Source organism: Lithobates pipiens, unplaced genomic scaffold (genome assembly GCF_037356315.1).
Source record: "Lithobates pipiens isolate NorthernLeopardFrog02 unplaced genomic scaffold, aLitPip1_a1.2 Scaffold_16, whole genome shotgun sequence".
In the NCBI taxonomy this organism is placed as follows: domain Eukaryota; kingdom Metazoa; phylum Chordata; class Amphibia; order Anura; family Ranidae; genus Lithobates; species Lithobates pipiens.
In genome coordinates, this window is record NW_027507748.1 from 116,029,565 (window position 1) to 116,173,743 (window position 144,179).

At 43.3% G+C, this 144,179-nt stretch overlaps 1 protein-coding gene and 1 non-coding gene across 3 annotated transcripts; one reads left to right on the top strand and one right to left on the bottom strand.

The window, feature by feature from the left end:
• The first annotated feature begins 43,619 nt into the window (after positions 1 to 43,619).
• TRARG1 (trafficking regulator of GLUT4 (SLC2A4) 1) lies at positions 43,620 to 97,776 on the top strand. Of its 2 annotated transcripts, none has more exons than XM_077480327.1 (3): positions 43,620 to 44,351; positions 73,745 to 73,896; positions 94,214 to 97,776. In XM_077480327.1, the coding sequence occupies exons 1-2, from the start codon at positions 43,950 to 43,952 to the stop codon at positions 73,892 to 73,894; spliced, it is 552 nt and encodes a 183-aa protein (XP_077336453.1). In that variant the 5' UTR covers positions 43,620 to 43,949; the 3' UTR covers positions 73,895 to 73,896; positions 94,214 to 97,776. The 2 variants fall into 2 exon arrangements, with proteins under 2 accessions (XP_077336453.1, XP_077336454.1); XM_077480328.1 differs by having other exon boundaries at positions 43,624 to 44,351; positions 73,745 to 73,874.
• Positions 54,443 to 54,545, bottom strand: LOC143986240 (U6 spliceosomal RNA). Its single transcript, XR_013276454.1, has one exon. It is a non-coding gene; the product is annotated as a U6 spliceosomal RNA (small nuclear RNA).
• Positions 97,777 to 144,179: the final 46,403 nt, after the last annotated feature.

Below are 144,179 nucleotides of genomic sequence, written 5' to 3' on the forward strand. Positions count from 1 at the left end.
TCCCTTTACAGTGCACTCTGTTAGATGCTTTGCAATGGTGGGTCAGCATGCGCAGGCCTCGATCTTCCAGTCACCTGTCCACAATCTACTGGTAGATCACGATCTACGGGTTGCTGGCCCCCGCATTAGAGGCATAGCAGCCGTGCACAGGATCATTATATATTACATGCAATAGATGGGAAATACACTAAGTCTAAAAAGTCCATTACAAAGGAAAGGAGGGATAAAAGTCCATGGACAAGTGGATGACAAGTCTTAATGGTGAATCTTGACTGAAAAGCACGCACTAAGGGCAGAGCTTTTCTCTGGAGTGAAGCCAACTCTGAGGAACAACGTGAAGAGATCACTTGAGATCACTTGAGAAAGGAGTGCACATGCTCCGTACAAGCTTTGTGCATGCTCTGAAACGCACTATAGTTCTCTCTCCTTACCCCAGTGACCTACTGGTGCAGCACCTCAAGCTGGTTCCATCAAGCTTACCTGGAACAACTCAGGGCTTGCAGGCATCTTCCTGTTTTGCCGTATTTATCATGGCGATTACACCCTCGGACCATAGGTGTTGAAGACTGTTCCCGGTGGGTCCCTCTTCCCAAGATAAGCTAACCTTATGTGAGTGTTCTTTTGACTGTTTGCCATTGTACACAATAAATATTGCACTTAGAGGTGCTTTTCTGTTTTCTCTTCAGCCAGCCACCCATGATGACGTGACTCACTCACAGCAGAGCCAGGGTGCTAGCCAGCCACCCACAGAGCCAGGCACCTACAGCAGGGCTGGGGTACCAGCCAGCCACCCAATGTTACCCACCCACAGCAAGGCCAGGGTGCCAGCCAGCTAGCCACCCATGGTGATCTACCCACAGCAGAGCCAAGGTGCCAGCCACCCACAGCAGGGCCATGGTGCCAGCCAGTCAGCCACCCACGGTGACCCATTCACAGCAGGGAGCACCATCCATGCCAGACACCCACCCATGGCAGGGAGCTAGGCCAGCCACCCACAGCATAGTGCACCGTCCGTGACAGCTAGCCACCCACCCACCCACAGCAGGGAGCCAGCCAGCCACACATGGGAGTCAGCCAGCCACCCACAGGAGCTAGCCACAGTGGACATGGGAGCCAGCCACAGAGGACATGGGAGCCAGCCACAGCTACAGTACCCATAGTTAATGTAAGAAGAGCACTACACAGTGTCAATTTTATTTCTACTTTGTGATACTTTGGGGCAGGGGTGAGAGTGGTGGCATAATGAGGGGCTCCCGTGAAGATCAGAGTGAATGAAGGTGTTCACTATACACTCTGTTAGAAAGAGGCCTCCTCCAGGTCCCGTTATACTCCTTTGTAGTCTCTAATGGGTCCTAAAGGGGGTTCTCTCTCTAACAGAGACTCTCCAATGGACACTGAGAGAGAGACCCTCCTCCAAGTCCCATTAGACTCCTTTGTAGTCTCTAATGGGACCCGGAGGGGACTCTTTCTAACAGATTCTATAATGGACACCGAAAGGGTTTCTGTTAGAGAGACCCCCTCCAGGTCCCATTATACTCCTTTGTAGTCTCTAATGGGTCCTAAAGGGGGTTCTCTCTCTAACAGAGACTCTCCAATGGACACTGAGAGAGAGACCCTCCTCCAAGTCCCATTAGACTCTGTTGTAGATGGGGCCTGGAGGGGACGCATTCTAACAGACTGTCTAATGGACCCTGTTAGAGAGAGCCCCCTCCAGGTTCCATAAAAAAGGCAGAAGTTTTATGTCATACAAAATGTAGGGGTAGGGCCAGAGGCAGGGCAAGGGTGGAGCCATGGGTGGGTCATGGACAGGGCCTGACAGGGGGCCCTTGCTTTATTTGGTCCGGGAGCCATGAGTGTTGTCAGTCGGCCCCTGCTTGGACATGTGCTGAACATTCTTTGGCCAGCTTTGCTCTTTTCCTGGAACAGGAGGAGGGAGGGGGCCTCTTTAAAGGATAATTGTAAAAAAAAAAGGGAGTTGAAACTCATTCATTCAGGATTCAGGACCACTCACTTGTGACTCGCCCCTGGACTCAGACTGGGACAAGTGGCCGTGTCTGTAAAGCAGTTGCATTCTCGTAGATAGAGTATCATAGGCTGTCTGCACACAGCTTCAGGTCATAGCCTGATGGTCATAGCAGGTGCGAAGTTCCAGGAATTCAATCAAAGATAACTTACCAATAGATATCCCAGAATATCTATAAAATTATAGGTTTAGGCTGGGTTCACACTATTGCAAATTGGATGTAGGTTTCCCCCGCATCTAATTCAGATAGCAGGAGATTGTGACCAGCTCTCTATGGAGTCGGTTCACACATCTCCCTAGCAGCTCCAGTGTGAATTGCACAGGGCTCCTGTGTGTCTTTTAGTTAATTTCTAGTCCGAATTCAGCCAAAAATTCTGGCTGAAATCAAACCTGAAACAGTGAATGGAAACACACCGGACTCCTGCTGTGAGCCGCTGCGTTCTCTAGTGTGAACCCAGCCTAACTTTTCTGCATATATCAAAATCTAAAATATCAGTTTTGCATGGAATTTGCAGGGATCATTCACACAAATGGCCATGGGTGTGGAAAAAGCAGGCAGTTGAGCTGCAGATTTACTGCTGCAACCCTCAAAATGCCAACCCATGTTAAAGCAGGAGGTGAGTAAGCGACATGTCATCTCCGCTGCATGTGTGAATGAGCCCTAAAAGAGACTTCTTTCTCTATTTATCAGGCTGGGTTCAAAGGCTGGGATCCGGGTATCCAATTCGCATGTCAGGAGATTGTGACCAGCTCTCAATAGAGTCGGTTCACACATTTCCGGAGTGGCTCCGGTGCAAATTGCACAGGAGTCCTGTGCATCTTCTGGTCTGTTTTAGGTCCAAATTAAGCCAAAAATTTGGACTGAAATTCGACCTAAAATGGTGAACAGAGATGCACCGGACCCATGCTGTGAGCCGCTTCGTAAAGCAGTGTGAGCCCAGCCGAAAACCTGCCCAACTGATACTCCTTACTTTTTTTTACTCTTTTTTTTTTTTTTTTTTTATTAAAACGTTGTTTTTATTTCTCCAAAAAAAAATTGTACAATTTTCCAGTGCACAAACATTATATCTTTTGTTCAGCACAATTATTACACATATTACTCACGTAGGTGATAGCCAGAAGTCTCTGGTCAATTATAAAGACTGTTACAATGTAGCAATACATTAGATCTTTTGGGGTATTAATATATAATTTTCTATTATACAGATTTGAAGAGAATGAGCCGTATGGTATAGGTCCAGTAAGGTAGTACGATAAAGAAGGAGATGCGCTCTGCGGCGTTACACACATGTGTCAGTTGTGTTCAGCCAACGGTCCCAGACCTTGTTATATTTTGTAAAGCAGCCTCTATTAATGTAGACAAAATAGGGTCTCCTGCATAAAAGTTTTGGTGTATTTGTCAGTGTTAGCGTCTGGGAAAATACCCAGTAGGTATGGTTTGGGGTCTAGGGTCAGCGGAGATCCCATATTGTCATCAAGAAAATATACCACTTGTTTCCAGAAGCCCTGTGTGACAGTGGGGTCACTTTGGACACAGGGTGAATAAAAGAAACCCCCGATATGGTCTGTGATAGCCATATTCAAGGCTGTATAATACATTGTATACTGTATGTGGGGGTTAAGTGTCATTGTTGTGAGGAATTAAGTTGTTTTGCATTTCTATTGTTCATTTAAGTCTATCCTTGTGTGTAGTGTAAAGTGCCAGACAGACTGGCTGCTAACCCTTTGTGAAAAGATGTGTATTGGGTGGGATCGTTTGAAGCATAGCAGACGTCTTGGGATGTGTGGGTGGAGCTGGGCTCTTGTTCATGTTAAAGCATGTGCCTGGAATTGTGTATAAAAATACAATGTTGGTTTTTAATAAAAGTCATTCCTACTACAGCAGAGACAGAGTGCGTCTCGTCTTTTTGCCAGAGGGATCGGCTCCTATAGGAAAGGGTCGTTTAACTGTGGATATTGGTACCGAGTGGATGTGTGTCTCGGAGAGGGAACATCGCAAACGGCGTTAACCCCCTTTATATTAGGGGAGCCGTTACACCCTGTATGTAGGAGCAGGACCACAGGATGTGGTAGAATGTGCCTGTTTCTCGACTACATAATAGACATGTGGAGGGTTGTCCCTGGGTGAATTTCGCTATTCTTATAGGCGTGAGGTATGCACGGTGTAGGATGTATGTTTGGGTCAGTCCGTCAGATAGCTTGGGTGAGACAGCTTTGCATGTGTCCAATGCTTCACCCCATTCCTTGTCTTCCAGGATTCCTAGGTCTCCCCCTCCCATCTTGATTTCTTACTTCTCTTTTTAACAAGAAAAATATAAATAAAACGAAATATAAAGCTTATATATTTGGCTTTATACCTGTTATCTGGTACTTGCAAATGTATTCCAGGCTTCCTATATTTCTTTACAGATGTACAGATTATCCCTCGCAGGGCTATGTGTAATCAGCAGACGAGTTGTTTTCACTGCACAGAGAAAGTACATCAAACCACAATCATTTGCAGGAATAATACTCAGGAAGCACAGACTGCATAGGTTATGAGCAAATATGGCTGCATCTCTCTTTGTATAATATATATATTTATATATATATATATACAGTAATGGTGCCGATAGACATGAGATGATTGGTACTTGCAGACACCAACTTTACCATTATCTTATACATGCAAACTTATATCTGAGTTTCACGCTGGCCTAAAAATTAAACCTGTGCCCCCCCCCCAGGCTTCACAAATTTGCTTTTAAATTTGCTTTGAATCTAGGAGTTAGGTCTGCTCATTGTACTCAGGTGCAGCTCAGCTTGTTCTGACTGTCCCCCATTGGTCCAATAGGGAGGCATATTGGACAGTGGGAGGGAACCAGACAAGTGGGTGCACAGGCTTTGTTACAGCCCTGGCAATTGGCAGGAGGAAAGTGCTGCATTGCATTGTGGTAAACTGTATATAAATCCAGGGTACATGTGCTCAGAGTTAGTTGAGCCGCAGAACAGAGCCCAGGAGGGAGAGGGGAGGCTGCCCTCTGCAACAGCAGAGCAGTGCAGGGAAGCGTCAGTGAGACGCTAATGCATTCCAATCTCACAATTCCCCATGCTGCACCTGCACTGAGGGGGAGGCACTGTGCCTCCATACATTGTAAACAATGGGAAACATTGATTATGTAACTTTGTTGTAGCTGCGATCGCCAGCTCTTGTTAAGGCGGAAAAGATTGGGTGCAGTTCTTCTAGGGGGCAGTCCCTGTTTCCAGGAGTGGGAGAATTGTTATTGGCCACTTCTTAAGCCAATTACAGTTCTGCTAGCCCCATCCACCATCTGGAGAAAGATGACTTGCTTGGTTGCCACTACCAATCTCGGAAAGAAGGGATTTCACTGTGATTGAGAAAACCACAATCAGGTGACAGTTTGTGGAATTACTGTTGAGCTTCTGAGAACTTTGTTGAAAAAATATATATATATATTTGTGTGTATGTATCACTTACTATTGACCCCTCATCTCTGCATCATCTACTACTACCAACCTCTATATCACCTACTCCCAACCTCTAAACTACGCTCCAACCTATGTGTGTGATTATATGTCAGTATTACATTGAATATCCCTGTATGTTGTGGTCATTCAGGTGCTTATCTAAAAGTTTTTTGAAACTATTGACGCCCCCCCCCCCCCGAGACCACTGCCTGTGGAAGAGAACTCCACATCCTTGCCGCTCTTACAGTCAAGAACCCTCTACGTCAGTCATGTCCAAAGTCCGGCCCGCGGGCCATTTGCGGCCCGCGGTCCGGTTTTGTATGGCCCCCACCTTGCCCCCAGCCTCTCCTGCATTATGGCCCGCCTGGCTCCGCACACCCCAAGCGCCTCTCTAACAAGCTGAGGCGTGTGCGGCAGGTCCGGAGCCTGTGATTCCGGCGGGGATTGGTGGCGGTGATTGGCTGCTAGTGCCTCTCACCCCGCCTCTCATCCCCGCCTCCCACTGACGGTCAGATGCTGGGGGCGGTCCAAGGCCTCCGGGAAGCTGACAGCACACGCCGCCAATAGCAGACACTGAGCTGTCCCTGCAGCAGCTGCAGATCTCTCAGTGCCTGTGATTGGCGGCACGGATTGGCGGCGCGGATTGTTTGCGGCGCCGCGCGCTGTCAGCTGCCTGAAAGCCAGAACAGAGGAGAAAAAAGGTAAAGATAATTACCGATAAAGAGAATTAAAGAGAATTAAAGAGGGAGAATATTAAAGAGAGAGAATATTAAAGAGGGAAAATATTAAAGAGAGAGAATATTAAAGAGAGAGAGGAATAAAGAGAATTAAAGAGAGAGAGAAAGAGAGAGAGAAATAAAGAGAGAGAGAAATAAAGAGAGAGAGAATTAAAGAGAGAGAGAATTAAAGAGAGAGAGAATTAAAGCGAGAGAGAATTAAAGAGAAAGAGAGAGAATAAGGCTGTGTTCACACTGCTGCGGGGGGAGATCCGGATGTGATTCGCACCGCACTGCAGTGCAAATCACATCCGATCTCCGTAGCGATGCGAGTTCAGCCATACAGATAGTATGGCTGAATTCGCATCGCTCCCGCAGCAAACTCGCACGGGACCCTTTTTTTTGGTCCGCAGCAGAATCGGATCGCATGGGTGTTCACACCATGCGATCCGATTCCTGTGTGAGTGTGCAGATCGCACTGCGATATGCGGACGGATCTGGGGGTGTCATATATGAAATGCAGAGTGATTTAACACCTGTGTAGATTTGTCATCCATGTGACGAAATGAAAAGTATGCCGTTTGCAATAAACTTTGGTTAAAAATTTAATTTGCATTTCATTTTAACGGTTCAAAAAAAGTCAGGCAAAATGGTCGGCCCTCATGCATGTTCACTTCATGAAATCCGGCCCTCTTTGAAAAAAGTTTGGACACTCTACGTAGTTTAAGGTTAATCTTCTTTTCTTCTCATTTTAATGAGTGGCCATGTGTCTTGTTAAACTCCCTTCTGCAAAACAGTTTTATCCCTATTGTGGGGTCACCATTACGGTATTTATAAATTGAAATCATATCTCCCCTCAAGCGTCTCTTCTCCAGAGAGAATAAGTTCAGTGCTCACAACCTTTCCTCGTAACTAATATCCTCCAGACCCTTTATTAGCTTAGTTTCCCTTCTTTGTACCCGCTCCATTTCCAGTATATGCTTCCTGAGGACTGGTGCCCAGAACTAGACCGCATACTCCAGGTGCAGCCGGACCAGAGTCTCGTAGAGTAGGAGAATTATCATTTTATCTCTGGAGTTGATCCCCTTTTTAATGCATGCCAATATTCTGTTTGCTTTGTTAGCAGCAGCTTGGCATTGCATGCCATTGCTGAGCCTATCTGTCAGGGACATGGCTGTCGCAGAACTGGAAATGTCACCCAAATCCAACATGAATGCGATTGACACGCATGAGCGCACACTCATGAGCAGCGGCGAGCAAGTGGCGTGACAGATGCTGGCGCCAACTGCCCTATTTAAACCATCCTTTAGAGACAGAACATTGCTGGAGTACCTCAGCTTCCCTGTGTACCTTGTACACTCCTGACCTGTGCACTACACGTTATTGACCTGGCTTGCCTTGACCTCTCATCTTGATATCCCGGTTTGACCTTTGGCTTGCATTTGGACTTTGCTTCTGTTCCTGTCTCCTGTGTATGACCCTTGGCTTGCCCCTGTTTATGCTCCAGACTAATTTATCCTGTATGACCTCTGGCCTGGCTCTTGGTTTTCTCCTTTTACCAAGCACCACTATTGCTTTTAGCCTGCTACAGTCATCCCATGGTGACCAGCTCATCTGACTACAAGCAAGCACCTGGCAAACCAATGCATCTTTGAGCACCACGCTCTCTGTCTCCAACTCCAGGGGCACGCTGTGCTTAGCTGCAAGGGGAGCCCCTCTTAGCATCTCAATTTCCATACCCACACCTGACATGTCCTTTCCCCCCCAGAATATAGATTGCATTCGTATTTTTGCAACCCAAATGCATTATTTTACATTTTTCGACATTAAACCTAATTTTACATTTCTCTATATGTCCATTATTGGGACATTGGCACATTAGTACCCGTATAGTCACAGTGTCACCCTGTGAAAGCACACAAGAAACTCAAAACCTTTTTCAAATAATTTGCCTTGTAGTTGCCCACCCCATTATTTTTTTCAGATCTTTTGCAAGGTTTCCATGTCCTGGGAAGAAGTTATTGCCCTGCTTAGCTTAGTATTGTCCACAAATACAGAGATTTAAATATTTACCTCATCCTCCAGGTCGTTTATGAACAAAATAAATAGGATTTGTCCCAGCACAGAACCCTGGGGTACCCACTACCCACCTCTGACCATTCCGAGTACTCCCCATTATCACCACCCTCTGAACTCCCCTTGTAGCCACTTTTCAATCCATGTACTCACACATTTATGGGGAACTGTATTTTGCAAAAGGAACTGCTTTTGCAAAATCCAGGTACACCACGTCTATGGGCCTTCCTTTATCTAGATGGCAACTCACCTCCTCATAGAAGGTTAATAGATTGGTTTGGCAAGAACGATTCTTCATGAATCCATGCTGATTACTGCTAATGATACCGTTCTCGTTACTAAAATCTTGTATATATTCCCTTATCATCCCCTCCAAGAGCTTGCATAATATTGATGTTAGGCTAAGGCCGCGTACACACGGGCGGACTGTTCGCCCAACCTTGTCCGCTGAACAGTGTTTGGGCGGACAGTCCGCTCGTGTGTGGGCTTTCAGCGGACAGTTTCAGCGGACAGTTGGACGGACAAAGTCTTTCGGAAATTCCGAAAAACTGTCCGCTGAAACTGTGTTTGAGCGAACAGTTCGCCCGTGTGTGGGCTTGTCCGCTGTACTTTCGAAATGAGCGGACTGTTCCCGCTCGGAAAGTCCGCCCATTTCGAGCGCGTGTACAGGTAGGCGGGGCCCGCGAAGGAGACGTCGCGGGCTCCGCCGCCTGGAATGGGCTTAAAGGGGAACCCCAACGCCGAAAAAAATCGGCGTGGGGGTTCCCCCCAAGTCCACACCAGACCCTTGTCCGAGCACGCTACCCGGCCGGCCAGGAAAGGGGGGGCGAGCGAGCGCGTCCCTCCTGAGCCGTACCAGGCCGCGTGCCCTCAACATGGGGGGGTGCCTTGGGGAAGGGGGGGCCGCGCGCCCCCCCCACCCCAAAGCACCTTGTCCCCATGTTGATGAGGACAAGGGCCTCTTCCCGACAACCCTGGCCGTTGGTTGTCGGGGTCTGCGGGCGGGGGGCTTATCGGAATCCGGGAGCCCCCTTTAAGAAGGGGGCCCCCGGATACCGGCCCCCCACCCTATGTGAATGAGTATGGGGTACAATGTACCCCTACCCATTCACCTGTGAAATAAAGTACAAATAAAAACACAACACAGGGGAAAAAAATATTTTATTGCACAGCTCCGGGGGTCTTCCGTCTTCGGGGGTCTTCTCACCGGACTCCTCCGCTATGTGTGTGTAGCTCTTTTACTAGCGGAGGAGTCCGGCTTTCTTCCTCCCCGCCGCCGGCCTCTTCTCCCGACTTCGGGGGTCTTGTCCCCCTCTTCGGTTCTTCTGCCGGGCCACCGCGCCTTCTTGTAGCTCTTTTGCAGGCGGTGGCCCGGTCTTCTGTCGCCGTCTTCCGTTCTTCTGTCGCCGCCTTCGGTTCTTCTGCCGGGCCACCGCGCCTTCTTGTAGCTCTTTTGCAGGCGGTGGCCCGGTCTTCTGTCGCCGATGTCGTCGCCGCCGCCGCCGCCGCCGCCGCCTTCCGTTCTTGTTCTTCTTGTTCTTCTCCAGGAGATGTTGACACGTCGCTCCCTCCGGCCGGAATGCCAGAGCCGCGCTGTGCGGTCACTTATATAGTGACAATGGGGCGGGGTCACATGGTATATGTCACATGGGTTGGTCACATGGTGACCCCGCCCCCTTACGATGTCATAGTCCCCATGTGACATCAACCCATGTGACCAACCCATGTGACATATACCATGTGACCCCGCCCCATTGTCACTATATAAGTGGCAGCAGAGCGCGTCCCTGGCATTCCGGCCGGAGAGCTCGTCGAGTCAACATCTCCAGGAGAAGAACAAGAAGAAGAACAAGAAGAAGAACAAGAAGAAGAACAAGAAGAAGAACAAGAAGAAGAACAAGAACGGAAGTCGGCGGCGGCGGCGACGACAGCGGCGACAGAAGACCGGGCCACCGCCTGTAAAAGAGCTACAAGAAGGCGCGGTGGCCCGGCAGAAGAACCGAAGGCGGCGACAGAAGAACGGAAGACGGCGACAGAAGACCGGGCCACCGGACCAGGCGCGGTGGCCCGGCAGAAGAACCGAAGAGGGGGACAAGACCCCCGAAGTCGGGAGAAGAGGCCGGCGGCGGGGAGGAAGAAAGCCGGACTCCTCCGCTAGCAAAAGAGCTACACACACATAGCGGAGGAGTCCGGCGAGAAGACCCCCGAAGACGGAAGACCCCCGGAGCTGTGCAATAAAATATTTTTTCCCTGTGTTGTGTTTTTTTTTGTACTTTATTTCACAGGTGAATGGGTAGGGGTACATTGTACCCCATACTCATTCACATAGGGTGGGGGGCCGGTATCCGGGGGCCCCCTTCTTAAAGGGGGCTCCCGGATTCCGATAAGCCCCCCGCCCGCAGACCCCGACAACCAACGGCCAGGGTTGTCGGGAAGAGGCCCTTGTCCTCATCAACATGGGGACAAGGTGCTTTGGGGTGGGGGGGCCGCGCGGCCCCCCCTTCCCCAAGGCACCCCCCCATGTTGAGGGCACGCGGCCTGGTACGGCTCAGGAGGGGGGGCTCGCTCGCCCCCCCTTTCCTGGCCGGCCGGGTAGCGTGCTCGGACAAGGGTCTGGTGTGGACTTGGGGGGAACCCCCACGCCGATTTTTTTCGGCGTTGGGGTTCCCCTTTAAGCCCATTCCAGGCGGCGGAGCCCGCGACGTCTCCTTCGCGGGCCCCGCCTACCTGTACACGCGCTCGAAATGGGCGGACTTGCCTCCGCCTTACGTGGGCGAGTCCGTTCATTTCAAAAGTTGAGCGAACTGTTTGCCCAACCTTGTTCGTCAAACAGTCCGCTCGTGTGTGGGCAAGTCCGCTCATGCAAATTTTGAGCGGACTGTTTGCCCAAACTGTTTGACGAACAAGGTTGGGCAAACAGTCCGCCCGTGTGTACGCGGCCTAACTGGTCTCCAATTCCCAGGGATGTATTTTGGGCCCTTTTTAAATATTGGTGCTACATTGGCTTTTCTCCAATCATCTGGTTCAGTTCCAGTCAGTAGACTGTCAGTAAAAATTAGGAACAATGGTCTGGCAATTACTTGACTGAGTTCCCTAAGTACCCTCGGATGCAAGCCATCTCGTCCCATTGATTTATTAATGTTAAGTTTCCCAAGTCTAATTTTCATTCTGTCCTCAGTTAACCATGGAGGTGCTTCCTGTGATGTGTCATAAGGATAAACACTGCAGTTTTGCTTACTGAAGCCCCCGATTCCCTCATGAAGACTGAGGAGAATAATAAATTCAATACCTTCGCCATCTCCCCATCCTTTGCAACCAATGTCCTTCCTCATTCTTTATGGGGCCAATATGGTCTGTCCTCCCTTTTTTACTGTTTACATACTTAAATAATTTCTTGGGATTTTTTTTGCTCTCCTCCGCTATGTGTCTTTCGTGTTCTACCTTAGCCCCCCTAATTGCACCCTTACATTTCTTGTTGCATTCTTTATAAAGTCTGAATGCTGATGATGATCCCTCAACCCTGTATTTTTCTAAGGCCTTCTCCTTTGCTTTAATATGCATTTTTACATTGGAGTTAAGCCATGCAGGACTTTTGTTCGCTCTTTTAAATTTATTACCCAATGGTATGCATTGGCTAATATGCTCTTAAAGCAAACCCATCTCTTCTCCGTGTTCTTTGTTCATAAGATTTTATCCCAATTCATGCCTTCTAACAAGGTTTGTAGTTTAGGGAAGTTGGCTCTTTTGAAATTCAGTGTCTTTGTATTCCCCTTATGTTTCCTATTTGTGTGATTTATACTGAAGCCAATTGACCTGTGATCTCTGTTTATTAAATGGCCTCATATTTCCACATCTGTGATCAGGTCTGTATTGTTGGTAATCTGTAGATCCAGTAAAGCTTTATCTCTATTTGTTGCATCTACCATCTGAACTAGAGATGCCTGCAGTCTCCAACTGTCTCCTGTACCATGCCTGTAGTCTCTGTCTCCTATACCATGCCTGCAGTCTCTGACTGTCTCCTGTACCATGCTTGCAGTCTCTGACTGTCTCCTGTACCATGCCTTTAGTCCCTGACTGTCTCCTGTAAAATGCCTGCAGTCTCTGACTGTCTCCTGTAGACATGTGCACGCTGAAATATTTTGTTTCGGAATTTAGTTTTCGTCCTAAAAATACATTTATTTAGTTACTCCCGAAATGAGTTTTTATTGATTTTGTTTTTAGTTAAAAATTGCATTAGTCCGAAAATCCAAATTAATTAAGGTCAAATCGGTCATTGAAGGCTTATGGCTATCTTCTTTGAACATTCGTCAGAGCAGCTAAACTATATGACTCCGTATAGTTTAAGTTAACTTTCGACAGACACCATAAGCCAAAGATTTGTATGTTTATCACCGGTTTGTCTAATCTTTTTCGTTCATGTTGAATGTATATAGTTCAAACCAAAAATGGACTGTTGATTGTGATCACTAATCAGGCAGGTAACAAGATAGGGTATATAGAATCTATATAGAATCTCAATCTATAATATAGAATCCATAATAATAAATACCCCCCCCCCCCCCCCCACAACACAGGCAGCCTCTGAGGCTATCACAACACTAGCAACACTAGTATCACTATCAAGTTCACAACACTAAAGTTTTTCGGACTCTGCACTTTCATTATTGTTTGTAAAAATGATAACGAAAATACCTGAAATTCGGACGAAAATGCATTCGGACGAAAACAAATGCACATGTCTAGTCTCCTGTACCATGCCATTTAGTCCCTAACTGTCTCCTGTACCATGCCTGCAGTCTCTGTCTGTCTCCTGTACCATGCCTGCAGTCACTTCTGCCTGTTGTCTCCTCTTTCCCCCTACCAGCTGTCACCTCTGCCCCCATGTCTCCCAATAACCCTCCTATCCCCATCCTCCCTCCCCCCCAGCGATCACAGCCTTTTCCATCTAAACTCTCCCACCCCACAATCCCTATTTCACCCCAGCCTCAACTACCTTGCCCTCACTTACCCCTCCCCTTCCACCCTGCCATCACCCAGCTCCTACACAACAACCCCCCCCCCCCCCACCACCTCCCAAACCACCCCTCTTTGTATGCGATATGTATCGGTAATTGGTATCGGCGAGTACATGATATCAAGTATCGATACTTGTACTTGATGACAAAAAAGTGACATCGATGCATCCCTAATCTGAACTATGAAATTGTCCTGCAAGACATTTAGGAACTGGTGAGCCTTAGACGAATGCGTGGTTCCCTCTGCCCAGTCTATGTCTGGATAATTAAAATCCCCCATTATGATAACACTTCCCATCCTTGCTGCTAATCCAACTTGTGATAGGAGATCCATCTCCCCCTCCTCCCTCAGGTTCGGGTACCTATAGCATACTCCCAGTAATATTTTCCCCTTAGTTTCATCTCTTTGGAGCTCTACCCATAAGGATTCCATTTCCTCCCTAACCCCCTTAGTGATGTCATCTCTCACATTAACTTGTACATTATTCTTGATATATAGGAATACCTAGCCCCCTTTTTTACCCTCACTATCTCTGCGATAAAGTGTATACCCTTGAATGGTTGCCAGCCAATAATGAGAACTGTTGAACCAGGTCTCTGAAATTCCCACAAAATCCAAATCCTCCTTGTACAACAGTATCTCTAGTTCACCCATCTTGTCCGCCAGGCTCCTGGCATTGGTGCACATGGCCACGTAGTTTAGACCGGTCGCATACTATCCTCCATTTGGGTGATGCAGGGGCCCGATCTTGTAAACAGGCCCACTGCTTTCAAAAAATGCCCCTGACCTGAGCTCGTAGGGAATACAAGCTGTCCTTAATTGTCGATGACATCCTACTGACAATAACATATCCCCACATCTCCCGCCTGTCACTCCATGACACTCTTCATTCGGCAGTCTTTCAGGATTTAAAGTTAATTAGACTAAAACTGAAACCGTTCCTATAAACACCCAGGCGGACCTTCTCATCTCCTTACAGGGAAATTTTAAATATCGTTGGTGTTCGCACTCACTTAAATACCTAGATGTTTACCTGACTCAATCTTACTCCACACTCTTTCAGGCCAATTTTCCCTCCTTATTTATGGAAATAAATAGATTATTGAAAACATGGTCTAATCTTCCCTTTTCCCTTCTTGGGAGGATCAATGTCCTCAAAATGTCAATCCTACCTAAACTTCTGTATCTCTTTGAGGCACTACTAGTATTGATCCCTATGCCCCAACAGAATTTTTTTTTACATTTTATATGGAATAATGCTTCTCATAGAATAGCAAGCTTGGGGGTCCAGGCTTTACGAACCAGGGGACATTTGGGAGCTTCTGACCTATTGAAATATTATTATGCTACACACCTGAGAGCCATTGCCTCTTTGACGTCCAGATACGCCCCCAACACATCAATTCCAGATGCTTGTATATGACATCACATAAAAAATGTGTGAAAAAGTTGCACTACTGGTGAATCTAAAGAAAAAATACAAATCAGCAGCTAGCATCAACAACGTGATTAATTGTGTATGAAAATAAAAAAAAATATAAGATGCAGCGCTTATGAGAACACAAACTCCCCAGGATGACCCTCATGCCGCGTACACACGATCGGAATTTCGGACAGAAAAGGACCGATGAGAGCTTTTCATTGGAAAATGCGACTGTGTGTATGCTCCTTTGGAATTTAGCTGGCCGAATTCCCACCAGCAAAAATTTGAGAGCCTGTTCTCAAAACGGAAAAACTTTCTATCAGAAATTCTGATCGTGTGTATGCAATTCTGACACGCAAAAACTCACGCATGCTCAGATTCAACTACGAGATGGAAGCTATTGGCTACTGAATATTGAACTTCCTTTTTCTAGTCCCGTCGTACATGTTGTATGTCGTCGCGTTCTTGACGGTCAGAATTTGATGTGATCATGTGTATGCAATCAGCTTGAGCGAAATCCCGTCGGAATTCCATCTGGAAAACTATCAGAGCTTTTTCTGACCAAAATTCAGATCGTGTTTACGTGGCATAAAGGGTAAGTATTCAGCTGGTGAATAGGGATGAGCTCGGGCGTGTTCGCACACTACACATGCAGAGCCTGCTAAGAAGTCGGCACGGCCCTGCTCTAATCACAGGCAGCGAGACATTTCCCGATCTCTGCAGCCGCACATCGGGAAATGTCTCACTGCCTGTGATTAGCGCAGCGCCATGCTGACTTCCTGGTGGGCTCTGCACGTGGAGTGTTGGAGCACGCCCAAGCTCATCCTTACTGGTGAATCATAAATGGTGAAGAAAAAATAGTATGCTGATACACACTAAAGATAATGGCGTGTGAATGATAACACAACAAAAATTCATATATAACATAAACAAATACTGAAAAATGCTTAAGTAAATAAAACATAGGCTAAAAATAGTGAGAAGTCTGTGATGAGCAAAGAGCATATCTAAAAACTCATCTAAGTGGTGCTGTATAGTCTATTGAAAGAAGCATTGGAGGATGTTTCTTCTGATGGTGGTAAAAGTGAGAGAGCAAAACTTCTCCATCAGAGCCTGCTGGAAACAACTGATTGATGCCTGTTTGACCCACTGCCTTACGGCAAGTGTGTCCACGTGTTGGGGTAAGAGTATTCATTCTCTCTGTTTTTCTATATGCACACCTGTGATTGCTACATGGATAAGTTTTGCTCTCTCACTTTTACCACCGCTCTCTCGCTTTTACCACCGCTGCATCTTATATATTTTTTATTTACATACATCACATGCAAGCACGTGGGTTGAATGCAAAAGGTGGATCAGTGGGGATGAGTGTGCCAGTACAGATAGATGTGTCTAATTTCTGCTTCCGTGCACCACTCTGCATATCACACATATCATAGATGAGAAGAGGGTACAGCAGTGGAGCAGATGGGTAGGAGGGTACAGTGGTGGAGCAGATGAACTGGGGGGGGGGGGGGTTTAGCAGTGGGACAGATGCTCAGGAGGGTATGATGGTGGGACAGATGTGCAGGGAGGTACAGTGGAAGAGATGAGAAGGTGGTTCAGCCCCTCTATGCTAAATGCACCTATAACTGTTAAGGAAATTAGTGAGGTTATTAGACATTTGCCATCACACAAGTCTTCAGACCCTGACAGACTACCCTACTCCTATTATAAGACATTCCTTCAGACTCTATCTCACCACATGGTAAATTTGTTTGCATCTCTGATGAAAGAGAATACTCCTCACACCTCGTTTTTGCATGCTATTATTACGATCACCCCGAAACCAGACAAACACTTGACGATTCCTGATAATTACCGCCCCATCGCTAAATTTAGACTATAAAATCTCAGCAAATGGACTGTCCTTACTGCTCCCTTCACTGATACATAAAGACCAGGTTGGTTTTGTTCCTACTAGACATGCGGGGGACAACACCAGACATACTATTGACCTTATCGACCTCTTATCCAAAACTAAGTGACCAGCTATAGTGCTAAGCTTGGACACTCAGAAAGCATTTGACCGATTAAATTGGTCATTCATGTTCGCAAAACTTTCCAGATATGGATTCTCGGGTCCATTTTTGCAGGCCCTTAAGGCATTATACTCTAAACCTACTTCCCAAATACAGCTTGCCTCCCATTTGTCTACATCATTTCCCATGAGTAATGGCACTAGACAGGGATGCCCCTTATCACCCTTGCTTTTTATACTCAGTCTAGAACCCCTGGCTGCAGCCATTCGATTCCATCCTGATATAAGAGGGGTTATGCTGAGACGTAGGGAATACAAGCTGTCCTTAATTGCCGACGACATCCTACTGACGATAACACATCCCCACATCTCTCGCCTGTCACTCCATGACACCCTTCATTCGGCAGTCTTTCAGGATTTAAAGTTAATTAGACTAAAACTGAAACCCTTCCTATAAACACCCAGGCGGACCTTCTCATCTCCTTACAGGGAAATTTTAAATATTGTTGGTGTTCCCACTCACTTAAATACATAGATGTTCACCTGACTCTATCTTACTCCACACTCTTTCAGGCCAATTTTCCCTCCTTATTTATGGAAATAAATAGATTATTGAAAACATGGTCTAATCTTCCCTTTTCCCTTCTTGGGAGGATCAATGTCCTCAAAATGTCAATCCTACCTAAACTTCTGTATCTCTTTGAGGCACTACTAGTATTGATCCCTATGCCCCAACAGAGTTTTTTTTTACATTTTATATGGAATAATGCTTCTCATAGAATAGCAAGCTTGGGGGTCCAGGCTTTACGAACCAGGGGACATTTGGGAGCTTCTGACCTATTGAAATATTATTATGCTACACACCTGAGAGCCACCAAAATTCCTCATATGACTTTAGACATGCCGAATTTCAATTATTATGCTCAAGAATGCTTATGAACCTCACCTGATCTTGTCTATATACAAAATCCTACATACAGCTCCCCTCCTGACCGAAAACAGTCATGCACACATGAGGAAATGGTCCCATATTCTGCAATGGCCTATACTACTAGGTGACTGGTGGAAAATATGGGACTATACATCTAAAGCTTCACGGTGTGTGGCACATAGTGAGACTGCATATAAAATACTTGTTTTGGTATAGGACCCGGACCTTTTGCTTGCTTAAAAACTGACATCATCTGAGCAATGTTGGAGATGTGGTTTAACCTTAGGTACTCATTATCATATATTTTGTGAATGTTCTGCACTTGTGCCCTTCTGGACACAAGTTCATAACCTACTGGAAAGGGTCTTAGATATACCTATCCCCCTAACCCTCATACATTTTGTTTTAGGCCTCCCGCTCCCAGACACACTCAAAGCCACTAAAAGATTGTTGGCTTTTATTTTATTGGCAGCCAAACGAGCCATACGTCAATGCTGGTTGTGTACTTCCCCCCAACTTTTATGCAATTCTTCTCAGCCATAGCCGAGATACGCAGAATGAAGCATTTTACAGCTGCGTTAGCTGGTTCTCTGCTAAGATTTGACAAAGTTTGGGGGAAATGGGACGTTTTTTAATATTATACTGAGGCGCTCTCTTCAGCTCCATAACACTATAACTCATGTGCACATCACATTGGTCTGTATTGAATAGTCCCTGTTAAGTTTTCCCTTGATTTCACATTCACAGTCATATTATTTATACCATGATGTTTTGTGATTATGTTTACTTATATTACCTTTTACTTATTGCAATTATGCACGTCGTTGTGCCTTCCTTTTTGGCTATTACCTCTGAAATGTACATTCATTTTTGTATGCTTTGAAAATTTTCATAAATAAAAAATGTAAAAAAAATAAAAATAAACTGTACAAATTGACCGAAAGGTGAGGATCAATTACCCTGAGGATTTCTAACAGGCAATAGAGATGACTAAACAGGATTCTTCCTCTCGCATTGTTTATGTACCTTACAGCTCTTTTTCCCCAAAATAAACTCAAATCTTCATCCAGAATAGAGAACAGCAATAAAGGATAAGTACAAAGTTTGGATAAAAAATATTTTGACACAATTGTAATCTATATAATATTTACTGTGTAATTGCAGTAGGGCAAGGACTGTAACCCATTTACAATCCCTGACAGGAAGGTCCCTTGGTATTTACTTGTCTGGCAGCTCACATTTAGAGAGGCACCCTACGATGCCCATCACTGGGTATTCTGACAGGATACACTGTATAATGGGCACAAGGAGAGAAATCCCTCATACAGACACACATTTCTGATATCATATTAGATTTGTCTTGTTGTAATTAAATCCTAAGGTTATGTTAAAGCTTGATTACAAGAATTAGAAAAAAGTGTTCTGCTTCAGTGAGGTTCCCCACAATGCACAGGTTAAATGCTCATTATGTCTAGTGATGCTGGAATACACAGAGAAACACTTAAACTACAACTAAAGGCAAAACTTTTTTAGTTTTGGATAGAGTGGAGAGGGATTAGAACACTTGACAGTTTTTATTGCGGTCTGTGCCCCGTTAAGGAGATTCACCCTCTCTATTTGTCCTGTTTACCATTATCATTGAAAGTAAGGCCGCGTACACACGCGCGGACTGTTCGCCCAACTTTGTCCGCTGAACAGTGTTTGGGCGGACAGTCCGCTCGTGTGTGGGCTTTCAGCGGACAGTTTGACGGACAAGGTTTTTCGGAAATTCCGTAAAACTGTCCGCTGAAACCTTGTTTCAGCGAACAGTCCGCGCGTGTGTAGGCTTGTTCGTCAAACAAAGTTGCGCGCATGCTCAGAAAGGATTTTCACGCCGAAAGTTATAATGCAGTGTATAGGACGTCGTATTTTTCGTCCCGTCGTACGTGCCGTTCACGTCATCGCGCACGGTTTCAGCAAACTGTTCGTTCGTCGTGTGTGGCCATGTCCGTCCATGCTAATTTTGAGCGGACTGTTTGCCGAAACTGTTTGACGGACAAAGTTGGGCGAACAGTCCGCGCGTGTGTACGCGGCCTAAGAGTAAAAGAAAGTCGTCCAAAATTTTGGGTTGTCCCCAGAAAAGTAAGAGGGGAAATCCTCCAATGGGGACACTAGTTCTAGTGACCTGAGGGGCCCAAAGATTGTCCCGTAATTTTCAGGGATTTCCTCACTTCCTGTTTGGCTATGGGACTGGAAGTAAAGGTAAAGTAAGTAAATATCCCCAGGGGGACAAAGATGGCAGAAATAAACCTTACAGGATTTATAACCCACCCTTACTCTATCCAAAAAAAAAAAAAAAAGATTTTGGCTATAGCTCTACTTTAACTTATTCTGCTCTTCAGCAGGGTCCCTCCAGTAGTGTGAGCAGGCCCCTGCATACTCCTCTCTAATGCCCCGTACACACGAGCGGACTTTTCAACATCCAAAGTCCGTCAGACCGAGTCCGTCAGACTATCCGATCGTGTGTGGGCTGCAACGGACTTTAGCTTCGCAAAAGTCTGACGGACTTTAGAAATGAAGCATGCTTCAAATTTTCCCGACGGAACTCCGCCGGACCCGGTCCCCTTCGAAAAATCCGCTCGTGTGTATGCTACTCCGACGGACTAAAACCGACGCTAGGGCAGCTATTGGCTACTGGCTATGAACTTCCTTATTCGAGTCGGGTCGTACGTCATCACGTTCGAATCCGTCGGAGTTTAGTGTGATCGTGTGTGGCCAAGTCCGTTCGGCCGAAAAGTCTGTCAGAACTCCGGCGGAACTCCTTTGGAAGTCTGTCGGACATAAGTCCTCTCGTGTGTACGGGGCATAAGTCTCTCACAGCTGAGATAGCATGCTCGCCTCCTCAATGTACAATGTGGGATCTAGCCCTGCACTGTATGTAATGACCCCAAGTAGCCACCCACAGCCTGAAGTTTTGGGGAGAATAGGGCACCTGATCCTGTACAACCTAGACAAATGAAGAATTACAATTTTGCAGTGCCCACTGCAAGAGTAGATTTTGTTTGATTCCTGGAGTTGGGCATTAAAGTGGTTGTAAACCCTTACATATACCCAGTGAAGGGATTATCCTCAGGTGATACACAGAGATTAAACAAATCCTCCTACCTAAGTTGTACCTGTTTATCTGCAGTTTTCTTTTCTCTACAAGAGATGAATTTATAAAGCTTATATGAGAGTTCGGAAAAAGGGAGCGCAGAGCTGAAGTTACACTCCGCAGAACTCAGCACTCTATTAGGGGTCCCTCCCCGTCACCTTTTTTCTCTTAGTATCAGGAAAACTTGGCAGAAGTGATTCATGCTGAACATAGCAGCAGTCAGAAATTATACTTATTACTTTTAACTGAGACAAGTATACACAACAGAGGGATATGCTTTGTTCATACAGTATTTGATGTCTGAGGTTTACAACCATTAAAGCGGAAGAAAAGGCAACATTTTTTTTTTTTTTTTAAACGCACCCTGTAAGGCAAAGGCATAATGAGCTAGTATGCATAGCATACTAGCTCATTATGATTAAATTACCTGAGAACGAAGCCCCCGAAGCGGTCCTCCGTCTTCCTCTTCGCTGCTGCCATGTATCCCGGAGCAACTGCGGCTCTGGCGCTGTGATTCGCCGGAGCCACGATGACATCGCTCCCGCACATGAGCACGGGAGCCGACACTTGCGGCATAGCGCCGCGATCTGCGGCCTGCCCAGTGCGCCTGCACGCCATTGTCTATGGCGCATGCGCCGTAGACAGCGGTGGATTAAGGCTTACCTGTAGGGCAAAGTTGGCTGTAAGGGTTTACAACCACTTTAACTAAGCACAAAAAAGGCAAGGAGAAGGCCAAAAACAAGTCGCCAATATTGTCTGTGGACTCCCTATAGCTAATCTTTCCCTATTACTGACTTACCATGTCTTGTTCTGCACTATGGGAGGTATAACCAAGCTTCCTGAGACTTATTATGGTGCAGGAAACTGGCATAATTGACGTAGGCCACATTGACAAGGCAGTTATGCCCATTTATGGACTATCTGCACCACACGTGTTTAAGCAGGGCTTAGGCCCAGAGTACTCAATCATGGAAAGACCACACAAAGTTCTTGATGTTGTAATTTATCCTGAAGATTGTATACAGGTTAGTGGTAATGAATAAATACCGTTTTTGTAGGCACAGATATAAGGCAATCTAGCAGTTGGTATTTATACAGTGGCACCAGGCTTGGGCCTGTATTACCGGATGACAGTTTCTGCTGCAGGGATGGCGGTTTGTGGTGTACCAGGATGGTACTATAATGTTGCTAAGAAGAGCCCCATGTTACTGGCCCGGATACTGGGAGATTTCCTCAAGACAGACATTGTCCCTGTTTATTCTCTACTTGCCAGGAACCTTTCCTTGTACTATACACTTTTCTTTACCAATGGAGTCTCTGTCCACAACCTACAGACAGCTGGCTTCACTGAAACCATAAGCAAAACAAAGGGCACACCAGCCTAGTGCATTATCCTCAAAATATATCTTTTATTGTTAAAAAAGGGGTAAATATACTCACAAACCAACAGGTGCATCAAAGCTTGGCAAATTATTGTAAATTATTATAACATCTCCAAGAACTCGATGCATCACATGCATATTATAATGGGAAGTAATGTATTTTGGGGAGTTTCCCTCTTCTTCAGAGCCCTCTGGGAAGCCCTTTGAAATGTGTTAACCTATTATACTTTTATCATGCCATCATGAGATGTGATACATCAAGGTCTTGGAGATGTTGTTATCATTTGACAAGCTTTGATGCACCTGACGGTTTGTGAATATATTTACCACTTTTTAACAATAAAAGACATGGTTTAAGGATAATGCACTAGGCTGGTGCGCCCTCTGATTTGTTGATGGTTTTAGTGTATCCAGACTTCCTCAGTCTTGAAAGGGCAGCAAGGCGAGGCATGTCCACAAAAGCCAGGATGGAAATATAGGCAACTGCTACTTCTGGGGTGCACTTTCAAGTGCAGGAGGCTGTGTACTTGTTAGACAGCTGGTTTCCCTGAGACCTGACGAAGACAGACTCCATTCCATCTGCAATTAAGGCACAGTGCCACCTAAAGGACAGAAGGGAAACCTGCACGTGCAAGTTTCTATTTTAGAGTGAAATAGTAACTGCTGCAAGTTCCTAATTGAGCCTTTTTCAACCAAGGTGCACAGGTTTTCATTGCAAATCATTACAACCTTCTAGCTGCAAACTTTCTAACAAACAATGACACCAGCAGTTGATGAGGAGGATGTCACCTGCCTGCATATCATCCTTGTTTGACCCCCCTTGCCTCTCTCCATCAGCTTTGTGGTCTCATTAGCTAAGTGATGAAGAAAGAGAGGGAGAAGAGAAACATTGGAATAGTAGTCAGTACCAGTTTGCAAAAGTGTATTTGCTTTGGAAGAATAAATCATCTCTAACGTTGGGTGTCCTAATAGTATTGATGTTGCTGCATTATGTAAAACTATCAGAATAGATTTTACATTCTAGAATGGGGCGCCTCAAGACTGTTTATAGCTGTGGATGGTGCCTCGAGATTGTAAATAATTTTAAAGGGTGCCTTGACTGAAAAATGGCTGAGAAACACTGTCCTAATTAACAAAAAAAAAATCATTGCAGTTTTAAATATGGAAATTTGGGTCCTCTTCGTAAATTAGGTGCAGGATTTGCTCCACTTAGGCCGCGTACACACGCGGGGACTGTTCGCTCAACTTTGTCCGCTGAACAGTGTTTCGGCGGACAGTCCGCTCGTGTGTGGGCTTTCAGCGGACAGTTTCAGCGGACAGTCTGCTGAACAAAGTTTTTCGGAAATTCCGAAAAACTGTCCGCTGAAACTTTGTTTCAGCGAACAGTCCCCTCGTGTGTAGGCTTGTTCGTCAAACTAAGTTCCGCGCATGCTCAGAAAGGATTTACACGCCGAAGTTTGCATTGCAGTGTATAGGACGTCGTTTTCTAGTCCCGTCGTACGTGCCGTTCACGTCATCGCGCACGGTTTCAGCGGACTGTTCATTCGTCGTGTGTGGGCAAGTCCGTCCATGCTAATTTTGAGCGGACTGTCCGCTGAAACTGTTTGACGGACAAAGTTGAGCGAACAGTCCCCGCGTGTGTACGCGGCCTTAGTTTAGAATAGCGATGCAGGCTTTGTGCATTTGCCATTCTTTGTTAATTAACTCCTATGTCCGTTTGTGGAGGTGGCCATTTTAGTGGACACAGGGTTTTGCATCCTCTTGTCAGAGGCTTCAGCAAGAATAGCAAGCAGCACAGAAGTTACATCACCAAATCTCACTCCAAATCACTTGATAGTAGAAGTTAGAAGCAGATGGGACGTAGCTTCATACCACAAATATTCAAGTATAAGGTAGCAATCACAGGAGTGCTTAGGAACCTGACATACCAAAAAATACACCACTATTTAAGAATAAAAAAAAAAGACATTCAAGGCATTGCCTAAATTGTATCTATGGTCAATATGTTACATCACATAACATATTTTTTGGACCATAAGACGCACTTTTTTCCCCCACAAATGGGGGAAAATGTCTCTGTGTCTTATGGTGCGAATATACGACAGGCACCGCCCCTGTTGCTGCTGGCACTGCCCCCCACCGCCACTGGCACCACCCCCCACCGCAGAGGCAGGAGAGCGGGGGACAGACATCCAAACCTTCCATGGGCACTGGGCGATCTCCCGCCTGGGCCTGACACTGTTCCTGAGACAGAAAACAAAGCATTCGGCCACTTGGGCTGCTCTGTCTTCTGTCAGGGATAACATCAGGTAAGGCTGTGTTTGTGGCAATGGTCACTCTGCATTATTTGCAATGGTCACTCTGCATCATTTGCAATGGTCACTCTGCATTATTGGCAATGGGAACTCAGCATTATTGGCAATATGTTTATGGCACTGGTCAGGCTGCATTTCTTTGGCACTGGTCAGGCTGCATTTCATGGGCACTGGAAAATATTTTAGTACACCATTTGGTTCAGAATATTTTTTTTTCTTGTTTTCCTCCTCTAAAACCTAGGTGCATCTTATGGTCAGGTGAGTCTTATGGAGCGAAAAATGCGGTAATTATTTTCATGCTGTATTTCAACTATTTCTAGTCTACTCCTATTACTCTGAACAATGCTGAAACATGTAAACCTCACACCTTGCTTCCTTGAATTCTGTGACACATATTTACTATACCCTGTTGATAGGCACTGCTGTGTCACTGAATTCACAGAGCCTGCCTTCTTAACTACAGAGGTGCTGAGAGGAGGATCAGGAGGCAGAGTAAATACAGGAATCGCTGCTTGCAGGCAGCAAGGTACCATGGGATATGTAGTCCCCAGAGATGGAAAGTAAATAGCAGAGGAGAAGCTGCAAAGCATGCTGGGAACCCAGGAAGTTGTGCAAAGAGATAACCAGCAGACAGGGAGCACTCACAACATGAAAGGAGATATTTTCAAGTAAGCTTTCATTTGATTGTCAAAAATAACAATTGTTTATATTGTTTTTACAATACTGATGTTATAACATGAGAAGGCATGCTGTGATCATGTATTTTTAGATGTTCCCTATAACATAGCAAATCTTCCCATTTTCAGTTCACTTCCACTTTGGGGTGCTCACTTAGACAGAGGGAAGTCTGATATTCAGGTAAGATCTAATAACTCTCTGGCACTTTGATATACTAGTGAGGGTGAGTCCATTCTTGTTTGCTTTATTGAAAGGGCGACAGGAGTAACGGGGGGGGGGGGGGGGGTCCGGATACCATCTGCTGCTGGCTTAACCAACAGGGATAAGCTCAGGTACATTCTGATCCTAGTCTGAACCCACCTTAGCTATCCCACCAGGAGCACACCACCAGTCATAAGCAGCCCAGGCATTCCCCATCATGTATACAAGGTGCATGTATAAGTGCGGCTGCCAGGCAAGGAATGCCTCAGCTGCTGAAGATGGGCAATTTACAGTGACATGTTTCTGGCAAGAACACTCAGGTGGGTTGATCTGAACCCGCCTGAGCTCATCCAAAGAAAGACAATTAGACAATGGGTTTGAACCTTTCATGGCCTGTCACTATTTCTCCATAGAAAAATGCAGATGTCTCATAGACATGAGATTGGCAACTGATCTGGACAAAAGGATTTATTAGAAGCATTAAATATAACCTGAGCGTCAACACAGTACATGCTGGCAGAAACTACAAAAAAAAAAAAAAACAACCCTGGTGAAGACAGTGTACTGCATTTTTGTTACACGGAAAACTACAGGGGCCCAGCTAACAATACAGGTGAATAGGATGAATGCCAGGATGACATGTGGGTCAGCTAAAATGCAAAGGTTTATATTTGACTGTAATACACATTTTCTAGCAGATCAAAAGCATATAGAATTGCCACACAATACAACAATGGCTGCCTAATAAAAGCGAATAAAACCTAGACGCCATCGCTATGTTGAGTGAAGCTGTGTCCACTAAGCAAACTTTGGTGGTTTTGTTATGGTAGCTTTTTCCCCAAAAAGAAAATGTCACTTTTTTACCTGTTTGCACATTTATACTGTGATTCTTTTACTTTTTCTACTTGTAGATACTACCTCTAGTTGCTATGTGTTGTCAGCACCCATGCTAGAGGATTGCTGACACAGGACTCAATGAGAGAGGGGAACAGCACAACGCTAATAAGCGTAAAGCACATCCTATAGATGTTAAATAATTGCGTGCCTGATCCAATCAATTATGGTTAGTTTGGGGAACAACATCTGCAGACACCCCTTGCCCTTTATCTGTGGAGCAATCGATCAGGGTGACCTCTGTTGTTCCTGAAGAGGCTGGTCATGAGTATCTGTGTAATGCATAATAATATATACTCAGCTAATATGAGAGTGCATACTTACATTGTGATCGTTCTAGAGAACTATATTTCTGCATTTAGCTTTTTCAATCATGTCATGTCAGTGGGTAGCTATAAAAACAATCAGCTTTTGGGCTATATTCACAGTAGCCTATGTGGTATAACACAGTGTTTTACTGTGCAGGCTAGGACTAGAGGTCGACCGATATATCAGCCGGCCGATATATCGGCCGATATTTGCAGTTTTTTAATTAATCGGCATCGGCCGATTGAGCTGATAAAAAGGCCAATTTAGAACAGCGCGACTTGGAAATTACTTCTGTAATAGAAGTCAGTGTAAGTTGCCTGAGTCTTCATAGAAACGACTTTCCTCCTCTCTGGGCAGTCTGCCAAGAAAAGAGCAAAAAGATACAATGTTTACACTTGAATGAATGAACTCAACTCTGTGTGTAGAGTTCTCAGTTTAACCATTTAAAGACTAAATTGTTTCTGACACTTGTTGCTTACAAGTAAAAGTCCTGAATTTTCTGCCAGAAAATCACTTAGACCCCCAAAAATGATATATATTTTTTTAGCAGAGATCCTAGGGTTGTTGCAACATTTATGTCACCCAGCATTTGCGCAGAGGTCTTTCAAATGCATTTTTGCATTTTGCACTTTGCAAAAAAAAACTAAAACAGTAAAGTTAGCCCATTTTTTTTTCGTACAAAAGTTTTGACTACCTGTTTTTATTTTATAGGCTGCTTTCACACTGGAGCGGGCAGGCGTTGATGGTAAAATGCTGCTAGTTTTAGCAGCGCTTTACCATCATTTTAGCGATGCTATTCGGCTGCTAGTGGCGCGCATATAACCCAGCTAGCGGCCAAAGAAGAGGTTAAAGAGGCGTGAAGCATTGCATGCGCTTCAGCAGTGGTGCCCATTAATATCAATGGGCAGGAGTGGTGGAGGAGCGGTATACACCACTCCAAACGTGCTGCTTGCAGGACTTTTTTTTTTTAGCATTCTGCCAGCGCATCGCCTCAGTGTGAAAGCACTCTGTCTTTTACACAGACTGCAGGGGAGCCGTTTTGCAGGCACTTTACAGGCGCTATTTTTAGCCCAAAAGCGCCTAAAAAAACGCCCCAGTGGGAAAGATGTCTGTTAGGTTTTATGAGATGAAGGGGGATAAAAAAAAAAATCGGCCTAACATATCGGCCCAAAAAAATCGGCATCATATATCGGTCATCGGCCGCCATGATTTCTAAATATCGGCATCAGCCAGAGAAAAACACACATCGGTCGACTTCTAGCTAGGACCATGTTGGTTTAAGTGTGATGCACATTTCAGAGCATTGCCCTTTTTGTTTTACTTTATTTAAAGTGTAACATACTTCATTTACACATGCATTGCCATGGCATCCAGTGCAGTGCAGAAATATTCAGATATGCTGCATTGTTCCACAACAGTCTTGCAGTGTGGATGGAGCACATAGAAAACAATTGTTTTCTTTGCACCCTAGCAGTGACCAGCCTTTATCCACTACGAAAAACCAGGGCCCCACAACAGTAAATACACTGAGCTGTATTTTTTGTATTTTCATATGCAGAACCAGTCAGGAATTCAGGGATAGAGATTCAGAACACCAAGCTGCACATAATGAAATTTAAGAAGGGTATACACAGAAAGTTTTTTCATTCAACGAGCAGGGTTGAATGAAAAAAAACAAAAAACAACTCACTGATTTCTGAATTCACACATCTCCACCACTGAGCTGTTGTATGCTGACACTGGAACTCCTCCCCTGTCAGAATACACAGAGCAGTGTTGCAGCCATTGGCTGCAGCAACTGATTGGATGATGGTTTTCCAGCAGGACCATTCGGCAGAAACCAGTTGTTAGACCAGCTTCAGTTCAGCAGACAGCAGTACACACAGAGCAACATTCATCTGGTTCCTGCTGAACTGGCCAATTTTCCATCTGAGTATACCAGCCTTTAGATTCAGTTTACAGGCAGGCAGTGTCCTGAATCAGTTAAAATGCAAAAGATTTAAATATAAGGAACAATATTCATCAATGACCCTATTTTATTGTGTGAGGCCTCACTTAAAAATCGTTTAGAATTTTGCTGACCTGTGATTTCTACACATCTACAGCCAGTCTAGGAATGTTCTACTGTCTCTAGTGGTCTAGAACAGCTGATATCATTTACATAGATCTCCCTCTGGAAGTCATGGCTATACTGTATTACACTGTATGAAACATCTCCCTAGTTTCAGAGCATTTAAGTGGCAAAAAAAGTTATCAAAGTGCAGTAACTCAAAACTAGGGATGAGCTCAGGTGTGATCGGATCCTAGTCCAAATCCACCTGAGCAAGCCTATCAAGAACCTGTCACTGTATTGGGCCAATCATAAGTGACCAAGGCATTCGCTTGCACTGCATCTGCATGTATACATTGCCATTTGCATATGTATGGCTAAGGGGTAGGAAATGCGCAACTCATGGGTGGTTGGTTCATTACAGATGACAACTTGCTGACGAGATTGCTTTGGTGGGTTTGGACTAGGATCCCATCAGATTCCCTGGCTAACAGCAAAATATAAACAAAGGGGTCGGGGATAGTGGTCATTACCCAGATATGGCAATGCCCATATTTGGCAAATGACAAGCACACTTGATAGGCAGACCTGATGGAGAAATAGTCCCCAGGGCAGCAGAGCCTGTTGGGTGGGCAAGGTCTTATGGGGAACTGAGAAACAAGTTCCCCATAAGCTTTGCCTTGCTTTTGATTGACAGAGGTTGGCAGTGGGAGGTTCTTAAGTTGTTGTTGGACTAAATAGCAGCTATGGATCCACGCACTGTTGTCAATCACAAGCAAGGTGTACTTAATAGGGCACTAGTCTTTTGGTTCCCCATTAAGTTCTGCCACCCCTACTAAAAACTCCTTGGCCATTTGCCTGTCAGATAGTAGTGACCAGGGAGGGAAGTGCACTGAGGAAGGAGTGTCACGTATGGCCTCTTCCAATCTCAGTGTCAGCCTCCAACAGATTGACAGATGTTTCTGAACCTTCTACACAGGGCCGTCTTTAAGGCAGGGCAAAAGGGGCAGCTGCCCAGGGCCCTGTCATTGTTGTGGGGCCCAAAGCAGCTGCCTCATATTTGCCAACTATCCCAGTTTACATTCCCTTGAAGTTTTAGTCCTGTGCTGCTACTATTGCTGCCCAGCTCTGCCCTATTGTTGTGTACAGATGACTCACCTGAAGACCCTGTGTTTACATGTAAATACTGGCATTCATATGTAAATAGCAGTCACATGCATATGTAAATAGCTGAGGCCAACGGCATTGATATGTAAATAAAGGCAGCATTCATAGGTATATCATGCCCCCCCTGCAGTGAGGAGATGATGTGCTGTAACCTATTGCAACCAGTGAGCAGTATTACTGTACAGTAATCTCTAGCAGCCAATCAACAAGCAGAAATGTGCTGTAACCTCTAGCAACTAATCAGGGAGCCTTAAGGAGTGCTGTAACCTCTAGCAACCAGTCAGTAAGCTGTAATAATATGTTGTAACCTCTGGCAACCAATCGCAATCGCTGCCTGATCTGATACAGTAAACTGATTTTAAGTCTTGCTGCTATTTATTGTATGTCTCAGAGAAAGTGGAGAGCGAAATTGCATGGGGGGAGGGGGCCCTAAGAAAATTTTTGCCCAGGGTCCAATCAATATTAAAGACGGCCCTGCTTTTACACATCGCTTTCTAAAGAGTGCACATAACAGCATAAGAAATCATGATTCTTGTGCATGGGAAGACCAGTGATGTCATTGGAGATGTTAGCGTGTAGGCAGAGGCTCCCTGTCATGCGTCTGCTGATGAGGATCAGGATCAACTAATACACAAAAAATGATGATTAAACCCAAAAGCGTTTTTATTTTTTTACCACTACTTTCCCTTTAGGGTTCATTTACATTTGTGGTTATGGGGCTTTAAAAACAGGCAGTTGACCCAAGTTTTTTTCCCAAAAAACCAAATATTATCCCCTCTGCCGTGTTCACTGAGCAGTACCATAATTGAACATGACTGATTATTCAAGCGAATGGTCCCATGCTGGAACCACCCTGAAATCATGTGGGTCAGAATTTGAAAGGGTTAAAACAGGCTGTGAGGAAGTAACATATCACCTCCCCACCGCCTGTCATATGACTCTAAAAAGTGCTCCACCACAGATTGCTTTTCAGAGGGGCAGCAAGCTCTGAGATAGCATGGACCCAGCCTTATACTATTTTTTTCAATATAAAAATTACAATAATATAGAGGATGTGTGGGCAGGGTCTACTGTTCACATGGGGTAACACTTCACCAGAAGGCTTGCTCACTAATGCCCAGGATCAGGCAGAGGCTGTAGTCATGTGAAGAATCAAACAATAAGGCAGGGAATATATGAAGGTAAAAAACCTTCAGACTTTAGAACAGCTTTAAGTACCCACTGGTTACTCAGGTACCCAGCACTTGACTAGTGTAGTCTGAATGTTCCCCTTATATTATTCCTTACCCATACCTTCCCCTATTAGAAACGAGACCACACCATAGGTTGGAGTAAACTGGCCACAACAGCCTTTATTAAACATAACTCAAAATTCACTCCAATAACTTGTAAATATGAAAATATATAAATATATATAAATATATAAATATAAATAACTTTATTAACTTTAAACCACATTAAATAACATTAACTGCCCATTCTGGTGATCTCTGACGGTGACCCCACTTAAGCCAATACCAAATCACTGCGGTACACCTGACCAACTTCCCAAAGGCCTCCACCTGTGACCGGTCGGAGACAACTTCCACCAGTGAACATAACCGTATTCCCTCCAACGTTCAGGAATACCCAGAGGGGCCGATCGTTAGATGAGCCCCCCACACCCTCAGATCCCTTCTGAGTACCTGTCTACCGTCAGAAACCACCAGAAAACACACCGCCACAGCCCAAAAGGGTGACTCCCTCAACCTTGAGGGCCACCCCCCACCCTAAGAGCTTTTTGTATCCCCTCCTGTAAGCCCACGGACCAAAGGTCAATCCCCACATCCGATAGGTGAACCCCATCCTGCCGCAGGTAAAGACCCACATTCACCTCCAACTCCCGATGCCGAACCACAATGCCCCCGTTCTGCACCACAAACCGCCCAACCACCTTATTCACCCTTATCCTAGTCTTTTCAATGCTGGCTAAAGACCTAGCCCACCGCCACACCGTTCTGGCCACGATGTCCGACCACACCAAAATGGTGCCCGGGAACAGGACTCGCAGGCGCAACACGTCCGCCTTAATGTCCGCTAAAATATCCTTCACCTTGCGAACACCCAGGTCGTTTCCCCCAGCATGAACCACCAGCACATCCGGGGGCCTGTCTCTCAAAGCGAAGCGCTCCACCTCCCTCATAACACGCTCCCACCGCATACCCGGGAACCCCAACCACATCACCCTAGCCACCCGCCTGGGGATACCCAATTGCCTGCCTGCTGGTAGAGAATCACCTCTCCTGGCCCCCCAGCACACGTACAAATGCCCCAGGATCCAAACGAGGCGTGGAGAACCTCCATCTGGAATAAAAACAAAAGAAATAACACAACAACCAACGTAATGTTACAATCACAGTACTTCCCCCAAAAACTCCCAACAACCAGCAACACCCCCCAGCCGCACCCCCACATCACCCCAGTAACAACTGCGGCCGGACATAGGACCGGCACCTCCTAGACTCCCACCTACCGATCCGGCGAACTACCGCCTCCTCCAGCCCACATCGTGCAGCTTCCGTTGCCGCCCCGATCCGGAAAGAGTGTGACGCATACTCCGGCTCATCCAAACCCACCGCTCTCAGGCATTGCCGAAAAACTGACACAAACTGAAACCGGGATAGAAAAGAGCCCTCCGCATGCACCAAAAAGGGGCCCGCCCCCGCAGGCCGCACCGCCCGGAAAGCCCGTACCGCTGCCACCGGGCACACAGCCGAGCCCGGAAGGGCAAGCAGCGTAATCGCCACTCCCTTGCCCCGTTGATCAGTCTTGGACCTACGCAACCGTATACTCACCCGATCCGCAACCACCTGCACATCCTGATCCAGCAAACCCCCAGCCACCCGTTTCGAGCGGCACACCAACTCCCCTATTCTAAACGCCCCATAAAACGCCAACGAAAAAGCTGCCGTAAACAGAACGGTCTCGTAAGCAGACGAGCAAACGTCCACCAGCCGAGAACAAATTGCCACCAAATTGTCAAACGACACCAGCCGGCGCGCATCCCCACCCTTCCGATCTTTCCTGTACCCCTTCAACGTCTGCCGAACCCAAAAATCCTTCGTCCCTTCCGGCTCCCCCCACATCTTAAACAAAAAGGCCAACCCTGCCAGCTTCCGCTCGATAGACGCAGGCGACAGTCCCATCTCTATGTTCCGGGCCACCCAGTACAATACCACCCAGCGCTGGTCGGAGCCCCGACCAGCTACGCCAACCTCCCGCAGTAACGCCCACCATTCCGCCCACACCCTGGAATAAGCTGACCATGTAGCCTCACTCAATGACCTCTTCAACCAACCTGCGGCGATTCCAAGGGCAGCTCCCACATCCACCCGGGGCAGGGCGCCCCCGACTCCTCCGCTCCCGGCGCCAGCTGCCGGAACTTGTCCCACTGAAAACGAGAGATCGAGTCAGCCAAGGAATTCTCCACCCCAGGTATGTGCACTGCATAAACGTAAACATTGAGCCGCAAGCATCGAAAAACCAACTGCCGTAGCAGCCGGATGACCGGGGGCGAGGAAGCAGTCATCCGATTGGTGACCTGAACCACCCCCCATGTTGTCGCAATTGATGCGCAACTTCAAATTACAAAATTCCTCCCCCCACAGCTCCAACGCCAACACTACCAGGAATAATTCTAGCAAAACCAAATTGCCCAACAACCCCGCCACCTCCCAGGAGCGCGGCCAAGGTTCAGCACTCCACCGGCCCCGAAAAAATGCCCCATAACCCGTAGACCCAGCCACGTCAGTAACCAACTCCACATCGAAGTTGCTCACTGGCCCTGACATCCACATGGCCCGCCCGTTATACGACTCCAAGAATTCATGCCACGCCCGCAGGTCCTCCCTGTGTTCCTTCCGTAAACGCACAAAATGGTTAGGTCCGGTCACCCCGGCGGTGGCCCCCGACAGCCGTCGGCAGAACACGCGGCCCATAGGGATGATCCGGCAAGCGAAATTCAACTTGCCCAACAGGGACTGCAGGGCCCTAAGCTGAACCTTCTGCCGGCCCTGCATCCCCGCCAACTCTGCTTGCAGATCCCTTAATTTATTCTCTGGCAATCGACACTCCATTGCCAGCGAATCAATCACTATCCCCAAAAAGCTCAATTCCGTAACCGGGCCTTCCGTCTTATCCCCCGCCAACGGCACCCCGAACCTGCCCGCAATGTGCTGCAACGTGGACAGAAGAATCGCACACACATTGGAGGCAGGCGGGCCCACGCACAGAAAGTCATCCAAATAGTGGATGACCGACTCCAGGCCCGAAACATCTCTCACCACCCATTCCAAAAATGAGCTAAAAGCTTCAAAATAGGCGCATGAAATGGAACAACCCATGGGCAGGCACAAATCTACATAAAACTTGCCCCGCCAATGGCACCCCAATAGCCGGAAGCTGTCCGGGTGGACCGGTAGAAGTCGAAACGCCGATTCCACATCCGCCTTGGCCATGAGAGCCCCATGACCATACCGCCTGACCCACCGTACCGCCGCGTCAAAAGACGTGTAGGAAACCGTACACGCCTCCGAGTCAATGAAATCATTGACCGACCCCCCTTTCGGAAAAGACAGATGATGAATCAAGCGAAACTTCCCCGGCTCCTTCTTAGGAACCACACCCAACGGGGAAACCACCAGGTCCCCCCACGGCTGTACTTCGAAAGGCCCGCCCATCCGGCCCAGCGCCACCTCCTTACCCAATTTGTCATCCACCACCCCCGGGTGATCTAAAGCCGAGCGCAAATTCCTAGCTAACGGCGGCACCCCCTCTAAAGAACAGGGAATCCTAAAACCGTCCCGAAAGCCCGCAATCAACCCTCGCGCCGCCTCACCATCCGGATACCTATTTAGGAAAGGAAGCATCCTTCCCAGGTTCACCGGCGTCATCCCTTTTGTGACCGGCATCGCCGGCGCGCTTACCCTTTTTGAAACAGCGGGACAGGGGGTGGGTGCCGCCGCACCCGGAGCACTCATGCTTGAAACGGCACGCGCCCCCGAATTTACAAGCCCCTTCATTAAAGGGCCAGCACACCCCCACTTTTTTCCGGCCGGCAGCCCCGAGGACGACGCACTCCCGGCCCCCCCCTGAAGAAACGGAGTGGGCGTCCGCGGCGCCGACATAAGCCTCATCCATAGGCTTATGTCCTTGTGATCCCAGCGCAGTTCAGCCCGCACCGCCTTCCACTGACGAAACTGCTCATCATAGCGCAGCCACGCCAACCCCCCATACACCCGATGAGCCTCACCAATCGCGTCCAGGTAACAAAATAACGCCGAGCAATGCTCGGGGTTCTTTTCCCCTATCACGCTAGCCAAGATAGCGAACGCCTGAAGCCAATTCGCAAATGTGCGCGGGATCAGCCGATACCTACGCTTCTCCTCGTCGTCCTTCTTGGAACTGTCCGGCTTGACCCTATCCAAGTTAAACTTCTCGAGGGGGAGTAAAGAGAAAATCTCCACATACTCACCCTTGCCGATCTTGTCCCTCACCTCCTGCTTCAAATGCGCCCCCAACGGGCCCTCGAAGCAAACATAAACTTCGCACCGGGCAGCATCCGCGAGCCTAACCAGATCGGACCGCGCCCCCGGGTCCGCGGGCACCAGGGGGACCCCCGAGCCCCGCGTCCACGCTCCCCGACGCCACCGCAGGCGGTGCGTCCCGCGCAGGCACAGCCTCCGACCCCCCGGCCCCCCCCCCCAGTACTCAGCCAGGGGCCCACCTGAGGCGACCCCGAGCCCCCAGCAAACCTACCAACGAGGGCCTGCAGCCCCTCCAACAGCTCCTGCAGCGGACCCGAGGGCCCCCCCGAGGCTACTGGCCCCGCCCCCCCAAAGGACCAGCCGAAACCCCCCCCATGTCATCCCGGGACCCCGTGGGCCCTGAACCCCCCTGTGACACCCCCATCAGACCACGCAAAGCTTCCGCCAGCAATGTAGACTCGCACAACTTACCTGGCCCCCCCGGGGCCCCGCCGACCTGAACCGGTCCGGGCGCAGCAAAGGACACCTCCTCCTCCTGGGACAGCTCGCTCTCGGACCCGACCCCACCAGCGCGCACCGGGGACGCCGCCATCCCCCTGTGCTCCGAGCGGTCCTTCCGGTCCATGCGATCCGGGACGGCAGGCAATGTCCTCCTCCCCCCGCCGCCCCCGGCATGCCGGCGTCTGAAACCGGCCCTGCCAGGCACCTTGGCGGCCCTCTGCGACCCGCCCTCCCCCCCTCCCGCATGCGGCCCCCCCGAGTCACCCCCCGCCCCTCCACCGCGCGGATCACAGCTCCTGAGCCCGCAGGCCGCTGATCCACCGCCATGTGCACCCCCCCGACCCCCAAACCCCGAGCCACCCGCACTCCCCCCCTCCTCCACCGGGCCCCGCTCAGGCCCGGCGCCATTGCCATGCTGCCGCGAAGCCCCGCCCCCCTCCGGTCGGCGGCGCAACGACCGCCCAGACCGGGTAGAGCCGAGTACCGGTCGTTTTGCCGGGGGGACCGAACGGTCCTCCCCCGGGCTCCGGGAGTCACGAGGTGGCCGAGGTGTGGGCCCAGGGGAAAAACGCGCCGGAGGCCGAGACCTCCACGCGCGCAGCTGCACCTCACCTGTCCCGCCGCCGTCCTCCTCGCCGTCCGCCAGGTCACCCACGCGGTCCCGCAGCCAGTCCGTGCCGTGCACCTCCGCCGCCCGTCGCCCGTCGCAGCCGCGCGAAGAGTCCCTCCAGGTCAGCCATAGCAGAGGAGCAGCGAAAAACTGCCTCCTCTGTGTCACGCTGGGCTCCGAATGATCCCTTAAAGCCACACCCCTCCCTTTTATATGACCCCTCCTCTACACTAAGTTTGCTTCCTGCAAACCTTTTCCCTCAGCTCCACCCATAAAGCTTAACCCTCTGTGTCCCTCATCCACACTGTCATGTCCAGCACTCCTTATATCATTGCATTCTTAATCCGTGCTTCTCTGTATTGTTGGAGGATGGATAGATAGTCATGTTCTCTTGATACCCTGGAGTACCAGACATTTCATGGAGCTCCAATGAACACACAGAAAAGCAGGGAAGCCCAGCGAAAATAAATATTAGCAGTAGAGATACACAGAGATACATCAGCGGCCGAAACATATCGGCCAAAAATTGTGTTTTTGGCCTCTTACAAATAAAGAAAAATGGTGCCAATAATGGCACCAAAAACGCACGCAATTTCACAGTGATTTAGCCCCGAGCAATTTTTCAGCGATTTTACTGTGCTTATGGTGTGTTTTTTTTTATAGGTCTGTGACTCAAAAACAACATCAAAAACGTAACACAGGTGCGTTATTGATGCGTTCTTGCTGCATTTGTAATGCATGTCAATGGAGGTGCGTTTTTCCACAGCCTCCAATAGACACACATATTGGTGTAACAAGTGCTTGTGTTTATACAGATTGTTGATATAGGGCGCGAGCATATAAACTATTTTGGGAGGTGCGTTTTTGGTGCATTTTTTTTTTCACTGACCAAAAATGCAGCAAGCAAGATTTTTAACACCACAATGGAGCGCAACGGACCAGTGTGAAGACATACATAGAATTTAAAGGGATGCATTTTTCTTGAGCTTTTCTTGCACTAAAGGTGAAGATAATGGCGGACAATAAATCCATATTCATTTACATTAATGATAATAATTAAAAAGTCCAATATAATACAATTATATATAAAAATAAAAATATTTTTTAAAAACTGTTATTTTCGGTTTTGGTTTTCAGCCTGTGGCTAGGTGCTTCCTGCATTTTCGGTTTTGGCATGGAAATTTTCCTTCAGCGCATCTCTAACGCTCCATACACACTATCAGATTGTCTGCTGATTTTTTCCTTCAGGTTTACCAAAACCATGTAATACAAGGGCCTGCCTGATTGCATACACATTGAAACCCCTAAGGTTTGACCTCATATTATATGGTTTTGGTAAATCTGATGGAAAAAATCAGCAGACAATCTGATAGTGTGTATGGGGCTTTATTAACAGTGTAGAGGGGTTGGCTATTAAAGAAAAAATAATCCATAGCTAATGCATAATTCTCTTTTTTTTTTCAAAAATACTCTTTATTTAATCCCTTTGCATCTCAATGCTGCAGATCTCAAGTGGATCTCTTTCAGCCTTTTCCTGTCTAAATGCATGTGCTTCTGCACATTGTTGCTCCAGACCAGCTTCCTGATAGTGGCAATGGTGGTGCATTCCTTCCTAATATGTGTGTCAACACAACTGCTTTCGCACAGGACCCCTTTGTCAGGCATGTGATACGTGCCTGATGAGCAGTGACAACATCAGAGCACAGTTGGCAGCCCATAATAGGAAGTAGATGAACAAAGATGTGCATGGCAGGCTCACCAATTATTTGTTTAATGAAAGCTGTAGATGGGGAAAAAAATAAATAGAAAACAACTTTTAAGAATAATATCAGCATGTTAATGTCTATATGAGATTTTAGTGATTGGGTTTAGATCTACCTTAAAGTGTTACTAAACACTGGACCCTGCATTCACTATATCTAGTCTCCCACAGTACACTTTTTCTCATCAGCAGTATATAGCAGTCTTGTGACTTTTATCAGTGCCTGGTTAAAGCTTGTAAGAGGAGTTTTCATACTTCACTGGCTGTCCTATCAGGATGCAGGACCCTGACCCTCTGTCTGGACAGTGCTAATGTGCCCTGTGCTGATCACATGCACTCTCCCAAGAAAACAAAACTCTCTAGCAATACACACCGAACTGAGCATGTGCAGACTGTTTCCACTAACTCTGACTTATCTGGACATGTTTTGGGGGCAATGCAAGAAGGGGAGGATCTGTGCATACAGGATCAAACAGCAGTTTTACGCAATGCAGAGGATTAACCCCTTAGGTTCCACAGTGAGTATAATAAGCATGCTTTACTGCATATATCGACTGTCGTGGAATTAGTAAGCAAACGTATTTCATCCTGTAAAAGAGGAGTTCAAGTTTGCTTTAAAAGGTTGTCTGGTGTATTTATGAATCAAGCTGTGAACTTTTAATAACTCTGTCTTGCAATCATTGAAATATCAATATAAAGTAACATAATCCCTGGACAGCATGAGATGATGGCAAGAGCAGCAGATTAAAATTTAAAACAAAAAGAAAAATGGACCTGGGTAAGGTCTACACGTATGACTACTAATGCAGAACACTACCCAGCAAGGAGAAGTGACTGTCTCAGGCCTTTTTGAGCGTGCTTTTCTAAGAAAGAAATCTATATTGTCTTCAATATCCCAGCCCCCTGTTCAGCCTGATTATTGATCAAAAAAACTCCTTTACCTGCTCAGCAGTTTTGTTTTATAGACCCAGCGTGATTGGGTTTTGCTTGACATATAAAAGGAAAATTCAGCATCATGAATAAGCAGTGTCGCCCATGTCCCTGTCACACCATGCTCTTGTCATCAATAACCCCCTACCATGTACACCATTCTGACACACAGATGTCTTATTTCATATTTCTATAGTGCACCTCAATAGAGTAATGTAGTAGTGTAATTCCAAGTATTTGTCAGCACTACAGTCTAATAAACACATTACATATTTTACATTTTCTTCATTGTTTGTAATGTGTTTTTCAGGTTTTCCCAAAAAAAAAGTATTTGATTATTTTTTATAAAAAGACTAAAGATTGTCAACTTGGTATGGTGATCGGCAATTTGTAAATTTAGCATGTATAAGTGCAGACCCGCAAATCGCTATATCAGTTGCAAATACAACAATTTTGCACAATTTCCATCATTTGTCCTAATAACGTGTATGTAGTTTATGTTTCCAACTTTTGAAGAAAAAACATTTTGTCTCATGCTATAGACATGTTTATCATCAATCTTGATTTTGGTTAGCTTTCAAGCTTGGTTCCACTGTACTGTTCCCCGCTGGTGGTTGCAGCTTGTTTCTATCCCAGGAGCTGCGATGTACATATGGGGAAGTATCCCCCTTTCTATTTACTCCTGTCTGGTTTCCGGGTGGGCAGGGCAACCGGTACATTGGAGCCATGCTCCTATAAACATCTTGGGACTTCCATTTTCTATTGGCGTCTCTACATCTGGGGTGTAGCACGTCATCCAGTTGGCTCCAGGAGTCTGCATCCACGTGCTCCCATCTGGTGGCGAGCCTGCTGTGAACTCGCCCCATAGCCACCTGACGCATGGCATTGGGGCAGAGCCTGCTGCACCCGCCCAGGGATTTAGGCTTGATGGCCAGCATGGGAGCTTTCTTTTTCATTTGGTCTTTCATCCCACATGTTTGAGAATACACAATATTGGTAAGTACTATGATACTCGTTATCTTTGGTGATATCCTTACATTTCTTTCGCTAGTACGCATATCTCATGTGGTTCATGTATTACACTTCTTGCATCACCTTCTCACTTTCATAGCCCTTTCAATATGGTTATCTTCATTAGTTTTCTCACTTTTTCTACTCTTGTTCACCCTGACTGTCTTTCTCACTTTTCCTTCCCATTTTGTATTCCTGACCATACCCCCACAGACTTGGCTACATAAACTGGAGACTACCCTTATATATTTACACTTATAATTTGCTAATGCAGCAACTATCAATGGACTTAGATACATATATATTTTTGTCAATATGCTACTGATGGACAATGGAGGACATCAAGGGATACACCTCTTCGCATTTCTTTTTCTTGTCATGCTCGCCCTCTGGCTGGTCTCCGATTGGCTCTTGCAGGTCCTGCTCCTTCAGCTCCCGGTTTAGACACCCCTCGCTATCACCTTTTGGGGATCAGGCCTTGGAACCAATCAACCGATTTGAAGTATGGGGTTCCTTGTTCAGGCCCCCTGCTTTCTGTCTAACCACAACCATTACTGTGTGTTATTTTTTTTCATTTACATTTATCTTATAGACATCCTGTATACGCATCAACTGCTGAAGAAGCGAGCAGAGTTCACGAAACGCGTTGAGTTTACAGATGCATATGTATACCTTTTACTACCATCATTGCAAATATATGATTATGGTTGTAAGCATTTTGTATCATGCTGTTTTTAATGGGTTTGCCATCCATGTCTATGTTCATTAGGTATGATGTTGTTTATATATCTTCAAATAAACTCAGAGACCCTGTTTACTCTATTTACTTGTTTTGACCTTTATGCTCATGTCATGGTTATGCAATAGAGTTCGTCTGCTTACCTGTCTGCATGTGTTCATTTCTAGAGACCACCCGAGCCTCACCTGACTGTGTGTTAGCTTCCTGTTTCCTGCCGTGTGCTCTGCTACTGTTTTCCGTTACCAACTTTGGCGTGTCTTGACTATCCCTGTTTGCCTGTGATCCTGACCTTTTGGCGTGTACCTGACTATTCTTGTCTGCTTGTGGCCCCGACCTTGGCTTTGTCCCTCACCATCCCTATCCTCCTGTTGCCTACTGTGGGTGTGAGCTGGAGGACCTTGGGGGTCGCGACCTGGAGCCAGTTGCAGCCAAGTCCATCCTCACCACCAGAGGTGCTGGTGAACACCTGCTGGCTCTTAGGCCGCGTACACACGGGCGAACTGTTCGCCCAACTTTGTCCACTGAACAGTGTTTCAGCGGACAGTCCGCTCGTGTGTGGGCTTCAGCGGACAGTTTCAGCGGACAGTCTGTCGAACAAAGTTTTTCGGAATTTCCGTAAGACAGTCCGCTGAAACTTGGTTTCAGCGGACAGTCTGCTCGTGTGTAGGCTTGTTCGACAAACTAAGTTTCGCGCATGCTCAGAAAGGATTTACACGGCGAAGGTTGCATTGCAGTGTATTGGACGTCGAATTTCTCGTCCCGTCGTACGTGCCGTTCACGTCATCGCGCACGCTTTCAGCGGACTGTTCGTTCATCGTGTGTGGTCAAGTCCGTTCATGCAAATTTTGAGCGGACTGTTTGTCGGATTGTTTGACGAACAAAGTTGGGCGAACAGTCCGCCCGTGTGTACGCGGCCTTAGACACCGCGCCCCAGGGAATTTTACGCTCTAACCCCAGTGGGATCTGTCCCCCGTCTGCAGCAGTCAGCCGTAGGGTCCGCAACCTTGCGGTGCACTCCTAAACCCTACGGTGTGCATCTGTCACCTGGGCTCTAGGTGACCTGACAGCTCACCTCATTTAAAGCCTCACAGGCTAAAGTTTGTTTTATTGTATGTATTTTTGGGGATGGAGGTGTGTCATAAAAGGAGGCAGCTGTTAGGCCATTTTTTCTCATCGGATAGATTGATAGCATTGGGAGCCATTGGCTTCCGCTGCTGTCAATCAAATCCAGTGATACAGGGGCGGGGCCAAGTCCTGCTGTCTTTGTCAGTGTCAATGGATGCAGCAGCAGGACTCGAGAGCATGCCCATACAAGTGCCCCCATTAAATATGTCTCTCTGTGGGGGCAATCAGTGTGGAGGAGGAGCCAGGAGCTTCACTGGGGGACCCCAGAAAAAAGGAGGATCAGGGCTGCTCTGTGAAAAACCCTTGCACAGACGGGGTAAGTATGACATGTTTGTCTTTTTTTTTAGCAAACCTTTACAATCCCTTTAATGCATTCTCTGCATAAGGGTAAACACTTTTAATATTCAGCTCCCTACCAGCTACACCCTACATACCCACCTGAGCCAGATCTTGATACAGCACTGTGTCTGTCTGCAGCAGCGCTGCTCTAGCTCTCTCTCTCCTCTCACAAGGACTGAGGCAGAAGCAGAAGCCATTAGCTCAAGTTGCTGTCAATCAAATCCTGTGAGGAGGGAGTGGGGGTAGGGTTGAGCTGCACTGTGTGTGTCAATAGGCACACACAGCCTGGCTCAGGATCAAGCCCATGTTTGTGTCACTATAAGAGGTGGCTTACTATGGTTGCACACAGAGAAGAGGAGGAGCTGGGAGTTCTGGCAGGAGACCCCAGAATAAAAAAATCAGGGCCACTCTGTGAAAAAAAAAAACAATAACAATCCTTTAATATCACTTTAAAGTCGAAGAGGGCAGATGAAGACAATTGCAGAAATATTCTACTAAAATCAAGTGTGGCAGTGAAAAGTTTAAAGTCACAATAGCTAAGCCCTACGGTGCTCCCATTTATTTATTTTAGGTACTTATATAGCACTGTCAATTTACGCAGCGTTTTACATATACATTGTACATTCACATCAGTCTTTGCTCTCAAGAAGCTTACAAGCTAAGGTCCCTAACACACATTCATACATACAAATACTAGGGTCAATTTAGACAGGATCCAACTAACCTACCAGCATGTCTTTGGAGTGTGGGAGGAAACCGGAATACTAGGAGGAAACCCACGCAGGCACAGGGAGAACATTCAAACTCCAGGCAGGTAGTGTTATGGTTGGGATTCAAACCCCTTTCTTTGCTGTTCTTTATTTCCCCCTGTTTTTTTTATGTTTTATATTTTTTTCTAGCTGCTTTAAATGGGAAGTGAGGGTCTATTAAACAACGTCACTTTGTTTTTTGGTGCAGGCTTCAGTTTAATGGTTAATCCAGGGCTATATACAAAAATAAACTAATTTTTTTAGTTTTATTAAATACAAGCATATGACAAAAAGCAGATCAGGTAAATCTGTATGTCTAAAAAAAAAATCAAAAACAAAACACATACTTAATTTGGAAGCAGCAGAGAGTGACAAATAATTGCACAAAGTCTCACAACAATATCAGTAAAATTCTCTCGGCAATAAATGACTGTATAACAGAGCTCCGAGGAATTCCTCAGTTAACACCCAGGAGAATCCTGTGATGCTGCTTAGTGTGAAAACTGCAATAATCTGCTTGTGTCATCAGCCCAGGCAGCATCTGACTTGGTTTGTCCTGAGAGGACGATTCCACTTGAGAAGCCTTTAGCAGAGACTGGGGCAGGGCAACAGCAGTCTGCAGCAGATCTAGCAAACAGAGCCTCATCCAGGATCCTACAGCACCCAACTCTCCATTCAGCTCCTCTGCCAGTGATCAGCATCTTCTCTCTGACAAAGATCCTCAGACTGCCTCTTCTACGAGATACTTCTTGAACTGTCTCCATGGAATTTTAGCAGCTGTAAGAGAGAAGTTTATTACTTTTTCTTTATATAATATACTGCATTAGGCAGTTGTGAGGAAAGGACTAGCACCGTCATGGCCATAAACACAGATGCCCAGTATGAAAAGGCGCTGGGGGGCTCAGGAAACCCTCTCCCTGCAGAGGCACATGAGACTGAAAAACTCCTCACCTCTGCAAACGAGACGAAAGAAGAGAATGGCATGAAGAAGTCTTTCTCAGTCACCATGTCCAGCGAGAAGTCCATAGGAGACCTAGACCAGAATGGGCACAGCCTGCCCTACAAGTCAGTGTCCGCAGGGCAGCTGGAGTCTGCCCCCCTCTCTCCAAGCAGGGGTAGCCTTGCCAGGGCTTCTTCTACAGCCACTACCACCGCCCAGGACCAAGGCAGGCCCACTGACTATTTGGTCCTGGCCATCTTCTCCTGCTTCTGCCCAGTCTGGCCAGTCAACATAGTGGCACTGATCTTCTCCATCATGGTGAGTAGGGTCCCGGATGGGAATTGCCTTGCATCTAGGTGGCTGCACACAACTCACAGCAGAAAGCTCTTGGTGGTTTTATAAAACTACACATAGAGCTCTATAAAATGCATGATACAGTATATAAAAACCTAACCGCTTGTGCATGATACCTAAATGAAATCTGTCCCGTAGTAAAACACCTGTGCGGTTAGGCTCTAATAGAAGCAGTCATTCCACGACACCTATGCCGCATATTAGTTCTTAGGCAATGAAGATAAACCCATTGGGTGAGCCACTGCCCTGGAACTAGTATGCGGCACATGATTTAGGAAACGACTGCTTCCATCAAAGCCTAATCACACAGGTATTTTCCTTTCTGACTATTTAACCTTAGGCAGTAGAAAATATGCCAACTGCCTCTTAAACCACACCCAGCAAAGGAATGGTTAATTTAAACAGTCGCTTTTTTTTTTTTTTTGGAGCATGCAAGCAAAACATATTTCATTACTGCGTATCAGGTCAGGTTTATATTGAAAGGGAAGATTAAGGTGTTGTGACCACCATAGGTCAGATTCCACTGATCTGACTGTTTTATAATATAATCTAAAATCTGATTGGCTATTATAGGTTACTGCACTTTGTATATCGTGCTTAAGAAAGAGCCCAGCGTAACCATGACCAAAGTGTATGTACGGTATGCCATTGGATGCACATTAGCAGAGTGCCTGCTATCAATCTTTTTGCATTCCCATATATTATAGCGCTCTGCCTTCCTGGTAAAGGCTGGGTTTGGCATGGTGCCCCCTCGGCTTTGCTTGGGAGCATGTGCTGCTCAGCGTAGCACATTACAAATGCTGCCTCTGTTAATGGGATAAGGCAAGGCTCAGACTCCTCCCTGCTGCTTCCCGCATCCAATATACTTTTTGACCATCTCAGCATTTGAAGATTGAGCCTGTTCTATAAATCAGACTGGGAAATTGGGAGGGATGGTGTTTGACAAGCATGTGAAGATTTATGTGTCATTGTTAGCAGATTTGCACAATTTAACCCATGCTACGGTCACCTGAGAAGGAACTTTCATTAACAGACTGTGATAGGTTAGCATACAGTCAGCAACGCACCCACACTCTTAATCCTGAACAATAATTGCACTTTCAGCTTCCTTTGTCCTGGCCTTAGAGCGATGACATTGTCAGCTGTCTATAATACCCCCTAGAGGATATAAACTAGTGAAGACAGCATTGCCTGTCCGCTGGATGACAGTCAGTTTGTTCAATTCAGAAGAACGTATGTAGTGCTTTAAATGAGCTTATTAATATCCAAGTCTGAATCTGCAAACCTCAAATTAGTGCTACGTTCGTTTATATAATATGACCAGATTTGTATTTTGAATTAATGATGCACTTAGACTTTGACTAAGTTTGCCCCAAAATAGCAGCTTCGTTTTGTCACTTTCTTCCCAGTACGTGCTTTCAATTTTTCTGAAAGCGAAGCGTTGTAAGAGAAAAAAAAAAGCTGCATGTGTGTAATGCATCATTTCACGAAATTATTATGGATGGTTTAAATATCTTTTAAAGCCGGACGAAAAATTGCAAACAATCGGGCTTTAATGAGGCTAATGCTGCAAAGTACTAAAGTCAACAATAACCCACCAACAACTATTTCTCAATATTCTGACAGATCCTAATTAAAGAAAATCTGGATATATGGTTGTTGTACACTGCAAGTTGCACACTAGCATCGCTCTACTGCTTTATTTAATAAGAAGTACATACATTTTGGTGATTTATACATGTGTCTGTCTCATTAGAAGCATTAAATTACCTCTGCCTCTTGAGCAAAGGCAAGCCAGTATAAAAATCTGTGTTACCCTGGGGATTCCAGCCCCACCCAACACACATAATAATGATCTTTTTTTAACATATTACACAGGTATACAGCAACACTGAAGTATATTCATATATGTAGCATGTAATAGCCAACTAGAAACACGTCCCATGTTATGTAAATGGGAATCCCTTAGTTAAATAATGGCATTCCATGTAATCTACTGAGAGGTCACGTGGATCTGATTGTTTAAACAGCACAGAGGTCCAGCCCGGTGCCTGGAGGGTGGAAAGGGCCTTTAATGCCCTCATAAAACACTGCTATCGATTGTCAGAAAGATGTGGATCAATACATAGAGCTTTGGGATTTACATCAGAGCAGTAGACTAGGTTGGGTTGCATCTTCACATCCATTCACTACTGCTGCTGTTGCATGAAAAAAATATACAGTAGATGGCTTCTTTATACAGATGAACTGGATGCTTCATGTCAAGCGCTCAAAATAATATCATGCACATATTGACAGCAGCTATAGTGATTTTAGTTAGGCGAGGGTGCCAGGGGGCTATTGGAGTCATTCTCTTTCCTTTTCACAATAATTAGGTTAGCTACATTTATGGCAAGCTATAAATATTGTCAACAGTCACAGCATGAATTACATGCTCTTCCATATAAATATTTAAAAGGTCCAAAAACAAAAAAAACTGAAATCAAACATAAAATTACCTTAGGCAGATCAGATTGTTCAATCAAAGAAAAATTCTGGCAGTTACCATATATGCGTTAATTCCATAAGGCAGTGCAAAATGCAGAAACCCCTGGTAACCAATTCAGTTTTAATTTATCGTAGTCATATCGATAAAAGTTTATTTCTGATTTCTTGCCATGCGTTACCATACTTGCAGATGACTATTGTTCTTTGCGCTGTCTTATTGAAAAACCATTTTGGAGACTGAGGTGTACCCTTGCCGACTTAGCTCCCTTTTAATGATGTGAATTTGTAGATGGGCATTAAATATTGTTTATGTTGCACACTTAAATGTCTGCCCAGAGAAAATTATTTAAGGATCCATAATTGGTGCTTATAGTTGCTAGATGATTGAAGACTGTGTCCAAAGCCATCTTCAAATTAAGCAGACATCCGTGGTTAAACAATTCTAAGCAAAAAATTGGTCAGTTGAATACGATTTTCCCTGCCATTTGATTTTTTTTGTCCAAGTCTGGTGCTTTCTGTGTCTGATAAACATTTGAGGAAGACAGTTTGGAGGTCAGGGTGGGATTATACCTTCTGGGCTCCATCTAATATCTATGCTCAATTTTTTTTATATTATTATTATTACACAGGATTTATATAGCACCAACAGTTTGCGCAACATGAGGGCAGACAGTACAGTTACAATACAATTCAATACAGGAGGAATCACGGGGCCCTGCTCATTAGAGCTTACAATCTAATGCCCCGTACACGTGGTCAGAAATTCAGATGGAAAAAGTCTGATTGGATTATGTTGTTGTAAAATCTGATCGTGTGTGGGCTCAATCAGACTTTTTCTGTCGGATTTTCCGACGCACAAATTTGGAGCAGGATCTAAAATTTTCAAAATCCGATCGCATAAGTTCCGATCGCGTGTAGACAATTCCGACGGACAAAGTGCCACGCATGCTCAGAATAAACTATGAGACGAAAGCTATTGGCTACTGGCCCATTTATAGTCCCGATGTACGTGTTTGATGTCACCTCTTTCTGAACGATCAGATTTTCTGACAACTTTGTGCGAGCGCGTGTATGCAACACAAGTTTCGGCCAAAATCCGTTGGAAAAAATCTGACGGATTTTGTGGTCGGAATGTCCGACTGTGTGTACAAGGCATAACAGTATATCATTCTTAGGGCATTAGGGTCAAGCTTAGCAGATAAAAACAATTACTTGACAAGTAAAATCTTTTATATCAGTATGTTAAAAAAGTGACCGCAAGGAATGTTCAAATTTTAGAAAGACAAAGACAGTTATTTGAAAGATTACAACAAAGGTTTTATTTATTCTCAGAGTAGTCACACCACATATATATTGACCCATGACAACCATAAATGTGTATTTGTCATTTTTAGTGTAATGCCCTCATACTTAGTACTGTGAATTTTTTCGCTGCCTCAAAGAAACTTAGAATCTGATGTCTACTGTAGTTGTACAGCTCAGACACACTAGACCAATTGGATCGTAAACAAAATAACCGATTGTTATGATTTCGATTTGTGGGTGAAAGCCAGCAAACCAGCAAAAACCTGGCAAGACTATACAAACTTCAAGTAGACAGTGTCGGGTGTGAAAATAGACCTCAGTTTCGCAGGGTGCTCTTGCTAAGCACAATACCACTAGCTCCTGTGATTGTATGCTGAATTTACAATTGTCTCCATTTATTCTTCTAAACCTTATTCTTCATTTTATCATGTTCATATAACTTTGATTCCCTGGCAAGGTACTGACATTCATGTTTATTATACTTGTTTGTAAGTAATAAACTATCTGATTAACCCAAGCAATATTTAAATCTGTCTTATATTGTATAGAAGCGATAGAGCAGCCATGTGAAAAGTTGACTGTTCAGTTGAATATAGAATATAAATGATCACATCAAAAGAACATCATCTGTTTACCAAGAGATCTCATGGATCTGAAAGTGTTGTCCAGTTCTCTGTTCATCTCAGCTGTGCTTTTTTGGTATATTATTCATAATCTGATGAAACAACAGAAGAGTGGCTGTATGTTGGGTAAATGGGACATCTTCCAAGTATGGGTGTTATATTGCAAATGAAAAACAAAAGAGTCGGCAAAAAGTTACAGGAACTTGAACTAAAAGGATCAGAATAGTTAGGTACATGGACAAGAATGACGTAAGATGCAGGGAAAGATGATATGGGAGTCTCAGGAGGAGCTGTCCATGGTCCTGTTTCCAGTACGCTCATCTTGTGAGGCTAGTTCTGATGCACCTCCCTGACTAGATCACCCGACTCATTGTTAAAAGGGGTCCATAAATAATTAAGTGTAATACAGACTACCAATCTACGCACCTAGTTTAACCGGGTTTATGCTGCTGCGCAAAACCATGAAAGCACTAAGAGCGCTGCAATGAGATTTGATGACCAGGCCTCCACTAATCACACCACCCTTAGATTGACACACAGTGTAGATTCTAATTACATTAATGCAGAAGGTCATGGAAAGACCAAAGATTCTTGTTTAAGATCACATTATTGCTAAAATCACCAGCCTGCTTTGTTCTTTGATGGTTTGTTTTAGCACTTATCTGTGAAGTTCCAGTTATAGTTACTATTAGCTGCACTTCTTGCCTACATATTGACTAGGTTCTCAGGTAGTTGGGTAACTCTGGCTGATACCCACTGCTAGCATATGGAAGTGATCCTTCCTTTCTTGTCCCAGGAATAAATCACAGACATTGATCAGATACACACAGCTTACTAATTTTGACCCCCTGAAAAGAGAAAAAATTATTATCTTGTGTCTGTTCTCTGAATTACAGTTTTTACTCACATAAGGAATATGAGAGTTCCACAAACTGCTGAGCTCATAAAATAATGGATGACGGTCGCAAGAACTACTCTCTATATGTTGACTGTTACAATTGGCAGTCATACACTGCTCTGTCAGTGGGGTAGATCTGTCACCACTCGAAGGAATCTCTTTGCAGTTCACCATTACCAGACACTGTACACACTCGTTGCATTTGCACTATACCTAGAAGGAAGATTCTAATATAAAACCAAGCAGACGCAGCACTGTCCATCTGTACAAGGTATTCGCTGTTGATATGGGCTTAAACAGCATGGCCAACCTGAAATAACCTGCACACCATAGACAAAACACCCAATCGGAAAATGTCTTCTCCCGTGATAGAGAGCCCCTCCCTCACAATTTCCACATTGTTAGGGGGAAGCCCAACATATTTCTTACATCTATAGGCTTCCTAACACAGTAGAGCAGGGTTCTATGGAACTCTAGGGACTCTGAAGAGGCTTCCAGGGGTTCCTTGAGCTGTTGCTAACTGATCTCCCATCTGATGGTGTCTACATAGTTCTAGGTTCAACATCACTTAGCATAGCTATCAGCATGACTGCAGGGTGGCAGTTTGACCACCATTGTAAGGGGAAACATTCTTCCTACTGATCAACAATATAAGGGACATTTTCCCAATAATCTACAATGGACTAGTCTTAGCAGGAGTTTTCTGAGACCTGGAAATTATTTCAAGGGTTTCTCTGGGGAAAACCGTTAGTCTCCAACTAATTTTTTACCACTTCCATCAGCTCATTCCCCACAGTTATAATCGTCTGTACCACCTGCCCCACCCTATTAGATTGTAAATTCTTCTGAGCAGGGTCCTCTTAATCCTATTGTATGTTATTGTATTATAACTGTATTGTCTCCTTTTTATATTGTAAAGCACTGTGTAAACTGTTTGTACTATATAAATCCTGTATAATAATAATAAGGCATTTTTGGATTATGATTTTAGTCACAGCATCAGGTTCTCTGGTCAATGTCTAAAACCCCACACACACTTTACAACTTTTGTTGTCTGATTTCCTTTAGATTTATCAAAACCATGTAGTGCATACAAATTGAAACTCTTAAGGTTTGACCTAATATTATACGGTTTTGGTAAATCTAAAGGAAAAAATCTAAAGAAAATTACATATTGTGTATTTAGTGTGTGTTTATAAAGCAATCTACTACAGAGAATCTATAGTCTCTAAATACAGTATATTTTTTAGATACATATGTAAATGTTATGAACTGTGTGTAAATAATGTATAGAACATACTGTATATATGTTCTCATACATTTTTTTGGTTTATGTATTTACAGCTGAACTCTGGGCACATAAACTTTCAGTTAAAGTGGTTGTAAAGGCAGAAGGTTTTTTAATCTTAATGCATTGTATGCATTAAGATAAGAAGCCTTCTGTGTACAACAGCCCCCCTCACCCCCTCTACCTACCTGATTCCCATCTTGATCCAGTGATGTTGCAAGAGAGACTGAGATGTCTCCCTCCTCATTGGCTGAGACAGCAGCGAAGCGCCAAAGATTCCCGCTGCTGTCAATCAAAGTCAGTGAGCCAATGAGAAGAGAGTGGAGGCAGGCCAGGCGCGGCTCTGTGTCTGAATGGACACAGGGAGCTGTGGCTCGGTTCGGGTGCCCTTATAGCAAGCTGCTCACTGTGGGGGCACTCAATGGGAGGGTAAGTATAACATGTGTGTTATTTTTAACTCCACATATCTTAAAGAAATACACAATACAGGTTAAGATTCAAGTAGGAATATACATGACTGATATTTAGACAATATTTACTTATCCCGAATACCAGGTTTAAGCATATGTGTACATAAGGACAACTGCATTTGTTCTTTACACTTGCAGGTTCCTCTATCTGTTTTGCCAGACAAGAACGTTATTTTAATTTTATGCTCCCTCTTATCTCAACTCTGTGGTTTTATTGAAACCAATTCCCTCTCTAAGTGACTGATCCTGTGATTGATTTTATTACCTCAGTTATTTGGAATGCTGATTCTAGTGTCTGACATACAGAGAGGCATTAGAGAATATATATATATATATATATATATATATATATATATATATATATATATATATATATATATACGCATTTGTATACTAGTTCCAGGGCAGAACAGCTGAATTGGTTCTGATTTACTGATTGACTGATTCCAATGCTACAAAATTAGAGGGCAGTCAAGAAGTTTGAGATGTATTGAAGTTTGAAGATCTATTTGAGATTTCTCATACATGTGTTTTGATTTATGAAAATTTCCTTTTATAACTTGATAAATGTTGATAATGTCTGGCCGGGCCATGTGCTATTCTTTGTTCAACCTGTTGGTTATGGGCTTCCCTAGACACTTCTTTATTTACTGATTGCTTTTAAAAAAGCCCTTCTCCAGACACAAGAAAGAAATTCCCCTATGCAGCCCCCCTCTCCCCCAACAGTCCGGGGGTGCAGGTCTAAGGGGCAAAACTTTCCTTACTCCTCCTTCCTGTAGGCTTCACTCCTGCAAAGCCCCCTCTCTAAGGTGCTTCTGTTCCTGGTCTGATGCCTGCCACCTCCATGTTCAATGCAGGAAAATAGCCCTGCATTGATTGTGATGCAGTTAAGTAACAATTTTAGATCTTGTCTTTCCCCCCAACATGTGACTGGACAGAGAAATGGGAAGCCCATCTCAGTGTTGCTTTGTTCTCAATTAATTGACCTCTTGTGATGCTCCTCCATCTCCTAGTCTATACTTGGCTGTACAGGGATTGCATGAGGCTGATACTAAGTCAAAAGTACATGTATTGATTCATTAATAAATATAGACCTACAACAGGGGTGCTCAAGCTTTCTAAGAGCAAGGGCCACTTAGAGGAGAATGGAATTTTTTTTTCCCCCATCACACTTACCTAGCTGGATGCAGCATTGGTCTGTTGCTGCATCTGTCCCCCACCAGCTCTAACACTGAGAGATGGGCGATTTAACACCACTGATTGCTCTGTTCTCACAGCTCCCTGAGTCAGTCACCGCTCTCTGCTCTGCCCCCCTCCTCGCTCACCGAAAACCCTAAGCTGTGGAGGGGCGGGAGCAGCCAGCTCAAGCTCTCATTGGTTCTGGGTGCCAGTCCAGGTATGTGGGCGGATCCCAACCATATGGTCATGATCTTGCTCAAGCCTGGACTGACTCTGTGACGTCAGCGGACTTGAGAACATACTGCACTACTGTGATCCATAATAGAAGTACAGCCAAATGAGATTTGGCTTTACTGCTCCTTTAAGGGATTTGGTAACTGGTCACGGGCCACAATTAAATTTAAATGGTTCAGAATTTTGTTTGAAATTTCTATATTGAATAGCATAATGATGCTATGGGGGGGGGGGGGGGGGGGGGCAGGGGAGCAAGAGGATGAGAAACTGCCTTTCAACAGTTACAGTGTTTGGTGTCCTAACAGCCCCTTCTGTCCAAGTGTAAAACAGAACGTGACATGGAGACTGCACAGGCCCCCCTGGAACATGGGGCGGGGCCCCATTGCAACCCCTGAGGCTATACCAGTGGTTGTAAGGGTGTGATAAAAACACGTCTCATCTATGGGGTTTTACCACCCCCAGACTGCAAATGTAAATGAACCGTTACTGTCCTAAGCCTCCTATAAGGTTGCTTGCACACTGATGCACTGAGGTTTACCCGCAGTGCAGCGCACTTGCACCTTTTCTGAAAGTTAACTGCACTTTGCCATTGACTTCTATTATATCTTGCTGGTGTGGTGTACTTTCTGAAAGTGCACCAGATCTCCTACATTCTGAAGCTTTGGTGCGCTTTTAGAAAGCATACCTAAGGCACAGTATAAAATTGAATTGCACTTCCCCGGTTTGAGGTTGAGGGACACATGTGGCCCTCGGGCCACAGGTTGAGCACCCCTGACCTACCTTAATATATATCTTTTATATCTACATGGTGTTCAGCTTTAATGCAAAAGTAGCCTTTGTTGGACTGTTTCAATTTAATATTTTGGGTATAACAAGGGTAACAAGTGCTTAAATACCCTTCCTCACAATTCCTATCTCCTATCTTGTATATTTTAATTGAATTGGATTTATTATTACATATTTTTATATGTAGTATTTAGTAATATATATATACAATGGATTACGTTTTCTTTATTCCGTCATTTACATTTTTGTATGCACATTGCATCCGATCAAATTGACATATTCAAATCTCATGTCAACCTAAAGAAGATTTTCCTAATGAATATCCTGAAGGCCACAAGCCAATGACATGTAGCAGTGCCAATTTATCAAGAGAGAAACAGACACATGCATGTATTCTAGTCGCAGGGCAAGCTCAAGGGCATAGCGGCTAAAGAAAAAACCCCAGGCCACCAACTACTGAAGGACTCAATTATGAGCTCAATATGTTAAAAAGGCAACAAGATCTTTACTATTTACAGCTTGTCCTTATCAACCACAGAAAACAAAACTGCCCTGCAAACCGTGGACCTTTTCTATCATGATATAGAATAAGTGACAGCAGTGTGTTCATCTCTATGTGATCTATTAGAACATTGATGCAAGACTGCTTGTAACTTCTTTAACTGTATGAGTGTAATTTTTAAGCATTGCAACATACTTTTTTTAAATTTATTAGGCATATTCATTTTATTGATGGGCTTGTTTTCTGTATAAGCGAATTATTAATTTTAATATAGTTGCTGCATAGTTTTTTGGAACGATTCACAAATTTTGCATGTCATCCTTGTGCAGGGGCCATGCTAATCTTCTCTGTATCGTTCCAATTTTAGTATATGTAGAGGACTTTCCAGCGTATTTTAAACTGCATGAAGAATGTATGCACAAAGTTTGCCATGTATTCCAAGCGCCCTAGTTCACATCAATGCAGTCAGTTCCAACGTATTCAACAATACTACAACGGGCTGCAATTTTTTCATTTGGAATGCATCAAAATCCCAGTAAATGCACCAGAATGCACATTGCCCTAATGAAAATAAAGATTTTTCAAGTGTCAAAATAAAAAAAAGAGGAAAAAAAACGCACTGTATCTCATTGAAAATTCCCCAAAAATGCATCAAAAACACGTGAATGCATATGCAAAAACACATACAAAAGGCTGAAGTCATGGTGTGAAGAAGCACGAAAGCCTCGTCTTTTTTTAAAGTTGTACTAAAAGGCAGAAGTTTTTTTTTATCTTGCAACCCCCCCCCCCCCCCCCAATACTTACCTGAGCCCAATCCAGCAATGTTGCACAAGAGCATTGGCTGTCTGGGACCCTTCCTCCTGATCAGCTGAGACACAGCAGAGGGTGCCATTTGCTGCGGCTGCTGTCAAAGTCAGTGAGCTAATGAGGAGAGAGAGGGGGCAGGGCCGAGCAAGGGATCCGAATAGACACACAGAGCAGCGGCTCAGTCTGGGTGCCCCCATAGTAAGCTGCTTGCGGTGGGGGCACTCGGCAGGAAGAAGGGGTCAGGCGACCCGAGAAGAGGAGGATCTGGGCTGCTCTATGTAAAACCACTGCACAGAGCAGGTACGTTTAACATGTTTGTTATTTTTAAACAAAAAACAAAACCTTACTATCAATTTAATAGCAACACTTTGGTATAGATTCATTTAATGATCCATTTAGTTTAGAAACACTTCTTTGTGTGCTTACAGCCGCATCCTCCAGCATCCAGTGCACCGCTTCCTTGTACTTCCGGGTAAGGAAGCATGCACATTTTTATGTCACAAATCTAGGGACTACATGTCCCATCATTCTTTTCACCAATGCACATGCATGCCCCTCATTCAAAAAATTTGACTGACAAGGGGACCACTGAGGCAGCCAGTACTACATACAAAAGGCATGCCTTTGCTCCTTCTCTAAGGTAAGTGATTGGCAGTGGTTCCAAATGCAATGTCTCAGAAGTTGCAGTCAATTAATTCCTTTGTAGAAGGGGCAGAGGAGTGGGCTACCTGTGCATGCATCCATAAACTGCTCTGTAGTCAGATCCTGGGAGCATGAACAAAGGGTTGGCTCCAAAGGATCCTGCAAGAGAAAGGAGCCAACCTGAAACTGGGCTAACACTTATGCCGCATACACGTGATCGGAATTCTCGTCGGAAAAAGCTCAGATGGAATTCCTTTCAAACTGTTTTGCCTACACACGGTCACACCAAATTCCGACCACCAAGAATGCGGTGACGTACAACACGTATGATGGGACTAGAAAAAGGAAGTTCAATACCTAGTAGCCAATAGCTTCCATCTCGTTGGTTGAATCTGAGCATGCGTGAGTTTTTGCACGTCGGAATTGCATACACACGATCAGAATTTCCGATTAATTTTGAGAACATGCTATCAAATTTTTGCTGGCGGGAATTCGGCCAGCTAAACTCCGATGGAGCATACACACGGTCGCATTTTGCGATGAAAAGCTCTCATCAGTCTTTTGCTGCCCGAAATTCTGATCGTGTGTATGCGGCATAAGAAAACCAGCACACTCAAGAGGAGAGGACAACTACTACATCAAGAAGTTGTATCCATTATAAGTCTTCACCTCAAGAGCAGAAACTGCAAAAAAAAAATTTAAGCTTAAACATCACTTTAAATCTCATACTAGATATCCCCGGAGCTCCTGTAATGAGATAACTCCTCCAGACCAGTTCTGTTCTATTCCTACCACCATTACAAAGTCAATCAGAGAAATCCTAATAATTTCCACTTAATACAGAGAAAATAAATAATTGGGGAGCTCAAAGAAAGCTGGTAGATTCAGGGAATTCCTGCCACAAAAGTCTTACAGAGATGTAAGTGTGGGTTGGTATTTGAACCTGTCAGTGCCCACTTTTTTTTTCCCCACATGTGCTGGAAGCAGTGTACATTAAAATGAATGCTAGTAAAAAGGTAAAGAGTTTTTTTAGTGCAAAAGACATTCAAAGTCTGTTTCTAACAATTTTATTTCCCATGTTCAGTTCCGCTATGAGGATTGTTCTAATATTTCCTACTTTATAGTTTGAATGGATAACGTCTTCATTGTTGAATGTCACATATTTCATATGTTTTAATTTCTGTCTCTGCTACATTTATGTGCAGTTGTCACATTCTTCCTGCATTGAATACTATCCACCAGGTAAGGGATTCATTTGTGTGCTCACATTTTTTAAACATTTATATTAGTAACTTTATTGCCATGTATAGTGTAGGAACTGTAAAATAAATGGCTATGGCAAAAGGTGAAAGTAAGTGATTCAGTGAAATATGAACACTGGGGGGTATTTACGAAAGGAAAATCCACTTTGTACTGCAAGTGCAGTCGCTCTAAATCTAAGGGGTAGACCTGAAATGAGTTGAAGCTCTGCTGATTTTATCATCCAATCATATGCAAGCTAAAATGCTGTTTTTCTATTTTCCTTGCATGTCCCCGTCGGATCTACAGTGACTTTACTTTCAAGTGAACTTGCAGTGCAAAGTGGATTTTCCTTTAGTAAATAACCACCTAGGTCACTCTGTAATCCATTAGGATCCCAGACAGCTCTTTACATGTGTAAATTCCTTTTTCTCATTGCTTGATGTATTCCCAATCAGATGCAGTCTTCAAAGGTAGTTCTAAATGTAAATGGTGGCTGAGAGACATCTTGGTACTGTCACCTTGATACACTATACACGCACATGAAATTAAATAGCATCCCAGTCTTAGTCCGTAGAGTTCAATATTGAGTTGGTCCATCCTTTGAAGCTATAACAGCTACAACTATTCTCAGAAGGCTGTCCACAAGGTTTAGGAGTGTGTCTATGGGAATGTTTGACCATTCTCCCAGAAGTGATTTGTCCCAATACTTTTGGTAATATATTGTACATCAGCTTATTTATGTGTTAGGGAATACCTCTCCTGCATTACAAATATATATGCAAAAGAGGTTCCCAAATCATCCAATTGCTGAAGGGATGAACTGGTGCTTTTCAGCAATACCTGGATAAAAAAACTGTCATGGGCTGTTTTATGTGTGTATTTCCAGGCATTAAACCGGGCATAGATGGATTAAAATTCAGCTGATTCAGCAAAGACTGGCTAAATTTTGATCCCTCTATGGGCAGGCTGGTTGTACAGAAGTTGATCTCTCGAGCATGTGGATAGGGGAGTCAATTTCTAGACCTTAGGCTGGCCATACATGATTCATATTTTTTTCAACCTCAGGGTTGAACAACAACAAAAAAAAGAACCGATTGCCTCATCCACACATTTAATATGGATGGGGGAATCACTCACGCTGAGCTATTGTATTCTGCTGGCAAGGAGAATATAATGACCAGTGTTGCCAGCTTTAGCAGGCGGCACTGATCATTCAGGAAAACCCAATGGGCTGGTTGTATACATTTTGATCAATAGATTGATTTGTGTATAACCAGCTAGCCCATACAGGGATTGTAATTTGTCTGTTCCCTGCTGAATTTTGTCCATGTACGGCCAGCTTTAGTCTCCACTTAGATTCTACATTGAATTCTAGTAAGGGTCATGGTGGACCGTTTCCGGTCCTGGCACCCATGCACTCTATAAAATCTGATTACTTTACACTACATGCAGACTGCCTGCGTCCAGGGCTGATCCCATGTGATCGCTGCTTGAAAAATTTAATGTGAGAGGGTGCAATTACTGTAATAGCCAGAAGCCTCATATTGCGTTCAGTGGGGCAGCCTACATGCAGCTAATCACCAGAACCCCTGCTTGGGTTCTCACATCTAATAGGAGGCAGGGTGAATTTGCAGGTGCAAATGCACCCCAAAATATTACATGATGATTCTGCTGCAAGGGTCCATGTGAAGGCATTTTCTGTGTAAGGGTGTCCACTGTCTTCCAGTTGTACTCCTGCATTGTCACTCCATCACATGGTGGAGACTACAAGTGGCCAAGCTGAGATACATGGGGCAGGCATTGTCCGCTGTTGTCACTATTATCAATCTCTTCAAAGTGAGGTAGCTTTTATTTAGAGAGTTGTCACTAGAACAATTATCCCCATTGGAAGATTTCCCCTTTATTTTTGTTTCGGTGACAGCTATACATTCTGGATTTTCCCTCACTTTCACTATCTGTGACAATGGCCACAAGGATAAATATGGTAAATACAGGATAAATAAATACAGAATCTCCTCAATGAGGACACAGAGAGCAATCCAAATGTGTGTGACAGGGGTTCTTATCCTCCCAAACTCTTTGCAAAGCGAAGAACAAACACCTAGCCTTAAGCCCTGTACACAAGCGCAGAATGTTATGATACATTTACCGGTACAAAAAAAAATGGTCCAACGTTGTGCCCGTGTGTGCCCGTCTGTTCGACAGAAGCCGGCTGAAAGGCATGATGTGCATGCTGGAAAACCACCAGCCGACCAACTCCCAATCAGCACTCTCAGTCAATAGCAGAGAGAGTTGATCGAAGTGTTCTGGCGGGGTGGCGTCCCCTGCGTCCCCCTGTCCGGACACAACAGCACAGCAGGGGAGATCGCTGGACAAACCTCGCATGGTTAGTATAGTAGCTACCGACCGGAGCTTTCAGTTTTTTTTCATGCTGTGTACCAGGCTTTAGGTGGAAGCCTCATTCTTTTAAAAACGGCTGCTCCTATTTTGGTTGAATCTCACCAGCAATATTATTATGGTTAAATAAAAAGTAGAAACCTGAAATCTTTTTTTTAATGCCTTGAAGGAGTTAATATTGCTGTTAAAGCCAGCTTACCCACTTTGCAAATGAATGCAGTAGAAAAATGCTCTCGTCTGCTGGCACCATTTCCTTGTGTCTACAACCAACTGGCAATATTACTTCAAGATTTACAAGTCAGCTCATTCGTGTCCTCTACAACTTACTGCGATTTTGTTTGTGGCCAAGAAAATGTCAATAATGTTCCATGGAAGTGCATCATTTCAATGCATCTAAAATTAAATGTTTATTACCGTGCATAGATGCACACTGAGACTTTCTGTGTTATTATATTCACTAGTTTATCAAGGTACAAGGCATTTATAAGTGGTATAATATGGTATTGAAGTGCTTGGCCTTTAAACTTTGAATCCCAACAGAAACTCCCAATCTGACTCAGACATTTGTAAATAAAAACAATTATACACTTATTAAAGCAGAATACAACTTAAAGCAGAACTACATTACATCTGAGCACCACAAAGTGAAAATATTATTTAATTAATTTTTATTATTCAAAATAATCTCACCCATTTATGTCTCCATGCTTTATTTTGCTGAGAAATCAAACTGAAAAAACACCCCCCTAGCATTTCTGGCTGTGGCCATCTTGAAAAAGGGCAGATAATTCATGTAGCATTGACTTCCTGGAATATGTCTGCCCTTAGCCTAGGCATGTGCTTAGCCGAGAAAACCTCTCCTCCCCTCCTGAAAAAGGCCTGGAAAACAGGAAGTAACTGAAAAATTTAAAAGAAAAAAAGTTAAAAACAAGTAAATATGATATAATTTCCTATCTATTTACTAATGCTAGCAGCATAGGGTTTGAAAATAGTCAATGTTGACTGAAATAGTAAAGTTACGCTTTAGCTTTATTTCAGAAGAGACATGCTATGTATCGTCTGTAATAAACACACACTTAGGCCCCTTTCACACATGCGGACAGTATGTCCGTATTTCATCCATCCGTTTGCGGATGAAATAGGGACATACATGCATCCCTATAGGATAGCGGGTGTCTGCGGATGAACATTCGCAGACACCCGCTATTGTCTGCGGATGAACATTCGCAGACACCCGCTATTGTCTGCCTCCGCAATTCTGCAGACGGAGGAAAATCCTATTTTTCTATCCGTCTGCAGAGCGGATCGGATGAACACGGACAGACGGTCCATGCTCATCTGATCCCCATAGAGGAGAGCGGAGAGCTGACAGGGCGGTCCCGGCTCAGCGGGGACAACGGAGCGATCCCCGCTGAGCGAGCGGATCATCACAGGGCGGATCATTACTGATCCGTCCCGTGTGAAAGGGGCCTTACCTGTCTGCTTGCAGTCTTCTATTGAATGTACACCGTGCTGAGTATGTTCAAAAAATTTAAAAAATAAATACTCTAGCAATACACACCAAACTGAGCATATGCAGAGTGCCTCTAAGGCTCTGTTCTATCGGGTCATTAATTGGGGACAGTAAAAGAAGGGAAGGATCAGAGTAAACAGGATCAAACAGCCTTTTTACACAATGTGGGGGATTAACCATTAAGGTTCCACAGTGAGTATAACAAACATGCTTTACTGCATACAGTGCATGTGGAAAGCATTCACAGCGCTTCACTTTTTCCATATTTTGTTATGTTACAGCCTTATTCCAAAATGGATTACATTTATTATTTTCCTCACAATTCTACAAACAATACCCCATAATGACAATGTGAAAGAAGTTTATTTGAAATCTTTGCAAATTTATTAAAAATAAAAAGTGAAAAAAATCCAAGGTACATAAGTATTCACAGCCTTTGCTCAATACTTTGTTGAAGCACCTCTAGCACCAATTACAGCCTCAAGTCTTTTTGAGTATGATGCTAAAACTTGGCACACTTATTTTTGGGCAGTTTCTCCCATTCTTCCTTACAGGACCTCTTAAGCTCCATCAGGTTGGATGGGGCACATCGGTGCACAGCCATTTTCCAGATCTCTCCAGAGATGTTCAATTGAGTTCAAGTCTGGGCTCTGGCTAGGCCACTCAAGGACATTTACAGAGTTGTCCCGTAGCCACTCTTTTGTTATCTTGGCTGTGTGCTTAGGCTCTTTGTCCAGTTGGAAGATGAACCTTCACCTCAGTCTGAGGTCCACAGCAGGTTTTTATCAAGGATGTCTCTGTACATTGCTGCATTCATCTTTCCCTCGATCTTGACTAGTCTCCCAGTTCCTGCCTCTGAAAAACATCACCACAGCATGATACTGCCACCACCATGCTTCACTGTAGGGATGGTATTGGCCAGGTGATGAGCGGTGCATGGTTACTCCAGACATGATGCTTGCCATTCAGGCCAAAGAGTTCAGTCTTTATTTTATCAGACCAGAGAATTTAGTATTTTTATGGTCTGAGAGCCCTTCAGGTGCCTTTTGGAAAATTCAAGGCTGGCTGTCATGTGCTTTTTACTGAGGAGTGGCTTCTGTCTGGTCACTCTACCATACAGGCCTGATTGGTGGAGTGCTGCCAAGATGGTTGTTCTTCTGAAAGGTTCTCCTCTCCCCACAAAGAAATGCTGGAACTCTGTCAGAGGGACCATCAGGTTCTTGGTCACCTCCCTGACTAAGGCCCTTCTCCCCCGATCGCTCAGTTTGGCCAGGCAGTCGCAGTCTGCTCTAGGAAGAGTCCTGGTGGTTCCAAATTTCTTCTATTTATGAATTATGGAGACCACTGTGCTCATTGGGACCTCCAATGCTGCAAAAATGTTTTTGTACCCTTTCCCCAGATTTGTGCCTCGATACAATCCTGTCTCAGGGGTCTACAGACAATTTCTTGGACCTCTTGGCTTGGTTTGTGCTCTGACATGCACTGTTAACTGTGGGACCTTATATAGAACACGTGTGCCTTTCCAAATTATGTCCAATCAGCTGGACATTTTCCACAGGTGGACTCCAATCAAGTTGTGGAAACATCTCAAGGATGATCAGTGGAAACAGGATGCACCTGAGCTCAATTTTGAGTGTCATGGCAAAGGCTGTGAATACTTCTGTACATGTGATTTTTTTTTTTCATCTTTCTTTTTAAATAAATTTGCAAAGATTTCAAACAAACTGCTTTCACGTTGTCATTATGGGGTATTGTTTGTAGAATTTTGAGGAAAATAATACATTTAATCAATTTTGGAATAAGGTTGTAACGTAACAAAAAAATGTGGAAAAGGTGAATACTTTTCGGATGCACTGTACAGACTGATTTTACTGTTGTGGGTTTAGCAACACTTTAAGTGTTAACATTAATAAGAGAGAGCTCCTATTGGAACTAGATGAACTTGTGTCTTTTTTCAATCTAACTATGTAACTATGTGACATATAAACCGGCAAGTGGCCTGCTCCATATTAAAGTGCAAAGCTGACTACAGATTTAAGAAGACAGTCAGATGTATAGCATGACCATCTTGCTGACTTTGCGTTTATAAAGCAATGGATGAGGAAGGTGAGGGCAGACAGCTCTAGCTCATCTCTGAAGAAAAACAGCAATCTTAATATTTTTTTTTACATCATTCTTTAAATCTCTCCGACAACAGGGTCTCCAGCTGGTTATAGACATGAATATATTTCCTGACCAGGCCAAATGATTCTGGCAGACAAATTGTTGGTCATCATAGAAACTCCTTGTGTTGATAGACTACCCATGATAAGTAGGACACAGCGTGTAGGTAAAAAGGCTTCTAAAGGTGAACTTGAGAATTAACAATAAAAGGGCCTCTGCAATCTTCCATACCACTTTGTTGTTTATGAAATATTTAACATCAGAGCTTCTATACCGAGCAAAATGGCATAGAAAGAAAATATAAAAAACATCCTTTGTTAATAGATATGCCAGTAGATATTCCAGTGAAGTCACCAGAACAATGAAAAAAGACCGTCAGCCATATTTCAACCAATGATTTGGTAATGTGGCCCTATTTACAACTAAAGCAAACAGCAAAGTAAAGAAAAGTAGAATAGAAAAATGCAGAGCCAATGGTAGGTAATGCAGAACAAAGGAGTGGAACAGACATGGGTAGTGGCAGACAAGGTCAACAAAAAAGACCAATCGGCAAGTAAGAACAATTTTTGCTTTTCCCCCTTCCCTATATTACTGTTGCCCGAGTATAAAGACTCAGTCACTATATATTAGGGCTGTTACTGATTAAAATTTCATATTTGTAGAAAGTTAGTTTAACTTTAATTTTAAAATGTATCTAGTATATTGCTCTGCTGAGGTTTTTCTCCTTCCTCTGAATCAACTGTGGGTATAGAATTGGGTATGTGGGATTGTATGATATTATTTTATTTTTTTTGTGGTTAAACTGGATGAACTTGTGTCTTTTTTCAAGCTGACTAACTATGTAACTATTGACTGTCAGTCACTTTAGTATGCAAGTAGGCATCACTTTAGCCAGTCACGTAGACATACCAGAGTGTTTAATTTTTTTTTTTTTTTTACAACAATGTTAAAAACGGATGTTATCAAATTTGCCTACACTTAGCTCACTGAATGATCCCAGTTAACCACATCCATATTTATCATCACTGTCCAGGCAGTCCAGTGACGTCACGGACATTGATGTCACCGGACCCCCCTCTCCTTCCCTTCGTTAGCAGATGGAGACACTTAGGGAAGGGGGAGGAGTCCGGTGATGTTGATGTCCATGATGTCACCAGATCTCCGACGGAACTCCCTGACGACCCGGAAGCTGGCGAAGAGGGGAGTACCCGATCAGAAAATCGATCAAAAAAATTAACGATTAATCAAGGAATGAATCTTAAATTTTCCCAGCCCTAATATATATATATATATATATATATATATATATATATATATATATATATATATATATATATATATACATTTAAAATATAAGTAGCCTCTAATCTCTAGTAGGCCATTGTACAGTTGGGTAGTCTGCAAAAATGGTAGGTCTGTTCCTTTGAATGAGGAAAGATAAGATAAAAGTGGATTAAAAAGCAGATAAATGGAGGGAAAAGGGAGTTTTGTTCTATAAAAGAAGGGAAGGATTGGACCTTTTGCCAGAATTTACATGGGATGGTGTAGCACATTGTAGGTATTTTAGAGCAGCCTTTTTCAACCAGGGTGTCCAGGCACCCTGGGGTGCCTTCAGGTTTCTTCAGGGGGGATTTGGCAAAAAGCCTACAATTCCTCAAAAATTGTATACAAGCTAGCGGGTGGATCAAGCCTGACTTTTAATTACATAAACCCACATTTTCATTGTGCATCATTACAACCTTCTAACCCCCGCGTCCTAACAACCAATGATGCAATTGGTTAATAAGGAAAACGTTGGGCGTCTGCACTGCACTGACCTCCCCTGCCCCTATCATTCAGCACTGGAGTCACATTTGCTTTATTTAAAAGCAGCATTATGTATTGTAAATATATTGTAAATTCTTAATTCTTTGTATAATTTACTGTTGGCTAAATCCATGGTGTTTTCCATTTAAAAGAGCAGACCCTTCCTAAGCATCATTTAGCTAAGAAGCCTTTTCAGGATACTGATTTAGAATACCTAGATGACTGAATCTACTAAAGGAGTAGAGAGGTTAACCTTAGCAAAGTGAATCACTTACATAAACTGAATAGGGTAAAGCTATGTTCGCTTTGCCCAAAAATGGCCTAGGAAAAACAAAAAAAATAGAATTTTGTTTTCACATAATTGATTGGATTGATCATTGGATTGAGGCAAACACAGCATCACTTTATTTACTAAGCTCAGTGAATAGTCAACTTGTAAAACCAGCCGTTTCTAATCCAATGGTGAAATAAGCCCAAAGGCTTTCATAACACTATTAATACTAAAGGATCTGATAAAAGAGAGGAAATGTTATTGTTCACCTACTTTTTACTGTTTGTTTGTGACTTTCCTGTTGGGTTGCTGCTCACTCCATTTATAAACATTTATGCTGCCTACATTCAATTGGATCTGCATTCTCTTACTCTGATCTGGGGAATGCTGTTATTTCTAATGTATATGTGAAGTGGATCAGCCAGTTACCCTTATGCCCCATACACACGATCGGACTTTCCGACAACAAAACCGTGTTTTTGTTCGAAGGGTGTTGGCACCAACTTGTCTTGCATACACACGGTCACACAAATGTTGGCCAACAATTACGAACGTAGTGACGTACAAGACGTAAGATGAGCTGATGTGATATCTCCATTACGAACGCTAGTTTTACAAGACCGAGTGCTTCCGGCTCGTTTTTGATTCCGAACATGCGTAGACTTTTGTGCGATGGACTTGTGTACACACGATAGGAAAATTTGAGAACCTGCTAGCCAACATTTGTTGGCGGAAAGTCCGCCAACAAATGTCCGATGGAGCATACACACGATCTGACTTACCGCCAACAAGCTCACATCCAACATTTCCCCTTGGAAAATCCAATTGTCTGTACGCAGCATTAGCCACTGACCACCGAGTGGTGTGTGGGAGTTATTGTTCCATCCAGCCAGTGACCACCAATGCTAGGGGGAATGTATTGTTCCAGCCAGCCATTGACTACCAATTATGGAGGATGGGGGGAGAATTTTACATCCAGCCACTGATCACCAATGCTAGGGGTGGGGGTTTATTGTTACAGTCCACCACTGGACACCAATACTGGGGGAGGCGGGGGATTATTACAACCAGCTACTCACCCCCAATGCTGGGGGTATGGATTCATTGTTACAGTCAGCCACTGACCAACAATGATGGGGGAGGGATGGTTTTTGTTCTAGTTAGCCACTGATTACCAGTGCTGAGAAGGTGTACTTTTACAACCAGCCAAGGACCAACAACGCTGGGGGTTAACATTACTACCACTGACCACCAGTAAACAGAAGATGATTGCAGCCACTTACATCACAGCAGGGGTTAATATTGCTGACAATGATGCCAATGCTGAGGCTTATTTAACTCCCACACTACAAGCCATATACCACGACACCGACTTTAATTGCTATGCCTCCAGATGTTCTTTAGCTGACGCTTTATATGCAATGCATTTTTCTTCTTCATACCTCATACCTTCAAGAAGCTTTTGCAGGATGGTCCAATGCTAACTTGAATACCTGCACATAAAGTTGCAACTGTACTTACAGCTGCTGCTATCGGCTCTCCACCAACTAATTCTACTTCCACCCCCAGTGTGCATGACACTTCATTTCATGATTATTACTGAAAATTATTTTGATGTATGGGAGGGGGCGATAAAAATATGCCAGGTACACCACTGCTATTGCTGACTTGTTTTTAAAGGTGCAAGGTTTAGGGCTCATTGATGTCCTTTCTTCATTATTTAGTGAGTCACTGACCCAGACTTAGTATGCCACCAATGAAGTGTAGAAACTTCTGAGCTGTATTCTTGTTCCAGGTCACTAACTTGCTAAGTAGTAAAACAAGGATAGAGGCAACAGTCCCAGAGCTGCACTTTTAAAAACAAATCAGCAAAAATCTTCTCCCTCATCAATCTATAGCGCTCTCTAAAATTATATTTTGGGATGTATTTTTTCCATCTATGTTATTTTGAAAATGATCTCAATCTCATGTAAATCCCAGATAAGACTTTGTTCTTATTTCAGTCTGATATAAGATTGCATGTCTATAAAAAAAAAATTGAAGCAAGTAACAAGTCACCTAATAATCTAGTTGTTATCTACTTTCGCCATCTGGGGTGCCAATGATAATTGTGGTGTTATACTCAGGGAAAATTATAAGAAACCAATGCTTATCATAACTCAGCCACTGAAAATCCATATTACAGTGTAGCGGCGGCTCCTGAAGAGCACGCGCTATGCGTTTTTCAAAGTTAAGGTTATGCCTAAACTGCAGTTTGGTTTGGGTACAATTGTTTAAATTTGGACTTCAGCATCAGTCTGACTGGACTATGAGATGTTCCGCCTGACAACAAGGGGCACTGTCTCTTCTGGCAGGTATGGAACTATGGTCTGGTTGGGTGCTTAAGTTACTCTCTCTCGGAGCCCGCCCAGTGGGAGTGGCGCTCTTGCTGTGCTTTCTGGGAGAGGGCATTTAATATGCGGACGTCATGTGGTTCGGGGTTCCGGTCCAGAAGGATGCACTGACTTCATGGTCCTGGTCCTCCTGACCAGCCTCCAGGAAAGCTATGGCCTGGGGTGCGGATCCACCCGATCTTGATGTCTTGGGGCTGGCTAGCCCGAGGCAAGGAAACTAAAGGAGGATTCTGAGGTGTTTGGGTGCCGTCTCCAGTTTTGGAGAGACCCAGTGACTTCAAGCATTCCAGGGGAGGACTCTTCAGAAGAAGACCATGTACAGGTTGGTTTCTTAGTAAGAGCCTAGAAGGGCTGAAGTACCCAAGAGAATCTGGTCTCATGGATATCGCCAAACTGGCTGAAAGATCCAGGTATCCCACGAGTGTTCTTCAAGTTTCGTTTTCCTACGTGTTCTACAACAACGTCTGTGGCAGAGACATATCTTGTGTGTTCTACAACAACGTCTGTGGCAGAGACTTGTTCCTGAGTTAAGCACCTTGTTGGCTGCTAGGCCTTGTGAGAGAGGGACTGTCCAACTTGAGTGAACATCCAGGTGTGAATGGCTATTCTCTGGATGCAGTCAAAGTAAGCAAGTTCTTCATTATTGACTTTGACACTAAGCCCACGTACACACGGTTGGAGATTTTGCCAACCAAATCCGTCGGATTTTGCCCGTCGGATTTAGTCTGACGGATTGTGTCCGAAACTGTTGCATACACACGGTCGGGCCAAGTTGGCGAAAAATCCGATCTTTCAGAACGTGATGACGTAATTTCGTTACGATGGGACTACATTCAGGCTAGTAACCAATAGCTTTGATGTAGGAATTTGATCTGAGCATGCGTGGCACTTGGTCCGATGAAAATGCTCTACACATGATCGGATTAGGTCCGTCCGGCTCAGTTGGTCGGGAAATATTTCCAACATGTTGTAAAATTGGGTCGGACGGAGATTCGGATGGAATCAGTCCGATGCATATCACACACAGTCGGATTATCTGACGACACGGTCCGATAAGACTCATTCCGACAGATTCTCCGACCGTGTGTACAAGGGCTAAGAGTACCTGAACTTCCTTTCCAACCCTCTGATCCCAATTTATGAGACTGTTCATTGTCTACGTTTTGCAAATAAAATCCATTCAAGTGGATCTGTTGTCAGTCTCTCGAGTTACTGGGCCATCTACTACGGGACACCCCTAGACATGATGTGAGGAGAAAAGAAGGTAACGGTAAGCCCAAATCTAACCAGGAGCTCCTTCGGGGGTTAGTGCTACAACAGCTATACATTCATCAAGAATTTCCCATAAGACTTTTCTGGAGTAAAATAAATTTAAAAAATGGATTGGTTTGAGGCAATATATTCTTAAGCTGGCCATAGATGGATCAAAATTTGGCTGGTTCAGAAAGAACTGGCCAAATTCCGATTCATGTTAAGCTGTTCCAGTTCGACAGAGCTCAATCATTAGAAAATGAACATTTTTGGTGATCAGCAACTGCAGTCTATGATCAGATGTTTTTAACAGTGGAGAGCCCCGCTGTCAGGAATCCATGTCCTGGTAGGAGAAATGTCTCCATTCACCTCACTTGTGTGGCTGGAGGAATATGTTTTTTTATTTTTTTGTTTTGTTTAGCATGCTGTCTGAATGAAAAGAGACTAATCATATATGTCTTGCTTTAGAGTAAGGAGAAAACTAAATACAACAGATTACAAATATACCATTACAGGTGCATCTCAAAAAATGTGAATATCATCAAAAAAACAAAAATCAATGTCGTATATTGTATAGATTCATTACACACATGGTGATATATTTCAAACATTCTTTTTACATTTTGATGATTATGGCTACAGCTAGTGAAAACCAAAAATTCAGTATCTCGGAAAATTAGAATATTGTGAAAAAGTTCAATATTGTAGACTCATGGTGTCATACTCTAATCAGTTAATTAACTCAGAACACCTGTAAAGGTTTCCTGAGCCTTTAAATGGTCTCTCAGTCTGGTTCAGTAGGTCGCACAATCATGGGGCTGGCTTGACAGTTGTCCAGAAGAAGGTCATTGCTAAAGAAGCTGGCTGTTCACAGAGTGCTGTATCCAAGCATATGAATGTAACGTTGAGTGGAAGAAAAATTGTGGTATAAAAAGGTGCACAAGCAACAGGGATAACCACAGCCTTGAGAATATTGGGAAGCCATTTAAGAATTTGGGGAGATTCACAAGGAGTGGACTATGGCTGGTGTCAGTGCTTCAAGAGCTACCACACACAGATGTATCCAGCACATGGGCTACAACTGTCGCATTCCTTGTGTTATGCCACTCCTGAACCAGAGATAACGTCAGAAGACTTTTACCTTGGCTAAGAAGAAAAAGGACTGGACTGTTGCTCAGTGGTCCCAAGTCTTCTTTTCGGATGAAAGTAAATTTTCAATTTTATTTGAAAATCAAGGTCCCAGAGTCTGGAAGAAGAGTGGAAGGCACAGAATCCAAATTGCATGAGGTCCAGTGTGAAGTTTCCAGTCCAGGTCAAGTGATGATTTGGGGAGTCATCTGCTGGTGTTAGTTCACAATGTTTTATCAAGTCCAAAGTCAGTGCAGCCCTCTACCAGCCAAGAAATTCTAGAGCACTTCATGATTCCCTCTGCTGACCAGCTTTATGGAGATGCTGATTTCATGTTCCAACAAGACTTGGCACCAGCCCACACTGCCAAAAGTACCAATATCTGGCTTAATGATCATGGTATCACTGTGCTTGATTGGCCAGCAAACTTGCCTGACCTAGACCCCATAGAGAATATGTGGGTTATTGTCAAGAGGAAGATGAGAGACACTAGACCCAACAGACCCCACATTGATGCAGTATTTCATGCAAAAGGAGCCCCAACCAAGTATTGAGTGCATACAATACTGTACATAGACATACTTTTCCTCTCATGTAATATTCTAATTTTCACTAGCTATAAGCCATAATCATCAAAATTAAAAGAAAGGAATGCTTTCTTTTTATATCACTCTGTGTGTAATAAATCTTTATATGAGTTTCACTTTTGGAATTGAATTACTGAAATAAATTACCTTTTTGATGATATTCAAATTTGTTGAGATGCACCTGTATATGTGCTGTATATGTGCTGATGATAATTCCCTTGATCAAGAACACCATTCACATGGCCTAGCCTTCATACATAAAGATAAATGCTTTCCTGTTTACCATCCTTCCCCTTTTACAAACAGATATGATTACCAATAGAGTTGTCTATATTTCTTCTTTCTATCACCCAGTATAATTCTATTAAGCCAACATCCAGTCTGGACATGGTGAGTCAATAGCAAGATAACAATACCTCCTTGCTCAGTACAAAGGCTCAATACATCACACAGGGAACAAACAGGACAGTACACTTTTGTCTTATACTGCTTCAATACATGTAGGAACACATGCTGTCTGCACAAGTATAAATTGTATTTCTGTTCTGTACAATACTGGATGGAACAAAAGAGAACACATAAAAAAATGTAAAAAAAATAACGACAAACGATTTTTTGAACTGTGGGTAAACTTTTTTTAAATCCACTTACTTTAATTACAAATCAAAAGCTTACCCTCCATTTTCAGAAACAAATAGGTATGTAGCTAGAACAATCCAAAAAAAAAATCCTCCAACAACACTAGTGACATGACTGCTCATTTTGGTTCTCTGCAGTTGTGGCAAATTAGCAAAAGTGAATTTATTGAATATGCCTGTAAAGAAATTATGAAAATGTTAGAATCTGATCATTTTAATCTACAAAAACAGATACCTTGTACACAATGTGATTTTTCTTTATAGATGGTTATACTGACTTTAATTTCTAAAATTAAAGTTGAACTCCAGACAAACAGCTAACTGTGCCCATGAACCACATATATGTGAGCTGCACGTCTGAGTGAAACACGTCCACTAAGCAGCTTTTTTGGATTGATGTTTGCATTGTGACGGGAGTCACTTTAGGTGGGGGGTTTGTGCAACTCAGTTTACCTTGGAGAGCTCTAGAAACTCTGTGTCCAGCTTCCCCAGACCCTCTTATGTGTAAATCAACCTGTGTCCATGTATATATTGTGTGTTGTCTCATACTGTTGTGGACTCTTTGCTGTGATCATTTGGGGTGTGGTTGTATTCCATTGTTTGTCTGCCTTGGAAGAAACGTATATGGGACTGATGTCTATGTGGGGGGGGGGGGGGGATTCCTCTGATGATGAGACAGTTTACTGATGAGAAGTTTGAATACACCTGACCTGTGTTTCTATTGTGATTGGACAATTTACCCCGCCCTGAATCCAAGGGTGGGAGGAAGTGTCTCGGGGTTGGATATCTGTGGTAACCTGTGCTGGAATAAAGGAGTTTGATGTTTTTCCCCCTACACTGTGTGATTTTATGGACTTTCAATATTTTTATTTTACTTTCCGATGTGCCACCATTCTTCTTTTTTTCCATTGAATTTCCTTGGCTGCGGACCAGGCAGGCACCCAGGTCTCTTCAGCAGCTCATCAGATCCTCGCAGGTGGCTTTTAGTGTTGTGTTCCCAGCTCTTTTTCTTAAAAAAGTGAGGAAAACTGTTCTTTCTCTATTGCAAATTCACTTTTATGTCGCCTTATGACTGGACAGTGAAAAGAGAAGCAGCACACTGGTGAGCCCATCTCTCTGTCAGTATGCCATCCATTCTTAGCAGCATGCTCCTTGCATTACAAAACACCAGACTGGATTCTTGTGCTAATGATGAAAGTGATCTGCGCAGACTTCTAACACATTAATGTTATAGAAAAATAATCCCAAATAGTGCGAAAAAGTAAACATAACAGCTGAAATCCAAAAAAAATGTGTATACATCAAGAAAGTCCATCAAAGTGATAGATTAGTGACAATAATCATGAGTGTCCATAATCCTGGTGAATGTTCTAAATAAATAACTGTGTTGTGAAATTGATGTAAATCTAAATAGTCACGTAATGCTCCCAGAGCTCTTACCTCCAAATGGAGAAAAATAAGCCTTGGATTGATATCCTGGGATGGGATAGCGTATGTGTTGTCCGTAATCTATCACTTTGATGGTTTTTTTTGTTGTATACACATTTTATTTTGGATTTCAGCTATTGTGTTTACTTTTTCACACTATTTGGGATTATTTTTCTATAACATTTATGTGTTAGAAGTCTGCGTGGATCACTTTCATTATTATTTACAGTTTTTGTGTTTAGTGTACACTTCAGATCTTGCAGCGATACGTACTTTACATTATTTTTTTTAATTGTTTATTCACTTAATTAGTAGCGTGAAGGACCTCACTTTATAGTAGACTGCAAAAGACTGATAACAAGCCAGATTTAAGAACTTACATAGATAAAATTAATGTAGGTCCTCCTGATCCTTCATTTTAAAAAACAGACCATCACGACTTGTACTAATCCTTTACAATATTTAGTTCATGACAGTTCCTAAACTACTGTGAACTACTGTACACTGTATATACATTTATTTTACTGCTGCCTGGATATCCGATTATGCTGGCAGACATTGCTGTAAGCCCTTGTACACACGGTCGGACATTCCGAGGGAAAATGTCCGATTGGACCGCGTTGTCAGATAATTCGACTGTGTGTGGGCTCCATCGGACTGTTCCTGTCGGAATATCCGACGGACAAAGTTTTAGTGCTGGGCTATAAAACTTTCCGACAACATGATCCGATCGGACTTTGTCCGATTGTGTGTAGAGAATTCCAATCGGACAAAGTGCCGCCCATGCTCAGATCAAATTCCTAGACCAAAGCTATTGGCTACTAGCCTGAACGTAGTCCCGTCGTAATGAAATAACGTCATCACGTTACGTACGATTGGATTTTCCGACAACTTTGTCCGACCGTGTGTATGCAACACCAGTTTCGGACAAAATCCGTCGGACAAAATTCGACGGATTTTGTTTTTGGAATGTCCGCCCGTGTGTACATTGGATAATAATGGTCCTAGCAGCAAGTGCAGGTTCTACTACAGTCCTGTTTTTACATGGGATTTGTGACATTTTTCATATACATATGAATTTAAGTAGCATTTAGGTTTGTATCTTGAGTATATATATGACTTATTTTAATCTATGATAATATTCTGAAGGAAAACAATCCAAGCAGAACCTCACCCAATGGTAAGTAAGTTAAAAAGAAAGAAAAATATGTTTAATGTTTCTGTGTAGAGAAAAGGAAAACAAAAATGTAAATATAATTTGTGAATAAATTCAAATTTTTTAAGCAAACATTCGATTAATTTTTTTGGTCTCTTTCTAGTCAAGAAACAGCTTACAGCAGGGAGATATGGATGGAGCTCGAAGATTAGGACGCCTGGCCAGACTCCTGAGTGTGGTATCCATCTTGCTGGGGATCCTCATCATCGTACTTTGCGCACTCAGTCTCACCGGTGAGCTTAAAATCTCCTAAAGGTATATATGTCAACTGTATGTAATGTAGCCAACCCTTTTGAAGGGTCAGCAACATTCATAAGTATGTGGTTTATTCAGCAAAATAGGTGCTAATTACATTTAATGCAAAATAGCCACTTCTTCAACACGTAAATGAGCACTCTACTAGAAGGGTATATCCACCTAAAGCTAACGTTTCACTCTTGGGCAGATGTTACTTTTGCTGAATCACACCTGAAATCTTATTTTCATTGGGAAAATTGGGCGCTACATCTCTACCAGATTTTCAGCGTCAGACACTCAACATGGCCATTACAAGTGATTTTTGCCCTCATTGTTATCTTTTTTTTGTATTATTTTATATTACAATAAATATTAATTATTAAATATATTATTAATAATAATTAATAATAATAATTATTATTATTTGATCCCCAGCAGATTTTGTAAGTTTGTCCACATACAAAGAAATGAAGGGTCTGTAATGTTTATCATAGGTGTATTTTAAATGATAGAGACAGAATATCAACCACAAATCCAGAAAAAACATGTACAATATCTCACAAAAGTGAGTACACCCCTGACATTTTAGTAAATATTTTATTACATCTTTTCGTGTGACAACACTGAATAAATTACACACTTTGCTACAATGTAAAGTAGTGAGTGTACAGCTTGCATAACAGTGCAAATTTGCTGTCCCTTCAAAATAACTCAACACACAGCCATAAAAGTCTAAACCACTGCCCACAAAAGTGGGTATACCCCTAAGTGAAAATGTCCAAATTTGGCTCAAAATGTCAATATTCTGTTGTGCCACCATTATTTTCCGGCACTGCCTTAACCCTCTTGGGCATAGAGTTCACCAGAGCTTCACAGGTTGCCACTGGAGTCCTCTTTCACTCCTCGATGACAACATCACGGAGCTGGTGGATGTTAGTGACCTTGCGATCCTCCACCTGCCCTTTGAGGATGCCTCACAGATGCTCAAAAGGGTTTAAGTTTGGAGACATGCTTGGCCAGTCCATCCTTTTTACCCTCAGCTTCTTTAGCAAGGCAGTGGTCATCTTGGATGTGTGTTTGGGGTCATTATTATGTTGGAATACTGCCCTGTGGCCCAGTCTCCGAATTAATGAATGAATGAATGAATGAAATACTTGTATAGCGCACAATGCGAACTGAATCGCCTCTAGGCGCTGTGGCGAGCTTTGATCATCTGCTAAAAGAGGAGGGTCTTGAGTTTTTTCCTAAAAGCCAGGTGATTTTCTTCCAGGCGGATGTTGATTGGTACAGCATTCCATAGCCGCGGCCCTTGGACAGCGAATCTCCGATCCCCCTTGGATTTATACCAGGCTTTGGGCACGAGGAGGAGGTTTTTGTTGGCTGATCGAAGACTGCGGTTTGGTGTGTAATGATTTATTTTCTCCATTAGGTATTGCGGAGCTTCTCTATGCACGCATTTGTGGGTGAGGCAAAGGGTCTTGAACGTGATCCGATTTTTTACGGTTAGCCAATGTAAGCTCCTCAGCGAAGGAGAGATGGATTCCCAGGGTTTTTTTCCTGTTATCAGCCTTGCCGCCGTGTTTTGGATCAGTTGTAATCGCGCAAGTTGATATTGTAAAGCGAGTTTGCGTAGTCCAGTCGTGAATTAATGATTGTTCCAACTACCACTGCTTTGTCATTCTTTGGGATAAAAGGGATGAGTCTGCAAAGCATGCGTAGCAGATGGTGAGATCCACTGACTACAGATCCTATTTGCGCATCCATTGACATTTGTGCGTCTAAAATAACCCCGAGACTCTTCGCTTTGGTCTTTGGGGAGATAGTCTGCCCAAAGACGGTTGGTGGAGACCAGGAGGTTTTGGTTGCGGGCTTATGATTTGGGTGTAAGATAAGAAGCTCTGTCTTTGATTCGTTCAGCTGGAGGGAGTTAGTGGTCATCCAGTCCTCTATTGATTTGAGGCAGTTTTCAAGTTGTTGTTGGTGATCTTTTTTTCCATTGATCCGGAAATAAAGTTGCGTGTCGTCGGCGTAAGAGTGGAAGCAGAGATCTGAGCATCTGATGATTTGGAGAAGTGGGCGAATGGAAATGTTGAAGAGAACGGGTGACAAAGGAGAGCCTTGAGGGACTCCGCAGGTGACTGCCCGAGTTTCGGAGAGGAATTTTCCTAGTTTCACTGTCTGTGACCGATTTCCTAGGAAGGACGCGAACCATTGGAGATCTATGTCTTGGACTCCGGCTACTTCTGTGAGTCGGACGAGTAGAGTATTGTGATCTACTGTATCAAACGCTGCACTTAGGTCTAGCAGTACGAGGAGACACGGCTCTCCGTCATCTGCTGCTTCGAGGGCGTCATCCCAAATCTTGAGGAGAGCTGTTTCTGTTCCATGACGGCGGGTCCAGGAGTTTGTGAGTATCCAGGTGAAGTTGTAGCTGATGTACTACAGCTTTCTCCATGATCTTAGAAATGGTGTTGAGGCTTGTAATTGGCCTACGGTTGTTTGGAACCTGAGGGTCCAGGTTTGGTTTCTTTAGTAGAGGTTTGACAATGCCTTGTTTGAGGATGCTGGGAACAATCCCTTCGTGAAATGATCGGTTTATGAGGTGGGTTATGGTTGGAGCCACGATGTCGGAGCATTCTTTCAGTAGTTTTGTGGGGATGTCAATAGGTGAGGTACTGTCATGCAGTTTATCAATGATGTTTTTTGCGGTGTCTACGGTAATTGGGGATAGTGAAAATTTTGGCGGTTGCGGTATGTTGGTGCAGACATCCTCTTTATGTATTTGCTGGCTGAGGTTGGATGTTTTCTTCTGACAAATTGTTTCCCTGATGGTTTTGACTTTATCGATGAAAAAATCCGACAGTTTGTCACAGTAATCCTGGGATTCGCTTTCTGAGGGTTCTAGGCACACCGGATTCATTGATTGATTAACCAGTTTAAACAGTTCCCGTGGTTGGTTTGCGGCCGTTGAGATTGTATATGAGAAGTGGTCCTTTTTGCCTTTGAAGATTGCTTTCCAATAATTCTCTGTGAGACCTTTGTAGTTAAAGTGGTTTTCCTCTGTGGTATTTCTTCTCCATGTTCTTTCCGCTCTTCTGCGTTCTTGCTTTAGTACGGCTAGGGAGCTATTAAACCATCCAGAGTTTTTCTTCCTGATGAGAGCCCTGCCTTTTGGTGCTACCGAGTCTGCTGATTGCAGCAATGCCCTGTTCAGGGAGTTGAGTGTTTCCTCCGTAGAGTGGTTTAAGGTTATTGTAGTTATCTTGTTGGACAGAGTAGATTTGAAGGATTCGGAGTACAGTTTTTTATGCGATCTGGTCCAGTGCGTTGTTGTTACAGGTTTCCGTTTTTCGTTGGTGATGTTGGTAGCTATTTTGAATTTGATGGCGTGGTGATCCGTCCATGGCAGAGTTATGTTGTCAAGTATGTTGACGTCAATGTTCTGTTTGAAAATGAGGTCCAGAGTGTGTCCTGACCCATGCGTGGGAGTCTTTATCAGTTGCTGGAGACCCAGTTCTTCTAGTTGATTGATGCAGGCAGTCGCGATGGGGTCTTTAGGCTCATTTGCCCAAAGGTTGAAATCTCCGAGTGCCAGGAAATTTTTGAATTTTAGGGTGTGCATTGCAAAGGATTCCGTGAGGGGTGAAAGAAGATTGGACTTTGGTCCCGGTGGTCTGTAGCACAGTAGAATATGAGTGGTGTCATGGGGTGTTGGTTGAAGATGTAGCGTCAGGGTTTCCATAAAAGGCACTGGGTTCTGAGATGATGGTTTAGTGAGATCCAGGTGACCTTTAAAGATCACTGCTAGGCCTCCTCCTTTTTTCCCTATCCGGTGTTCGGTTAGGATCCTGTAGTTTTCCGGCACCAATTCGGTGAGGATGGTGTTGCAGTCAGAGGTTAACCAGCTTTCGGTGATGAAGAGGCAGTCTACATTGTTCTCGATGATGAAGTCGTGTACTTCCAGTCTATGTTTGACTGCAGACCTGGCGTTAATCAAGGCGCAATCTAATTGTAGTGGTCGAGTAGATGTCTTCCTGTGGTTGGGAGCTGCTTGTCGTCCGGTTTTTAATAGTTGTTCTCTTTGAAGTATTTTTTGTATGGAAGATGGCAATGTGGTGTTGATGTTCCTTAGTCTGTGCAGAACTTCAGCTGAGTATTTGAAGTAGCACATGGTTTGTGGATGCTGTTGATGGTACTATGGGCCTAAGATGATGATCCTGATCAGGGTATTGATCCTGAGGAGGGGCTAGGTATCAGACTTGCCGCCGTGCTTGAGGCTATTAGCGCGCAAGTTGATCAGGGGATGCCTATATGGATGCGGAAGGAGTTGTTGTATTCGGTTGCTGGCTTTTCCGGCTACCTTTACTTAAGGTGAAGGTCTCCGCTCAGAAAAGAAGTCTGGCTGTGATCTGGAATAGTCGTCCCAGGATAGCGTAAAAAAATGGAATGGAGGCCGGAGGTAGGGGTATGCTAACCTACGGTTGTTCCTGATTGTTCCAGAGGAAGGCGAAAAACCCCCTGACAGTAGCAGCCAAACGCACCAGTGGGGCAAAAATTCCTTCCTGACCCCCGTAGGCGGTCGGACGGAGTCCCTTGAACAATCACTGGGGGGGGGAGTGGAGGTGCGATCTTACCTGGCTGCGGTGGTCCCCTTTAAACACTCTGGTTCTGGTGAATCTGGCTTGCTGTCAGCCTGACGTTTCCGGAGAGCTGTCTGGTTGCCCCTTGCAGTGGGATCTTTAAAATGGAGGTGAGGATGGTGGTAGGATAGAGGTTAGAGACTCCTGTCTTAACTCCTTAACTCCGAAGAGAGGGGATCATGCTCTGCTTCAGTATGTCACAGTACATGTTGCCATTCATGGTTCCCTCAATAAACTGTAGCTCCCCAGTGCTGGCAGCACTCATGCAGCCCCAAACCATGACACTCCCACCACCATGCTTGACTGTAGGCAAGACCCACTTGTCTTTGTACTCCTCACCTGGTTGTGGCCACACACGCTTGACACCATCTGAATCAAATAAGTTTATCTTGGTCTCATCAGACCACAGGACATGGTTCCAGTAATGCATGTCGTTAGTCTGCTTTTCTTCAGCAAACTGTTTGCAGGCTTTCTTGTGTATCATCTTTAGAAGAGGCTTCCTTCTGGGATGACAGGCATGCAGACCAATTTGATGTGCATCGTATGGTCTGAGCACTGACAGGCTGACCCCCCCACCCCCTCAACTTCTGCAGCAATGCTGGCAGCACTCATACATCTATTGCCCAAAGACAACCTCTGGATATGACGCTGAGCACATGCATGGTCGACCATGGCAAGGCCTGTTGTAAGTGGAACCTGTCTTGTTAAACCGCTGTATGGTCTTGGCCACCGTGCTGCAGCTCAGTTTTAGGGTCTTGACAATCTTTTTATAGCCTAGGCCATCTCTATGTAGAGCAACAATTCTTTTTTTCAGATCCTCAGAGAGTTCTTTGCCATGAGATGCCATGGTGAACTTCCAGTGACCAGTATGGGAGAGTGAGTGCTATAATGCCAAATTTACCACACCTGCTCCCCATTCACAACTGAGACCTTGTAACACTAACGTGTCACATGACAATGGGAAGGGAAAATGGCTAATTGGGTTCAATTTGGACATTTTCACGTAGGGGTGTACTCACTTTTGTTACCAGCGGTTTAGACATTAATAGCTGTGTGTTGAGTTATTTTGAGGGGACAACAAATTTACACTGTTATACAAGCTGTACACTCACTACTTTACATTGTAGCAATGTGTTATTTCTTCAGTGTTGTCACATGAAAAGATATAATAAAATATTTACAAACAATGTGAGGGGTTTACTCACATTTGTGAGATAACAAATACTATAAATTAAGTTGCAGTTCAGTAAATAAAATAAGTATTTTAATCCCCAAGCAAAACATGACTTAGTACTTCAGTGACGAAACCCTTCTTTGCAAGCACAGAGGTAAGACGTTTCTTGTAGTTGGTGATCAGGTTTGCATACATCTCAGGAGGGATTTTGGTCCACTGTTCTTTACAGATCTTCTCAAAAACCTTAAGGTTTTATTGGCTATCATTTGGCAACACAAAGTTTCAGCTCCCGCCACTTCATGACCTTAATGTGCTGCTTCTTGAGCCACTCCTTTGTTGTATTGGCAGTATATTTTGGGTCATTGTCATGCTGGAAGACCCATTCATGACCCATCTTTAGTGTTCTGGCTGAGGGAAGAAGGTACTCATCCAAGATTTTACAATACATGGCCCCGTCCACTGGCTCCATAATGCAAAGTCGGCCTGTACCTTTAGCAGAGAAATAGCCCCAAAGCATAATGTTTCCACCTCTGTGCTTGACTGGAGGGATGGTGTTCTTAGGGTCATAGTCAGGATTTTTCTTCCTCCAAACACGGTGGTCCAATATAATTGAGACAAAAAGCTCAATTTTGATCTTATCTGACCACAGAACTTTCTCCCAATCCTTCTCTGAATCATTTAGATGTTCATTAGCATGACTCTACATGTGCCTTCTTGAGGAACATGTTTGTTATTTAAATTTTTTTTTTTTTAAACGAGCCTTTACAATCATTTTTTTAGAGAAGATCTGTAAAAAAGAGTGCACCAAAATCCCTTCTGAGATGTGTGAAAACCTGGTCACTAACGACAAGAAACGTCTTACCTCTGCTCTTGCCAACAAGGGTTTCACCACCAAGTATCAAGTCATGTTTTGCTTGGGATCAAATACTTTTTTTACTATTTTACTTGTAAACTGTACCTCAATTTATAACATTTGTATCATGTGTTTTTCTCGATTTTTGGTTGATATTCTGTCTCTATCATTTAAAATACATCTATAATAAAAATTACAGACCCTCCATTTCAAGTGGGCAAACTTACAAAATCTGCAGGGGATCAAATAATAATTTTCTCCACTGTATGTATATATATATATATATATATATATATATATATACATACATACTACCATAATAGAGAGGATTGATCGCAGTGCCTACTGTTGCTGCCTTCCATAATGAATTAACTGCAGAATAATGAAGGTCACCTATCAGTCTGGACCTGCAGCTCTTGCTCCATGTTATCTAGACATATAAAAAGATTACATACTGTATGTATCAATCAGTTCTAACAGAAATGTCATAAAGGAAGCAGCTCAGTCATTCATGATGGAAAAGCCTTGTTCCCTCATCTGTCATGTCATCACTTCATTTCAAAAAATGCCTGAGAGGAACCATCAACTTACAGATGCAAATCTATCCCGCAGTGTTCTGAGCCATTATGGTACCTGTTGAAATGGATATTTTGATGATAGGCAACTCCTATCCTCATATTGATTAGTGGTTCCAAATTAATAACTACTGCAGTAGGGAACAGACACAAAAGATACGCTCAGCATCTTTCCAAATAACCGTTCTCCTTTATTATGACGCATTTGAAGGCTTTTATACACATGATTACGTAGGTATCACATTAATATTACAATTGTACGTTTATGGTAACAAGGGGCGTTACATAGGCAGGCTTATTCTAATCAGAACTCGAAAGAATGCAAAACATGTACTGAAAACATTATTAGTGCCGTGTTCACAGTGAGGGCATTGTGCAATACATATAAAATAGAATACAATTATATACAGAACCTACAAATTTCCATTACAGTCTCCTCTCTTTTGATCAATATTTTGATCACTAACCATACCTGCTATCACCTTTAACCTGGAACCTCCACACGCTTAGGTGGAGGTAGTCCTGGCCAAAGAGGCAAAAACTCCATTGTGGAGAAAATAATAGCTGAGAAGCTTTTTTCATTACAAAACGACTTTTCACTGTGAAAAACAAATGATTGATAAGACATATTTACAGAGTACTGGCTGTACACTCCTGTGGCCAGAATGGCCTTCTAGCTTAATTGCTGGTATGCTGATTTATCAGCACATGTAAACACATACAATTCTACATAAAATGGAAAAGGCACAAAAGACAAATATGACTTCAACATAGCTAAACTACTTTTCAAATATATGTATCCCTTACAATTAAAGTAATTGAATCAAAAATTGCCCTAGACTGTGATCGCAAGAGGGAAACAAATCAAACACAGAGATTTCTTTCATTTAGTCATTTTTTGCAGTGTCTGGTGTGGATCCAGGTGACTTTTCCTTCAAGTTTTGCAAAACTGTACATAAAATAGATGCTGTATTGAGTCTCCAAACATTTCCTTATATATAAATGTCTCTTAACAATCCACAAGTCAACTGGCTTTAGTTTTAGATCCTTCCAAACTTTTAGGATCTGGAATTGGGGAGAAAACACATAAATGAGTTTGTCAAAAACCTTAAAAGATCAGCAACATTCTCTGTGAGATCAGAATGGAGGACTTCAGCTGCTGAGACAAAATATAAGTGAGTAACACACTCCCCAACCAAATCCCATAGGGAGAGAGTCCAACATCCCCCGACGGGCTTGATAAAATATAATAAAACATTCAGGCAAAAGTTTTCTAGTTTCTTACTCTACTTTGTCCGCTACATTGTAGACAGTAGGGGGTGTAAAAATAAAACCTGAAAACTTCTAGTAAGGACTCTCCTATAAAAATGATTTCCTCTGTTACTCTCTGTAGATTCTGCACTCTGTACTTAAAAACTACTTCTGATAACACTTTTTTACTGGGGCCTTTGCAGTAGCATTTGCCACTGGACATCCATAAAACATGTCCACACAAACAAAATACATACTCGTAACATCCTGACTTGGGCATCTGGATATATCTTTTTGTTATCTCTGGAAGGGATGTTCAGCTTTTGGTAACACCTTTGGTAACAGGTAAAACAAGAAGTGGTATGTTATAAAAACAACTGTGGAGAACCCTGGCTCTATCCCACGCTCATTTACTAAGGCAGCCATAACTACTTGTGACTGATGACACGGTCCATGTGTCAAGCTGGAGGGAAAAGAGTGTCTGGCAAACATAAATGATCACCTTTTCCAAAGTCCTGTTTCATAATAAGTTGCCCTCTGTGGACCACTTGTGCTTCTCGTTCTGGGGTCCTTAAAGTTGAATTATTAATCCCAGCTATACTGGGCCAGAACTAGGGTGGAATCTGTGAGTTGCACAGACCCAGCAAGTGTCCCGGGGCTGTAAATGTAGCATCCTTAGAGTCGCCTGGTCTGCTTCCATATGTGAGTTTTACTGTTAGTATGGCTACCTCAGCAAGAACCTGGAAGGCTGAAAACAGCCAATCAAATTAACTTGGCATGCTTGATTGGTTTACCTGCGGAAGTAAAAAAAAACTTCTGGCCCTTCAAATGGAACCAAAAGCTCTCTATATCTTGACTATCTATATAAATATATACTCTTTTTATAGCTCACAGGTTTTTCTAAAACATGGAGCTCTGCTTCTTGAGCTGGGGAAAAAGGATCCAATGACTCTGAATACAGGGTATCCTTCTGGGTGATAAACTTCATCCTTGGTATAAAACCAGGAATAACACTACAAAAAAGTAAATACTCGGGTCTTCTGGGAGTGTGTCCTGCACTGGGCTCACAGCAGATGATTCCTATGTCATCAATTTAACACATGTGTTTTTTCTTTGTCTCCAGCCTCCTCCAATAGAGGCAATAAGGTGGCTGGATTCAAATGTACACATTTTTCATTGTTAGATTTGTACATAAACACACAAAACAAATTCATATTTTGAACCTTTCATTAGACAAACACTTAGCTATATATTTGCTGTGCAGAATGTCGGACTATTAAAAATTAAATATTCAACCAAAATAATATCTGTAACTTTGTCTAATAGCAACTTTCCATAAAGCTACAGCTCTGATACATCGGTGTGAACCCTTGATTACTGGGTCCGGCTTGCATAAATATAACAATGGCTTGTTTTCTATCATGCTGTTGTGTAAGAACTCAAGTTTCATGTTTCAAAAAGACAACTTTTTCCTGGCAATATTATAATAAATCATAAGAATACCCTGCAGTGCTGCAGAGATGTCCATAAATCCAAAATATTCTTCTACTTATACCCACTGCACTTACAAGGAAAAGGGGCACATCATTTCACAATCCACACATTCTGCTTTGGATTTCAAAAATAAAAATACATAAAAACAAAAGGACCAACAATATGTATGACGGACCAGAAAGCACTTGGCCATCAAAAACTATAAACCTGCAGGCAGCAGCTATCCTAACAGGGTGTGTGGACTTGATGTGATGGGTCTGTTATATTTACATGTTATTATTACTCTCACATCATGGACCGCACATTAAGTTATTATCAGACTTTAAGATTTCATTTCTGTAGAAAAACTTCCTTATGTATCCCATTCATCTTGGCTTTGTTAAACATTATTGCAGCTGTATTCAAATTAACAACCTCATCTTAATTTTTTCTCTTTCCACTCAATAAATATAAAATTACAAAATTGTTATCTTAATCTAAACTAATTCCATTTTTACCAATTTCCCCATTAACCTGGATTTCATTTCCAACCAAAGGTTGTCTAAACCAGTTTCAATATATCTATATTTATTAATAAAATTGTTAAACTCATATTAGAAATTAATACTCATATGATAATTTCAATATCACACACTAATATATATGCACAGATAAATGTCCTTAAAGGGGGACATATTACTTAATTTTACTCAATTTCTCTCTTTTTTTTTTTTTAATGCACTGTTTCCACTATCACAGGATATTCAATTAGTGTAAGACATGGTTAATTTGTAACCTTCAATTTACCATGTTTGGAAAACAGATTCAAAAATAATTGTGATCACATTGTTTATCATTAGATTCGTTAACCCGGCACATTTTGTTATAAATGTTTTGTCTAAAAAACTGAAATTGGCATGGTGTCCTCCAGCTTATCACCAATCTCTCATGTCAGCCACATTCTTTCAGGAGAGCACAAAGGAGGGGGGTCACATCTGCGTACATGACACAAGCGATAGAACTAAAAGTTCCAGCATTCACAAACATACTCAAATATATCTCTAAAATTGCTTACATTATTCCCATTTGTACACAACACATGCATATCATTCTCTCACTTTCTTTTAACGCTTTTTTAATACTTCCTTGCTTAAACTTCTGCTTTCTTTATTTTGTTCTGATATCCTTTACATCCAATGTATTGTAATTCCATACTTCACATACTGTACCTTCTATGATCAGACGGGCAGCCATAGTGCTCATCCCATCTTCCCTCTCTGACAACATATAAAGCATTCTGTTTTAACTCTCATTACTGTTTCTTGACTTTACTAGTTGTTGTGTCTGACCCCAAATTCATCCCACAACTTAACATCAAAAAGTCCCTTTCTGTCTAGTGTTAATGTCACTCTTGATCCATCCTGCTCACATAAATAGCTGTTTCTCTAGCTGTATACTCTGCATGATTCTTTGTCCCTATGGACTTTGGTGGTAACCCAGTTACCCTTTGTGGATCCCTGTCCACTTTAACCATTAATCTAGGGGCTCAGTATAGGCGGAACCGCACCTTCGGTTCATATATAGCGCTCCTCTTGCGCTGGGCATTTCTGAGGGTCTCTTACCCTTCATTCCCTTACTTAATTTAATGCCCATAATGACTGGCCAGTCTTCTCTACTTGTGCCTATACCCTCTTGCCTCTAAACTACTTTATCTAGCAGATGTACTACATATACCTGTGAACAGCACTATTCTTCCCTTTCTCTATAACACTCTGATGGACAGTAGACAGTGACAACATAACATATAACCACTAATCAATACAGTTCGATTAAGGGGAGTAAAATAGGTACCCTTTGTCCCGAAAATGCCTTACCGATCAAGGAAGTCTGATAACTCAAAATGTAAGCAAAAGGCTTACCTCAGCCGGCTGATTATCAGAAATTCCCGGATCGTCTCAAGCTCCTCGTTTCGGATACTCAGGGTCACCTGATAACCCCTGCTGGGCTGGCTTCGCCACCTGAAATGGATATTTTGATGATAGGCAACTCCTATCCTCATATTGATTAGTGGTTCCAAATTAATAACTACTGCAGTAGGGAACAGACACAAAAGATACGCTCAGCATCTTTCCAAATAACCGTTCTCCTTTATTATGACGCATTTGAAGGCTTTTATACACATGATTACGTAGGTATCACATTAATATTACAATTGTACGTTTATGGTAACAAGGGGCGTTACATAGGCAGGCTTATTCTAATCAGAACTCGAAAGAATGCAAAACATGTACTGAAAACATTATTAGTGCCGTGTTCACAGTGAGGGCATTGTGCAATACATATAAAATAGAATACAATTATATACAGAACCTACAAATTTCCATTACACTGTGAACCATAACAGTAAAATATATGGCAGCCTCGATAAATCACACAATACATAGCAGGGATGTTTATTTTCTTTAATTCCCAGGAATTACAGGACATGGGTTTGTTAGAAAAGTGTATTTTCTTTTGTCAAAGTTTTACAATCTCCTATTATATATAATCCCTGTAAGCATAGCCTTCTGACGAAAGCAGACAGAGCTACTTGATCAGTGTTGACAAGACCTAAATGGATAAGGGGGACTAGGATTGGCCAGGTGTTGGCCCCATACCAAGCAATTCCCCTCCCTTCTTCCTGGATAGCACAGTTACTCACCTGTTGTTAATCAAACCCTCCGTCATATTTTGTCATACTCCTGGCCATAGGCGCACTCTCCACATCCCTGACCATAGGCCTTAATATTCAGGAATAAAGGAATGTCCACACATAAAATGCATTTCAGCAATCTACTGTAACTTCCAAAAGATTTCTGTGACATCTGACATCACATTTAACATATTACCAAACTTCTTCAATGCGGAATGCCATACAAAGGAATAGACATGCTGTAGTTGTCATTTCTTTTCAGAACACAAGCACATCATTTGTAAGCCATCTTGCCTTTGTACCTTCTCTCCTTGAGAGCACTAGATTTGGGACCACTATATATATATATATATATATATATATATATATATATATATTGTAAGGGATCTTCCCGGGGTAGGGTGTGTTTGGACACAGTTCACAGCAGACTTGGAATTTGATAAAGCAGATCTTGGCGTTTATTCGTGGTACAAACAGTCCAGCAAACAAAATATACAGCAACACCGTGCTTTCTAAGTACAACAAAAATAAAAGTCCTAGCCCGGCTGGGCGCTTACTAACAGGTTCTGCTCACCTATCTGACACTTACAAACACAGCGTCTTTCGCCTGGATATCGCAGGGTGAGTTTTAGCTCCAGCAGTGGCTGTGCTTGCAGCTTCCTTCAACACACAGATTGTTCATTCCCTGGCTGAGAAGCAATCACCTGCAGACCCTACAGAGCCTTTAGCTTCCCAGGCTAATTAGGATCCAAGCTCACCTGATCCCAAACCCAGAACTGGATCGGGGGATGTGGAATGACAGGTCCCTCTACCAAACCTACCTGCCATTCCATATAAACCCAGGCCCGGCAAAATTAAATAACAACTCAGCAGCATATCGCTGCTGAGAAACTGATCCATCCTGGATTTACCATCTCACACTGTGTAGCAACCTAGGTGAGATGTACACCCCCTCGATCACTTCTCCAGTGACATGTCTACATATCCCCCCCCTCTTTTTCAGACCGGAGGGCTGAGCCTTTTGTCCCCACAGACAACTTACCCTTGACAATGCGTCAGCATTTGCCTGTAATTTCCCTGGCCTGTGTTCTACAGTGAAATTAAAGTTTTGTAGGGAGAGAAACCATCTAGTCACTCTTGCATTTCTCTCCTTGTTTAACTTCATCCATGTTAGGGGGGCATGGTCTGTCACCAACTTGAATTTCCTGCCTAGCAAGTAATACTTTAAAGATTCTAGGGCCCACTTCACTGCCAAACATTCTCGCTCCACAATGGCATAATTTTTCTCGGCCGGGGTTAGTTTTCTACTCAAGTACGTCACCGGATGCTCCTCACCATTCACTACTTGTGAGAGTACTGCACCTAAGCCTGTGCTAGAGGCATCTGTCTGGACCAGAAATTCTCGCCTGAAATCGGGGGTGACTAACACAGGTGGTTGGCACAAGGCAGACTTAAGGCTTTGGAAAGCCTCCTCGGCCTCTGGGGTCCACGTGACCATTGCTGTCTTTCCGCCCTTTGTCAAGTCAGTTAGCGGAGCAGCAACTGAGGCAAAGTTCGGCACAAATCTACGGTAATAACCCGTAATACCCAGGAAAGCTCTAACCTGTTTCCTTGTCAGGGGTCTAGGCCAATTCTGTATTGCCTCAATTACCCCCAGAGCAAGCATACGTTTTACCTCGGCAGATACGGCTTCCCTACGTGCCTCGGGTATCCTATAGGGCTTAAGGTTTACTCTGCTTCTAGGCTCAGTTTCAATGTGATGATGGATGAGGTGTGTACGCCCTGGGAGGTCAGAGAACTTGTTTTTGTTTTTCTGTAAAAATTCCTGAGCCTCCTGTTTCTGTGACACTGATAGAGTATCACCTACCTTGACTGGAGGGATTGGTTGTGACAAATTATTAACAGTATTTGTCGCCCCCAAGGATTCCCTGTCTTTCCAGGGCTTGATCAAGTTTATGTGATAAACTTGGAAAGGCTTCCTTCTACCTGGTTGGTGCACCTTGTAGTTCACCTCACTGATCTTTTCAACAATTTCATAAGGACCTTGCCACTTCGCCAAGAATTTACTCTCAACAGTGGGGACTAGTATAAGGACCCTATCGCCTGGGTTGAATGTCCTGATTCTTGCGGACCGGTTGTAAATTCTACTTTGGCCTCTTGAGCTCTCTGGAGGTGTTCCCTTACCAGGGGCATTACAGTGGCTATACGGTCCTGCATTTGTGCTACATGCTCAATAACACTCTTGTATGGGGTGGACTCATTCTCCCATGTCTCTTTTGCAATGTCTAGTAGACCCCTAGGGTGATGACCATAGACCAACTCGAATGGTGAGAACCCTGTGGACGCTTGGGGCACCTCCCTAATAGCAAACATGAGGTAGGGTAATAAATGATCCCAGTCACGACCATCTTTTGCCACCACTTTCTTCAACATATGTTTCAAAGTTTTATTAAATCTCTCCACCAATCCGTCCGTCTGGGGGTGGTACACAGAGGTACGGATGTGTGAGATTTTAAATAGTCTGCATAATTCCTTCATTACTTTCGACATAAATGGCGTACCTTGGTCAGTTAGGATTTCTTTGGGGATCCCAGTCCTAGAGAACATATAAAACAACTCACGTGCAATTGTTTTAGATGCAGTGTTTCTTAAGGGTACAGCCTCAGGATAGCGGGTCGCATAATCCAGGACTACCAAAATATACTGGTGTCCTCTAGCTGACTTTACAATGGGACCCACTAAATCCATGGCAATACGCTCAAAAGGCACCTCTATAATAGGGAGCGAAACCAAAGGACTGCGAAAATGTGACACTGGGGCACTAACCTGACATGTGGGGCACGACTCACAGTATTTTTTAATGTCATCATATATGGCCGGCCAAAAAAACCTCTGGAGAACCCTCTCTCGCGTTTTGTCAGTCCCCAAGTGTCCCCCAAGAACATGGTTATGTGCCATGTCAAGCACCTGACGCCGGTACGGCTTAGGTACCAGAAGCTGTTCCACAATCTCATCTTTAATCTTATTGACTCTATAGAAAAGATCATTAGTCACCGAAAAATGTGGAAATCTTTTTTCAGCATCTGGTTCCTGAGGTACCCCGTTCATAACAGCAACCTGCTCTCTCGCATTTTTGAGAGTGGGGTCCTGTAATTGTGCAGTCCCAAAATTATCGCTAGACACCTCTAAGTCTAGTATATTTTGCTCAGTGGGAGGAGCCTCCTCCTCCCCAGCCAGGACCTGCAAAGGAAAACAATCATTTTCATCCTGCACATTTTTATCATTCACAGTGGACAAGGCAACCCCCTTAGAGGTATCCTCACTCCTTTTGGGAATTTTTCTTTTTTCCCAAAGAGCCCAGAATAATGGAAAATCGCGCCCCAATATTACATTATGCATGAGGTTTTTAACCACACCCACTTCATATTGTACGGTGCCTTGTTCAGTCCCGACTTTAGCCAGCACTATAGGGTACACTTTTGTATCACCATGTATGCACACAACACTCATATGCTTTTTAGACTCTAAGTCCCCAGTCACCAGGCTAGCATGCACCAAGGTTACAAGGCTTCCTGAGTCCATTAACGCTTTAACAGGAAAGTCATTGATTGTGATGTTGCAGATTTGCGGTTCAGTCTCTAGTCCAGGAACTGCAGCACAAGATGGTTCCGCAAATAGCGACTGACGCCTGCTAGCGTCACATTCCATGGGTTCAGAGGTAAGAGGGCAATGGGCCGACACGTGTCCCGCCTCATGGCATCTCCAACACTGGATAGGGCCTGGTCTCTTTGGCAAGGAGTCCTTTTCAGAGCCCCTTAGCCACCCGGGACCATCACCAGTCTTTTGTCCCTGAGACACCACTTGAGCCCTTTTCCCCCCATCAGCACCCCTCCACACTCCCCCAATAGATGGAAGTCTCTTACCAGCTGACGGCACAGATCTGGCGCTCCGGGGAGGTGAAGATGCTGCAGGAACATCACGGAGGTAGTCCTCAGTCGCCTGGAACCTCTCCACAAGGTTGACAAGTTCGTTTGCATTCTTAGGATCACCTTGTCCCACCCAGCGTTGCAAGTCAGTAGGAAGGGCTCGGAGGTAGCGATCCATCACGACCTTCTCTAGGATTTGTGCAGGAGTAGAAGTGTCTGGCTCCAACCACTTTCTTGCCAAATGGATTAGGTCATACATCTGGGACCTCGCTGATTTGTCCAGACTGTAGCTCCAGTTGCGTACCCTCCGGGCACGGACTGCAGTAGTAACTCCTAGTCGGGCAAGCATCTCCTCTTTTAGCCGAGTATAGTCCTTAACCTCTTGCTCACTGAGGTCATAGTAGGCCTTTTGAGGTTCACCTGTTAAATAGGGCGCAATTACCTCTGCCCACTCAGCGGCTGGTAACTTCTCTCGCTCAGCCACGCGCTCAAATACTGTTAGATAGGCCTCAACATCGTCCTCAGCAGTCATCTTTTGCAGCGCTTTCTGCACAGTCCTTCTCCCAGAAAAAATCTCTGGAGCGGCTCCCTCCATTGTGGGTGGATTAGCAACCACAGGCGCCTCTCGATTTACTATCAGGTGCTCGATAAGTTGTTGTTGGCTTTGGCGCAAAGCTTGCAACTCTTCCTTATGCATCCGCTGTTGTGCAGCCATCATCTGCTGTTGTGCAGCCATGGACTGTTCATGTCGTCTATTGGCCTCTGTCTGCGCCTGCTGTTGTGCAGCCATCATCTGCTGTTGTTCAGCCATGGACTGTTCATGTCGTTTATTGGCCTCTGTCTGAGCCTGCTGTTGTTGCAAACTCACTTGCATAAACTGCTTCAGCATCTCCTCCATGTTGCTGGACTGTTTTTGGAGTGTAGTTGCAGCTTTCACCCAGGACATCAGCAGCTGTAGCCAAGTCTGTCCACACCGTTGCCCCTAGCAACCGCGTTGCCCGCTACCTCCACCAATTGTAAGGGATCTTCCCGGGGTAGGGTGTGTTTGGACACAGTTCACAGCAGACTTGGAATTTGATAAAGCAGATCTTGGCGTTTATTCGTGGTACAAACAGTCCAGCAAACAAAATATACAGCAACACCGTGCTTTCTAAGTACAACAAAAATAAAAGTCCTAGCCCGGCTGGGCGCTTACTAACAGGTTCTGCTCACCTATCTGACACTTACAAACACAGCGTCTTTCGCCTGGATATCGCAGGGTGAGTTTTAGCTCCAGCAGTGGCTGTGCTTGCAGCTTCCTTCAACACACAGATTGTTCATTCCCTGGCTGAGAAGCAATCACCTGCAGACCCTACAGAGCCTTTAGCTTCCCAGGCTAATTAGGATCCAAGCTCACCTGATCCCAAACCCAGAACTGGATCGGGGGATGTGGAATGACAGGTCCCTCTACCAAACCTACCTGCCATTCCATATAAACCCAGGCCCGGCAAAATTAAATAACAACTCAGCAGCATATCGCTGCTGAGAAACTGATCCATCCTGGATTTACCATCTCACACTGTGTAGCAACCTAGGTGAGATGTACACCCCCTCGATCACTTCTCCAGTGACATGTCTACAATATATATATATATATATAATCTCACAGTGCCTCCTATAGTATACCAATCTCTTCCCAATATCCCTTCCAGCCGGGCACACTCCCAGATGCCATATATTCCCAAGCTTTCACGACTATTTACAAATTTTTTTCCAGCTTGCGTGGGACATTAGCCCTGCACAGGGCCATTAAGATTAGCTCTGCAGGAGACTACATCTTAGCAGCTCTGGGTTGTCTTGCTATAAATGTCCACACTGGCATTTATAGCTTCTCTAAAAGGGAAGCTAACACCCAATTACAACTTTCCCCTTGCTAGACTATAATTATAACAGAGCAATCTTGTGGCTGGTAAGCTAACTGCACCTAACAAGTGGACTTCCACAATTCATTTGATACAATATACAATGACTATAAGAAACTGATTTGATGGTCATGGTTGGACTGTACAGGGCTTTGTGTCACTTTGCTGTGGCACCCCGGTTGAAAAATCCTGGAGTAGTGTTGCTCAACCTTTTTCCAGTCAAGCACCCTTAAAAATCATACACAATCTTCTAGCACTTTGTTCTAAATTGCAAAAAGCTAAATTAAAAGTTTTACATATCATAGTAGAATCCACACATTTGGGACACCCAACATTAGTGGTGATTTATTCCTCCATCTTTGCACAATGGTACTGACTAGTATTCTAGAATTTCTCTTCTCCTTCATTTTCTTTCCTGCTCTCTGCTAATGTGACCGCAGTGCTGACAGACAGAGGCAGGGGAGGGGACAAAAAAGGATGCTGTGCAGGCATCCGATGTCCTCCTTAGTAACCAATGATGTCACTGGTTGTTAGAATGCCAGTGGCTGGCCTGCATTGTGCCAAAGGTTTTAATGCTGCACAATAAAACGCTATGGCTTTGTGTAAGAAAAAAGCTTGATCCGCTTGTTGACGATTTATGGACAATTTGTGGCAATTTTTAGGCATTTTGCCAAGGCACCCCTGAAGAACCCAGAGGACACTCCAGGGTGCCACAGCACGCTGGTTGAGAGAGGCTGTATAAAGGCCCTATGGTTGATCTGGTGTGGTTTTAGGAATAGTGTCCCTTAGTGTCTCTATTCCTTTAATTCAATCTCTATATTATTGCACCGAACTTTTAAATGGACAGTATAATGTGTTTTTTTTTTGTTTTGTTTTTTTAGAAAAGTTAAAATAAGATGCACAGGAAATGTAAAAACAAAATCTTTTGCATCAACACTTATCTTCAGATCAGTAAAAGAGGGCATGGCAGGGGTGGGTCCTTTACCTAAGTTGAAAGGTATGGAAAAAAGCAACACAATTTATATCCCTGTACTTTTTCTGTGGTCTCTATACCAGTGGTGGCTACTCTATTAGGGGGACAGGGTCTCCGCCCCCTAATGCAAGCGACCGGCACCTAATCTAAATGCATGGTGCCAGACGCATGGATTTCAATGGATGTTTTTTTTTTTAAGCACATGATTAGAGCCAGAGCACTGCGCCCTGAGCCCACCCAGCTGTGCGACATTAGCAAATTCATTTTCGCTAATGTCTTCCTGCTTCTCCTCCTGGCCAATCAGGAAGCGAGGCCTGAGACCCAATTGGCCAGGGAGTCATAGGTCCAACTTTCTGTTCAGCCTTCAGGAGAAGCAAGGCCCCTTGGCGAGCAGCATCCGCCTCCTAAATTGCCGCCTTCCTGGCTCCATGGAGCTTGTGCTTCTCCAGAGCCCAAAGCAGCATCATGCAGCATAAACAACAGCAGCAGCCCGAATGATGAGGATGAGTGGGAGCCAGTGCGGATAGTGAGAAGAAGTGTGAGTACCGTGGCAGGCCTGGTCACGTGGGGGGGGGAGTTGGTATGTGCGATGTAGGGTGGGCAGATTTGCTTGCCGCCCCCCCCCCCCCCCCCCCAAAAAAAAATATTGTGCACCAGCTGCCACTGCTCTAAACTATGCAACAACTACAACTATCAGGATATGGCCTTTCATAACATAGGTCAACATTTCTATGCCAGCCAAACATAAACATATCTAATCAGTGTATATATCTGTACCAACCACAGAAAAGAAATGTATATTAATGAGATGTGCATGCTATATGTTGTTGAACAGTGATTGCTATGCTCTAATGATTGTAACTTATCTCGTTTACAGTTTTCCAATAAAGTCCACTGAAGATCTGGGGCTCAGAGGGAAATCGGGGAGCGGCCTGCCTTTCCTTCACTTGTTGACACCTCCTCACTGCAAGAGAACCTTCCACTTTGGAGGCTTGCTGGAGGAAGGAGCAGGCCCAGCTCTTTCCAAAGTCCAAGGGATTGCATGCAGCACTTTACACGCCCTTGGGAATTGAGAGAAATAAGAAATAAGAGATTTTGGAGCATAGCACATGAGAGGGACTTTTAAAAAGGAAGACAGAGAGATGCCTTGAGGTTGCCCTCCTAACAGAAATACCTACAGATGGACAATGTATGGAGTGGCATCTGGGGACTGGCATTCAGGCGATGGCACAAAACCGTTTTTTTTATTTCCAGCTTTTGTATCAAAGGAATGAAAGCTATTGTCTGTAATCAATAATATAGCTGAAAACTGCCACATATAGGGTCGCAAATGGGAAAGAACCTCACATGCCGCAATGTCATGTGACCTCCCCCTGTTTTGGATGATGCTGCTTCCTCGCTGACAAAATGGAACAGGACTTTTAATCTCTTTTTTAGTATTTTTGATGGGCAATTTAACACAAACTCAGAAACCAAAAAAAAAAATTACCATTTTGCATGGATGCTGGTCCTGGCTGCTGTAAGCACCTCTTCTCCTTTGCATCTAGTCCAGGCTGTAATATACTGTACATATAAGTTAGGCTGTCACTGATGGAGCATTGCTTATGCAAAGTGAATACCAAGCACTTAGGTAACATCCCAGGTATAAACAGTAGATGAGGGATTTGTATTATCCAGATGTTTGTATTTAAACATTTATGCTCTGTTAGGATTGTGGTTTCAAGAGGCATTGACAAAATTAACATATCATAGGAATGAAATATGACTTATACAAACATTAATGAGAACTGTTTGATAGTTATTGGAACAAAAGTGTTGCCTAGATTAACCAATCACATTCTGTTATTTTGATAAGAAATGCTGAAAAAATAAAGCAGGGTGACAGGGCTATTGATGCGTAGTTCTTAAAGAAATACTAAACAGATGTTCTGCATTATGTTGTAAACCCTGTGACATATCTGCTGATGCAGAATGCTGTTGGCTTTCAGGCTTTCAAATCTGCCAGCCAGCTGCATACAGTGCAGAGAAAAGCAACCCAAGGCTGCCACACCTCAGCTTTTTTTTTTTTTTTTGGGACACCACAACTATCCCTCAGGAACAATTGCTTTTGATTGTACTAATGACAGGTCATCAATGGACATTGCAAATAAAGAGACCCCCACCCATCAGTAACTCTGCAAAGTCATCTGCTTTTCTAGTTGCTATTCCAAACTGAAAACTCCCTTTAACTAATATTGGTACCTACTGTATATGCTAATGTAGATGAACTTCAGGTACACAAAGGTGTCTACACATTTCTTCTAGAAATTCCCGAAAGCCTTAAAACCTCTTATCCTGTGATGTAAACAGTAACTTTATCTATGAAGTCAGTCCTTGGTCCTGCCTCTCTTACTTACCAAGGATGTCCCTTGGTGTTTAAAGCCACCCATCACATTGCTGGACCAATGAATAGGTTTAATAGTCAGAAGGGTTGGGCCAAGCACTAACTTCCTAGGTGAAATCACTATTTCCATTAACAGGGTATCCTGGGTTTTAGGACTCCTGGAATGCTCTTCAACAAGTCAGTAGGTCTAGTTTTTCATCTATGTTACCAGCTTAAGGGCATTTTTCTATAGTTTTTAATTAGGATTAAGTAGGATATGGTTTAGGAAAGGGTTATTTAATTGATAATTTGCAGTGCATATGTTAAATAAAGCCTGGTCCTAACTTGTAGGTTCTGAACTGATTCTAACTGGTTCAAATCGAATCAAATCTCTTGAGAATTTTGCTTTTTGCAGGCAATAATAATAAATTGGTTTGTGAGGTGGCCTGTTGTACCCACTATTCAGATGAATAAAGCCCCACAGACAGCCAATGGCAGCTGATAATGTCATTGTAGGAAAGTGGGTGTAAAAGTCTCACATCTTCATGTCTGGGTAAGAGCACCCTAATAGGTGTGTGCAGTGGCTCTAATCAGAGCCTATAGCGTGGCTATCTTTTGTATAAGGAAACATAAGCTGATATAGTTTATAGGACAGTGATTAGAGCAGTGGTAATCCAAAACAATCAATCAGATTCACATTCTACCTTTTAGGCATTTCAACCATTCATGAAAACAACTACTGATTTCTGATTGGTTGATCAATGAGCAATAACTAAGATATGCAAAAACATGCTGTTAGTTTGATCTTTTATTTACATTAACAGTAGAACATGGTAGCTTTATATTGCTTAATGAAGTCGCCTCTTTATGTAACATTGGAAAAAACTAAAATTTTACTTGTTTATGTTAAATTGACTCTTGCAACATGTGCAGTTTCTGTCCTTACAACTGCTTGGTAGATGCTCTTGTCAGAACAAAATTTGTGTTTGGCTGTTGCAGTTGACAGACAACAAAGGGGGCCAGTTACAAACTAAAAACCCATCAATGTATTCTGTCAGTTGCAACAATAAGTGAAGCAAGACAAATTTTAAGGTGGGTGCAGAAAACTGCGGACTAAAAGAGTGTTAGAATTAGGACCTTTAGAAGGTATATCAGATCAGGTGGTAAGTACTTTAAATCTCCTACACTCAAATGAAGGCAAAGCTAGCTCCTAGAGGTTCCTGCCCTTCCCTTTTGAAATGTTATATTAATGCTTGAAAGTCCCAGTAGCACACATTTATGGCCATTATGATTTCAGCTCCTGACATTGGAACTTTGTCCTCTCCTTTCCTGCCTCGCAGAGTGCACTATTGGTCCTGCGCCAAGACAGGTGGCATCAGTGACCAGCAGCGAGGGGAGGAAGGAAAGGGCCTTTGGATCTGAAGTTTCAGTTAGCATAATCCAGAGGGTTGACACTGTATACCATAATTGCTTATCTAAACATTCTATTGCCATGTCTAATATGGAAAAATGTTTTGCCAAAATTGTACTTTGTTTTTTAATTATTGTGTGTAATGTATCTTAAAGTCATAATTGGGAGTTTATGTTAATGACTCAAATATAGACTACAACACCTTTAACCTTATTACAGGACAGTACTTGGTACCGTCTATAGTCTTGTTTATGAGGAAATCAGCAATTACCACTCAAAGAAGATATAGAATGCAGACACAGGAGCAGATTTTTTGCCAGAACGAGGTGCAATGCAGGCAGGGCAGAGTGCCATGGACAAGGAGGTTGCATGGCTCTGGTCCAACCCTTGCTAAGCAGTGGCATGGCCAATAAACATTAGCATCACTCCCCACAATCCTCCTTTAGCATATGCAGCTGACTTTCCCTCTGAACAGTGATGTCTCTCCTTCTTGCTCAGTTCAGACTACCAACAGTAGCATGCGCACATTCCACTCTGAATCCCAACTGTCAAAATACAAGGGCATGTTATTAGGATTAAACAGTATATATGGGGAGGAAGTGAGGGATTAAATGCATTCCATTTTGTATTTTGGCATGAAAGAAATAAAGTTTGACAGTGCATGGGACATTTGTCTGTGGTCTCATCCTTTCCTTTACCTCCAAGGTGACAGCAGTAAAAGACCTGGTTTCGCTATATTTACTAGACATTTCTGTGTGATACTTTTGGCAGCTGCTTCAAAGAAGAAATGTGCAGTGGGATGGAAGACGTTGGATGTTGGCCAGGTTTACAATATATCAATGGTGAAAGATGAGATGGAACAGGGAGCAGGTTGTGCTCACCGAGAAAGAAGATTCATCAACCTGGCCTTCGTAAAGCTTAGTCTGTGCACCTCAGGTAGCCAAGCCTGGCAGATGCCGAGCAAAGTAGGGAGCATGCAAGTTTCCGTTCTGTAGATTGGGAGTCAAACTAATAGAATTTTGTGAAGAAAGCCAAATCATATTACATTCTTTAAAGAAAAGGAAACATTTTTCAGTTTTTTCCAAAATAAATGGACATTTTTGGAAAAATTTAAAAAAAATCAGTGTGGAGTAGTTTTACAAACTGAAAGTCATTTTGTTACAAAAGGAATGTGAAAAATACAGTGTACACATAGTATTATGCTTGAAATAAAAGTAAAGCTTATTATATAACTAAACTTGATTTTTAACATTTTATTACAAATTGAATAACAAGGACTTTATATGATAAGAACGTTTCCCCTATACATGAGAACAGGTAACCACTCCCCTTTCCCTCATAATAATTTAAAAGCTTCCTGCCAATATGCATTTTCAGTTATTGACAATGCTGATCCAGAAGCATACTGTATATTGCTCTTGCAAGAGCTTTATCAATGTTTCCCTGATTTCCTGGTGTTCTTTTAGCCATAAATTAAGGGATTGTGTATTTTTGGGAGACAGTGATTTGCAATACTTCCTTACTTGAAGATGCTGCTGGTGAAGAAACACTGTGATGATCCAGAAGCAGCAAAAAGAGTCTTTCTAGAATGAAAACTGGATGGAAAGTTACTCGCACTTTCATTCTGGTCCCCATCATTTAATTCCATAAAGTATCTTTTAATGTCTTTAGGGCACCTCTGGCATGCAGGGATGCATTTTGTCATCTTTGTAGCATTTGGGAATGAATATTTCTTCTCAATCACAATATTTGCTAATTGCAGCCTTGCTCTCAGAAGAAATTGCAACGCTAGATGTTGGTCTCACAATTTTACTGAGAGGAGGAGAAGAAAAAACGATTTGCTGAGCAGACATTAGGGAATCATTGAAAGGTTAAATAAGATAAACTAATTTGTCAGACAAATATATCCTCTTACCTGTCAATGAAGGCCTGAGAGGACAGAAACTATCATCTTCTGTATTCCAACAATCACCCAGCTGTAGAAGATAGAAGATGGAGCCCACAGGCAAACTAAACTGGAGCCTTTCCCCCTAGTGGTAGAACTGCATATTTCTCTTGTTTGAGAACTGCATTGAGAGGTACAGTGTTGCCTGAAATGTATTCCAGGATTTGCTTTGCTTCAGCTGAGAGAACTTGCAATAAGTTATGTTTAAGTAAAGTCTCAGAAATCTTTCATTAGGGTCTCATACCTGAATAACAATGTAGTTTGAATACCATGTCATAAATATATTACTTATTGTAAAAGAACACATTCCGCCCTTATTTTTTTCAAATTTTTCTGAAATTGACACACATTGAGGTGGTATTGTAAAACTTATTTGAAAATAAAATGACACCAAATCTTCACAGTTTTACTAGCATGGTACTTAAAATTAAATCAATCTGCTTGTTAAGAATATGTGAATACTTGAATGTCCCTAGCTGGGCCACTGGTTCAGTTTAAGGACTAAGGAGCGTGGAGGGGTGTGCATAGGGGGGGGGGGGGGGGGCGGTTATTTGTTACATCCTGTATTATTACCACTTTAAGGACTGCTGACTTTTTGTCAGATGTAACCCACAGATTTGTGCTAAAAAAACAGCTGCAGATAATCAAGAAGCCAGCAAATTTAGAGTGAAAATTTGTCAGCCCCCCATGTACATACAGTGGGTAAAATAAGTATTGAACATATCACCATTTTTCTAGGTAAATATATTTCTAAAGATGCTATTGACATGACATTTTCACCACATGTCGGTAACAACCCATGCAATACATACATACAAAGAAACCAGAACAAATGAGTTCAGAAATTAAGTTATGTGTAATAAAATAGAACGACACAGAGAAAATGTATTGAACACGTTAACTGAAATGTATTTAATACTTGGTACAAAATCCTTTTTTGGTAATGACAGCTTCAAGACACCTCCTGTATGGAGAAACTAGTCGCATGCATTGCTCAGATATGATTTTGGCCCATTCTTCCACACAGTCTTCAAATTTTGAATGTTCCGTGGGCCTCTTCTAAGAACTCTAATATATTAATATATATATATTACACTGTTGTGAGCAACTACAGTATGTGCAATACTTTTTAACCAAAAAAACTGCCAACACCCAACACATTCCCTTTTCAATGCGTAAACTAATCACTTAATCAATTGGTACAGCACTTACGCAAACTAAAATCTCTGATCTTTAGTTCTTTATAGATTTTCTATTGGATTCAAGTCAGGTGATTGGCTGGGCCATTCTAGCAGCTTTATTTTCTTTCTTTGAAACCAGTTTAGAGTTTCCTTGGTGTTGTGTTTGGCATAATGGCCTTGCTGCAATGTCCACCCTTGTTTCATCTTTATCATCCTGGTAGATGGCAGCAGATTTTTATCATGAATGTCTTTTTCTTTTCCATTCATTCCTCCTTCGCTGACATGAAGTTTGCCAGTACCGTATGCTGAAAAACAGCCACACACCATGATGTTCCTACCTCCAAATTTCACTGTTGGTATGGGGGTGTTTTTGGGGTCATGTGCAGTGGCATTGGACCTTCAAACATGGTGTGCATTATGGTATCCAAAGAGTTAAATTTTGGTCTCATCTGACGAGACTATATTCTCCCAGTATTTTATATTCTTGTCTAAATGTTGTGCAGCAAATTTCAAATGAGTTTCAACATGCTTTTTCTTCAGCAATGGTGTCTTGCACAGTGAGCATGCATATAAGCCGTGGCGGTTACTTATTGTTTTCTTTCAAAACAATTGTACCTGCTAATTCCAGGTCTTTCTGAAGCTCTCCACAAATGGTCCTTGTCTCTTGGACAACTCTTCTGATAATTCTTTTTACTCCTCTATCAGAAATCTTCTGAGGAGGACCTGGTCATGGCCAGTTTATGGTGAAATGATGTTCTTTCTACCTTGGATTATTTCCCCAACAGTGCTCACTGGAACATTCAGAAGTTTATAAAGCTTTCTGTAACCAATGCCATCAGTATGTTTTGCAACAATAAGGTTGCAAATGTCTTGAGAGAGCTCTTTGCTTTTTTCCATCATGAGATGTTTCTTGTGTGACACCTTGGTAATGAGATACCTTTTTATAACCTGTTTCCCCGAAAATAAGACCTAGCGTGATTGTTGGTGATGGCTGCGATATATGCCTACCCCCAAATAAGCCCTACCCTGTTTCCCCGAAAATAAGCCCTACCCTGAAAATAAGACCTACAAGGACTTTAACTAGGGATTATTTGGGGGGTAGGGCTTATATTGCAGCCATCACCAACAATCACGCTAGATATTATTTTCGGGGAGAGTATGCCATAAGTTGAGACTGAATCAGCTGATTTTAATATGTAGACATGTGCAATTCCCTTCGGTCTGAATACAAATTCGAATAGTAAGTAGTAACAAATAGCGACGAATTTCACTGAAATCCATTAAAACTCCTTTTGTTTATTCGTTTCCTAATGAATTCCAACTTTTCAGAATGATTACAATTCGGATCGGTCAAAAAACGATTGACCCATTCGAATTATGTGTGAAGAATAGCTGGTCGTTTAGCAGCGGGCTGGGAAGCTGGCATCATCTGTCAGCTGGTTTTTCCACTGACAGATTAATGTAAAAAAAAAAAAGAATGCTGGGAATTTCCTGGCAACAGCAAAATGTTTAAGACGATGGCGTGGTCCCCCCGTCCCCCCCCCCCTGTCCATACCAGGCCCTTCGGGTCTTATATGGATTTTAAGGGGATCCCAATGCCAAAAAAAATGGTGTGGGGCCCTCCCCAAAATCCAGACCCTTATCCAAGCACCCCCCCTCCTGAACCATACCAGGCCACATTCCCTCGACATGGGGGGGTGGGCGCTTTGGGGCAGGCGGGGCTCTGCCCACAACCATGGCCGATTGTCATGGGGGTATGCAGTCGGGGGGCTTATCGGAGTCTGGTAGCCCCCAATGTGAATGAGTATCAGGCACATAGTGCCCATACCCATTCACCAAAACAGCTTCAAAAAGTAATAAAAACAAGAGACAAGTTTTTGACAATTACTTTATTAAAAAACAGTGTCCCTTGATGTAAATCCATCATCAATCATGCTGCCCGAAGACCCGAAAAATAAAGAAAAACAAAAATGCTTAGCCTCCTGGGATGGCCTCCTGCCGAATGCCCACTCTGCACTTTGACATTTCCTATTTAGGTAAGGGGCAGGGTCACCTGGCAACGTCACCCAGTTGCACTGCCCCTTCTGATGCCATGGACTGGTGCATGCCGGGCCTGTGCCATCACAAGGAGGCGGGCCACTGACATTGCCAGGTGGCCCCACACCTTGCTGATATAAGAAATGCCAAAGCGCAGAAGAGGCTTTCAGAGGGAGACCTTCCCAGGAGGTGGAGCTGGGGTTCTTTGCGGGTCGGCAGGCGGCGTGATTGACAATGGATTTACATTGAAGGACATTTGTCAAAAACATGTCTCTTGTTTTTATTACTTTTTGTACACTGTTTTGGTGAATGGGTAGGGGTACGATGTACCCGATACTAATTTACATGGGGGGCGGGATCTGGGCGCCCACGGTGGGTGGGGATGAGGCTACATGCCCGGATAAGGGTTTGGTATGGATTTTGGGGGGGGCCCACTCCATTTTTTTATTTTTTTATTGTTTCACTTAAAGTGGATAGTGCACAGTGGACAATTCACTAACAATAAAAATGAAAAATCCCTTTACATATAGTGCATGGGGGGGGGGGGGGGGTGTTCCCTTAGTCTGTCTGTACAGTGGCGCATCTATAGCATGTATAGAACATGCTGCAAAAATTTAATTTCTAAAGAACGAAAATACAATACCATTGCTGCCAATAGAAAGATGTTAAAAAAATGGCGTGGGGTGACAGACCCTTATCCGAGCATGCAGCTCGGCAGGTCAGGAAAGGCAGGATGAGCGTCTCCTCTCCTGAACCATACCAGGCCCCATGCCCTCAACATGGAGAAGTGAGTGCTTTGGGGCAGGAGAAGGTCTGCTCACCCCCCCCCCCCCCACCCCAAAGCACTTTGTCCCCATGTTGATGTCAAATATTTTTAAAAAAGCATCCCCATTACAAGTGGTCAAAAATATATATTTTCTAACTTACTGGTAAACAATCCCGCCATACTTCCTGCATCTGCTAATCAGACTTACACGTTTTTAAGCTGAGTTGCTCCACAATGCCTGAAGCAGAAGTCAGTGAAGACTTGTTTTAAGCTCATTTACTTGTTGTTATGCATATGTAATTCTTAAATATTCATAACTTGGCCCCAAGTTCACTTTAATGAAATCCATACTGAGAAAAGTATGGAGGCTAGCATTCTACTATTCTGGCAAAAACATAGACGGCATGTATAAGAAAACATGTCTGGCATATAAACATGCAAATCTGCAAGCAGACAGATTTCCTAAAACACATTAGAATGCAAAGAAAAAAAACACAACACTCCTCAATTGTTAAATTACTGTTAACCTGTAAAGAACCAGGCTGTATTCCATGGATTCAAGTCCTGCCTCCGTAGTGATCAGGAAGAAGATCTGCATGATGCAAAATTTTATTGTGAAAAACCCTCTGAATCTGGCTTTAATTGCATATTTTAGTTCATATTAAGATAAATTGAATGCATTTGGATTTACAGTTGTGGTGTTTGTGAAGACAGTATTAGTTGCTCACTGACTAATCATATTGCTTAGTGGAGCCTGGAGAGGGGCTCTAATGCTTCCCGAGATACTGACTTGCAACATACATAAAGATACGGAATTCTGACACCCATTTTCAGCGTGCTTGCTCCAGATATGTGACTTAAAGTGGAAGTAAACCCATCGATTTAAACAGTTTCAAAAAAGGCATGCCGGGAATGCTAACTGCACATTGGCTGTGCTCTCAACCAAACTATCAAACCACCCAATGGCTGATGTCATAACGGATCACATGTGCAGCACCATAGCAGTTGAAGATTAAACAGAGGCAAAGATGGCAGCTTCCGTGGATGAAAATGATAGGGGAGTTTACTTCCACTTTAAGGTATGGAAATCAAACAGGGAACAAGCATTTTTTTTTTTAGAAGTAGGCCAGCCATGGCAGTCCACATACCTATTTCATCAGGGGTTCATACATGAAAGCTGAAGCACAGAAAGACTACAGCAAGAAATTGCTACATTCAGCATTTAAATTGAATTAACACATAATAAAGCAATAATGCATTGTTCTGTCCCCAAATAAGCAGTTGGCAAAAAAAAAAAAAAGTGTAACCTTCCTAAATGACACAACAAGCAACTTAGTGGAGTCCTCAATATATCACACATATCCTTGGCAATGTACCTGGTAGAGCCCCATTATACCCTTAAGGGCCGGTTCACACTGCGAGGCGAGGCGAGGCGACACGGCTCGCCTCGCCTCGCTCCCGCAAGTCGCCCCCATTCAGTACTATGGAACCGTTCTGAGAGGAGCGACTCGAGTCGCTCCGACTCAGAAAAAAGGTTCCTGTACTACTTCGGGGCGACTTCGGGGGCGACTTGCATTGACTTCTATGCAGAAGTCCTCTGCAAGTCGCCGCTGACCCCCCCTGCAAGTCGCGGCGAGGAAGTCGGAGACGCCTCGCCGCGGCTAGCAGTGTGAACCGGCCCTAACTGTATAGTAGAAAACTATACTGTAAGCGATCTGATCTTGCAACATAGCATGCATATATTTAATATGGTCCCACAAGCAGATAGAGAAAGTGGATACATACTGGTTCAATCAGCAGTCACAGTGATCAAATAATGTAGGGTGATCATTTATGTTGTATGCTATTGTACAAGTCCAGATTCTCATAGCAGAGTTCTCTATATTCTCCAAAAACTGTAATGGAAATCTTCATTAATTTAAAGTGTATCTTTAGCCCATTTTGGTTTATGAACGGGAATCTGTCAGTTTTTATTGCTGTCTCTGTCCTCTCTAGGAAGATTCATGTCAGAGGGTGATTTCCAATCACATTGGATAGATTTTCTCTTACATCCAGTGTCTCTGTAACTCTATAATATCTGCCCAATGGGACACAACCAAAAAAAATTCTAATGGGTTTAAACTCTGCTACTCTGGGTAAAAAAAAACAAAAAACATTGAGGGTGATTTAATAAAGCATTTGTGGCACATTTGTGGCAGGATGGTCCCTTTATCCCTTTAAAAGTCCTGCACCTAACTGAAAGCCTTGCAACAGTTTTGTTAAGAATTACAATAGGTGGAAAAGCTTTAGGTAGTTCAACCAGTAAACTGAAACAGAATTACTTCCCATTTGTAGATGTAATTCAGACCAACTATATGTTTGCATTCTGAGGCAAGCCAGAGTGTTCAAAGTGGGGCTGTGGTGTGTACACAACTTTGCTTGTGTGCCCCCCCCCCCCCCCCCCCGCCCCTCACTTATTAGTAGGACGCTTTGAGCTACACAGAATTACTGGTTTCTAGAATGCTGTTGGCCACATAGCTAACAGCATCCCAGCAACCTGGACACCATGTGGCACTAGTGACACTGTGCGGCCTCAAGGCTGTACATGAAGTGAGGATGGAATGCCCATGCAAAGGACACTCCAGCCTCAGTGCCATCACCACCATGCCTCCATGTGATGAATGAATATACTGTACCTACTTCTGATTAATGGCTCCATCACAGGCATCATGCAAAGGCATAACATAATTCTAAAGAGTGTCTGATTTCCAGGGATTGTGTTTTATGGCTGCGGTGCCTAAATAAATGGGCTTGTTCCATCTTGCAGAAATACACCGGTACTTCTTTGTTCTTTGTGAAGTTAGGATATGTGAACTTTAACAGCTGCAAACACCTATGAGATAGAGTTCTTAATAACAAAGGTAACAGACCACCATCAATAGTGGATGAATTCATATATATTGTTCATTACGGTACTGAATACGTGTACCAAGATATACAGTGAATTTGTTGTCTAAAAACGGAGCAAATACAGTGAGGCTGGCCATACATTTAGCAATTTTCTTTCCTTTAACCATAGGTTGAAGGAAAGAAAATCACTCGATTTCCCTATCAACACATTCAGCGTTGATGGGGAAATCCCTCTACTCTATTTCTTCTGCCACCAGAATACATTAATTACTGCTGCTGGCTTTAATCACATGAAAAAAACCCAAGAGGCTGGCTGTACTGAAATCAATCAATAGATCGACTTCAGTACAAGCTTGCCCATAGATGGAATTCATTTGGCAGATTCAGCAGGAATGGGTCGAATTTTGATCCATCTATGGGCAGCTTAAGAGGATCACTCTTTTTTCTTTTTGCAGAAACGTTAATGATCCTCTAATATCACAAAGATTTTTCTATCAGCCCTTTCAAAGCTACACTATATTGTCAAACGTATTGGGACGCCTGCCTTTACATGCGCATGAACTTTTTTTTTTCTTTCTTTTTTTGAAAATCTGTTTATTGAGTTTTGAAACAATTAACAACAACAAAACAAAACAATTAACAAAAAAAACAAAAAAAAGAAGAAGAACAGCACACATTGGTCATGACAATAGAGGGCTTTGGTACCTACAGAGACATAAGATGAGGCAAACAACTACATGTTATATAGCAGTGAGCTCAAGACCCCACAATGGTCCCAGCAGGTGGCATTCACGGGTAAGATGGCGCCATGGGCTAGAGCGTCCATCACCAAACTAGGATCACATTTACAATTGCAAACTCTTATTCATTGGCTGAGGGTGTCAGGTTAAGAAGGGGGCAAGTCAGAGGCCGTGGAGGGATCTGCCAGCCATTTGAACCAGACCTTACCATATTTTTGGGGGCAACCCCTATTAGCATAACAGTCTTTGTATAGGGGCAGGCTGTTGTTGACTAGTCGTTTCCACAAAGAGATGGGAGGAGGAGTGGGCTTACACCAGCTAAGGGCAATGGCTTTGCAGGCATAAAAGAGAAGCAGCCCGACCAGAGTACGGCTAGCCACATGCGCATGAACTTTAATGGTATCCTAGTCTTAGTCCGTAGGGTTCAATATTGAGTTGGCCCACCCTTTGCAGCTACAGCAGCTTTAACTCCTCTGGGAAGGCTGTCCACAAGGTTAAGGAATGTGTCTATGGGAATGTTTGACCATTCTTCCAGAAGCGCATTTGTGAGGTCAGGCCTGGCTCGCAGTCTCCGCTCTAATTCATCCAAAAGGTGTTCTATTAGGGTGAGACAATGTCTTTATGGACCTTGTTTGTGCACTGGTGTGCAGTCATGTTGGAACAAGAAGGAGCCATCCCCAAACCGTTCCTACCAAGGTGACGCCTTAAGAGTTCCCTTCACTGGAACTAAGGGGCCAAGCCAAAGCCCTGGAAAACAATCCCACAGCATAATTCCTCCTCCACCGAATCATTGGGACCAGTGCACAAAGCAAGGTCCATAAAGACGTGGATGAGCGAGCTTGGGGTGGAGGAACTTGAACTGGCCTGCACAGAGTCCTGACCTCAACCTGATAGAACACCTTTGGGATGAATTAGAGCGGAGACAGCGAGCCAGGCCTTCTCGTCCAACATCAGTGCCTGACCTCACAAATACGCTTCTGGAAGAATAGTAAAAACATTCCGATAGACACATTCCTAAACCTTGTGGACAGCCTTCCCAGAAGAGTTGTTATAGCTGCAAAGGCTGGGCCAACTCAATATTGAACCCTACGGATGAAGACTGGGATGCCATTAAAGTTCATGTGTGAGTATATATATATATAAAAAGGCAGGTGTCCCAATACTTTTGGTAATATGGTGTATCTCTCACATGGAAAATTCAGTATTGCCAAGTATCACAATAGATGCTTATATTAGTCTAAGGTCATCCTTCATTGACAGGTGATAATGCTATTCATTATCTTATAATATTGCTTGTGGAGCACCAATTATACCTAAATGGACCATGCACCATTTATTTCAGCAGATTTTCTGACATTTTTTAAAAACGTGTGGCTGAACTTTAGGCAGAGCTCTTTTAAATTGCAGGATTTGGCAAATGGACCCTTGGGGCAAAATCATACTGAAAAGTGGTAGAATGCTGGTTTAAAATCCACCTGATTTTCCCATATAAAAAGCATAAGTCATTGGGTATGGGTATTTAGCATTATTTATTAAAGATATCTTTGTATTGTAGATAAAACTGTGTACAGCGTGGCTAATCAGTAATAATAATAAGAGCAGCTGGTCCAATACAAATTCATGCCTGTGACATAATGCATAATGACGGGAGCTGCAGCTAGAGTTGCAGGGACTCTGGTAGTGTCCAGCATGGCGGACGTTGCAGCTGGAAGTATCTCCCGATGTCTTGTATGATAGAGAAAGCAGCAGCCAGCGCTTTGGACTCATCCATTATTAATAGTACAGCCTGATGTGTTGATGAATAATACATTGGTGGGAAATGGCACTTGGTTCTCCCCCCTCCATCCAAACATCAGCCACTTATCTAGGACTGGAACATGTTTGCTTTGTTTATCATGACTGTTCTGTTTGGAAGTGCATTGTAATATACTAGGGAAGATGTAACTGTTTTTAGAAAGGACCCATCCTGAAAATGGACATTGAAATCTCCCATTAATGCGGGAGCCGGAGTCAAAGTGGAATTGGAGACTGAAGCCGCATAAACATTTAATGAGGAACATTAACTGTAAAACATTTAAACACCTGTTCTTCTGAGCATGAAATGCATCGGCAAAACCATTACCATGAACTGCGTGAGACCCATAAAGAAAATCCGCTGCTAGTGTAGGCGTGTTAATTCACCAAATTATCTTCTCGAAAGTGAGTAGTCCTCATTAAAAGAGAAATTCAGGAAAAACACAAATCAGTCCACAAAGTAAAAAGCTCTTTATCCATGTGCATTTTTATTTTGATGTTTTGGTGGAAGAAACATAACAGGTATGTGTTGTGTGTGTGAGCAACCACAGATTAAGTACATTTATGATAGCAATGTAATGCATGTACATATGGCCGGACATTCCTACCACAAAATCCGGATTTTCTGACGGATTTTGACCCAAACTTGTGTTGCATACACACGGTCGCACAAAGTTGTCGGAAAATCCGATCATTCAGAACGAGGTGACGTAAAACACGTACGTCGGGGACTATAAACGGGTCAGTAGCCAAAAGCTTTCGTCTCGTAATTTATTCTGAGCATGCGTGGCACTTTGTGCTTCGGATTTGTCTACACACGATCGGAATTTAAACGATTGTATTTTGTTGTCGGAAAATTTTAGATCCAACTCTCAAACTTTGTGTGTCATAAATTCTGATGGAAAAAGTCTGATGGAGCCCCCACACGATCGGAATTTCCGACAACCCGATCGCACATTTTCCGTCGGAAAGTCAGACCGTGCGTACAGGGCATTACTCTTTCCTATTCATACTGGAAGCTTTTGTGCTACACTATGCCAGTTTGGTGCTTTTTTCCCTTCCTTCTTTTCATTTCAGACTGTGGATCCCCTGCCCACAACTGAAAGCAGCCTCGCCAGCATCATTATGCTATCCTATTTCTATCACTTTCCACTGCAATTACAGAAATCTTTGAAGAGGCTGGAAACAACCCGGCACATGAAGCTGTGGGTTTCCTGATGATTATGGGCCCTGCAATCTACCTCTTGCAGAGAGGTCATCACTGAACTGACCAAGCCTATCTGAAACAGAAGGATGCCAAGTGGATTGAGATCTAAAGATAGACCTCATGTCCCTATTCAGTATTGTAGCTGCTATAATTGTTTTACAATAATGAGCCCATAACTTTTGCTCCAAGACCCAACACAAGGCAAAGACTGACCCGACTAAGGAACCAACTCAGAGACTGCTCTAAAATCTTATGTTCTGAGATACTCCTAAACACAGCAACCTCAGATGCCTCCCTCACTTAGGAGGGAAACCTGGGTAGTCTCCCATCCAAGTACTAACCAGGCTTAATCTGAGATCAGGCGCCACAGAGGCTCAGATCACCCTGAGGCCATTAGTTCAACAGGAGATGTGAACATCGCCAGACCACTGAACCTGATGGCGGTGTACCTGCCTCACCCTTCTAAGTCAGTTAGCTAGTCTAATGCCGCGTACACACGACTAGACTTTCCGGCAGACTTGGTCCAGTGGACCAGAATCCGTCGGACAATTCGATCGTGTGTGGGCTACAGCTGCCTTTTTTCCCCCAAAAGTCAGACGGACCTAGAAATAAAACATGTTTCAAATCTATCTGACGGACTCAAGTCCAACGGACTAAAAATCGCTTGTTGGGCGCGTGGGCCACGGGGCCCTCTGCAAACATGTGCCTATGCAAGCTTGTGTTTTTTTATTCAAACAAGCAAGCATGAATCTATGCAAGTAAGCAAGCATTATGAAATATGAATACTATGCTACACCTGTTCTACTGTACCCAGTCCATATTAATTATAGCCAGGATTAGCCAAGTACGTAAGCATCCAATGCAGCCTTTATGCTGCTTCAACAGCCTAAGGCCTCTTCCACACCTGTGTGACCCATCCTGCGTCTTGGGACTGCAAAGTCGCCTGACAAGTCATACCCCATGATTTACAATGAATACCGTATTTATTGGGGTATAACACGCACCGGCGTATAACACGCACCCCAAGTTTAGGAGGGCATTTTAAGGAAAAAAGTTTTAGGAGGGAAGTTTAAGGGAAAAAAAACTTACATTTAAATGCCCGTCAATGCAGCCTTATCAGTGTGCATCTGCAGCCTTGTCCATAATTGCAGAATGATCAGTGTCATTTGCAGCTTGCCCACCGCTGTTTGCAGCCTTGCAGAGTGTCATTTGCAGCTTGCCAGTGTCATTTCCAGCTCGCCCAGCGCCGTTTGCAGCCTTGCCCATGTTTAAATATCCCACCGCCGAGACAGACCGAGCGAGCGCCACCGAAAAAGACAGAGCGGCGCCGAAAAAGACCGAGCCGTCTGCTCGGCTCCGCTCGTAGTCCCGCCTCCGGGCTCGGTCTTTTTCGGCGCCGATCGGTCTTTTTCGGCGGCGCTCAGTATTTTAGCCTCACAGACAGTGGGGATCGGCGTATAACACGCACTCGCGACTTTCCCCCGATTTTAAGGGGGAAAAAGTGCACGTTATACGCAGATAAATACGGTACCTATCACATCTGTCACAGCGACTTCAAAGCAGCCCCTGCATTGCCCCAGTCTGACCTTGACATGACTTGAGGTCCATAGACCTCAAGATTACACAGGCACTGCTTCACTTCGCTGAAAATCACATCAAAGTCGCAACAAAATCATGCAATTTTCAAGTAGGACAAGTGTGAAAAGGAGACCAAAATTAAGCTCCCGCAGACCCAATGCATGCTATTTTGAAGATACAACTCCTTCAAGTGCACCGATGCCCATGTTCTACCAACATGTGCTAATGTCACATGATGTATGTAACAGCTATGCAAAACATGTTTATTCAAACAAGCGTTTAGGCAACAAGCTTGCAAGCATGTATACCATTGCTGCACCTGACCAACTGCACTTGGCCCCATACTAGTTTTTACTAGTTTAGCACATATGCATGTCATGCAGCCTTGTTCTGCTTCAGATCAGCCTAAAAGTAAGCTCTGCAGGCCAAATGCACAATATTCTGAAGTTTGCAAGTATGCACTTGTTCAACTGTACCAGGCCCCATATTATTTGTATGCCAAATGCACAGTATTCTGGAGACCCAACACTTTAACCTTCCCGACCGGCGCACGCCGATGTACGTCGGCAGAATGGCACGGGCAGTCATATTGGTGTACAGGTACATCCAGTTTTAAATGCCGCCCTGCCCGCGTGGCCGGTCGGGACCCCCGTGTGTCCGTTCGCGGGTCCCGCAGACTCGATCGCCGCGGGCAAACCCGCGATCGTCTCACGGGGCGGCTGAACAAGGAGATGCCGTTGTAAACAGCATCTCCCCGTTCTGCCTAGCAACAAGTGACGCTGATCTCTGCTCCATGTGATTGGAGCAGAGATCAGTGTTCACTAAAACAAAGCACAGCCCCCCACAATTAGTAACACGCGCCTAGGAACACTTAACCCCTACTCTGCCACCCACTGGTTAACCCCTTCACTGCCAGTGTCATTTACACAGGAATCACTGCATTTGTATAGCAGTGATTGCTGTATAAATGACAACGATCCCAAAAATGTGTCAAAAATGTCCAATGTGTCCGCCATAATGTCGCAGTCACAATAAAAATCGCTGATCGCTGCCATTATTAGTAAAAAAAAAAAAAAACTTGAAAATGATAACTTTTGCGCAAACCAATCAATAATCGCTTATTGCAATTTTTTTTTTACCAAAAATATGTAGAAGAATATGTATCGGCCTAAACTGAGGGAAAAAATGTTTTTGTATATATTTTTGGGGGATATTTATTATAACAAAAAGTAAAAAATAATGCGTTTTTTTCAAAATTGTCGCTCTATTTTTGTTTATAGCGCAAAAAATAAAAAACGTAAGGGTGATCAAATACCACCAAAAAAAAGCTCTATTTGTGGGAAAAAAAGGACGTCAATTTTGTTTGGGAGCCATGTCGCACGACCGCGCAATTGTCAGTTAAATCGACGCAGTGCCGAATTGCAAAAAGTGGTCTGGTCTTAAGCCAGCAAAATGGTCCGATCTGAAAGTGGTTAAAGTATACTTTTAGGGGTGTATCGACTTACAGTTGTACAGGCCCCCCTGATTGTCTGGCCACACAGTTCCCTCATAGTAAGTACAACACTTCACTAGTATCCATGGGCTGCTGTAATATCAGAAGAGACCAGCTGAATCTGATGAGTACATGGTCAACATGGTCACCCCTCCACTTCCTGCCTATATAGAAATAGGCCCCTGCGCCCTCTAGTGGCTGGAGAAGAAACGGCAGCCCATACCCCTAAGAAGTACACAGAGCATGTTTTAAACAGCACACTGCCCCTAGGGCTACTAAGAGAACACCAGACACTCAGATCTTTATAAAGAGAAACTGCCAACAAATGCAGACTTACCATTCCTACTGCAGTCCTCTGAACATAACAGGAGTCCAATCTTCACCCATCATGGCCAGCTTTGTCATAAAAGACCTTCAGGGACTGGGTCCCCCTTAATGTGGGGCAAACTCCCCTGGACCTGTATAGCACCCTGCAGGAAAGCGACTTGGTCAGAACAAACACTGCACAGGGTTCCAATACGCAGGGACCAGCGCCATAAGGCTGCATTACAGGCAAAACCTTGAGGAATCTTCTCTTCTTCCAATGAGGCTCGGGTACCATCCATTTTGGCTGACAGCTTTTTCGAACAGATCCGAATGAAGATCATGATTCTAAATAGAACCAACCTCCAAGTATGCTCCAAGAGCACATGTATCACATCAGTGACCATTCCACCTTACAGACACTGGCGAAAAAACTGAGGTCCTTCCTGTGTAGGGGGGGTTATATAGGGGGGGACTTCCTGTTTGACTATCTGACAGTGTCCATCCACCAGTAGGTGGCGTATAACCCATATAGTCATTATTATGGTTGCGCTGTGTCCCGTGATGTACTATAAAGAAAACTGACCACACTAGCAGGAGAGCAGGCTGAGAACTCAGCCTGCTCTGCTTGAATGATTAGAATGAATGTCCTGACACAATCCCCCCCCCCCCCCCCACACAGCATGTCACTGGGAAAGCTCAGTGTGCTGTTGCTTCTCCTCTCCCCTAGCTCTTATGCAGCTGAGAACAGAGGGAATGTGATCACTTATAAAAAAAAAAGAGAAAAAGGTATTTATAATGTTTTTTTTTATAACTATACAAAAATGTTTTGCCTTTTATTTCTTCCTGATTCAGTTCCTGATTCCCTTACTGCACGGACCTCCGCTTTGAGCATATGTAAATACTTGAATGCCCACAGTCTGGACACAGTCCTACTTTAAAAGTGAATTGCTGGGAGTTTATATTGCATAGAATGGGTAAGTTAACATTCATTTGGTGTAATATTATACCAATAAGCATGAGAGTGGACCTTACAAATTTGGAAAAACCTACACTATATGACCAAACAAATGTGGGAACACCTCCAAATCATTGATTGCAGTTGTTTCCAGTGAAGGGTACTGGTAATGCCAAAGCATACAGTACAGATATATAAACCACTGTGCACATCCAGCTTTGTGGCAACAGATTTGGGGAAGGCTCTTTTTGATTCAGCATGACTGTGCCCCTGTGCACAAAGGTAAGTTCATTAAGTGACAGGTGAGGTAGCAAGTGACCATCCCCATCTGGTAGCAGTTGAAGGTGGGAATTGACACTCAGGGCTCCCACTTACTCTGCATTATAGTGAGTTGAACTATTGCAATTTACATTACAATGTAATAATAGAAATAATGCCTGACACCATACAACCACGGTGCCGTGATGATTGAAGTGCCAACACCAGCCATTGCCCCAACAAATTGCCCACGAAAATTTTGGCAGTGCCCCTCCCAAGATTAGACTCTGGATCCGCCCCGACCCAGCAGTGATTTTATGGCTTTTGGATGTCTACTATGATCGTTCTTATGGTGCACAGAATAACAGCTGCAGGCATCATTCGTATATTTCCACTGAAAGTAAAGGACATCATATGACGGCCTTGGGCTGGAAGTGGTTAAGACATGATTTGATGAGTTTAGAGTGGAGTTCTGCAACTGGCCTGAGAAAAAAAAATAAGCTCCTTAGGATGAATATGCACACATACAGTTGTGCTCATAAGTTTACATACCCTGGCAGAATTTATGATTCCTCCCCATTTTTCAGGGAATATGAAGAATAACACAAAAACATTTATTTCACTCATGGTTATTGTTTGGCTGAAGCCATTTATTATCAACCAACTGTGTTTACTCTTTTTAAATCATAATGGCAGCAGAAACTACCCAAATGAGCCTCATCAAACGTTTACATACCCCAGTTCTTAATACCGTGTATTGACCCCTTTAAAATCAATGACAGCTTGAAGTGTTTTGTGGTATTTGTGGACGAGGCTCTTTATCTTCTCAGATGGTAAAGCTGCCCATTCCTTTTTGCAAAAAGCCTCCAGTTCCTGTAAATTCTTGGGCTGTATTTCATGAACTGCACGTTTGAGATCTCCCCAGAGTTTCTCAATGATATTGAGGTCAGGAGACTGAAATGGCCACTCCAGAACCTTCACTTTATTCTGCTGTAGCCAATGAAAGGTCGACTTGGCCTTGTGTTTTGGATCATTGTCATGTTGGAGTGTCCAAGTACATCCCATGCGCAGCTTCCTGGCTGATGAATGCAAATCTTCCTCCAGTATTTTTTGATAACATACTGCATTCATCTTGCTAACAATTTTGACCAAATTTCCTGTGCCTTTGTAGATCACACATCCCCAAACTACCAGCGATCCACCTCTGTATCTTTCATCATAGGCCTTGTTGACTCCTCTCCAAATGTAGCGTTTATGGCTATGGCCAAAAAGCTACATTTTGGTCTCATCACTCCAAATTACTTTGTGCCAGAAGGTTTGAGGCTTGTCTCCTTGCTATTTGGCCTATTGTAAGTGGAATACTTTGTGGCATTTGCGTAGCAATGGCTTTCTTCTGGCGACTCGACCATGCAGCCCATCTTTCTTCAAGTGCCTCCTTATTGTGCATCTTGAAACAGCCACACCACATGTTTTCAGAGAGTCCTGTATTTCACTTGAAGTTATTTATGGGTTTTTCTTTGCATCCCGAACAATTTTCCTGGCAGTTGTGGCTGAAATTTCAGTTGGTCTATCTGACCGTGGTTTGGTTTCAACAGAACCCCTCATTTTCGACTTTTTGATTAGAGTTTGAACACTGCTGATTGGCATTCTCAATTCTTTATATATCTTTTTATATCCCTTTCCTGTTTTATACAGTTCAACTACCTTTTCCCGCAGATCTATTGACAATTCTTTTGCTTTTCCCATGACTCACAATCCAGAAATGTCAGTGCAGCACCCGATTAAAGATGCAAGTGTCTGTCTGGAGTCCAGAAACACATTGACTTTTTATACACACACACTAATTACAAGCAAACAGATCACAGGTGACGATGGTTACCTTTAATAGCCATTCAAACCCCTTTGTGTCAACTTGTGTGCATGTTATCAGTCCAAAATCACCAGGGTATGTAAACTTTTGATCAGGGTCATTTTTGTAGTTTCTGTTGCCATTATGATTTAAAAAGAGTAAACAGAGTTGGTTGATAATAAATGGCTTCACCCAAACACTAACCATGAGTGAAAGAAATGTTTTTGTGTTATCATTCATATTCTCTGAAAAATGGCCAAAAAAATCATAAATTCTGCCAGGATATATAAACTTATGAGCACAACTGTATAGTTAATGATTTGGAAGTGCTCCCACATTCATTTGATCATGTAGTGTATGTTTTTCCAAATTTGTAAGGTCCACTTTCATGCTTGTTGGTATAGTATCACAGTGGCCACTGACAATGTCCCTGTTGTCCCAGAGTGAGGGCAGGCATGAGAGATGATGTCATCTCTCTGCTGCCCGCGTCTGCACAGTAATGGCAGTCTTCTCTTAGATGCAGAAATGCGGTGATGCAGGGGGCGGTGAGAGACAGTGGTGGAAGCTTCCTGGGAGCAGCCAGGTGGAAGGAAGGACAGAGTGTGAGCAGCCAGGTGGAGGGGAGGACAGGGTGGGAGCAGCCAGGTGGAGGGGAGGACAGGGTGGGAGCAGCCAGGTGGAGGGGAGCACAGGGTGGGAGCAGCCAGGTGGAGGGGAGGACAGGGTGGATGCAGCCAGGTGGAGGGGAGCACAAGGTAGATGCAGCCAAGGGAAGGGGAGCACAAGGTGGGAGCAGCCAGGTGGAGGGGAGCACAGGGTGGGAGCAGCCAGTGATAAGGTCCTGTACCTCTATGGAAGCCTGCATCCCCACTCCCCCTCACCCCCCCCCCACCTTGAGGTAAGTTCCTACCTTGGGGAATATATAGTAGGATCACAGGCACTTTCTCTCTGGCTCCCTCCACCCTCATGGTCACTCTTCTCCTCTCTCCACTCCTCCTCCTCTTCCCCCTCCCGCTCGGCATGTTGGGGGGCTGCAGTGGACTCTCTGGAAATCGTCCTGGGGCCTGCTGGTATCCGGGACTACATGTCCGATAATCCTCTAGTTTTTAGTTTCCCAACCATTGGCCCCCGAATGTAGCCAATAGGAGTGGGCATTGCCAGGTGAACGAAAGCTGCTCAGCTCAAGGAGGAGAAGGAGAGGTGGAAATTCCCGCAGCTGCGGCTCTTCCTGTGTCCCTTCACAGAGCCTGTCAGTTTTGGTGCCGTTGTCCTGTGTACTGTGGTGCTTTAATTAGGGGGGGGGGGGGCACAGTATAATGTTGCCACTGGTGAGAGATCATTTGATCATCCAAATCATTTGGTGGAGAGGGGATTATGGTGTGGGGTTGTTTTTCAGGGGTTGGGCTTGGCCCCTTAGTTCCAGTGAAGGGAAATCTTAAGGCATCAGCATACCAAGACATTTTTGACAATTTCATGCTCCTAACTTTGTGGGAACGGTTTGGGGATGGCCCCTTCCTGTCCCAATATAACTGGATGAGCAAGTTTGGGATGGAGGATTTTGACTGGCCTGCACCAAATCCTGACCTCACCCGATAGAACACCTTTGGGATGAATTAAAGCGGAGACTGCGAGCCAGGCCTTCTCGTCTAACATCAGTGCCTGATCTCACAAACGCTCTTCTGAAAGAATGGTCAAATATTCCCATAGACACACTCCTAAACCTTGTGGACAGCCTTCCCAGAAGAGTTGAAGCTGTTGTAGTTGCAAAGGGTGGACCAACTCAATATTGAACCCTATGGACTAAGCCTGGGATGCCATTAACCCCGCTGGTGGTATTCCACCAATAACTAAAGTGCAATGTGCAAAATGTGCAGTGCGCTATGTGAAACAATGGGGCTGATTTACTAAGATCCATGCACTGCGCCGGTTCATACCTCCATTTGTGCGCAAGATAAATTATCAAGTGAGCGTATGAACCAGCGCACACATAAGCGCAACACATAATATGCCGGCGAAATAGATAATAGCGCACGCCGTATCATTAACAGTCCATTCACATAGGGACAACACAACTTCCAGCGTGACTTTGGGAGGCGACTTGGACACGACTTGAGTGTGAATCACAGCGCGACTTGGGGCGACTTACAACGCGACTTTAAGTCGCCCCCAGGCCAGGCGACTTTAATTTAAAAAGAAACTGGCATGGGTTCCCCTCCAAGAGCATGCCAGGCCCTTGAGGTCTTATATAACGGGGTGGGGCCACCCGTTGACCCCGCCCCTCTGAAGCAGAGGGGACCCCAAAGCATCCTCCCAATGTTGAGGACATGTGGCCTGGTACAGTTCAGGAGGGCGGTCCGCTCTCTCGTCCCCCCCTCTTTTCCTGCCTGGTTGCGTGCTCGGATAAGGGTCTGGCATGGATTTTGAGGGGGACCCCACGCCATTTTATTTTTGGTGCGGGGTTCCCTTTAATATCCTTACCAGACCTGAAGGGCCTGGTATGGAATTTCGGTGCACCTGTTCAACTTATGCAAATTAATCTACATGGCTTGACATTTACTAAGATTTTGCCGGCGCAGTGACCCAGAGCACTTGAACGGGCGCAAATGCCGCATGCGCAGTGCATAAATTGACCTAGCGCAGTTCCAAGTGTATTTGCAGACGCAGCAAGCTTGCTCAGAGAAAGTTACTTTTCCATTATATTTTTTGTTACTTGGACAGTTATATCTATACTTCCTCACATCACCCCCATAATATTGGCACTTCCAGCTTCTTTTAATTCTGAGTTGAAGATGCTGTGCGCCAGGTCTATAGCGGCACACAGATCGTGGCCGCCGTGCGCCGGCATGTTAATAGTAAATGGGGAATTGCATTGTGTTACAGGTGCAAATGCTTTGTGAATACGAAAACGGCCATTGCGCGTCGGCGTGCGCTGCAACTCATGGCGCAAACCTTTTGTAAATCAATCCCAATGTGTCAATAGGGGAAGAAATCGCCAAAAACCCCCCACTATTATATTACTATTTTATATCAAAAAGCGGTGCTAAATAAATAGTATTGCATCAGATATATGTGTCCATCATATCAAAAATGTGTGAACAATAAAGAAAAAGAAAAAAATATATAATATAACATGAGGTAATAGCCAATATATCAATAAATGTAGAGAGAAAAAAGGTGAATTATAGCTTTTAAAAATAAAAATAAATAAATAATCAAGAGTCTCATCTAGGGAAAAATCTGTGGGTTTTCTCCTAGTAGGTGTTATGAAAGCAATCTCACAGATTAGCACCCACGTGTCCCATAAATATCCACTCCCGAACAAGTTAGGCGTCGAACATGATAAGTTATCCAATCTGATGAGTTGCCGTACTGCTATAATCGTGGATGGGTATTCACATATAAGAAACAAGGGATAAAAAATATCATTGCGCAATGCTGTAATACTGTGAAGCAAAATTTCAAAAATGTTATCCACTCACGTAAATGAAGAGAAGTAGCACTTTGAATAATGGTCAGACAACACCGCTTGTACTTGCAGCAGATCCCCTGCTGACACTAGAATACAATGTCGTCACTGGCTCCTTAGGCACTGTCCCACTGGGGCACCTTTGGGAGGCGGAGCCAGTGACGACATTGTATTCTAGTGTCAGCAGGGGATTTGCTACATGTACAAGCGGTGTTGTCTGACCATTATTCAAAGCGCTACTTTTGATTTACGTGAGTGGATACAATTCAGAATCAGAATTCAAAAAGTAAAACACACAATACATCTAAAGTACACTATAATCTTACAGATTACATTACTGTATCAATTTATTTCACATCTCTTTTGTCCCTAGTGGTCTGTCCAGTGCCCTGCATGCAGTTTTATATTATAAATACTGTTCTTTCTGCTCGGAAACTGGAGATTGTTCATAGCAACCAAAACCGTCCCTTTACATCAAAAGTGGTTTTAGATCTGCTAGAAAACAGTGATGATAAATTAGAATCACTTACAGAATTGAGCGATAGCGATTTGTGGGGAGATCCATCATCAAACACTGAAAGTAATGACAGCGACAATTCTGCAACTTAGCAAATTTCAGTGTTTTTGATTTGATTACATTTTTGAATCATTTGTATTATTATTATTTGTTATAATTATTTATAGTTATTTATCCCTTTCATGACTAAGCCTATTTTTGACATTTGGTGTTTACAAGTTAAAATCCATATTTTTTGCTAGAAAATTACTTGGAACCCCCAAACATTATATATATTTTTTTAGCAGAGACTCTAGATAATAAAATGGCGATTGTTGCAATATTTTATGTCACACAGTATTTGTGCAGCGGTGTTTTAAACGCAACTTTTTGGGAAAAGGGACACTTTCATGAATTAAAAAAAAAAACAGTAAAATAGCCCAATTTTTTTGCATAATGTGAAAGATAATGTTACGCCGAGTAAACAGATACCAAACATGTCACACTTTATAATTGCACGCACTCGTGGAATGACGACAAATTACGGTACCTAAAAATCTCAATCGGGGACGCTTTAAAAATGTTTTCCGGTTACCAGGTTAGAGTTACAGAGGAGGTCTGGGGCTAGAATTATTGCTCTTGCTCTAACGATCGCGGCAATACCTCACATGTGTGATTTGAACACCGTTTACATATGCGGGCGTGACTTCCGTATGCATTTTCTTTGTTGTGCGAGCTCGCGGCCACGGGGGCGCTTTAAAAAAAAATCGTATTTATTTTAAAATTTGATCACTTTTATTGCTGTCACAAGGAATGTAAACATCTCTTGTGACAGTAATGGGTGGTGACAGGTACTCTTTATGGAGGGATCCCTCCTTTACACTTCAAAGTATTTAGATCACCGTTTTCGGCGATTCTGAATACTGTATTTTTTTCAAAACCGGCGTCATTGGCAGCCGAGTAAACGGGCAGTGACGTCATGACGTCGCTTCCGTGTTTACGATTAGGAGATTGGAATGAAGCCGCTTACAGCTTCAAGCCAGTCTCTTTCTAGCTGCCAGATGCAGCGGATGTTCGATCGGGGGTCCCGATTGAACGGGAGCCCCGGTAAGAGCGGCGGCAGGAGGGGGGTGAACCCCCGGCTCCTCCAGCATAACAGCCAAGCGGCTTTAAGCTGCATCGGTTGTTATTGCTGGAAAGCTGATTGCCGGCTCTGAAAAACAGTACCGGGATGATGCCTGCAGGTGCGGGCATCATCCCGGTATAACCCCTGAAAGCCGAGTACGCACATGTGCGTACGCATGGTGGGAAGGGGTTATTATATATATATCATTTATTATTTAGTTTTTCAAACTTTATCATACCCAGGATGTCTTCTAGACTCTTGTTTGGACAGATTTAAGTGAGTTATTCCTAAGAATCACAGGCCTACAATATAAAATGCAGAATTTCCATGCAAAATAATGGTACCGCTTTCAGCATAAAAAATCTGAAATAATCGTGCCCCCAGGGAGATTAAAGATCATGGGTGTGTGTGTAAAGGCAGGCGTTTCAATAATTTGTGCAATATAGTGTATACATGCAATGTAACATGAGAGAAAGATGGATCACGGTAAAAGTTCTGATATTGTCAGTATCATCCCACTACACCCACACACGAAATTCAAGTTTGTTTTTTTGCAGTTTTGCACAGTGCAATGAACTACATATTCTTTTAGCTCTATTTGGAAGAATCAGATGCCCACAGGGAAGCCCTTTATGGGGAGCAAGGGTGAACGTGGTTTGCATGCAACTGCAGTCAGCATAAAGTCTAGCCCGGAGATGGCATTGCTGACATGCAACATCAGTCCATGATTCAGCATTCTGATCTGCTGTGCTGCCTCCCCCCTGCAGGTAAGATGGTTTAGTGATTCTCAAAAACAATATAGCACAGGTAAAATTGCTGTGTAAGACAGAATCTTTTATCCCTGATATCTGATCTTTACATACAGCAATAAAGATGATCCTGTTCTCACAGTATTTCTTGGTGTCTGCTTTCTTTCAAAAAAAAAAAAAAAAAAACACGAGACAAACTCATATGCTTATTTTAAGTAGAACTATGGCCTCCCATTAAAAAAAAAAAAAAAACAATGGGGGTTGTATTTAGAAAGGGTATCATATAGCATTCCGTAGGGGCACTGCATCAAAATTGTTGGTGCTTGCGCTTGATTCATGTACCTGTGAGAGACAAGTAACAATCAGGGAAACAAAAACCTGTTCTAAAGACTACAAGGGGTTACATATGTGACATGTCGCTCTGTATGGAGGTTGTTCCCTCCTGCAAAGGGTGTCATCAGTTGCTAGGACACTGGTGGGCCTAGCAACCAATGATTGGAAAGAAGATTGTGGGGGGAGGGAGCAGAAGCGCAGCACACAGGAATGCCCTGCTGACTGGAATCTTCACTGGGTGCAGTGTGTGAGAGCCCACATTGCACCCACTGATGATACACTGAGTGGAGCCCAGTGCCAATCATGTTCCAGCACTGGGCTCCAGGTCTCCAGATCCGCGGGATCCCGGGACATACTTGAAATCTCAGGATGGTCCCACGGAATCCGGGACAGTTGGGAGGTATGCACATGAACCCTTAGTTGTCAAGAGAATGTTTGAGGACATTTTGCAATGTGTGGACATGGGTCTTTCCAAAGGAGCTTAGTTGTCTGCAAGTTTAACAAGAGTAGTGCCACAGAAGTAGTTAAAAGATAACAGATGGGTCTGCGGATGTAGGAGGTTACAGTAGTGGTAATTCTACAGTAAAGGTTTATTTTGTTCAATATGCAATTCCAGCCTGGACTGACATTATCCCTTTGGGGGTGATTAATTCTCTTGATCCAAACCATGAATCTATGTGCAGTGTCAAAGGAACAGAAGAAGAGTGTGGGCCTAAAAGCTGGGCTGTAATCAGTTTAGGCTGAGCCTTGCCTAGAGTTCATGGGGGTGATGTTGCCTCACAGTATCACAATTAAAGAAGTGGGAACTCTGGTGAGCCCCATGCAAAAAATCACAATGAATCCATGTTTATTGCCCCAAACGAATGCCTACTGATGCTATGCAGTAAGGGATTAATGATCCTATTTTATTGCCACTATGAGAATGTCCCATTACCTTATAAGCATATATAGAATGATACCTGTCTACAAATATTTACACACATAAGGTGACTCATTTATAAAAATCAGACACAATTACATAACACACAATACACAACCGTTCCAGTGAGCTCATGTGAACATTGCAAGATCAATTCTTAGTATTATTAGTATTTCAATTCTATATTAATTGTATGAAGTCAAACATTATTACACAGTAGTGGCAAATTCTTCAGTTCTCTCATGCTATGTAGATAGAGTTACTCGTTACAATTTTAAGATAAACACTTAATACGTAAATCCCAAGAAATATGATAGTATTTAAAAACCATGCAAATATTTATAGACCTTAGACCTGCTCTAGCAGGTGTCAGCCTAGACAATATACTATACTATACTAGACACTATGCTATACTATGCTATACTAGACACTATGCTATACTATACTAGACACTATGCTATACTATACTAGACACTATGCTATACTATACTAGACACTGTACATTGAAGTGTATTTTTTAGTTAGACAAAAGGCAAGAAGAAAGATAGATGTGTCTTTATAGATCACAAACATGTCTATCATATATGGGTGCTTGTATTCAACATTAGAAAATTAAATTACTATCTTGGTTAGTGAAGGTATTACCACCAACTTTGTGATTCCACATTAACCACTTTCAGACCGGACCAATTTGCTGGTCAAAGACCAGACCACTTTTTGCGATTCTGCACTGCGTCGCTTTAACTGACAATTGCGCGGTCGTGCGACGTGGCTCCCAAACAAAATTGACGTCCTTTTTTTCTCACAAATAGAGCTTTCTTTTGGTGGTATTTGATCACCCCTGCGGTTTTTATTTTTTGCACTATAAACAAAAATAGAGCGACAATTTTGAAAAAAAACGCATTATTTTTTACTTTTTGTTATAATAAATATCCCCCAAAAATATATAAAAAAAACATTTTTTTCCCTCAGTTTAGGCCGATACGTATTCTTCTACATATTTTTGGTAAAAAAAATCACAATAAGCGATTATTGATTGGTTTGCGCAAAAGTTATAGCGTTTACAAAATAGGGATAGTTTTATAGCATTTTTATTAATAATTTTTTATTATTTATTTTTTACTAGTAATGGCGGCGATCAGCGATTTTTATTGTGACTGCGACATTGTGGGGGACCCATCGGACATTTTTGACACATTTTTGGGACCATTGTCATTTATACAGTAATCACTGCTATATAAATGCAGTGATTCCTGTGTAAATGACACTGGCAGTGAAGGGGTTAACCAGTGGGTGGCAGTGTAGGGGTTAAGTGTTCCTAGGGGTGTGTTACTAACTGTGGGGGGGTTGGGCTTTCATTTAGTGAACACTGATCTCTGCTCCAATCACATGGAGCAGAGATCATCGTCACTAGTTGCTAGGCAGAATGGAGAAATGCTGTTTACTCGGCATTTCCTCCATTCAGCCGCTCCATGAGACGATCGCGGGGATGCCCGCGGCGATCGAGTCCGCGGGTCCCGCGACCGGACTCACGGGGGTCCCGACCAGCGCGGGAGCGCGCCGCCGGCGGCGCGCTCCCGATTGCCAGGGCGGCATTGAATATTGGACGTACCTGTACGCCAATATGCCTGCCCGTGCCATTCTGTCGACGTACATCGTCGTACGCTGGTCGGGAAGTGGTTAATGTCATTTTTCAGATGTTGTCATACTGCATTTCCTCCGTTTAATAAAGTCCCAGTGGTGATATATCTGTTCAGATGAATAATATTCCGTACATGCATTACAGTGTAGTCACCCACCATGTACAGTAGCTGTCATATATGAACACGCAAACCACATCCAAGCCCAGAACAATTTTTTGAAAGAGATCTATACTTGGATGTGGTTGCCATAACTATATGGTGGGTGACTACATCCTGTTGCAGGTATAAGGCTCAGCTATGTATGCTACATACACTATATTATCAAAAGTTTTGTGACGCCTGCCTTTACACACACATTAACTTTAATCCCAGTCTTAGTCCATAGGGTTCAATATTAAGTTGGCCCGCCCTTTGGCTGTCCACAAGGTTTAGGAGTGTCTATGGGAATGTTTGACCATTCTTCCAGATGCGCATTTGTGAGGTCAGGCACTGATATTGGAAGAGAAGGCCTGACCCGCAGTCTCCACTCAAATTCATCCTAAAGGTGTTCTGTTGGGTTGAGGTCAGCATTCTGTGCAGGCCAGTCAAGTTCCTTCACCCCAAACCTGCCCACCCATGTCTTTATGGACCTTGTTCACTGGTCATCCCCAAACTTTTCCCACAGAGTTGGGAGCATGAAATTGCCCAAAATGTCTTGGTATGTTGATGCCTTAAGAGTTCCCTTCACTGGAAGGTAGGGGCCAAGCCCAACCCCTGAAAAACGACCCCACACCATAGTCCCCCTCCACCAAAAGACTTGGACCATTGAACAAAGCAAGGTCCATAAAATAATCACATCGAAATGCAGACAGACAGTTTTTGTTTTATCCAGCTGTATTTACTCAGTTCAAAGTATAACATCCAAGTGAAAGATATAACACCAACATGTAAAAAAAAAAAAAAACAGAATCACCCCTTTTGTCAGTATTTTGTTGAACCACCTTTTGCTTTAATTACAGCCTTTAGTCTGTTGGGATATGTCTCTACTAACTTTGCACATCTAGACTTTGCAATATTTGCCAACTCTTCTTTGCAGAACTGCTCAAGTTCAGTTATGTTTGATGGTGACTGTTTGTGGATTGCAGTCTTTAACCACTAGGCATCCGCGCTATAGCCGAAAGACAGCTACAGCGTGGACACCAATTTCCAGGAGGGCGTCCCTGGATGTCCTCCTGTTTACTTCCGCGATGTGCGCACCCATGGACACGCATCGGGGAAATTCTGTGTTGGCCATGTCCCTTGGACACAGCCAATCATAGATCGTGCTAAATTGCCAATCACAGCGGCCATTTAGCACTCGATCTGAGTGTCCAATGAGAGATGATCTCATATGTAAACATATGAGATCATCTCTCATTGCCGGCTCTCCCTCCTTACACAGAGACAGCGTGGGAGGAAGGGGAGTGAACGGCTGCAGCGTCAGTGTAAAAAAAAAAAAAAATTGAATACAGTGCCCACAGTACCTGTCAGTGCCACCTGTCCCCACTGCCACCTGTCTCCGGTGCCACCTGTCAGTCCCATCTGTCCCCAGGGCCACCTGTCAGTGCCATCTGTCCCCAGTGCCACGTATAAGTGCCATCTGTCATCAGTGCACCTATAAGTGCCATCTGTCATCAGCACCACGTATTAGTGGCATCTGTCATCAGTGCCACATCAGTGTCATGTGTCATCAGTGCCACATATTAGTGCAATCTGTCATCAGTGTCACGTATCGGTGCCATCTGTCAGTGTCACGTGCCATCGGTTATCACTGTCACGTGTCATCAGTGCCATCTGTCAAAAAAAAAACTATTTGGGTACAGTGTTATATGACTGAGTAATTGTCATTCAAAGTGTGAGAGTACTGAAAGCTGAAAATTGGTCTGGTCCCGAGGGGGGTTTAAGTGCCCAGTAGGCAAGTGGTTAAATCATTCCACATATTTTCAAAGGGGTTTAAGTCTGAGCTCTCACTTGACCATGCAATGACATTCACCCTTTTCTCTTTGAAACCAGTGTGGTCATTTTTGCTGTGTGCTTTGGGTCATTGTCATGCTGGAAACCTTCTTCCCACTGACAACTTTTTTGCAGAGAGAAGTGTTCCAGTCCCTGCTGCAGAGAAGTACCTCTGATATTACTGTAGGAATGGTGTTATTTTGATGGCAAGCTGTATTGGATTTCTGCCAGACATCTCATTTGGCGTTGAGACCAAACAATTAATTATAGTCTCATCTGACCATAACACCTTTTTCCATGTGGCCTCAGAAACTTCAAGGTGTGTTTTGGCAAAGCTCAGTCACAATTGCATGTGGCCTTTCTTGAGGAGTGGCTTTTTTCTTGCAACCCTCCTATTTGTGGAGAATTTGTGATATTGTTTTCACACGCACACAAGGACCACTCTTTGTCATAAATTGCTGCAACTGCTTCAGAGTTTCTGTAGGCCTCTTGGTAGCCTCTCTGACCAGTTTTCCTCCTGGATCTTTCATCCAGTTTGGCGCTACATCCTGATCCAGGGAGGGTATGTGTTGTACCAAATATCATCCACGTCTTAATAGTAGACTTCACTGTGCTTCTAGGCATTGATAAAGCCTTAAAAATATTTTTGTATCAATTTCCTGGCTTGTGCTTTTCAGCAAATTTATCAAAGAGATCTTTTGATAGTGCCTTCATCCTGCCACCCAAAGTTGATTGTTTGCTTTAGTTGCACTACCATGGACTGAAATGCTCCAGGAAAGCTCTTTTAATGCTGAGCTAATCAAAATGATCACAGCTGATCACAGTTGAAAAGTCAAATGGCTTTGTGTTCCACTGAGAATATTATTAGCTACACCGGATTGAGTTTACAAGTCATTTTTAGGAGGGGGTTGTCCTTTTTCCAACTCAGGGATTCTGTTTTTGAATTTATTTTAATTTTCTCTGACATTTTGGTGTTATATCTTTTACTTGGATGTTATAAGTTATCCAGTAAATACAACTGGATAAAACAAAAACTGTGTCTATATTAATTGCAGGCTGCAAAACAACAAAATGTGATTATTTAAAAAAAAAAATTCTATACCCACTGAATGCTTTATCTGTATAGATATATCACCATTGGGACTTTATTGCATATTGAGGACGTGGTATAACAACATATGAAAAACATAATATTAATGTGGAATCACTAAGCTGGTGGCACTACCATTAGTCACTAGTAGAGCATTTTGCATGGTAAATGTTGAAAGCAAGCACTAGTTGAATATAGATGTAAGCTGTAACAAAAAGGGCCCTCTGATCCCTCCTGTATTGAATTGTATTGTAACTGTACTGTCTGCCCCATGTTGTAAAGTGCTGTGCAAACAGTTGGCGGTATATAAATCCTGTATAATAATAATAATAGATGTGCTTGTGATCTCTATAGATTTAATGAATATACTCCAATGGAAATGTAACATGATTAAAGCCCCATACACACCAGTGGCATAACTAGAACCCTCAGGGCCTCGATACAAGAAACCATGGAGGGCTCCCCTGACAGGGCCCTTTCCTCTGAGCCCAGTGATGGAACACCAGGGCCCGGTCACAAGTGGGGGGCTGCATATAAAGGAACCGATTTCTCCATGTGACGTGGCTCACAAACAAAATTGGCATCCTTTTTTTCCCACAAATAGAGCTTTCTTTTGGTGGTATTTGATCGCCTCTGCGGTTTTTATTTTTTGCGCTATAAACAAAAATAGAACAACAATTTTGAAAAAAATTCAATATTTTTTACTTTTTGCTATAATAAATATCCCCCAAAAATATATAAAAAAAACATTTTTTATCTCAGTTTAGGCCAATACGTATTTTTCTACATATTTTTGGTAAAAAAAATCGCAGTTAGCGATTATTGATTGGTTTTCGCAAAAGTTATAGCGTTTGCAAAATAGGGGATAGTTTTTTTTTACTAGTAATGGTGGCGATCAGCGATTTTTATTGTGACTGCGACATTATGGCGGACACATCGGACATTTTTGGGACCATTGTCATTTATACAGCAATCAATGCTATTTAAATGCACTGATTCCTGTATAAATGACACTGGCAATGAAGGAGTTAACCACTAGGGGGCGGGGAGGGGTTAAGTGTGTTTTTTTTTTACTGTAGGGGGCGTGGCTTGGCGTCTGAGGTCACTGATCGTCTTTCCCTATAACAGGGAACAGACGATCAGTGACAGGCTCAGTAGGAAGCACAGGGAGAGATTTAGCAAATACAGAGCAAAACGGGACTTGGGGACTTTAAAGGCACCAGTATAAATCAAGATACAATAAATTCATTTTTATAAATTTATTCGAGAAGGTACAAAATGGAATGATTAAAAACCATAGACAGAGATTCTGTTCATTCAAAGGCAATAGCATCACAATACAGCACAATATGATGGTAAGTATATAATAGCTAAAGAGTAACCCATTCAGGATGAACATTCACATGTGTATTCACTGAAATAATGTGCTGATTTAGCATCCCAAGATTATGCCCGACATGTTTCGCGTTTCAATGACGCTTCTTCTGGGGCGCAATAAAAAGCTCTTAAAAGTGAAAAAAGAAAAAGGAATATTGCAATATGCAATACAGTATTACAGTTGTCAATGAACAATATAGAGAGAGATTTTTATAAAGAATTTGTAGTAAGTTAGATCATGATGCCTGTCGGAGGAGATAATTCAGGCCTGGGGCACAAAATGACAGTCCTATAGGGGCACTGTGGGAGCATGCACAATATTATATCAAAAAATTGTTATTATACACTACCCCAATTCCTTATAAAGATGGCGCAGGTGCCTAGGTGACGTATAAATGTGTAGATATGGGATACAAGGATACAGGGAGAGATTTGTTTACACTTACCTCTCCTCGTTCTTCAGCTCTATGACCCGATCACGGGACACCAGCCGCAATCAGGTCCGCTGGTCCTGTGGCCACGGTCACGGAGCTCAGGACCGGGTTGGGATCGCACCGCCGCCGGCGTGCTCCGGACCCACGGCTGGGCACTTAAAGAGCCATGTATAGGTATGTGATTGTACCCAGCCATGCCATTCTGCTGACGTATAAGTGCAGGAGGCGGTCCTTAAGCAGATATATATATATATACATAGACACACACATTATATATATTATATATAAATGCACATATGCATGTACATATAAACAAGTGGCTGCTGGTGTTCAAAATTTATAGGGAGGTGCAAGTAAATTGAAATATTCAGAAAAAAAACATAATTTGCAACCAGTTTGCCCATCAATTGTAACCACTGTGCCCATTAAACGCTGCCAATGTGCCATCAAACACTGCCACTGTGCCATCAAATGCCACCGCAGTGCCCATCAAACTGTCGCTGTGCCATCAAATGCCACTAGTGTGCCCATCAACTGCTGCCACTGTGCCCATCAAACACCATCACTGTGCCCATCGAAGTCTGTGCCATCAAATGCCGCCATTGTGCCCATCAAATGCTGCCACTGTGCCCATCAAACTCTGCCACTGTGCCATCAAATGCCATCAGTGTGCCATAAAGCTGCCGGTGTGCCCATTAAATTCTGCCAGTGTGCCATTGAATGCTGCCACTGTGATTCCCCCCCGCTCGCCATCTGCTGGGCCCTTAACCTGTCTCAGTGGGGCAGCAGGTGACAGCCATGAGCGGGGTCCTCCATGCGTCTCCTGCTGTTCTTATCTCCCGTCCTCTCCTCCTGATAGGCGTCCAATAGCTGCGCCTATCGTTTCAGGCAATCAGGTGACGGGTAACAGACCCACACACCTGATTGGTGCAGAGCCGGTTCAGTTTTAGGAATGTGAACATTAATTCGCTTTTCTAACACACCTGGATGGACTGTGAGCGTCAAGCATGGAGCTCGCAGTTCACCTATTTTGAAGGCTATTAGAGACAGACTCTAATCAGATGCTTCAAAACCACCCCCGCCTCTGTAATTCAGGCGCCGAAAAGGGGCCGGACACCTAAATATGTGGGTGGAAATGGATAGATTCATGCTATGCATGAATCTATCCATTGGTCATAGAGGGGGTGGCTGGAGAGAGGGGGCGGCACCTGTGTGCCCTTATGGACATAGCGCCACTGATAAACACATGCACACACACCTACATACATATGCATACATACATACACACACACACTCACATACATACATATATATACATGCACACACACACATAAACACACATACAGTAGATAGATAGTGTTATAAAAAACGGCAGTCCTTTACCTTGGCTCTTCCTGCCGGGTACTGCACTGTAGGGGGAGACAAAGAGCACAGCACACACTGCTTTCACTTTAGGTTAATGTGAGGAGCTCCCTGCACAGTGCCGATTAGAGTTCGGAATCGGCTGATGATCGGGGAGCTCCTCTCAGCTGCCCCTGCCGTTCCTCGTATCGAAGGGTACAGGGGACCCTCAAGGGCCCTCTGCAGCAAGGGGCCTGGTCGCCATGGCAATCTCAGCAACCCCTATAATTCCGCCACTGGTACACACTATCAGATTTTCTGCAGATTTTTGTCTTCAGATTTACCAAAACCATGTAGTGCAAGGGCCTGCCTGATTGCATACAAATTGAAACTCCTAAGGTTTGACCTTATTATAGGGTTTTGGTAAATCTGAAGGAAAAAAAAATCAGCAAGAAAAATCTCATGTGTGTATGGGGCTTAAGAGTTCCCAAAGGTGTGCTAGGAGGATTTTGTCTATGCAAACACCTGTTGGAGCAGGCCTGGGCTTGACATCTATAAAGATTTGCATGGATTTAGAATACTGTCATTTCCATCCGGATTTACATATTTGATGTTCATCTTGAAATTGTACGGAGTAACTATCTACAACCCCAATTCCCAAAAAGTTGAAAGGCTGTGTAAAATCTACATAAAACAGAATGTAATGATTTGCAAATCTTATATACCCATATTTTATTCACAATAGAAAATATATCAAATGTTTAAACTGAGAAATCTTAAAAAAAAAAAAAAAAAGAATAGGGTCATTTTGAAATTGATGGCAACAACATGTCTCAAAAAAGTTCAGCCAGGACACAAATAGCTGGCATAGTAAGTGGTACTAACAAGGAAGAGCTGGATTAACATTTATCTATTCTTACCTGGTATAAATGGGCCCAACCATGTAATAAAATTGGGTAAATTTATGACAGCTGCCCCTTTAAGTGTGAAACACACTAATAATTACTCATCAAAAGATAAATTAGGCACTGTACTATATAAATTATGTCACCTGTGTTCCACGGGTATATCAGCAGTGATCCAACCTCAATAATAGTGACAGTGATGTCATCTAGGGGGATTGCGTCATCTTCCAGAAATACTCTGCAAATTGAAGATTCCAAATATTATTTAGGTCGGATCGCTGCTGATATACCAGTGGAACGCAGGTGACGTCACGTCCATTCGTCAGTGGAATGCATGCCGAAGATTGGTTAGACAGGGCTCTGGTGAGTGCAATTAGCATCACTGGTGGTGGAGCACTTTGCCTGTAGTTGTGTTTTATCTCCTCACAAAGCAGCACGGTGGATGGGATCAGAACAATTGCAAATATTTTCTATTTTTGTGTTGGAACAGTTTTGAGAAGGACTTTTATTTTGTTCCATTTCATTTAATTAAAAAATAAATAAAACTGTTTTCGATTTTATATTTTGCATTGTTTCACGAATGGGACACTTATTCACGTATGTTTTACATGATAATATAATATTTGCAGTGTCTCTTTGGAGGTTCTAAACATTTGTTTGAAGGTTAATATTATTGATTCACAATTTATTGTATAACAATACATTTAAGGCCTCCATCACATATGGTTTGAAGCACTAAGTGTTTAACCACTTCAGCCCCTGAGGATTTTACCCCCTTCCTGACCAGAGCACTTTTTGCGATTCAGCACTGCGTCGCTTTAACTGACAATTGCGAGGTCGTGCGACGTTGCTCCCAAACAAAATTCACGTCCTTTTTTTCCCACAAATAGAGCTTTCTTTTGGTGGTATTTGATTGCCTCTGCAGTTTTTATTTTTTGCGCTATAAACAAAAAATTTTTTTTTTTACTTTTTGCTATAATAAATATGCCCCAAAAATATATTTAAAAAAACTATTTTTTTCCTCAGTTTAGGCCGATATGTATTCTTCTACGTGTTTTTGATAAAAAAAAAAAAAAAAAAAGAACGCAATAAGCGTATATTGATTGGTTTATGCAAAATTTATAGCGTCTACAAAATAGGGGATAATTTTATGGCATTTTTATTAAAAAATTTTATTAGTAATGGTGGCGATCTGCAATTTTTTTCAGGACTGCGACATTATGGCGGACACATCAGACATTTTTGACACTATTTTGGGACCAGTGTCATTTATACAGCGATCAATGCTATAAAAATGCTATAAAAATGCATTAATAACTGTGTAAATGACACTGCCAGTGAAGGGGGTTAACCACTAGAGGGCCAGTGAAGGGGTTAAGTGTGTCCTAGGGAGTGATTCTAACTGTGAGGGGGCTGAGCTTCAACACACAGGACAGTGATCACAGCTCTCGATGAGAGAGAACTGTGATCACTGTCCTGTCACTAGGTAGAATTGGGAAATGCTTTGTTTAAAAAAGCATCTCAACATACTTCCTCTTCGTGACACGATAGCGGGCACCCAGCAGACATCGAGTCCGCGGGACCCACGGTTACGGTCACGGAGACCGCGGCAGGGGTCATGCTCCTGAGACACCGCTTCTTAAAGGGGATGTACCTGTACGCCCTTTTGCCTACCAGTGCCACTCTGCCGTCGTACATGGGCTTGGGCTGATCGGCAAGCGGTTAAGGATTAATATAGACTAATGGTGCCTACTTTATCTTTTGATCGGGAATAACATTTTGCAACTAATTCTATTAAAAGATAAGTTCACCTTTATAAAACTAAATATCTAATTAAATGCACATCTTTTTTGCAGGTAAAAAAAAAGTGCATGTATTATTTTTTTTACTATGAGACTGCAAAGCATTGCACCCATGATCAGCAAATTGCAGGTGCTATGCAGAGACACTAAGCATAGAAAACTGAAGGCCAGCCCCCTTAAGGCTAAAACCATTCCCGCCTTACACCTGTATAGTTGTAGCAAGCATTCCAAAGAGAAAATTATAACGTCAGCTTTTATTTTTAAAAATGGAGCCGCCGAGATGTCCTGTGTATCCTGTAGCTTTCGGCGGCTTTTGGCCACCTTTGGCCATACTCTGCAGCTTTTGGCCGCCTTTGGCCGTACTCGGCAGCTTTTGGCCGCCTTCGGCCGTACTCGGCGGCTTTCGGCCTTACTCAGTGGCTTTCGGCCGCTCTTGGCCCTTCTCGTCGGTTTTCCCGAAAGCTGCCGAGAACGGCCGAAGGAGGCCGAAAGCCAACGAGAAGGGCCGAAGGCAGCCGAAAGCTGCGAGAAGGGCCAAAGGTGGCTGAAAGCTGCCCAGAGCCCAAAAATCGATCAGAAATCGCGGAGGATCAGCGTATAACACGCACCTGTGTTATACGCCGATAAATACGGTAGTTAGTCAGGTTGAAAAAAGACAAAGTCCATCTAGTTCAACCACAAAAAATAATAATAATAATATCATACAATCCCATATACCCAATTCTATACCAGTTGCGGCTGGTGAAGTTTTAGGATGGGGGGGTTGCCAGACCCCGCCCTTCCTTTTTGACCCCTCCCACTTGGTGAAAATGGGCGTAGTTTGTGCAAAATAGTGGGCGTGGCTCTAAGGTGGTGTGGTTAGCGTCTGAGATGAACAAGGGATGGAGGGAGAGGGAGAGAGGAATGAAGGGACAGCAGTCCCAGATCCTACACAACAATAGAAATGTGCATTCTAGAAAGTTTAACAATCAGAAGATAAAGATACTCCAAACACCTGGTGTTAGCACTTAAATCATCCCGGCACCATGGTTGTTATGGTGTCAGGATTATTGAAGCGCATTATTTCTATTATTATATTGTAATATAAAATTAAATCATTCAACTCACCATAATGCAGAATCAGTGGGAGCCCTGAGGGTGTCACTAGCCACGTCGCCTACAACCAGATGCCATCAGGTGTCCCCAGCAGAGTCCATCCTTACATCAGGTGCCCCAGCGGAGTCCCTCCTTACATGCAGCCTGTGTCACATCAAATGCAGCCTTTGTCACATCAAATGCAGCCTCTGTCCCACAAAATGCAGCCTCTGTCCCACAAAATGCCACCTCTGTCCCCCCAAATGCAGCCTGTGTCCCCCAAAATGCAGCCTCTGCCCCCCCAAATGCAGAATCTGCCCCCCCATGCAGCCTCTGCCCCCCCAAATGCAGCCTGCCTGTGTCCCATTAAGTGCAGCCTGTTCCCCCCCCCCCAAATGCAGCTTGCCCTCGTCCCATTAAATGCAGCCTGTCCCCCCCCCCATGCAGCCTGCCTGTTTCCCAATAAATGCAGCCTGTTCCTCCCCCCAATGCAGCCTGTGCCTCCCCCCTCCCATGCACTTCAAATCCCCCCCCAGCGGTACTTACCTTGCTGTTGTCCTCTCCTGCGGTGTCTCCTTCCACTGGCATTGCTGATGAAGCGGCATACTTCCTGGTTCCTCTCCCGGGTGCAATGGGAGAGAGAGACAGGAAGTGACATCTAACTGAGGTCAGATGTCAATCAAATCTGAAGTAAAATGCCCGCAATTGCAGCGCTACATTTGCAATCTCGTAATTGCATAGACGTGGCACTTCCCATAAGGGAACTGTGTCCGGCGTCTGAACACAGGGCACTTAAGGAACTTTCTTTGTATTTTTTTTCCTTTTTTTAACCACTTAATAACCGCCCTATAGCCGAATGACGGCTTCAGGGCGGTTTCTTAACTCTGGGAGGCCGTCATATGACGTCCTCCCAGAATTCCGCTCTTGCGCGCCCCCTGGGGCGCGCACTCGAGAGCATCCGTGACCGCCGGGTCCATATACTCTGCATTACACTGCAATACTCTGCATTACCCTGCCATTACTCTGCATTACCCTGCCATTACTCTGCAATACCCTGCCATTACTCTGCAATACCCTGCCATTACTCTGCATTACTCTGCAATACTCTGCAATACCCTGCAATACCCTGCAATACTCTGCAATACTCTGCAATACCCTGCAATACTGCAATACTCTGCAATACCCTGCAATACTGCAATACTCTGCAATACTCTGCATTACATTGCAATACTCTGCATTACACTGCAATACTCTGCATTACACTGCAATACCCTGCAATACCCTGCAATACTCTGCATTACCCTGCAATACTCTGCATTACCCTGCAATACCCTGCAACACTCTGCAATACCCTGCAACGCTCTGCAACACCCGCCAATACCCTGCAACACTCTGCAATGCTCTGCAACACTCTGCAATGCTCTGCAACACCCACCAATACCCTGCAACACTCTGCAATGCTCTGCAACACCCGCCAATACCGTGCAACACTCTGCAATGCTCTGCAACACCCTCCAATATCCTGCAATGCTCTGCAACGCAATACTCTGCAACGCCATACTCTGAGATACCCAGCCATACTCTGATATACCCAGCCATACCCAGCCATAGTCGGTGATACCCTGCAATACCCAGCCATAGACACCCCCCCCCCTCCCGCCGCCCTCCGGTGCTTCTACCGACTCGCTAATAGGATCAAATCCAGAATCTTTTTTTTTTTTTTCAGGCTTCCCAGCTTAGAGGTGAGATGCGGGGTCTTATTGGCCCCATATCTCACTGTAAAGAGGACCTGTCATGCCATATTCCTATTACAAGGGATGTTTACATTCCTTGTAATAGGAATAAAAGTGATCAAAAAATTTATTTTTGGGGAAAAAAATGTCAAACTAAAATAAATAAAGTAAAATGAACAATACATTTTTTTTTTTTTTTAAAGTGCCCCTGTCCCCATGTGCTCGCATGCAGAAGCGAACGCATACATAAGTCCCGCCCACATATGAAAACGGTGTTCAAACCACACATGTGAGGTATCGCTGCGAACGTTAGAGCGAGAGCAATAATTCTAGCCCTAGACCTCCTCTGTAACTCAAAACATATAACCAGTAAAAAAAAAAATTAAATCGTCGCCTATGGGGATTTTTAAGTAGCGACGTTTGGCGCCATTCCACGAGCCTGTGCAATTTTGAAGAGTGACATGTTAGGTATCGATTTACTCGGTGTAACTTCATCTTTCACATTATGCAAAAATTGGGCTAACTTTACTGTGTTTTTTTTTTTAAGCACAAAACTGTTTTTTTTTCCAAAAAAAAGCATTCGAAAAATTGCTGCGCAAATACCGTGCGAGATAAAAAGTTGCAACGACCACCATTGTATTCTCCAGGGTGTTTGCTAAAAAAACATATATAATGTTTTGGGATTCGATGTAATTTTCTAGCAAATAAATGATGATTTTTACATGTAGGAGAGAAATGTCAGAATTGTCCTGGGTGCTCCAGAACGCCTGATGGCGCTCCCTGCATGTTGGGCCTCTGTATGTGGCCGCACTGTGTAAAAGTCTCACACATGTGGTATCGCCGTACTCGGGAGTAATAGCAGAATGTGTTTTGGGGTGTAATTTGTGGTATGCATATGCTGTGTGAGAAATAAACTGATAATATGACAATTTTGTGAAAAAAAAAAAAAAAGTAAAACAAATCTTGATTTTGCAAAGAATTGTGGGAAAAAATGACAACTTCAAAAAACTCATCATGCCTCTTACTAAATACCTTGGAATGTCTTCTTTCCAAAAAGGGGTCATTTGGGGGGTATTTGTACTTTTCTGGCATGTTAGGGTCTCAAGAATTGAAATAGGCCGTCAGTACTTCAGGTGTGATCAATTTTCAGATATTGGCACCACAGCTTGTGGACTCTATAACTTTCACAAAGACCAAATAATATCCACCAATTTGTACTTATTTTTACCAAAGATATGTAGTGGTATACATTTTGGCCAAAATTTATGAAGAAAAAATTACTAATCTGCTAAATTTTATAACAGAAATGAAGAAAAATTCATTTTTTTACAGAATTTTCTGTATTTTTTCTTTTATAGCACAAAAAATAAAAAACCCAGCGGTGATTAAATACCACCAAAAGAAAGCTCCATTTGTGTGAAAAAAAGGACAAAAATTTCATATAGGTCCAGTGTTGCATGACTGAGTAATTGTCATTCAAAATGTGAGAGCACCGAAAGCTGAAAATTGGTCTGGTTATTAAGGGTGTTTAAGTGCCCAGTGGTCAAGTGGTTAAAGGGCCAGTATTAAGAACAATTTTTTTTTTTTTTACGTTTTTCTTTTGTGGCTGGCTGGAGGGGGGGGGGGGTGCCCCCTATGGACAGGCCGCCACTGTTCTATACCCACAGTTGATCCAGAGGAAGGCAAAAAACCCCAGCAGAGCATGATCCAATTTGCTAAAGCAGGGGAAAAAATTCCTTCCTGATCCCCCGAGAGGGAATAGGATTTTCCCCGGATCAACTTTACCTATAAATGTTAGTACCCAGTTATATTATGTACACTTAGGAAATAATCCCCATGCTGCGAGAATGTACTGTTCTCGAGTAAAAATTATCAAATTGATAGCATCAATCTCAGCACTTGCATACAGCTGCACAGGGAAGACCAACATTGGGATAGAAGTTGCTGAACCGTAGTCTCCAATCTCCGTAACTTCTTCTCAGGCAAGAAGATTTGGGCTTTAAGATTATCTAGCAGAAGGCCCAAGAACTCCATAAATTGAGATGAAATTAGACATGTGCACTGACAAAAAATTTGTTCATTTTCGTTTTCGATTCATTCGTTTTCTGGCTTTTTTTGGAAGTTCAAAAAATTTGGATATTCGAAAATTAGAAATTTAGAAATGTAAGGAATTTTCACATTTCCAATTTACGAATTTCAGATTTACGAATTTACGAATTTCTGATTTTCAAATTTTCGGATATCTGAATTTCGGTTTTTCTAATTATCGAATTTACGAATTTCGGATTTTTGGAATTCTGAATTTTCAGAAATTCGGAAATTCAAAAATTCGAAAATCAGAAAAAAATTATTATTATTAGTCTTTAGAATTAAACAGATTTTCTTTCTTTTTTTCTCATTTTCCAAATTTTCAAAAATTTGAAAATGCGAAAATCAGAAATTCGGAAATTCGAAAATCTGAAAATTTTAAATTTGGAAATTCGAAAATCCGAAAATTTTAAATTTCGGAAATTCATAATTTCGGAAATTTGGAAATTTCGGAAATTGAAAAATTCGGAAATTCGGAATTGACGAATTTGTCAAAATTTGTTAAAAAAAAATAATTTGGAACTAAACGAATTGCACATATCTAGATGAAATCATGACTTCTTTCTGTTGACGATCCATTCATAGTCCTCCAAGATCTGCAATGCGAGTGACACACTGGAGTCCAAGGCCAGAGGTTTCTGCTCTTGTGGCAGCAGATCATCCAAGTATCTGATGGCTAGAATACCTCTGAGATGAAGAAATCTCCACAATGAAGGGAGGCAAAAACTGACCAAATGGTTTCCATCAAAAAAAACTATTAACAAAGTATGAAGGGGTTGAGAGCCTTTAAGTCCAAGATGGGAAAAATGCCTCTTGTGGGTTTCAGAGTAGTAAAAAGGTTTGGGTAACAATCTGAAAACTTTTCAGGTTGGGGAACAGGAGCAGTAACCCCAAGTCAACAAACCCTAAATGGCTGAGAGGAAGTCTGTCCCACATTGCTGAGACACAGGAAGACATGAGCTGGAGAACAGAGGCAACATTTTATTTGGTTACCTTTTGATACTACCTCTCCCATCCATACATCGTTATGCATGTTTTACAGATTCCTTGGATTGCCATGGACGAATAAAACCCCCCGAATCTGAAGGGATGGAAAAAGTCCTGTGAGTGCAAAAAGAGAAACCTGACTTGAAGGAGCCAATGGAATGATTAGATGAAGGATAGAGAAGCATGGGGAAAATGGGGGGAGGCGGGACAGTGGGACTTTATATGAAACATAGCACTAAAGTAGAATGAGTCATTGGTTTCAGTGGTTATCAGTGGTTTCTATCTTTTCTTCCCTTTCCTGCACTGTTTCACCCCTTTACTCCACGCTAACTACACATGCCCCCTCACTCTTCCTCCACCCACACCCATATCTCATCTTCCACCTTTCAGTTCCCACCAGACCATCCCCCCACTTACTATTGTACATTATCATTATGTTTTTACAGCTGCCCTTTTTGGGTTCAAGACTCTACACCATATATGCGGAAAGCTTTTCTCCTTCCTTTTTTCTCGTACACATTGTTACACGTGCCTTTTGGGTTGCCCTACCGTGCTGCTGCTTGGTCGCCTCCTCAGTTCCCGGGGGGGTGTTCTACCCACCCCCTGATGCCTCCCTTCACCAAGATCATTAGTATTCATGTTTCACTATAACTTTACTCATTTACTCATAGGTAAGAGTGTTTGGACTAGAGTTTTTGCTCTCTCTCTTCCTATTGTAATTAATTACCATTAATTACTATACTATCATCCTTTATAGGTATTCCCTGTTTAGCAGCTCCTGATGAGTGGACAAACTTCCACGAAACGCGTCGAGCATTTATACTTGATGACATGTCACAGCTATCATGTGCATACCATGGATTTTAGATTTTTTGAGTCATCACTTTTATTTAATACAATTTTGGCTATATCCATGTTGGGTGTACTGCGGATGCTACTATTATTAATCATGTGCTAATATATATACAATACTTTTTACTATGTTATTAATTTCTCTATGATGCGATGCCATTAATTCTTATGTGACGTGATAGACCAATCATGTTTTATTTATTCTATACCTTATTTATTGTTATAATAGTTGTACCATCTACTACATTGTGCCCCAATTGGATATTGAATAAATAGTGACTATACTTACAATGAATGACTCATTCTACTTTAGTGCTATGTTTCATATAAAGTCCCACTGTCCCGCCTCCCCCCATTTTCCCCATGCTTCTTTATCGATTAGGGATGGAGACCTATGTACCGGATGGTCACGTCCTCATATAAAGTCCCAACCATTCTCTTTCTTTTAGATGAAGGATAGGAAGATGTTGACTTGCGTTACTGATCATTAGCTTTGCATGCCTGGAGTAAATCAATACTCCTACCCTCCTTCCTGTGGCAATTTTAAATATTTTGTCCAGTGAAGAGCCAAAAAAGATTGTGTCCTGTGAAGGTTAGCTGTAATAAGACCTAGCCACATACCTACTCTGCTGACCACCATTTAAGTAAAAGCGCCCTGTAGATTTGAACATGAGAAGGGGTAACCCAAGGCATAGCCTGGTTAGCACTGAACACCATATTGCATAGGAAGGTCAACACAACAAAACACCTGACAAGGCAATCCATAAATGAAATATCAATGCACACTGCAGCCAGGTCCCTGCATAGGGATTTTGACCAATCAGCTGTGAAATAGCTGGTAAAAAGCAGTAGATATGCAAACCATTCTGTACAGCAGCATTACCTCAGCTATCAGTCTATCTGGGCCAGCCATTGACCACATCAAAGGTCCAGACATTACATCAGTTGGGTGGAGTCAAAGTAAACTGGGAAAAAGCCCCCAATTATATTTCACAACATTCCTCAGAGAGGAAAAGATACAAATCAGAGCCTGTTGCATGCACTAGCACAGCCTTTCTCAACCTTTTCAACACAGAGGAACCCTTGAAATAGTTGCGGTCTCGAAGAACCCCTGCTAAAAATTTGAAATCTACAACTCATGATATATTAGTGTGATGGTCAGTGGGAAGAATGGTCCTTACACTTGTGGTCATTGGGAAGAATTACCTCCTTACAGATAACTAAAAAGAGCAATGGTGTTAATGGCAACTTATCTGAGAGGCAGAAATTGCCCAATGCTGAAGGAACTCCGAGCAACCTCTGGAGGAACCCTGGTTGAGAATCACTGCACTAGCATCTTACTGTGCTGTGTCATAAAGTCCCATCCAGAGACGATGTTGATGAGAAATTTAAATGCCCAGCCAGCTAAATCTGTTTCTGTGGTAAATACAAACACAAAGCAAAGCAACATAAACAGTAGCAATAATCCCAAGCAAAGCAAAGATCTCCATTAGTCATTTAGAATAAGCAAGTCTTTAGGGAAAGGGAAAAGTGGAACGTCAAAGCAAGAACAGTATTATACCTAATGAACTAGGGGAAACCTGTGCTCGTTGGCTAACTGGGGAGACTTCCAGGATCTGGCTTAAAACTACTAGTTAAAAAAGTCTTCCATTTCAATAAAAAAAAATATGGCAGAAGGGAAAAAACATCTATTCTCGTAAGGACGCTAAGCAAAAATGAGTTTTTTTGGTAGTCGGGGTTATGGTCTCAAGGGGACTGACCTTCAATTTTCTAGTCTAGTGTCCATTTCTCCTGTAGATGGCAGTGTACCCAAAGTTGCTTATTGTTATCAAGCTGTGTCCCTTAATGGATGATAGAAAAAATACATTTACTGACCTATGAATATGATGAGAAAAAAAAAAAGAATGTAAAGATCATTTTTAGCTTTTGGATAGAGTGATTTAGAACCCCGTCAGTTTTTCTTTCTTGTTGTTTTTACTATTATACAACAGAAATTTTTTTCAAAGCAAGGAAAAATCCCTTCTAAGGCAGTTGTCACAAGAACAGGTATGTTTGGCAAGGTGCTATGTAAAATAGATGAGACAGCAATGCACTACCAATTGTGTGTTACCATACATGTAGTAAAAGGTTACTACAGCACATAAATGTGAAGAATGGCCTTAAGGTATAATACCAGCTTAACACTATGCTTAAAAATGTGCTCTACCCCCTCCTGCTACCTATCCTACCTACTTTGTGTAAAAAAGTGTATACTTACCTATTTTAGTCTGCTCCCGCTCAGACTCCCTTGTGTCAGTGAGTGGAGGCTGTAGGGCAGGAGAGGAAGGGGCTGGGATATGGGAGGTTATGTGTGACATCTAGGCTACTGGACTTTCCAGCCATTTGAGTGATATGTCTTCTTCCTTGCAGCCATCGCTCACTGATACAGGATCACGTGAGCAGACTAAAATTTGGTGTCTATACACATCTTTTTTTTTTTCCCCCACACAGGGTGGGCAGGATGGGTAGCGGGAGGGGGGAGGGAACATTTTTAAGCATTGTTAGGGTTAGCTTGAAATTTTACTTTAATGTTTGGGTATTCCTTTAGAACTCTAAAAATGTATTTTTATATACAACTTCTCATAGGTAACTGAATCTGTCTTTATATCAAATGCCTGTCTTCCTGCCTGCAGCAAAGAATGAGTGTCAGCAATAGGAGCCAAGCAGGAGATGCTGCATACTGATATGTTGACAGGAAACATGCTGACGGGAGGAGACAGCATATCATTCATATCAATGTGTTGCGGCTACTTAATTGTCCAATCCACAGGCTGTGGTCAGGGAGGTGACACCACTGTATTTCTGAACTGTAATACAATGTCATCATTCTGGCTGAGCTGTCACATAAAGGAATGTGAATCACAGAAGTGGAAGCAAAAAATTACAAATTCTTCGTCAGACAAGATAGTTGATGTATGTGCACTTCAGTGGCTTATTCAGCTGTTTGCCTAGAGTTCAGCTTTAAGGTTATGGGAAACAGCAAATGGAAGGCAGTCCACTGGAAATAAATGCATTCGCCAATAAATACATTATAAAAGCCTCCTGTGCTTTAATTTTACATCCACTTGAAAATTCCATCATAAATCACTCACCCCTTTAGCCTCATGGGCCATCTACAGGGTATTTACATCTGTTCTGCTGGAATGCACAGTGAAGGAACACAAACAGCCTCTGGTTAAATAGAATCAGGTAGAAGCTTCTTATAATAAAGGTTTGCAGTCTTAGATGAGCCATGCCTTAAAAGCTCTAGATGTCTTTCCTTGGGACCCAGTTTGGCAGTGCTCGTAATATTTAATTGTACAGAGAACCTGCAGCTGCTGCTGGTAATATCTCCATTAGAATTATTGCTATTGACTGTTTGTAAGTACAGTCATTTGATAAGAGTTGCTCAAAAATAAGCTGATTTTTTTTCTTAATGGTCTCTCCCTTGTAACAATCAGATCAGGTTAGCTGAAGAGAAAGCTCCGATACTATCTCTAGAGAACAAGCTGCAACATCTACTGATTTATTGGAGAAATACATGCAGAGCAAAATGTTCCGAACGTCAACGTGGAACTAAACTCTCTTAATCAACATTAAAGTGATTAAAGTTTTTTTTTTTTAAATAACAAACTTGTCATACTTGCCTGCTCTGTGCAATAGTTTGTA

Coding starts and splice junctions, on each gene's coding strand:
- TRARG1 (XM_077480327.1), top strand. CDS start 43,950: ATGGCCATAAACACAGATGCCCAGTATGAAAAGGCGCTGGGGGGCTCA. Junction 44,352..73,744: donor CACTGATCTTCTCCATCATG/GTGAGTAGGGTC, acceptor GTCTCTTTCTAG/TCAAGAAACAGCTTACAGCA.